The sequence below is a fragment of the Pristis pectinata genome, chromosome 3 (assembly GCF_009764475.1).
Source record: "Pristis pectinata isolate sPriPec2 chromosome 3, sPriPec2.1.pri, whole genome shotgun sequence".
NCBI lineage: Eukaryota > Metazoa > Chordata > Chondrichthyes > Rhinopristiformes > Pristidae > Pristis > Pristis pectinata.
The window spans coordinates 61,931,228-62,075,406 of NC_067407.1; the positions used below are offsets into that span (position 1 = coordinate 61,931,228).

General features: G+C 44.4%; 1 protein-coding gene across 3 annotated transcripts; it reads right to left on the minus strand.

Annotated features, from left to right (window-relative positions):
- Positions 1–4,950: 4,950 nt before the first annotated feature.
- si:ch211-267e7.3 (ADAMTS-like protein 2) lies at positions 4,951–112,039 on the minus strand. Of its 3 annotated transcripts, XM_052012251.1 has the most exons (19): positions 111,934–112,039; positions 111,557–111,705; positions 92,872–93,014; positions 62,443–62,518; positions 61,348–61,450; positions 60,027–60,172; positions 57,639–57,762; positions 52,873–52,953; positions 52,589–52,764; positions 44,102–44,279; positions 40,549–40,978; positions 26,098–26,201; positions 22,276–22,402; positions 20,246–20,459; positions 17,810–17,965; positions 14,305–14,475; positions 10,925–11,101; positions 7,854–7,998; positions 4,951–6,255 (listed from the first exon to the last, which is right to left on the minus strand). In XM_052012251.1, the coding sequence occupies exons 2-19, from the start codon at positions 111,653–111,655 to the stop codon at positions 6,140–6,142; spliced, it is 2,766 nt and encodes a 921-aa protein (XP_051868211.1). In that variant the 5' UTR covers positions 111,656–111,705; positions 111,934–112,039; the 3' UTR covers positions 4,951–6,139. The 3 variants fall into 3 exon arrangements, with proteins under 3 accessions (XP_051868211.1, XP_051868212.1, XP_051868213.1); XM_052012252.1 differs by lacking the exons at positions 111,557–111,705; positions 111,934–112,039 and adding an exon at positions 109,623–109,637 and having other exon boundaries at positions 92,872–93,009; XM_052012253.1 differs by lacking the exons at positions 111,557–111,705; positions 111,934–112,039 and adding an exon at positions 107,397–107,469 and having other exon boundaries at positions 92,872–93,009.
- Between the last annotated feature and the right edge of the window lie 32,140 nt (positions 112,040–144,179).

A 144,179-nucleotide genomic window follows, 5' to 3' on the forward strand; every position in this document is an offset into this window, starting at 1 on the left:
GGGCGTGATAGAAAATAATAACAACAGAACATAAGAAAGAAATTAAAGGAACGAGTTTCAAACAAAAAATGGACATAGAGCCAGAATTCTGGAGAAAGAGCACATTGAACGGCAAGGAGCCCAGTGAGAAGAGAGATAAAAAGAGAACAGTGGTGGCTAGGGAGGTAGCTGGAGTCAGCCGAGGTAGTTGCAGAGATATGTGGCAAAGAGCCAGAAAGATGAAGAACCATCCTCTGCAAATTGGCCACTTCCTTTGACTCAGAGCCCTGGCACGACTCTCACCAACTTTTACCGATGCACCATAGAAAGCATCCTATCTGGATGTATCACGGCTTGGTACGGCAACTGCTCTGCCTAAGACCGCAAGAAACTGCAGAGAGTTGTGGACACAGCCCAGCGCATTATGGACACCAGCCTCCCCTCCTTGGACTCTGTCTTTACCTCTCGCTGTCTTGGTGAAGCAGCCAGCATAATCAAAGACCCCACCCACCCAGGTCATTCTCTCTTCTCTCCTCTTCCATCGGATAGAAGATACAGGAGCCTGAGGGCATGCACCACCAGGCTCAAGGACAGCTTTTATCCCACGGTGCTAAGACTATTGAACGGTTCCCTTATGCAATGAGATGGACTCTTGACCTCACAATCTACCTTGTTTGACCTCGCACCTTATTGCACTGCACTTTCTCTGTAGCTGTGACACTTTACTCTGTACTACATCAATGGACTCTGTACTAACTCAATGTAACTGCACTATGTAATGAATTGACCTGTACAATCCGTATGCAAGACAAGCTTTTCACTGTACCTCGGTACAAGTGACAACAATAAACCAATACCAGACTCCTCCCCTACCACAAGGACAGAGAGAACATGCAGCAACCCTGAGATAGACCAGTGGTGAAAGCCAAATGCTTTCATTCAAATTGCTCAAGTCAAAGGAAATCGCCACTTGATCTCAGTTCTTTTTCATTTCCAATACATCATTAATAAGGGACACATGCAACAAATAACAATTGGACTTGTTCATATGATAGGTTTTCGTTTTAATAAAAGTAGGAAGCAAAAACTGAAGGAGTGCACTGATCAGAAGCTGTTCTCAGTTCCATTGCATCACAGGACTCTCTTGTCTTCAGTGGCTGACTCCACTGGACCGCTACACAATCACCTCATCAGCAGGGCAGTAGAACTGAGGCAAAGGTAGTACTAACCCCCATTTTCACCATTTAAGAACATAAAAATTGAATGTAATTTGGTGAGGATTGCATGTTCATCTTACACATAGAAGATAATCCATTGTGCTCTTCAAGAGGAAGTTGATTACCCAAATACACAAATGAAACCACACTCACTGGGTTTGGTCTGTCAATAATGTGTGTCAAAATGAGAGAGGAACCACAAATAGAGAGGGGAAGGATTCAGCAGAGTTAATGTCTGCCCATGAATCCAGGTTGTCAATGGACCTCTGATACTCCAGCTGCCTCTTGTCAAACTCCTTATCCAGCCCCTCACTGGCATGCCTTTTCCATCGCCCCACACCCCCCCCCCCACTGCAGCAAGACCCAATTAAGCTCAACCAATGTACCAAGCTGCACCCTCTGAGGGTGACAAGTTTGTAGACACAGAGAGAAGGGAGGCCACAGGTGACATCAGGTGAGAATTTCAAATTTTAAATGCACCAGATTGTAAGTCATTGTAAGACAGGGTGCACATTGTGGTCCATACAACGGAATACTTTGAAACACTGAAAGATTATGATGGAGCCACACTTGACAAACCACACTGATTAGTCAAGAGCCCAAAGCACCGCCAGGGGAAGTGGTTCCATCCTTCGCAGTCTGGGGCGGAATTCAACTGCAATTCCCAGAACAATAATTCCGTAACGAACAAATAAGGCATTTCTTCCTCATCTGTGGCATAATTTCCATGGCTTGGCAGCCACTCTACATAAAGCATGTTTTAAGAGCACAACTTTTAACTGAGAGATTATACTAAATGTTTCTTGGAGACAAAGAGGCTGGCTGCCTCTCCACGAAGCAAGCCTGGATGAAGTCATTACTGAGGTTGTTCTCGACAACAGATTGGCACAGATTAATCACTGGCTACACAAAAGAGAGTGATGTTTCTCTGGGAGAAAGTCTGTCTCTCCGCATCCTCCAAGGGCATTTATAAAGTCTGTTTTTCCATGCAGTCAGATACACAAGCCTAAGAAAGTATGATTTCAAATGAATCCAAAAAGGTTGTAATAATTGTTATAATTTCCAAAAAGCTCCCATTGCTTGTTACTTGAAGAGCAGCGCCATTTGCATATGTCCTCGTGAACACTTCTCAATCAGTGGCAAAAAAAATTAACCAGGTATATCAAGTTCATTTTCGTAACTGTCTTTCAGAGTTCCAAGATGTGGTGTGCATCCCATCTTAAGTTGGTTTCCAAACTGGCCAATCGCCAATTTGGAATTCTCACCCTGCTATGGCCTCTCCCTCCCTATCTGCACACACCAATCAGCACTTTCAATCCTCTGGCCTAGCCCTCCATACATCCCCTCTTACACCCTCTTCATATGGCCGTGTCTTCAGCTATCTAGACTTCCTTAAGGTACCTCTCTCCTCTTTGAAGATCCTCCTTAAAACCTCTCTCTCTTTGTCCAAACTTTTGGTTGCATTTCTTAGGCCATGTCAAATTTTATTCAATAATGCCCTGGGACATTCAGTTATCTTCAAACCACAATACAGCTGTCATTATATAACATTTCCTTGGATTGTGTTAAAAATTCCTACTCCACTGGCAAAAATAGAGACACCACATCTGCCAATGTTGAGGGAAGCTGACTCCATACCAAATTGCAGAGACGGTGTTATTAGCACAGTTGGGGTAGAGGGTTCCCTACTTGTTCAGGTAAATCTGTCGCATTCAGCTGTATTCTAGAAGATCATGGACACTCCTCAGTACCCAAGAGGCAGTTGATATCTTCAGCTCCCATGCATTTATAAGGCTACCCAAGCAAGATAATCAAACTTTTCAGGGTCATTTTAACCTTCATCTTGAATATTTATGGGTAGCTATGGAGTTTCTCGGCAGACTTTTGTCCACTAAAGCTTTCTGATAAATTCCTCCACGATGCCTTCTTAAGGACAAGCCAGAGGGGCCAATCATGATGTTCCAACCACGTCACATCTGTAAATGTCTTGTCCTCTCTCCTTGGACTCTGGTTTGCATTTGTGTGGTGTGTCAGGGGGACATCCTCTGAGTGTGCAGCCCCAGAGTTCACACGTCAAAAGGGGGTGTCACAGGGCAACATGAGTCAAAGAGATCATACAAAGACCACAGACTCAGTACTTCAGACTGGGTACACAGGGCCACAACATCCTAAACTCAGCTCATAACACACTTGAGTTATTCGAAGCCTCGTATGCAGGGAAGCCATTCAATCCGTGGAGTCTGTGCAGTCTCCAACCCCACCCCCCCCCACCCGATCCCCCAAAATCCCTGCCTTCACATCTTTAGCGCATTCCTAAATAAATGAAATTCTCTGATGGATCTCAAATGTTGAACCATCCAATGGTCTGACAATCTGAAATTCATTCATCTTCACCTTTCTGGGAGAGTCACAAACAAGGGGACATCTTGTTACAAGGGGCCGGTTCATTTAAAACTTATTTCTTCTCTCAGTGGGAGGTGAATCTCTTGAATTCTCTGCCCTCGAGGGTGATGGAGACCAGATCATTAGATATATTTAAGGTGAAGAAGGATAAATATTTGAAAGATTGAGAAATTGAGGGTTATAGGGAACTGGCATGGAAGAGGAGCTGAGGCCAATGTAGATCAGCCATGATTACATTGAATGGTGGGGTAGGCTTGAGGGGCTTGGTGATCTAGACCTGCTTCTATTTTCTTGTCTTTTTTTCTTTCACTGAGAACTCTTCAACCCCACTACATTCTTGTCCTCTGGCAATCAGTGGAAATAATCTCCCACTGCTTCTCTCTCCACCAGACCCCAATTTCCACCCCACTGCCCCCTTCTCCCCTCAATTCCTAAAAGTCCCCCTTGACACCCCCAACCCCATTCTCCCCCTCTGGCCCTGATCCTCCCTTTCTTCCCCTCCAGCCCCCAGTCTCCTCTCTACTCCTTCAATCAAGAGTCCCCATCATTCCGAGTCACGATCTCTCCCACTGCAACACCTCCACTCCGCAAGTTCCATCCCACTCCCTTCCCATCCACTCCACTCCTCCTCTTTACCACACTATTCTCCAGTCTCCCTCTTCCGCCTCCAGCCCTCAATTCCCCACCGTCCCCCTCCAGTCCCCACTTCCCAAACCTCAGCCTTCAGTCTCCTTCTTCACAGACTTCAGCATCCAGACCCTCACTTTCCCTCCAGTGGGCCAAAGGGCCTGTTTCTACACTGTCCGACTCTCTGTTGGCATTAATTCTTGGAACCAACCGTCTTAAAGAGCAATTGGAACCTCTTACTCTAGATTTGTCATCTAAGCAAGGTGCTCACCTCTGGAAAGGCAACAGTGGGAAAAGCATGCCCAGAAACGCTACTGCCAATGTTATCATCGGTTTAAACTTGAGACCAATCCACGAGTCAGGCTGAACTCATCACACACCAACAGTTACAGTAGGGACCATTCCACAGCTGTTGCTCTTCACCGCTCCCTGAGCAGAAGACAAAGCAGGTTTCAGTGCTCGCAGCTGACCAGCAAACATTCCTGGGATCATCCTGGTCTGTCTGACTCAAGATGGAGATTCCCACAGGAGAGCTCCAGGCTATCACATTCCATCCAAGCAAACACAAAACATCAACTGCTCCAGAAGTCAGGTGTTATTTATTGCTGTACAAAATATTTCTAATAATATAGCTACAGTACATCAATGATCTGTTATTGTAAAATAATTCTAAAGGGTTGCTGTACAATTAGCACTTGGCAGCATTTGTTTACTGTCATCAGATATTAAAGCTACATTGAACTAACCAAAATACGACCCAAACGTAGATTCAAAAGGAATGTTAACTTCACCTTCCAAAGCAGAAACAGGAGTAGCTATAACTTAAACTGTAGAAAATTGTCACGTGGTTTGCATTCTGACTGCGGGGACATGACTTACAACCAAAATGCGTGCAAAAGGGAATCACAATGTCACTCGTCAGATGTGCCACTGTGTGCAGCCTCATCCCCGAGCTCCCAAACGCAGGGGCACTGCTGAAGGAAACTACAAGGCGGAAAGGATGGGGTGGAGGGTGAAGGAGGCGGGAGTTGCGGGACAAATGTGAGAGACAGGACCTCCCTCGCACTCCTGAGCTTCAGAGCAGTGAAGGGGAAGTGCAGACTGGTAGCTTTCTCAAGTTCTTCCCAGGGCTGAAGGGGGAAGGAGGTACGTGGAAGTGTCAAGAGAGTGAAGACACCTTGGTGCAGTACTAATTCTCTGGCTCCAGGTAAGCTTGTAAACAATATCCAATACAGTACTTGCAATTGTTGGGAGATGTCAAGGTATTCAAATTAGTACCAGGCCAATTTTTAAACATTTAACTTTTCTTATTTACAAATCTGTCATCACAAAGGCCAAACACTCCTTCTGATATTTTACTGCCTGCGACCAATGTGGAACTACTGCTTCCAAGACCACTGGAAATGGTCAAATGGCAGCTTGCCCCTGTACCCAGTCTCCGCATCCCTCACTGAGACGTGGACTAATGACCACACTGACCGCTCCACAGCGTTACAGAGTGAGCCAACCGCAGGACAGGGAGCGCAGGAACACTGGCTGTTTTGGAAGGTGGGTCACAGGGAGAGCTCCGGATTAAAGCCCTTGGCCCCAACGAGTGACGGAGACACCTGAATGTGTCCGTGTCTCAGGCTCACAGTCTGAGGAGGGCGGACCCCAGATCTGGGGCAGAGTTAAGAAGTGGCGGAATCTGGGATTGCGAAATGAGACAGGATAAACCGCCAACCTTGGGAACCAAGAGGGAAAGAGAGGGCGAGCCATAGAAGTTAATTACGCCAATAAGTTATGCTTGGGTGTGCTGCGATTTTGTTTTGAGCATGGTTCGGGGTTTTATTTCTCGGTTCACCCTCTCTCCACCCCCTTACCTCCCAACCTATTTCCTATTGCTTCCCGGCAGGATTGGGCTGTCAGTGGACCTACGCCCTGCTCTTACAAGATCTGCAGCAGGCTTTCCTGTAGTACCAGTGTGTGCACAGCTTCACCTTCAGCACCAGAGCACAGTTGGCCGTCACTTTATCCTGACAGTTGTCATCTGTGGGGTGAACAAATAAGGCAGAGATTTCACATTGGAAACTGGAGGCTGATTTGCTATCCACTGATCATGTCATAAAGTCATAGTGACGTAACTGCACGGAAACAAGCCCTTCGGCCCATCGAGTCTACACCAACCATCAATTTACACCAATCCTACATTAATTCCATATTTTGTTCTCCCCACATTCTCATCAACTCCCCCCCCCCCCCCCCCGGATTCTACCACTCGCCCACACATTACAGCGGCCAATTAACTTTCCAACCCCCATGTCTTTGGGGTGTGGGAAGAAACCGGAGCACCCAGGGGAAACTCACCTAGTCACAGGGAGGGCGCGCAGACTCCACACAGACAGCACAGGAGGTCAGGATCGAACCCAGGTCTCTGGCGTTATGAGGCAGTGGTTGTGGTAGTTGTGCCACCATGCACCTTGTTTACCCCTCCCCTGCAAAACCACTTTTATCCCCCTCCCCCCTGCCATTTCCCCTCCTCCCCCTCTGCTGTTCCCCAGACCACCCAACCACCTTCCTTTACCAAGTTCCCAGAAGGCAGGCTAAATACACATTTAAGCACTAGATTGAGTAGCAGAAAGTGGGTCTCATTTTTAAATTATCCCACGGAGCATCCTGGTGCATATTCAAATGATATAGTGCCAGCTTTATACATACCACACAGGGAGTGCATCCCCAGAGAGTACAATATGCTCTGTGTATTTGTGGGAACAGTAATCCCACAGAAATAATCTCCGGAGGAAGAACAGAGCCCAGCACTGTTATTAAATAGCTTGTTCAGCATCAACAGGGAATGATTTTCTCAGCAGTAATATTATTGTTTTATGTACCTTTTGATGTGGAAATATGCTCCACATATTGAATTTTAGCTATCCTGTGTCAGCAGCAACCACTTCCTGAACAACAGATTAGCCAAGACACACTGCAAGGCTTGACAAGGAGGCACTCAAAGGACAGTCGCAGAATAGGTAAGCGTTTCCTGTAATGTTAGTTATACAGCTGGCATTACATCATCGTGATAAATGCCAGGGTGCCCCTTGGGATCACAAATAATAAAATAAGTCAAGGGACAAACATTTTCCAGAGCACACACGAGCACTGAAGTGATCACGGGTGCAAGACACTGGGCCTGGACAATATGAGCATGATTCAATAAAGAAATGATGATTTAATGCCTGACTCTGAATTGGATTGGTGTTTCAGGCCCGGGTGTGATTTAGATTGGTGACTAATGTACTCACAGTGAATTGGATTGGTGTTTCAGGCCTAGGTGTGAATTGGATTGGTGGTTCATGCCCAGGTGTGAATTGGATTCGTGGTTCAGGTCATGGTGTGAATTGGATTGGTGTTTGGTGCCCGGTTGTGAATTGGATTGGTGTTTGATGCCCAGGTGTGAATTGGATTGGTGTTTGGTGCCCGGTTGTGAATTGGATTGGTTTTGATGCCCAGGTGTGAATTGGATTGGTGTTTGATGCCCAGGTGTGAATTGGATTGGTGTTTAGCGCCCGGTTGTGAATTGGATTGGTGTTTGATGCCCAGGTGTGAATTGGATTGACATTGCAAGCCTTTAGCTGCCATGATTCTTACCTGGTGCATCTGTAGGACAGGGCTGAACCTCACAAGTCTCTTTTGTCTCTGGTTTTGTGGATGGATCACATCCTTGTCCAATCTCATCTCCTTGGTAACATTTCACCTCCCGAACTTTGACACCACTGCCGCAGGTCTTACTGCACTGTGCCAAAATGAGATCAGTGTTAGTCATCGGTCACTGCCATCTGCAGGCTACCTTCTGTAAATGCAACCTGTAGCCACTTCATCCCCCAAGACCCCAGCAGAACCTCCTCAAATCAACATCCTTTTGCCAATGATGCTGTACTTATTATGCCATCGAAACAAAGGGTGCCAATGCCGGGAGTCGACCTTTTGCCTGATATCTGCATTGAGCAGACACTGCTGAAGCGCAACTCTGGGAAAACTCTTCCAATACTGGCCCATTTCCACCTCACATCCTGCCGATGTTAGATCCTTACCATCGACTGAAGCACTCTCACAACTAGCCAGAGATGTAGAATTGAGGTCCCACAGACCCAATGAGTGTTCACTTAGAACAACATTTATTTATAGAAGCTTCAACATAACAAGAATGTCCTAATTCCTACTTTTCATATTTCACATTTCTTTTTGACATAGGAGGAGGACATTTTGGCCCATTGAGTCAATGTCACCTCACAGAACAATCCCATTTCTCACTGATTTTCCCTATAACCTATTCTCCCCACAAGGCTTTTCAAAGCAGCATTATTAAATATAAAGTTGCAGCAAGAGAAAAGGAGGGACTAAACCAGCAGAGCAGGCTGAGGGGGCAACTCTTGTAGAGGTGTACAAATTCATGAGGGGTATAGATGGGGTATACAGTCGTAAACCTTTCCCCAGAGCAAAGGTATCTATGACCAGAAAACATCAGTTTAAGGTAAGGAGTTTAGAGAGGAATAAGGAAGATTTTTTTTATGTTTTATACAAGGAAGAATTTTTATATACGGAAGAATTTTTTTTTAACCCAGAGTGTGGTTAGAATCTGGAACACTTGAGAGGTTGTTGGAGACATGGACTCCCTCAACATTTAAGTAGTACCTAGATGAGCACTTGAATTGCTAAGGTATAGAAGGCTATGGACCAAGAGCTGGTAAATGGGATTAGTATAGATGGTCACCACAGACAGGGTGGACCGGAGGGCCTGTTTCTGTGCAGTATGACTGTGACCATGAGTCTGAATGGATCATGAGAACTTTGAAACTGAGCATTAGCCAACAGCCAATGTAGGTCAGCAACGATAGGGCTGATAGGTGAAAAACATTTGGTTGAGTTAGGGTATTGACAGCAGAGTTCTGAAGATAGGAAGGGGAAGATTGCCCAAGAGTGCAGTGAATTCAATAGAGGGGGGGGGGGGGGGGAGAACGGGGGGTTATGGTGGTGCAGCAGGTGGTGCTGTTACCTCAGCTCTGGGGACCTTGGGTGCTGTCTGTCTGGAGTTTGCAACTTCGCCCTGTGACCACGTGGGTTTCCTCTGGATGCTCCGGTTTCCTCCCAAAACTGGTTGCTGCAAACTACTTCTCTGTACAGGCGAATGGCCAAAGAGTCAGACGGGAATTGCTGGGCATGTGAGACAGAACAAGTTGCAGTGGTAAGAGGGAGAGAAGGAGGTGGGAAATGGAACTGATGGGATTGCTCTGTTGGGAGCCCACATGGATCCGACAGACCAAATCATCTCCTGTGTTATAGTAAGCAAGGATTCGCCAACTCCAGAGGTAACAAGCTGAGACACAGGCAGAGTGAAGGACATTACCAAGGTCAAAATAGATGGTCATGGTTATGACATGGGATCTGAATCCCAACTGCAAGTCAACTGTGAGGATGTGGAGTACAGAGGATGTGGAGTATGCCCTCTCTACACTGTGCCAGAATAGAATGGATTGGGTGTGGAGCTCACCTCTTGTTGTGTTGAATGAGCAAGATCGCATTGTTCACTGCTTCATTATACTTGACTTTATACTTGACTAATTTGTATTAAGGGAACTGATGCGAGTTCTGAACAATAGTGCAAGTTCAACATCACAGATGTCCGTGGATGGTGTCTCCCAACTTCTAATCTTATACTTGATTTGAATCAGTCAGATAGTGAGCATCATAATTCTATTCGCACTTGGCTGGAAGAGTGCAGATGTTGGGAGCAAACGCTGGCAAGGTGAATCATTGCGAACTGACAGTGCAGGCTGATCCTTCCTGTCAGCACCAGTTCCATGGCAGGTGAAGGCAGCCAGTGGCATTGGTGGTGGAGCATTAATCTCTGCCAGAGGACAGCAGCAGCAGCGCTATACCCTGGGTTTTCACAAAGCAAAGTACTAGCTGCCAACTGAGAACCCCATGCCTGCAGCTGTCCTGGATGTAGTCATGGAGTTATACAGCACGGAAACCCTTCGGCCCAACTTATCTATTGCCAACTAGTAGCGGTGAGGTAGAAACTAGTCTCAGGTGGCAGCAGGCCTTGGCAAATCAGTGACCCATTTCACACCCTGCCCGGGTACACCCCACCCACCTTCCCCTTGTGTCCATCCTCCCAACCCACTCCCTGTTCTTTCTCCATTACCAGCCTCAGTTTAGAAACCTGGCCAAGAATGAGCAGTAATGGTGTAGCACAGAAGTGAGTGTCAATGCACCATGGGCTGGACTGGCCAGTGATCTGAGACACACCCAGTTCCCACTGGGGTTGGACATCAGGTGTGGAGGATGGTGGAGGTGGGGAACAGGAAAGGGCAATAAGCCTCTTGAGCCTGTCCCACCATCCAACTGGATCATTGCTAATCTGCATTGAAACAAGTCATCCACCTGTACTCTGTAACCGTGAAACAATGACCCAACAAAAATCTACAGACTGCATTCTTCAACCATCAGCGTCACCCGTCACCCAGTCAGGCAGACTTCACAGCAGCCGAGAAGTTAAAAAAAAAGTCTTACCAACTCCTAAAAGTTCTAGCTTTAACCTGAACTCCTCACGGTCTTTGACCGCCCCCGCCAGTGGGAACAGTTTCTCCACCTCTGAATCCCTTCACTGTTTCTCGGTAGTTGTTTGGATCACACCTTTAACCATCCAGTTTGCTCACCTGTGACCAGGAAGTCTTGAACCACTTTGAGCAGGGTCTCTCAAAACAGGCGGCCTCCTCGTCGGGCTTCTTGGTGTGTCCGCACTGGTTCTCCTCGTACTCCTTGTAAATTCCATTTTCCAAGCCAGCACACAGAATCCTTCGGGTCTTCCTACCTCGACCACACGTGGCATTGCACTGAAACAGGAGGTCACCTATTAATTAAAGTCAGTTGGTTCCGACAACACCAGAGGGAGCCTGAGAGCCATCAACTGAGTTATAATAACAGCCCTGTCATCATCTCTTTCAAAGTCAAAACAGCACTCACCCAACACCCCCATCAGAAAACTGTAGCCCACAAATAAGAGTTCAACTTGATGAAGAGTCTCTCATCAGCACCTTCTGTAGCCCAATCCCCTAAAACAGGCTCTCCAGAGTTATGGAATGGCACAGTGGCGCAACTAGTCGATCCGCTGCTTCAGAGTGCCAGAGACCTGGGTTCAATCCTGACCCTGGGTGACTTCTGTGTGGAGCTTGCACCTGGGTTTGCAAGTGATTAGGTTTCCTCCCACATCCCAAAGACGTGTGGGTTGGTGCTGTAATTTGCCCCTAGTGTGGGTGAGTGGTAGAATCTGGCAGGAATGTGGGGAGAATAAGAAATGGAATCAATGTATAGTTATTGTAAATGGGTGGTTGGTGGTCTGTGCAGACTCAATGGGCCGAAGGGCCTTTTTTCATGCTGCATGACTCACTAGCATGAGTACTTGGCTGGTTTTTCCAGTGAGATCCTAAAGCAAAACAAAAACTGCCTTGTGGTGGGCCCAAATATCCATCCATCATCAAAGATCCCCACCATCCGGGCCATGCCATCTTCTCACGGCTACCATCGAGCAGGAGGTGCAGAAGCCTGAAGTCCCACACCACGAGATTCAAGAACAGCTACTTCCCTTCAACCATTCAGTTCTTGAACCAACCGGCACAACCCTAATCACTACAGTTTAGCAACACCATGACTGCTTTGATCACTTTGCACTAAAATGGACCCTGTTTTTTTTTTCTGTTCTAATTGTGTTCTTTCTTGTAAGAAAAAATTGGGTATAATTTATGTTTAATTTATGTTTTTCTTGTGAATGTTGTGTTTCTCATTCTACATGCCTTTGCTGCTGCTGCTGCAAGAAAGATTTTCATTACACCTGTGCGTACATGCACTTGTGTGTATGACAATAAACTCAACTTTGACTTTGAAATATTTATTCCTGGACACTTGGTCAAAGTACAACCCAAGACTGGGAAAGTGTTTTCAGTTCTTGGGCTACTGGGGTAAAGCTGTTTCCATCAACCAGTCCATCACTCCCATCTCAGGTCCCCCATCTGCCTTTCCCAGGGCCCCCAGACCACCTCTTCTCTCGCAGACTCTCAGGGACCGATTTACCGCTGGAAGACCTCCCCTGCGGTTGAGATGCACCTGCTTGACCCACTGCAGGACTCACACAAAATTCACGCTGCAACCCCTTTACTGTTAATTTCAGCAACTGTGCTGTTCCCTGGCCCAGTGACACGGGTGGTAAACACCAGGTCAAGCAACTGCTGCTGACTGAATTCATGCCCTAACTCATAGAAATATGGCCCACAGGTAGGGCAGGGACACGGGTGAGGCCGGGTCCCAGCACCCAGAGGGTGAGGCCGGTTCCGGGTCCCAGCACCCAGAGGGTGAGGCTGGGTCCCAGCGCCCAGAGGGCGAGGTCCCACGTTCTTGTCCAGAGGACTCATGTTAGAACCTCTATCCAGAGGAGGCATGGAGGGTTAAATGCTTGTTGTGTTGGCAAACCTGTCCCAAAGCATGCATGACTTGGAGAGAGTAATAGTCATGCTCTAACCTAGTGCAGGTCTTTACACAAAGTTTGCATCCTGTGTCTTCCAGCACTGATGCAGTGGGCCATGCCATAGCACACTGCTGAACACAACCACGAGGCAGCACCTACTGACCATTGTTTGAGACTTCAGTCACATCTCTACTTGCTACCATTCAGACTAAGACAGCCCCCCATTCAGACTCAGCTAATGGCAGATTACAATGGGGAGGCCCTTATTGGAGGTACATCAATCTATCTGCCCAGGGTCTGGTCTGGGAATTGCTCCCTATACACCATGGAGCCCTGTGATATGCCATTCTTGAAAGACACAACCACTTCTCCCAGTTGTTGCACCCACAATGCCTTTCCCTTAACAAGATGCAGGCTGACTTTGAGTGATCTGCGCCACACATGGCACTTGTCTCCCGCTGAGGCGTGTAGGCTAATGCTGGCTATACGCATCAATCATGAAAGTTAGCAGGCAGGATGACTTTGGCAAACTACCTGCTTCAGAAATGGTGTGTGAAGGTTCATTACGCACTAAAATCCCCCTTTAGTTATCCAATGTATCCCTGTCTCACTTCTCCTTTCAGTTTCCCAGCGTCTCGCTTTTTTTTTGATATAAACATTTACTAACTAAAAGCTCTACAAAAAAGGACAACCAGTGTCAATACACTACATCTAATACAGAAGAGAAGAAACAACTAAGCAACTACATAACTACAGTAAAATAATGCGGACTAATACCCGCAAAACACACACGCAACGCTACACCCGCTAATGCAACACTTCAAATAAGAATCGCATTTGTACCGGCCACGACACACAAGGGGCCCACCGAGTATGGAACTCAACCAGGGTGCCCGCAGAGACCGCGTGCTCCCTCTCCAATGACACCTGCGCACGCACATAAGCACGGAAGACAGGCAGGCAGGCGGACCGGCCAGAACCCTCGGCACCCATCACCGCATCCTGTGGATGGCCAGCTTGGCCAGGCCCAGCAGAAGACCCAACAGGAGATCTTCCGCGCAACCCGCCCCGTGCCGCACCACACCAGGTGACCATAGATCAAAAGCGTCAGGCTGAAGTGCAGCCAGAACTTGAGCTGCAGCCCCTTCAGATGCACAAGGAGGGGCTGCCACCTCTCGCACTCCACGTACACGTGGTACACCATCTCCTCCCGGCCGCAAAAGTGACAGGCAACCGGAGTGTCAGTGAACCGGCTCAGAAATCAGTTGCACGGCACCACCCGGTGCAAAACCCTCCACCCCAGGTCCCCGACATACAGGGGGAGGACTCCCGTGTAGAGAGACTTCCACCGGGGAAGCCTCTCGCTCTTCCCTCACTCTTGCTGTACACCACTCCCAGCTCAGGCTTTGAGTCTGGTCACTGAGAGTGAGGAGGGAGGTTGGCTGGTGGTGGTCCCAGAATGGGAGCAAGAGGCTGGGAGTCTGAGAAGGGGTTATCACAGGCTGGAAGCTATACTGATGTTTGTCCAACTGGTGCACCGGTCCATGCCATTCACATAGCACATGTCTGCCCACCTACCTGCTCCCACTCCTGTGATACCCAGTGGGGGGGGCAGTCTTTATCTCCGCAGGGGTGCACCGCCAAGGGTTTCGCCGTCACATCACACTGGGAGTCTGGCAAGACCTTCCCCTCGTTGTTTCTGCAAACCACATATCGCATCATCCGACCCTCGCCACAAGCTCCTGAGCACTGCAGTGGGAAGGGTGGGGGGGGGGGACAGGAAGGCTCAGACGTCAACACAGGCAGATGGTGGCCACATCAATAGCAAAGCACCCCCCCATCACCCCCCTGCCGAGGCTTGGAGTCATAAAGGTCAAACAGCACAGAAACAGGCCCTTTAGCCCAACTGGTCCATGCTGACCAGGATAAGATCTTTATTAGTCACATGTACATCGAAACACACAGTGAAATGCAGCTTTTTGCGTAGTGTTCTGGGGGCAGCCCACAAGTGTCGCCACGCTTCCGGTGCCAACATAGCATGCCCACAACTTACTAACCCGTACGTCTTTGGAATGTGGGAGGAAACCAGAGCACCCGGAGGAAACCCACGCAGACACGGGGAGAACGTACAAACTCCTTACAGACAGTGGCCAGAATTGAACCCAGGTCGCTGGCGCTGTAATAGCATTACGCTAACTGCTACACCACCATGCCTATGTGCCTGCGTTTGGCCTATATCCCTCTAAACCTTTCCTATCCATGTACTTGTCCAAGTACCTTTTAAATGTTGTTAATGTACCTGCCTCAACCACTTCCTATGGCAGCTCATTCCATGTACTGACCACCCTTTGGGTGAAAAAAATTGCCCTCAGGTTCCTATTAACTGTCTTCCCTCTCACCTAAAACTTAAGTCCTTTAGTTCTTGATTCCCCAACCCTGGGAAAAAGACTGTGCTCATTGACTCTATCTATGCCCCTCATGATTTTATACACCCCCTACGCTCCAATGAAAAAAAAGTCAAGGGTCATAGATAAGGGCTTGATTGACAACACCTCCCAATTCCGTGATCTCTACCATTCTGAAGGGCAATAGGTGCAAAGAACACCATGGAACTGAAAATCTCACACCAGCCTGATCTGGAAACCCCTCTCCCTTTCATGTCATGGGGTCAAAAGCACAAACCCTCCACCACCGCACTGTGGGAGGACCCACAACCGAGCGACTGCAGAGCTTCACACGGGTGGCCCATCACTACCTTCTCAAGCGCAAGCAGGGATTGGACAATAAACACTGACATTGCCGGGGATACCCGCATCCCCAGGGTGGATACGAACTAAACAATTCTCTCAACCCACTTCACTGGAAAAAGTGGACTCTATGGTGAAGGCGGTGATATGAGGAAGGTTTGATGGAGCAGGGGAACAGAAAGCCAAAAGGTGGATTGAGGCAAGGTCACCAACGACAGGATGAAGGAGGAGTGGAGATGAAACCACGAGAGGCTGACGTCAGAGGAACAGGAAGATAAAGGGCAAGGGTGAGACAGCTTGAATGGATGAAAACTTGAAACTTGAGATGTTGTGAGACAGAAGTTATGGAGGACAGATCTGCTCAAGTTAAAGTTTATTGTCATGGGCATACATACCTAGGGTACAAATGCCATGAAAATTAGCTTTTTGCAACAACAGAACAGTACATTACAAACATTATAAATATAAATTACATGAAAAATTAACATAAATTAGACATAACTTACACCACAAAATAAACAAAAATAAACATATCAACAATAGTGCAAATTGAGGGAAATACAGCCCGAGATAGAATTAGGGTCTTTCAGGTCAGTTCAACAACCTGCTGGCAGTGGGGAAGAAGCTGTTGTAGAACCTAGAGGTGTGGGTCTTCAGGCTCCTGTACCTCCTGCCTGATGGCAGCAATGAGAAGAGGGTATGGCCCAGATGGTGGGGACCCCTGATGATGGACGTCACCTTCTGACGGTAAAGGGCAGAGCTTTTGATGACCTGAAGATGTACCATTGAGGATGGGAGGTGGACGAGGCCTAGAACAATTGAATACAAGTGTGACAAAGTCCAGAGGTTCAAAGACATGGAGGAGGTTTGCAGCAGCAGATCAACTGAAGGAGAAACACAGGCAGGTAGCAGTGCTGAGGTCAAGCTAAACCTTCCCTGTAACTGAGATGATGTTGAGTTTGGAGTTTAAAGAGGATGGAACTGTGATCAGCCTGAGAAAGTGTTTGGTAAAGGAACTAAACTGATGGCAAAAGCCAAAGGCAGCGGATTTGGAATTATATGCTTAGCCAGAAGATATTTTATCTCAATGGAGATTAGTTGTAGGTTGCATCTTTATCAGGCTCCCTTTACCTTTTGAAAGCATCATCTATCTGAGGGAAAGGAAACAGGACACCAGTCAGAGCCATTCTAAACCAGACTAACTGGAGGTGCAACACAGCTGTCTATGCAGTACACCTATCCCTGTCTGGGACAGGGGAGGGAGGAAACACATATTTTTGCGTGACATCTTTGCATGATACCAAATGTAGAATGGCAACGAGGGCAATCAGTGACTCGTCACTCCACACAACAAGCGATTTTCATCCTCAAATCTGTCGAGAACATTAATCAGTAACATCCGGTTTTGCAGTATTTTTCAAACAGTTCCTAACATTTAGCAAAAGGTGCAGATGGCAACAAGATACAACAAAATATAATGGGAACAATTCAATCAGTTGCCCGTATGCAGCCTACCCTGAGGTCAATAAATGTCTTCTGTGTTAACAGTTGTGAGTGCAGGGGCCTTGGAATTAAATAACGTGGTGTGAAGGTGCTTGTCCCTTGTGACTGGGGGAGAGGGTCCCAGTGATAACTGTTGTGCAAGAGTGTTTGGGTGTTGAAAACGTGCTGAAAGGGTGTTTGTGTCTCCATCGTACTAGGCAGGAGCTTCTGTGTGTCTGCAATGGTCTATGTTCCTATAGTGTGAGGTATGAGTGTCTGCAAATAAGTGTGAGGGTCTGAGTGTTAAGAGTCATAGAGCTCTACAGCACAGAAACAGGCCAGTCGACCCACATCCTCCATGCCAACAATGATAACCATCTAAGCTGATCCCATTGGCCCACATTAGCCCATAATCCTCTACACCTTTTCTATCCAAGCACCTATCCAAACACCTTTAAACCATTGTAATTGATTCTGCCTCCAGCACCACCTCCGGCAGCTCACTCCAGCTATTGTCAATGCTTGGGCGTGTGTCAGTGCCAGTGCAGGGTGTGTGTGCGCCAGTGCAGGGTGAGCGTGTGCCAGTCCCAGTGCAGGATGAGCATGTGCCAGTGCAGGGTGAGAATGTGCCAGTCCCAGTGCAGGGTGAGCTTCTGCCAGTCCCAGTGCAGGGTGAGCGTGTGCTAGTGCAGGGTGAGAGTGTGCCAGTCCCAGTGCAGGGTGAGTGTGTGCCAGTGCAGAATGAGTGTGTGCCAGTCCCAGTGCAATGTCGCACATTACTAATGTGGAGATTGTTTTGGAGCAATGACAAGGCTAACCTTCCCTGGAGTATGTACATCAGAAATTGCCCTTACCGGCCCCCAGTCTGATGCAGTCCAGCGCCGATCACATGGTGGGCCCATGCACTCCTTCTTGTTGCTTGGCTTGGTGTACTCATTGCACAGGCGAGGCTCCACCGAGCAGCGCACTTCCCGTCTCATGATCCCTCTACTCCCACACCGGGCTGAACACTGAGGGCAGAAGTACAGTTACCAACTCCACACTGATTGTTTCCAACCAGCAATAGCTGGGAATTTATTAAATGGGAAACTGAATGCACAAGACAGAGATCCCTCAACCAGAAAAGGAGCAGGGAACAACAGGCCAGATGGGGAGAGCATCTGGGTTTGGGCTTCCCCACCACTAAAGGCCGTAAGTGGGGTGGGGGGTGGGGGTGTCAGTGGATCGGACCACTCTCTCCACCACTGGTCTGGTGGGTGAACACTGACCTGCTGACCCAGGGGCTCACCACCTGACCCTTCGCTTTACACCAGCCAGGGCTAGTGTACTACTTTTACCTGAATGGGGCTGCTAACAGAAAGATAAGCAGTCTGTTTATTTTTTCTCTATCTTAATGGTTTTAATTAACATCTCCGACTTTAAGCATTTATAATTAAATTAATTTTATTATAGTTTTTATTTTATACATTACGTTAACCCATATGAATTGCTCTTCATGTCCCTGATGATAAGAAACATTTAAAACCTGTTTGGAGACCTCTGGCAGTGCTGAGCTGTCAGAAGGTCATCAATGGATCTGCCACCTGTGCCTTCGTCGCTACTCTGCCTCATGGGCTGCTGATCAGGTACAAAGGATCAGCTCCCCTGGTCCTCACATCCCAATCAGCTTAGTGCAAGTGGCCAGACAGTGGGGCGATGATTTGGGACCGTGAGTCAGATCCAGTAACTGAAAAACACCAACAGGAAGTCAGGTCACTTCAACTTCATCTCCTAGCTTTTGTTCCGTACCTCTCCACACCCATATGATAAGATTCTATGTTTCCCTGATGACATATAATGTTAATAGTATAACAGATAAGGGAACATCACACAAAGTGGGGAAAGGCCAAACAACAGTAATCTCTAGGCTGAGATTCCCAAGCTCTCTGACATACAAAACAGCCACACGCATCTGCACTGTTGACAGTACAAGCATCAGGGTGAATTTGTTCCAATATTAATCTAGAAACTGCACTCACAACTGACTGCGGCAGTCAGAGATTTGAAATGGAATTCAACATAAAAATTTAGCATCAATGAGTGATTATTATGTCCTTTAAGGGAAGGAAGCCTGTTGTCTATCCGAGATGTGACCCCAGACCCATGCCAACTCTGAAACAGGCGGTTTGAGATTCACCAAGAGGGAGGTCACCCCCACGTTCTTTGAGCCAATAGGGATGGCAATAAATACTTAAACACCAGCAGAAAATGCTAGGAAAACTCAGCAGGTCAAGCAGCATCTGTGGGAAGCAAAGCAATCTACGTCTCAGGTCTGCAACCCTTCATCAGAACTGGGGAAGAGAGAGATGCATGTTAGTTATCAGTAGGAGGGAGGGTGGGGGGAGGGATGTGCAGAACTAAGAGAATGCCTGTGATAGGATGAGTCAAAGGGGCTTCACAGTGACAGTTACCAGCACATTAAGCTTCTAGTCTTTGCAAGTGTGTTGGGAATGTGTTACTGTGTAAGGTTATGGAACCTGTTCAGCAGGTCAGACTTATACAAGCAGGATAAGAAAAACTGACCCCACAGGATAATAAAAAAAACATAATCAGAAAATGGAAAATGCAGTTAAAACTAAATATTTGTGATGCAAAAAATAAGTATTTTAAAAATATGACATCTCATGTAGGGCTACATTCTCCCTTGTTCGGTAACTCCAAGAATGTTAAAAAAAACTGTGATCAATGGTGTAGATCTCTTTGATGTACAAAATGTTTCACAAATTGTTTCAATACATTGGATGAATAAAATATGCAGAAGTAATACAAATATTACTTCATCCTCGGTGTAACGGGAGACAACTTCTTTCGCATTTTCCAGAGGGACTAATCCCCACAGGAGCAACATAGAGGCAGAAAAAGGATGATAATAGAACAGGAATAACAGGTGGAAGCTCTTATCTACAGAAAAAAAACAAATGAACTAATATAAGTCTTAAAAATTACAAAAGGAAATAATTCATCTGTGGGTGTAACCAGAACTAGGGGCTGTAAATATAGTACTCCCGCCAACAAACCCTGCAGCAAGTTCAGAAGTATCATCTCTGTACAAAGAATGGCAAGAATGTGAAACTCACCGCCAGTTAAAGATATGGTGGAGATATAGTTAATGGGAAGAAAGAAAAACATGAGGGAGCACAAAGGCTATCCTGATGGCATTATAGAAACAAGGATGGGAAGAGACTAATGTAGGGCATAAACACTACTACCCTATGAGAAGCTTTTCATATAACATTCCAAAGCTGCATTACCTCCGACCATTCCGACACCTCCCACTGTGGTCCGCACCCCTTGTTTTTGCAGAGTTTGCGCTCCACGGGTCTGGTCAGCTCGGCGCCTTCGCACAACTCGTCATAAACGGAGCTGTCGAAACCAGGGGCGATCATTTTCCAGCAGCGCACCGTCCTGAATTGATAGCCTTCTCCGCAGGTCCGAGAACACTCACTCCATCTGCTGGTCTCCCACCTGCATAACGTCCAGAACGAAGACATCCAGAGTGAAAGCAAAGGTTGGAGAAAGATCAGTAAGGTGCAGCTGTGCCACGGACCCATCTTGATTTCAGTGAAGGGCAGAACAGGTTTGAGGGGCAGAATGGCCTTGCCTGTTTCAAAAACTCAAAAGGGGAAAACAATTGCTCGTAAGCCGATCAAAACTTGGGCAGCCAATCCTTCTGTTGTCGTTATACCAACACTTAACAAAAAAACAAACTGCTGGAGGAACTCAGTGGGTTGACCAGTGCAGAGAGAAGGTAGCTGGTATGAAGAGGAGAATGGGAGGGGTGAAACAGGGGCTAGTTTCTCCTCGCCCCCCCCCTCGTCTTTATACCAGCTAAACTCCCTCCTCACTCTCAGTCCTGATCCAGCATCTCGACCTGAAAGGTCAACAATACCTCCCCCCCCCCCGCATCCCCCCCACCCCCACAGATGCTGTTCAACCTGCTGAGTTCCTCCAGCAGTTTGTTTTTTGCTCCAGATTCCAGCATCTGCAGTCTCCATGTGACAATATTTAGCTAGATTGGTGGTTATCCCAATCCATTTCTCTCCATTTTTCTCTAAGGCATACTATCCAACATTGTGAACCCCTCAGTCAATCCCCTCCCACATAACTATTTGGCTTCATATTCTACAACGTTGTCCTAATTAGGTCAGGATCACCCCATCTATTCAAATAATTTGAATTCTTGCACACTATCATGTCTCAACTATCCCAAACCCACCTCACACTCTCTCTCCAATTTCCAACTCACCAGTATGATTGATTGCATATTCAATCTCCACCTTGTATTCCTCTGTTTCCTTTCGCAAAGCAGGAAGGGATCAGGCAGGGGGAGGTGGAGGAGAGCTGGGGGATACCTTAACCCAAATTGCCCAGGCAGGAAGATGATTAAGATCCAATGAGAAAAGAACTTTGGCCCAGAACAGGCCCATATGAAGCTCTTCATGTTAACAAAAAATGTTTTGTTACTTGGGTCAGGGAGAACATCAGGAAACCTGTTTGCTGCCCTTCACCTCTTTGCCGGTGAGCTTTCATTTGGTGTAAGCCCCTTACATGCCGAATTAGTGTCCCCATCAGCCTCTAGTTCCTCATCGCCGGTCCCAATGACCCATATTCAACTTCTGTTAAAATTCCACACAACTATCTTCAAGATCACATGCCTCCAGGAAAGTAGGCAAGTTTGGGATGAGAAAGTGTCCTCAACCAAACAATTTGGTTGTTTCAATGACCTCATACAAACCTGTACAAGAGCTACCATCCTCCCTCTGGGAAGAAACATTTCTTCTGTGCTCCAAACTCACTTGAAGCTCACAGCATAAATACCCATTGAATCAAGGCTGCACTACAGGTGCAAGCTGTGAGGAAAATGGGGCAGTGGTTAGGTAACTGGATTAATAATCCAAAGGCTGTGAGCCTGAATCCTACTATTATTTGCGATTTAAATGTTTGTATTTTTTTCCCAAAAAGATGGAAACAAGCTTTTTTGGAGAGGATAAAATGGATTAGGATAGGATGCATAAAAATGGGTGCCTGAATGGCCTGTTTCTGGGCTGTACTTCTCTGGGACCGTGAAGCTGTCAGATCTTCCCAAAGCTACCTCATATACCTGATCTGGCCTTGGTGTGATCCAATTCTTCAACAAAATGAATGACTCTCTTTGGAAGTGGCCCAGAGTCAGCTTCATCTCCACAATTAGTGTGACATTATACCTTGCTTTAAGCAAACCAAAAGCAGCAGAGGAAAATAACATTTCCCCTGTATTTGAGGAGTTACCCAGATCACTTACCTGGGAGGGCATTCCCTTCCTAAACAAAACTCATGCGTTGGCTCAGGCCTGGTAACAGCATCGCAGTGAGCCTCATCCACCTCTACTCCATCGTACCTGACACACATAGCATAAGAAGTGGTAATGCCTGCAAGGGGAGGAGAGGATTACAGTTCACTAGACATTGTTCCATCAGCTTTGAATCAACTACATTTAGATTCTTGCTTCTGATATTGGCCGGAGGTCACTTTTATGGGTTCGAGTCCTGCTCTCTGGAGATCTGATCACCAAAGCTCAGCTGACACTGCAGTGCAATACTGATGGAGTGCTGGACTATCCAAGGTGCTTTTATTCCCCCCAGATATGGTGTTAAATTCAGGCTTTGTCTGCCTTCTGAGCTGGGCGGAGATCCCATGACACTATTTCTTAAAAGGTCAGGACAACTTTTCCTGGCATCCAACACAGCAAGTCCCATGTCCTCACCCCCAATGTATGTACACACAGGGCATTGGTAGAATTTTGTTCCCACGTTCATACCATTCCCACCTTTTCCACACCATATTTAAGTATCACAGTTAGCCTTTGACTGACATTCGTAGCATACTGAGGAAGTAATGCATCAGGAATGCTGCTTTCAATACAAACACACTGCCTTCTCCCTCAAGTAGATGCAAAAAGTGCAGAATTATAGAATCACAGAAGATTACAACAAAGGCAGTGGCCACTGAGTCAACAGAGAGCTCCCCAGCCCAATCCCATGATCCAGCACTGGATCCAGATTTTGCAGATCACAGTTCTTCATGCACACATCCAAGTAGTGTTTAAATATAACGAGGGTTTCTGCCTCCACCACCCTTTTAGGCAATGTGTGACTACCCCCAGGTGAAAAACTCATCTGCCCTCTAATCCTTCTAGCAAATACTTTCAATCTATGCTCCCTGGTTCCCAACCTCTCTGTTGAGGGAAACAGGTCCTTTGCATACCTCCTCTGTTCCAAAGAAAATAATCCTAGTTTATCTAATCTTTCCTCATGGCTATAATCCTTCAATCCTGGAAACACCTTCATAATGTTCCTCTGCACACTCTCCAGTGCTATCACACTTGTCCTAATGTGGTGACCAGAACTGTATGCAGTTGACTAACTAGTTGTATTGTTCAAGCATACAACCTCCCACTCTTATATTTGTCTCACTGATAAAGGGTAACATTACAAATGCCTATTTTATCCGACTTATTGATCTAGCCTGCTACCATTAATAATCTGTGCATATACATTCTAAGGTGCCTCTGCTCCTCGACAGCACTCAATAGTTATTGTGTATTCTTGTTTGCCGTGTCTCTTCAAATGCCTTTTGCTAAATTTCTCTGAATTAAACTGCATCTGCTATGCTTCTGTCCAACTGATTACACCAACTACTACTTCCTGCAGTCTTCCCGATCAATAATTGTATCATCTGCAAACTTCTTTATCATGCCCTCCACAGTTAAGTCCAAATTATTAACACTTATTACAAGCAAAGGGCTGTGCTATAATCCCTGTGAACCAAGCTGGCTATAGTCTTCCGGTCACAAAAACACCATTACCTTGGCTTCTTGCCACTGCATCAGTTTTGGTTCCAGTCACCCTCCCTTATATCTCATGGGTTTTTAATTTTTTGACCAGCCTGCCATGTGGGTCTTTGTCAAATGCTTGATTAAAATCCACATAGACTACCTCAAACCCACTATCCTCAGCAACTTCCGTTCCCTCCTCAAAGAGTCAGACACTGCCTTCCCTTAACTAATCCTGATTAATTGTTCCTGAATTAATCTCAGCCTTTCCAATTGACGATTTATACAGTCCCTTAGAACGCATTCCAATAACTTGCCCACCCTGTAATCATTTGATTTATGCCTACCTCCCTTTTTAAGTATCAGCCTTCCAATCCTCCGGGAGCTCTCCTGGAGCTAGAGAGGTGTCAAGGCACTGTTTGAATATCCCTCAGACTCACATCACTGAAACATTACATCATCATCCAGTTCCCAATTGAGGGAGCTTGCTCCTCATAAATTAGTTGCTACATTTTCTATATTACAACACTGTTTGAACTTCAGAAGAACTTCATTTCCTTGAAGCATTGTGGTCATCTAAAGATCCCAAATGGCTCAACATAAATTACAAGTATTTCTTTCACTGCAGTCCTGCAGAAATGACAATCTAAGATTCAAACAGCAATAAAACAGTATATGTGGTGCTTCCAAACAACGAACTCAGTGCTGTCTTTCTGCATCCACCCTATTGCACCCTTTTGTGTCTTTTAGATCCACATAAATATTTGTGGAAGGGGCGTACAGCATCCATGAAGATGGCGTTCGGTTAGAACCTTAATAGTGAGCCAACGAAGAGGGCTCATCCACAAAGGAAAATTCTCTTTACTTTCCCAGGCTCTGTCAATTACCCAGAGAGTTAGTGCCACTTGATAGCGCTGTTGATGACACCTTCCATTACTTGCTAATGACTACAAGTAGATTGATTGCATAGATTGATTGATTGATTTGTCTCACTTTTTGGGAACAAGACATACCTGGGCAATTTTCCACATCGATACCAGTGTTACAAATATACAAGCACGGCTAGATCTGGAGCACAAGGATGTTGTCTGCTCCCATAGCCTTTGCTGGAACCAGTGCTCTCAACCATTTCCAGAGAACATATGAAGTGAATCCAATTGGTTGAAGACTGGCTTCTGCGACGGTGGGAATCTCAGGAAGAAGCTGAGGTAGACACATCTGGCTAAACATCGTTCAAAGCCTTTAGCACTCACATGATGCGCCCCACTATCGGTGAGGATGCAGATGTTGTTGGAGCTATTTAACTGTCCACTGCTATTGATTTTAAGCTGCAGAGGAAGCGCTGTGAGGGATGGACAGGACAAACATAACATCTCTGATAGGGTGAGGCCAAGTCAGATGAGTCAATGAGGCAGTCAGAGGGTGATTATGCTTCATTGTCTATGTATTGCTGATAGCAGGGCTGTGGAACATATCCAGGTCAGGCAATACTTATGGAAGGGAAAACAAACATAGACAAGTTACAGCAGAAACAGGCAGATCTGATACATAATGTGGCTTACCTAAAAAGTTGGAGAATTTGATATTGAGTCAAGAAGGGTGCAATGTGTCCAGATAGCAGATGAGTTACTGTTTCTCGAGCTTCTATTGGGCTTCTTGAAACAGTGCAGGAGACCACAGACAAAGACAGAGCGGGAGTGGGATGGAGAATTAAAGCAGCATCTCTCCATTGGTGCAGCCTGACTTGCTGGGCGTGTCCCACAGCACTGCTGTTAGCAACACATAACAAAGTATAATCATCCTCTAACTGCCCTACTAACCCATTTGACCTATTCTCACCCTATCACAGATATTCCCTTTGTCCTATCCACCTCGCACCTGCCCCCCGCCCACCAAGCCATCTTCTCTGCAACTTAAAATAACTTCTGTCTCTCTTTCACAGTTCTGTCAAAGGGTCTTGGAATGAAACATGAACCCTGTTTCTCTTTACACATATGCTGCCTGACGTTCTGGGTGTTTCTGTCATTTTCTGACTTTATTTCAGATTTCCAGCATCTGCATTTTGTTTTTATTTTCATCACTGCTGATGACTGGATGTGGCAGGACTGCTGACCTTTGACCTGATCGGTTGGCTGTGGGATAACAGCCCTCTTCATTGCATGATAACAACAGAATAACCCCCCCCTCCTATGATACCCATCCTCATCACCCTCAATCCCACCCTCCAAATGGGTGAACGATTAAAGGCCCTGTACTTGTATAAGTGAAGGGCTGTAGGGTTTCCAAAGGCACCTGTGGTACATGTGGAACTGCAGGGTGCGTACGCCGATACCTTCCATCTGTACATGTCAGCCAGACTGATGTCGTGGTCAATCTCCCCGTCTTCAAACTCATTGCTGCAACGAGGGAAGAACAAGGGGTGGAGTTTAATTACAGCACAGAGAATAAAATCCAGGGAAAACTGTGGCAAGTTTGTGAACGATTGGATGAGAGATCAGGTTTTATGGAACAATGGAAATATTTAGCAATAGCACAAAGCCATTCAATTCGCCTCTTGAGCTTGTTGCAATATTCAGTGACTGATCTTCCTGACCTATTTACTCCAGTCAGTGCTAGACCTACCTAGACCAGTGCTAGATCAGGTACCATCCCTGGTGGCAGTCACTGCCGAGGTCTGGTAGTCACTGCCCCACCCTAGGTCAGGTGGGCAGTACCTGAAGTCAAGTAGTCACTGCGCTAAGTTAGATAATCACCGCCCTAGGTCAGGTTTCATTCCAGCTCGATCATTCCCTCTTCACAATGCCAAGCATCAAAGTCCAGCAGAGCAGGCTTGAGGAGTAGGCTCTAGGCCTACTCCAGCTCCTAATTCATCTGCAACCCTTTTATGTGGTTGCAGTAACACTTCAAAGGTCAAACTGACTGAGAAAGAAAGGGTTTTCTGGTGAATGGGCTGGGTATTTTGACCTTTTTGTTTGTTAACCTTTCTAACTGCCAAAGGTCCGTGAAACATTGAAAATCACAGGATTGTAACTTGTCTTGGATGGGAACAAGGACAGGAGTGATTCTGCAGCCTGTACATTCTTCCGCCACCAAGGGGAATTTCAACTAACATTGTTTTTTTTCCCCTGTGAATCCCGCACGTCCTTTCCAGGAGATCAACTGGCTGTTTGCTACTTCCCACACAGCCACTGCTACCCCAAATTTCTTCTCTCTCAGAAGTACTGCTTTCTCTAGAGTTAGAATCCTTGGCAATCCTCCAGCGCCTCTCCTATGTCATACGTGATGCTGTTCTGGTCTGGCAGGTTGTCAGACATGCACAGGAGAGGACTCAGACCAAGCCTAACCCTGTCATCATAAACCAATAAGGGTCACTGTGGAGTGGCTATCGAGAGAATGAGACAGTGAGGGAGACTGAGAGTGAGACAGCATGATCACTGGGGGAGTGTGACAGGGAGGAAGAGTGATCTAGGGGGAGTGAGACAGGAGGAAGGGTGATCTATGGGGGAGTGAGGCTGGAAGGAAGAAGTGATCTATGGGGGGGACTGACAATAGCAAGAGTGATTCATGGGGGGGAATGAGATGGGGGGAGAGTGATATACAGGGGAGTGAGACAGAGGAAGACTGATCTATGGGGTGGGGAGAAGAGTCAGATAGGAGGAAGAGTGATCTGTGGGGAATGAGACAGGGGAAGAGAGGTCTATGGGGAGTGAGGCAGGAGCAACAGTGATCTATGGTGAGTGAGACGGGAGGAAGAGTGATCAGTGGAGGGTGAGACTGGAGTGAAGAGTCAAGTGATTCCTGGGAAAGTGAGTGGGTAGAAGAATGACCACCAGATGAGTGAGACAGCAAGGAGTGTCACCAAAGAGACAAAGTTATGCTTTTCTTCAAAGAGACTAGTAATAAACCATGAGCTGCTAGCAATGAGGTCAAACTACACAGAGGGATGAGGGTCAAATCTAATTTCCTCTGTACATATCAGCCTGCGAAATGTGCTCGGATCAAAAGAAACCACATGAAAGAACGGGTTCTTTTAAAGACTGCAGTAACAAGCTGACCTTGCTGGTTGTGTTTTGTTAACTTATTTTACTTCAGATATAGGCTGATAAATGACCTGAAAGATATTTAATGTTCTACTTAAAAGAAGAATAAGGGAGCATTTATCTGAGATTGCTCAAACTGTGAACAATTTCAATGTTAGTTTTGAAAAGCAAGAACTTAATGCAGTTATTTAGATTGCAGAGTTTGGCAAGACTTGCTTTATTCTCCTGAATCGGAGACTGACAACAAAGTAGTTAAAGCTATTATTGAGTACGATCATAAATGAACAGTGGGAGGTGTTCAAAAAGGAATTTAGCTCAACAAAATATACCAGCATATATCAAAAACCAGGAGCTCATTTCACCAACTAAACAGCTGCTGTCAAAGGAGATAAGGGATAACATGAAGGTGAAGGACAGAGTGTGTTAATGTGCGAAGAATAGTGCAGATCAAGGGCACAGAGAGTTATAAAGAACGGAAAAAAAACAAAAATCTGCGTAAGGAATACAAAAATAAATTTACAGGAGACATCACAATCAACACAGTAAACTAGAAATTTGGTTTTTTTGCCAAATTATTGGTAAATCGGGCCATTCTCACATTAAGAAATTGCTATTGTGGTTTTCCCCCAATTTAAAAGCCTTACAGGCATTCATGACTCCCGTCTTCACAGATGGCGGCTCCTATCTGTTCACAGATCACAGTGGTCCATGAATGGCCCTTGACTTTCTAGTCCAACAGTGTTTGAACTTTGAAACATGTAGGCCATAACCTTCTGATCCAATTTCTATTGGTTATTCAGGAACACGAGCCGCACACGTAGATGCCATCACCAGATGCAGGAGAAATGTCAGGGGGAATGACACCCACACAGAGGTGCATCACAACAGAAAGGGGTGTGTGTGTGTGTGTGTGTGTGTGTGTGTGTGTGTGTGTGTGTGTGTGTGTGTGTGTGTGTGTGTGTGTGTGTGTGTGTGTGTGTGTGTGTGTGTGTGTGTGTGTGTGTGTGTGTGTGTGTGTGTGTGTGTGTGTGTGTGTGTGTTTTACACATAAAAACAGGTCCAAATTGATTTGTTATCTAATACAAAAGTAAAAAATAATCAAGGCTATATTGGGCTTTTATAACCCCACACAGTTAGTATCAGGTAATAGAATACTCTGTGTTGAACTTCAGTGGAAGAAGAAAATAAGGCTCCAGGGATTTCAATAGAGGGCTGAAACATTCTGTTGTGCAGTTCAAAAGAGGTCCCTTGGCGACATCCCAAGGAATCAGCACTTTCCTGACTTTTGCCCTACGCATTGCAACGCACAAGTCAGAGGTACTGGATGCCAGGTGTGTCTGAGCTCCCACTCCAGCACCAGACTCGGCACCAAATCTAGCTGGGCTCAGGTGTATGGAACTGAGGAGCTGGATGCACTTCACACCTGGCCGCTCCACTTTCCACAGCCTGGCATATCTAGCATGATCCCAGTCATTTGAATCAGGTTGCCGATGTGGATGAAAAAAGATGAGGTTTTTTATATATTTTGATTTTTAATTATATGTGTTTTTATAAAATGTATTATTTTTGATTTTTAAAATATTTCATTTTTTAATTACATAAATCAATTTCAAGTGCAATTAAATATCACTGTCACCACAAGTTGTCCATAGGCCAACAGCGTGGTCTGTGGGTAGGACATCAGGATCCACCTTCTGAGGCCTAACTGCCCCTCACAAACTGCTCCATTGTATGCTCGAGGCATAGAGACATACAGCACAGAAACACACCCTTCAGCCCATCGAGTCCTCACCGACCATCAACCACCCATTTACACCAATCCTACATTAATCGCACATTTTATTCTCCCCACATTCTCATCAACTCCCCCTTAGATTCTACCACTCACCCACACACGAGGGTCAATTTACAGCGGTCAAAATCTACCAATCCCCCACTTCTTTGGGATGTGGGAGGAAATTGGAGCACCCAGAGAAAACCCAACTGGTCACAGGGAGAGCGTGCAAACTCCATACAGACAGCACCAGAGGTCAGGATCGAACCTGGGTCTCTGGCATTGTGAAGCAGTGGCTCTGCCAGCTGTGCCAGTGTGCCACTTGTTTACCCCTCCCCCTGCAAAACCACTTTTATCGTCTCATGAGGAGGATGAGTCATACAGCAGGAAACAGGCCCTTCGGCCCAACTTGTCCATACCGACTGTATTGCCCAGTGAGCTAATCCCATCTGCCCACATTTTGCACATAGTGCTCTAAACCCCTCCTATCCATGTACTTATCTAGATGGCTTTTAAATGTTGCTAACGTGCCCGCCCCAACCACTATTTCTGGCAGCTCATTCCAAATATGCACCACCCTTTGTGTGAAGAAGCTGCCCCGATGTCCCATTTAAATCTCTCGTCTGATCTTAAACCTATGCCCTCTTGTTCTTAGCAACCCCTCCCTGGAAAAAGACTATGTGCATTCACCGTCTATGGCCCTCATGATCTTATATACCTTTATCAGGTCACTCAATCTCCTACATTCCAGGGAATAAAGTCCCAGTCTATGTAATCTCTCCTTGTAACTCAGGCCCCAAGAGCAGGCAACATCCTGGCAAATCTTTTCTGCACTTTTTCTAGTTTAATAACATCTTTCCTATAATAGGGTGACCAAAACTGTAAACAACACTCAAGTGCAGCCTCACCAACATCTTATATAATTGCAACATAACTTCCCTACTCCTATTCTCAATGCCTGACTGATGAAGGCCAGTGTGCCAAACGCCTTCTTCACCACCCTGTCTACCTGTGACACCACTTTCAGCTGTTCCCACTGTTCCATAACACTCCCCAAGGCCCGACCATTCACTGCACAAGTCCTACCCTCGTTTACTCTCCCAAAATGTAATACCTCACGTATATCTGGATTGAAAGCCATTTGCCAATCCTCAGCCCACATACCAAGCTGATCAAGATCCCCCTGTAATTTTTCATAACCTTCTACACTATTGATAACACCACCTATTTTAGTATCATCCACAAACTTACTATCCATGCCTTGTACATTCAGATTCAAATCGTTTATATAAATTACAAACAACAGAGATCCCAGAATCAACCACCAAACACAGGCCTCCAGTCTGAGAAACAACTCTCGACCATCACCCTCTGCTTCCTACCACTGAGCCAATTACGAATCCAATGCACTACCTCCCCCAGATCCCATGCGATCTAACCTTCCAGACTAGCCTGCCATGAGGGACCTTGTCAAAGACCTTGCTCAAGTCCATATAGACAACATCCACTGCCCTACCCTCATCTACCCTCCTGGTTACCTCCTTGAAGAACTCCGAGAGTTGTCAGACACAACTTCCCGCGTATAAAGCTGTGCTGACTTCCTGAATCAGACCCTGTCTCTCCAAATGTTGGTAGATCTTGTCCCTCAGAATCCCCTCCAGCAACTTACCCACCACTGATGTCAGACTCATGGGCCTATAGTTTCCTGGCTTGTTTTTGCTCCCCTTTTTAAGCAATGGTACCACATTAATGACTCTGCAGTCCTCCGGAACCTCACCTGTGGCCAGAGATGAAGCAATAATCTCTGCAAGGGCCTCTGCAATTTCTTCTCTAGCTTCCCACAAGGTCCGAGAATGCACCAGGTCAGGCCCTGGGGATTTATCCACCTTAATGCACTTTATGGCCTCCAATACCTCCTCCTTGCTAATTCACATGTGGTCCAAGAAAACAACATTCATTTCCCCCATTTCCTTAACTTCCATCATTTTCTCCACAGTAAACACTGAAGAGAAATATTTATTAAAAATCTCACCCATTTCCTTTGGTTCCACACACAGACGGCCATGCCGATCTTTAAGGGGCCCTATTCTCTCCCTAGCTACCTTTTTACTCTTAATATACCTATAGAATCTCTTGGGACTTGGCTTCACCTTGCCTGCCAGATCCTTCTCATGTCCTCATTTTGCCCTCCTAACTTCTCTCTTAAGCTCATTCCTACACTACTTGGAGTCATCAAGAGATTCACTAGTTCCCATTTGCTTATGTGCAATGTATGCCTCCCTCTTTTTCTTAACCAGAGCCTCAATATCTTTCGTCAACCAGGGTTCCCTGAACCTGACAGCCCCGCCCTTCACCCTAACAGGAACATGCTGGCCATGAACTCTTCACATCACACTTTTAAAGACCTCCCACTTGGCAGACACTCCTTTCCCTGCAAACAATCTCGCTCAATCAACCACTGCAAGATCCTGCCTAATGGCTCCAAAATTTGCTCTACTCCAGTTCAGTACCTTAACCTGTGAATCAACCGTATCCTTCTCCATAACTTTTTTATAACTAATAGAATTATAGTCACTGGACCCAAAGTGCTCGCCGACAGACATTTCTGCCACTTGCCCTACCTCATTCCCCAGGAGGAGGTCCAATGTTGCACCCTCTCTAGCAAGTCCTTCTACGTATTGATCAAGGAAGCTTTCTTGGACACATTTCACGAAATTCCACTCCATCCAAGCCTTTCACACTACGGTTGGCCCAGTCAATATTAGGGAAGTTAAAATCTCCCGATAATACTACCCTATTATGTTTACAACTAGCTGCAATCTCTCTACACATCTGCTCCCCCAATTCCCACTGACTACTGAGGGGCCCTTAATACAATCCCATCAGAGTGAGCATCCCCTTTCTATTTCTAAGTTCTACCCATATAGCCTCACTAGATGACCCCCCAAGAATATCCTCTGTAAGGACTGTTGTAATATCCTCTTTCATCAAGAAGGCAACTCCCCCCCCTTTCTTAACTGTGTCATGCCTGTAGCATCAATATCCTGGAACATTGAGCTGCCAGTCCTGCCCTCCCCTCAACCACTTCCAATCCTCTCCCCTCTGCTACTCCCCAAACCATCCAACCGCTGTTCTTTATCAAGTCCCCAGAATTCAGGTTGTTGACCACAGAAATGAGGCTTCCAGTGAATTGGACCAAAGGGGCCACGAAGGTTAGTGCAGCTCTGATGATCGTGGGATAATGGGAGGCTGGAGGGGAAGCAAAGGCCCAGAGTCCGGCTCAACGAGTCAAGAACTGAAAACCCACAAAAATTGACATAAGGAAAAAATTGAATAACAAATTCCTAAATGGTTTCTACCTCAAGATTTCTACCCTGCATTAGTGCTCATCTGCCAAAGTACACTCAATTTACAAATTGGCTCGTTAAGAGTGGAAAATTACTTATAAATAAAGTGAGAGAGAAATCAATGAGTTATCGAGCTTGTTATTTAATACCTGCTGTAACCTACAATTTAAATATGTGTTATGAGGGAAATAATTAGAACCTATAATGAACAACAATGTTCTTGAGAAATTATGAGAAGTTTGAGTTGATTAAGGTGAGCTAGAATGGATTTGTATCTGCTAGATCACATAAAAGAAATCTAAATTAATGTGTTGTGGAAGAAATTAAAGTTGTAGAAAGAAACTTTAATTTGAGGTTCATGCTATCCCACAAAGATCTGTGCTGGGGCCTCAACTATATGCTTTACTCAAGATAACACAATAGGGCTATATATCCAACTTCTCTTCAACCATTCAGCTCTTGAACCAACCTATTTATGTTTTTCTTGCGAATGTTGTGTACTTGCTGCTGTGTGCCTGTGATGCTGCTGCAAATATGTTTTTCATTGCACCTGTGCATACGTGTACTTGTGCATATGACAATAAACTCCACTTTGAATTCTGCAGCAATGCACGATGGCGCAAGAGTCAGTGCTGCTGCCTTGCAGCTCAAGGGACCTGGGTTCGATCCTGCCCTGGGGTGCTGTCTGCATGCACTTCTCCCGATGCATGGGATCCTGCCCCGTGCTCCAGCCAAAGATGTGCTGATGTTAATTGGCCACTGTAAATTATCCCTTTATTCAGGTAAGTGACAAAAAAAATCAAAGTGGAATTGATGGGCATGTAAGAGGGAAAGTTGCAGGGAACGGGGAGTGGAACTGATGGGTTTGCTCAGCCAGGAGCTGGCATGGACCCAATGGGCTAAATGGCCTCCTTATGTGGTGTAATAAGTAAGTACATAATGAAAAATTGGTAGCACAGTTTTAAATGGAAGCATAAAATTATGCAAGTATATTAATAAACTGACTGGACAAGGTGCCACATGATTCACAGCACTGTTAAGTGTGCAGTTATCCATTATCAAACTAAAGGCAAATATGAACATCTTTTGATATGATAATACATTAGGAATACTGGAACTCCAAAGAGATATTGTGGTTCATGTTTGCCAATCACTTAAATGTAGTAGTTAGATCCAAAATCTAATTAAACAGCTAATGAAATATTAGTTTTTATAATTATACGATGAGATGGACTCCTGACCTCACAATCTACCTTGTTTGACCTTGCACCTTATTGTCTACCTGCAATGCACTTCCCTGTAGCTGTGACACTTTACTCTGTATTCTGTTATTGTTTTTACCCTGTACTACCTCAATGCACTCTGTATACCTCAATGCACTGTGTAATGAATTGATCTGTACGAATGGTGTGCAAGACAAGTTTTTCACTGTACCTCGGTACAAGTGACAATAATAAACCAATAGCAATATCAATTTGGAGGCTAGAATAGAAAGGGGAGGACATTTGTTATAGCCATGCAAAACTCTGACTCCACCTGGAGTCTGCACAGTTCTGGGCAGAGCTCAGAAGGCGTATACTGGTTTAGAATGAGTGTGGTGCAGGTTTATCAGATAGGACCTGATTCAAAGGATTAGATTAAAAAAAAGATTAAATTGTCTTGCATTCCCTGAAATAAGGAAGATCAAGGGGTGACATTGTTGATTTTTTTTTAATTTTGAAAAGGAATTGCTGAGAATGTCTCAAGAAAAACTGATGTTTATTGGCCTGAAACATTAACTCTCATTTTTCTCTAACGATGCTGCCTGGCCTGCTGTTTTTCTATTTTATTTTAAATAGAGGCTTCCAGAATTTTCTATTTCTCTTATTAATGAAGAAAGGGACTTAAAAGGTAAGAGTTGACCTCTTAAAACAATTCATCTTCCCCCAAAAGGCCTCCATTGTACAAAGAGCTTTTCCTCAAACCACTCAAGATGAATAGACAAAGTCTTATACATGGGTTTAATTTGAAACTGTGCTCACTTGGTTACCAATGCAATATTTGATTGAAGCTCAAGTGCATCCTTTGCAAGGTCGTTTCAGACCAGCAGGAGCATGAGCATACACTGTTTCTTGATCCTGCACAGCCAGTTACCCAAAATTAAAAATATTTAAGAGTTGACGCACAACCTGGGCCATCAACTGAATACTTTACTGAGGGAGCACTGTTGAGATGCTCTCTGTCAGGTGAAGTATTAATCAACATCCTCCCAGTGGAAGGAAATCCACAACACTAATATCAAGAGAGTTTTCCCCAGCCAACAATCAACCAACAGAACTTAAACAGTTTACTTCATGGTTATCACATTGCTATGTATGGGAAGTTACTGTGCCAAGATCAGTTACTGTGTTTGACTTATTTCAGTGGTGGCCACACTCACTTCACTGGCTGTAAAGCACAAGGAACGATTCTGGGATTGTGAAAAGCATGATATATAAATGCAAGTTTCCCCAGCCCCATGAAGCTGCTCAGCTCTGCCCTGGGAAATCAACTTGTTCATCAATCTTCACCAGTTGTATTTCACAAACTTTGCTCTTGCTGACCCAGTGGGATGGAAATTGAAATGTTACATCTGTGTCCAATCTTCTTCTCGCAGTTTTCAATCCTGCCACTTATCAAATATTCATCACATTGAGATGTTTTGCAGTGGAAAAATTCCAATCTCCAGTTACACTAACTTCACTTGTCTTTCCAAATTTGAGCTCATGTCATCTTTGCTTAGTGATTAAGTACCTTGCTCCTATCACAATATCATGCCCTGTAGCATCTTACATACAACATCCATCTTAATGTAAAGCTTAACAGAGGAAGAATAAAGAATCTCTGTGGGACAATAAAGGACAGCACAAAGATAGTCTGAACTCCTTAACCCCGAATCACCATCTGAGGCCCCAGTCTCCCACCACACCTGCCTTCACCACCTCTGAAAGCCCAACCATCAGAGCTCACTCTCCACCAATGCCTTGACGTGGCACTGGTACCAGGTGTTGTGTTTTCCTTTATGGTCTCCCTAGGAAAATTTGTACCAGCCTTTCAGTAGTGCCAATAGGTCATTCATCCTGTTACATCCATGCTGGCTCTCAGAGCAATCACATTCCTCCACTAATCTTCCCTGTAACCGATTCTCCCGATACTCCCATTAACTCATTCCCACCCGACTCCATTATCCACCTAAACTAGGAGCAATTTGCAGTGGCCAATTAACCTATCACTCCAGCATGTCTTTGAAAGGTGGGAGGAAAGCGGAGCACCCAGGGGAAACAACGCAATCACAGGGATAACGTGCAAAGTCCACACAGACAGCACCCAAGGTCAGGATTGAACCCGGTCTCTGGTGCTGTGAGGCAGCGGCTCTACTACCTGCACCACTGTGCCGCGCTGCTACGCATCTCCTTTGAAGACCATGAGCTTGGTGTTGGGTTTGGGTCTTGATATTCAAACACTCTGAGGCGGTTGCCTCAACGCAACCACGGGGAAAATGTATAAACTCCACACACACAACACTGGAGGTCGAGACTGAACCTGTGTTGCTGGAGTTGTGAGACAGCAGCTCTACCAGTTCAACGACTTGCTGCCCAAGGATCAAAGATTAATGTTTGCATTGGCAGATCCACGAACAAAACAATCAATGGTGCTCCACAAAATGACCACATTAAACCTATTAGAGCACAAAACAATTTCTCAGCTATGGAATTTTATTCTCATTTGCATACATTACTTTTATTGAAGCATTGGAAATGAAGAATTTGAAGATGTTTGATTGGGAAGGGTGAGGCGATTGGAGGTGACAGCTCACAGGATGAAACCCTGGAAGAGTTTTACCAGATGCTGCCTGGATTAGAGGGCATGTGCTACAAGGAGAGGTTAGACAAACTTGGGTTGTTTTGTCTGGAGCAGTGGAGGCTGAAGGAAGACCTGATACAAATGTATAAAATTATGAGAGGCATAGATAAAGCAGGCAGCCTGTATCTTTTACCCAGGATTGAAGTGTCTAATACTAGAGGGCATGCATTTAAGGGTGAGAGGGGGAAGTTCAAAGGAGATGTGCGATGCAATTTTTTTTATATGCAGGCAGTGGTGGGTGCCAGGAATGGGCTGCCAGAGGTGGTGGTGGAGGCAGATATGAAGGCGGCATTTAAGAGGCTCTTAGACAGGCACGTGCATATGCAGAGAATAGAGGGATATGGACCATGAGCAGGCAGAAGGGATTAGTGTAATTAGGCATCATTAGCTTCATGTCATGGGCCAAAGGGCTTGTTCCTGTGCTATACTACTCTATGCACTGGACCACAGGTAGAAACCCTTCAACCACATGGCACTGAGATATGGTAAGTGATCCATCCACACTATGTAGCTTAATGAATCAGGTCAGGCAATCCACATGCCTCAGAAATTTCAATGACATTACAAGTAGTCCAAAAGCAAAGTACTGCAGATGCTGGAAATTTGCAATAAAACCAAAAATGCTTGAAATACTCAGAAGGTCAGGCAGCATCTCTGAGAAGAGAAACACATTTGCCACTTCAAGCTGATGATTCTTCATGAAAAGTTGAAAAAGTTAATGATAAAACAAGTTTTAAGATATAGAGAAGGGTAGGAGATAACACAAGAGACAAGGCCAAAGAGATTTAAGGGGTTATAGTGCAGGGTAAAAGTGGGTGATAAAGGCATCAGTGAATGTTAGGGTCAGTCTCGAAGAGATATGAATGGCAGAAGAATCATTGTTGGAAGTAATAGAAAAATGATTTCTGAATGCTGTAAATATTAAAGGCAAAAGCCGATGCTGTGAAATTGTCAAACTCAAATGTGCAAGGTTGGAAGATGTGATGGTGTCCTTCAAGTTTATATTGAGCCTCATTAAAACAATATGGGAGGCCACAGGTGGGCGGGGTGGGGGGTGGCAGAGTGGAAGTGCAGGGTGAAGAATGAATGTGAGAAGTAATTGGAAGCTCAGGGACACCCTTGCAGACTGAATGGAGGTTACACATTCAGCATTAGATTTCTCCAATGTAGAGGAGACCACACAGAGAGCACTGAATGCAGTATGCCAAATTGGAAGTAGTGCAAAAACCACTGCTTCATTTGGAAAATGTGTTTGGTACCCTGGTAAAAGGGCAGGTGCTGTATCTCCTGCCATTGAACAGCAAGGTGCCATGAGAAGGGGAGTGGACTTAGAGTCATACAGCAAGAAAACGGGCCCTTCAGTCCATCTGGTCCATGCCAACCAAGATGCCCATCTAAGCTAGTCCCATTTGCCTGCATTTGGCCAGTATCCCTTGAAACCTTTCCAAGTACCTTTTAGATGTCGTTAATGTACCTGCCCCAACCACTTCCTCTGGCAGCTCGTTCCATATACAGACCATCGTCTGTGTGAAAACATTGTCCCTCAGGTTCCTATTAAATCTCGCCCCTCTCACCTTAAACTTCTGCCCTCTAGTTCTTGATTCCCCAACCCTGCGAGAAAGACTGTGTGCATTCACCCTCTCTTTGCCCCTCACGATTTGTATACACCTCTGTAAGATCATCCCTCATTCTCCTACGATCCAATAAATAAAGTCCTAGCCTGATCAGACTCTCTCTATAACTCAGTCCCTCAAGTCCTGGCAACATCCTTGTAAATCTTTTATTCATTCTTTCCAGCTTAATGGCATCTTTCCTATAGAAGGGTGAACACAATACTGAACACAATATTCCAAATGTGGCCTCAACAATGTCTCATACAACTTAGTTGAAATGGAAAAGTGAACCAGATAATTTTGGAGGGAACTGTCACTTTGAAATTGAGAAAAGGGAGGAGAAGAAATAACCATTACGACAGAGGCAATGGAACCCTTCAAATTGCTCCAGGTTCCAGCATCTGCAGTTTCTTGTATCTCCAGAAGAAATATCAATGCAGGCATCATGTTGGAGGTGTCAGAAATGACTGAGTGTTGAATGAGAAGGCTGGTGGGGTGGAAGGTGAGAACAGGGACCCTTTTCTGCTTCTGGATGGGAGGAGGAGGGGCAAGGACGGAAAGTGCAGGAAAAGAAACAAACATGGTTGAGTGTCCTGTCAACGATGGTGGCTAAGGAAAGCGTAGACACATTGGGAGCACCATGTGGCAGAAGGAGTCACCAGCGTGGATGTGAGAGAGATGGAGAAATGAGGAGAATGGAAATGAACCCTTTCAGGAAGCCGAGTGGGAAGAAGCTTAGTCACGATAGGTGAGAGGGAAGAAGGGGTGCTGTGGACAACATTACCATCCACATCAGTGTATTCCCTTTATCCACACCCACAGAAGGCTTATTTATTAAAATTTGTTTTATCTCTGAAGTTTAGATTTCTTTCCAGGATGCTGAATGACCTGACATTACACATATGGTTGACTAGGAGTAGTCATGTGATTTGGGCAAAACTGATTCAGATTACTATATTACAAGATGACGGGGGAAAGTATGACTGAATCAGTTACACAATAATGTCAAAGTTACGTCCATTGTTCCTTCAAGGAGAGTGTTTGATATATGCGATCATCTCTCACTCAGCTAGTAATTTCTCCCTTGCTGGGTTGTACTGAATATTGCTGATGTTTTTGTGACACTTAAGCTGAGTGCTTACAAGTAGAACGTCTTCCCCATTTCAGACACTCAGTGTCACCACGTCAGCAACAGGCTCATGTTCCAAAAAACATCCCAACAATCCACAGTCATACCTTATTTGCCCCCAACTCCAACATGCGGCCTACATCCAACCAAAACTGGGCTGTGAGTACTCCCAACTCTCTTCAAGTAGGACTCCTTCAGCCACGAGAATGGGTGAGAACCACAGGGCAGAGAGTGGGGGTAGTGACAACATGACAATCAAACAGTTATCAAGGTTGAAACAACGCAATGCTGTCCCATTGCCTCCATCATAACTGATATTGCTCCATGTGCATTCTGATGCAGGTCAGAAGCAGAAATTACTATACTTATATTGTGTGAGGAATTCCTGTTAATCAGCACAAATGCTGCCCAGACAGAACTCACACACCAAAAACTGGTTCACATTAATTGTATAGGTATAAAATGCTACACATTCACTGTAGGAAGATTTGCAGTTTCACAGTTACAAGTGACGGGCAAATCTCACAGAACACACAAGAAACCTTTCCAAAACAAAGGTGCCACATTTTATCTCTAGTTATGTTCATGCCACCCTAGCAAGAATTATGCCCTCCTCATTTATTCTACTGATGAGGAAGGCAAAAATATTTCTCAGTTATTACTATTTGGTCCACTGAAGAGAAGGTCAAAGTTATGTCTCCATTATTATTATTATTGTTAAGGCAGGACAAAAAAATGCCAGTCCATACCCATACTTCCATCATCTGCAGCCTGTGTCCCTATTTTTCTGCTGTTTATCAATTGACCAACCATTCTCCACAAACATGTCCTTGGAGTGAGGCAGAATGAGGATTGCAATTCATTTCAGTATCTAATGGTTACTTCTACAGCTGTTCAGCTGTTACATAAGAGTTAGTGGATTGCCTGACTGAAGAAAGAAATCAAAGGTGAATCTTACCTTTCAGTGTCTGGTGACTGCACAGGTTCTGCCCTGTGGTTATTCACTAAGTTCAAGAGGTGAAATGAGGTGGAATTGGAGAGTGGGTAAAGTGAATCAGTTAATAAGCTGTAGCTAAATCTCTCCTCGGCTCCAGTGTTGATGCTGGGCTCAAGTGTGCGCTCCTGCTTTGGTTCCTCAAGTTGCTGGCTGCCAGGTCCCGTTCTGGAGTGGCTAGTGAAGTTCTCAGTCCTGAGTCTCACTGACAGGTTGGCCTGAATCTCCGTACACAGGATGGGCAGAGCAGCATTCAGAGAGCTGTTCCTACACATCGCTCGCAGACTGCTCTGCTGGGAAGTGCTCCTAAAGTTACTGTGGAAATGGGGGTGGTGCAACGTACTCGTCGTATTCCAGGGCGTCGGGCTTAGACTGATCATGTTGGACTGCAGGGCTGAGGAAGAAACATGGGGTTAGATTTTTTGTTCCTGATATGATTGGTTGTGTGAATTCCTGTACTCTTATACGATTCAAACCGATATAACAAAAAGGTAGGAGTCTGCATAAACCATTCAGCCTCCAAACCTGGTCCCACCATTCTTTTACAGTGTAGCCAATCTTAACTGATATGCTTGCTTTTGTAAATCTTAATGATGAAAAACAATGTGTCCAATTGCAGTACCTGAAACAGGCCACACGTGCATGAGGTTCTGCCACTCTGAAACAAGTGTTTTAAGGGGGTGGAAGATAAAGGGTTCTTACTCTAATTTTTCCATCTCTGTTAAAAGACACTCATCCCGCGCTTCCACAAGGAGGTAGAGGATACAATGGACATACAACCCATCACTTCATGTCACCGTGCATGGGTGCATCCAGACACTGTGCACTTGGAGGGAGAAACCAATATAGGAATGGAACTTTGCGCATGTTCAGCAGAGCGTAAGAACACTGTAACTGCTTACAATGATTCTGTTATAATACAACAGGAGTTTGGTCAAATCAAAACATTTCAATCCTTCATTTGAGTAAACATTCGTACTGTGCAACCTGGCTGCAACATTAAATGCACCGGTACGATCCAATCCACTGAGTCGCATGTATCAGCAGTGCTTGGTGAAACCAAACAGCACACCAACTCAAACCATGTCACCCACCTGCACTTCTTCAAACTGTACAATCTACCCACTTCAAAAGGAAAGTCACACCTCTCAATTTCACCATCAGCTAACTCACACTAACCACCCTCCTTTAACACACCATCAGTTTTTCACCTGCCCAAGCCCAACCCTGCTCCTGTTCTCACTCTGTCCTGCTATGCGCCCGGCACCCCTCTGATTTGTGCCAGCAATTGAACCATTTTCTATCAAAATGTGCCACTATGATTATAATTTTTTTTATTTAAATGCAATCAAAGTATCATTTAAATGATGGAAGACCGAGAAATGTTGATGCATGAGGGGCAGCTAGCAGAACCTCACAGTACCTGACCTCGGGCACCATCGGTGTGGAGTTTGCACGTTCCCCCTGTGACCCCCGTGGTTTTTTCTCCCGGGTGCTTTGGTTTCCTCTCGCATTGGGAGGTTAATTGGCCATTATAAATTGCCTCTGGAGTGTAGGTGAGTGGTGGAATCTGGAAGGAGTTGGATTAACATAGGACTGGTGTAAGTGGGTGCTTGATGGGTGCGTGGGCTCAGTCGACGAAGGGCTTGTTTCTGCCCCATATGACTCAATGAGATTTAGTGTCACTGTAAACAAACATGCAGGTAGGGCAAACACTTTCAAAGCCAAATGGTATGTTGGCCTTCACTGCAAAAATGTCTCTCTACAATTACACAGGGCCGCACCTGCAGTACAGTTTTAATCTCCTTACCAAAAAAAGGATTTACTTGCTGCACAACAAAGGTTTTCCGTACTGATTCCTTAATGGTGGGACTGTCGTATGAAGAGAGACTGGGCCTGTTTTCATTAGAGAGGAGATCTCATTGAAATATATAAAATTCTGATAGGATTGGATGTGGAGAGGATATTTCCCCTAACCGGTGGAGGAGGGGGGGGAACATCAGCAACCAGGGCTCATGGTTTTAGGATACAGGGAATTTACGACTGAGATGAGGAGAAATTCCTTCACTCAGAAGTTGGTAATCCTATGGAAGTCTCTACCACAGAAGGCCAAGTCACCCAATATATTTAGTCAGCGTTATATCGCACTGAAACAGGCCCTTTGGCCCATCATGTCCATGCTGGTCATCAAGTACCAATCTATACAGCACTTAGCCCATTGCCTTCTATGTCTTGCTGTTTCAAGTTCTCATCTAGATGTTTCTTTGACAGAAAAGGAGTCCGAGTCTGAGAAACCCACAGGGCTACTGACGAAAAGCGCAGGTGTGGGATCAGGCAGGAGTCCCCTTTCTGGAAGCCAGCACAGGCATAATGGACCATCTGTGATTCTGTGAACTTTGGCACTTTCCGTAACCTGGCCATGCATCGCACTACTGTCTGAGGGAGCTAGCAGAGTGCCATGTTTTCCTACAATATACTGATGACAACATTTCAGAAATGCTCCAATAGCTCTGACTGTGCTCTGCAATTTGCCAGGGTTGTGAATGGCACCTCATAATTGTAGATATTTCCATTTTTTTTTGTTCCTGGTGAAGAGGGGAAGACTGTGGAGATGAGTTAAAGGAGTTGGGATGTACATATGATAACGGGTCTAAAGCTATTGTAAGGACAGGAAGGAGGGCAGGATGTGGTGTGTTAGGTCAATGGACCCAAGTATAGGTGGCACGTGATTCAATGGACAAATACCAAGGGTTAAGGTGCAATGGGAATATAGAGGAGCAAAAGAGAGTGGACGGGACAGTCAAAACAGTAATACATGTGGGAAGATTGGAACAGAGAAGAGGCCACAGTAATGGCAGGAGGTGATAGTAACTCTTAGAAGATAATCAGTAAGTGACTGGATGTGAAGGTGGGGAATGGTGGGCAGATGTAAATGTAAGATAATAGAATTCTCATCCCTGACACCAATCTTTTCTGGGTAAGTGTATCAAGTTACTGGAGCAGAAACAGGTGATGGACCTGAGGCAAGATTAGCCACAAGCTGACTGAAATGTGGGTCAGATTCAAAATCTTAACCCTCCACTCCTCTTCCTAATGTTCAGAGCTGTACAATTGAACATTGGGTTCAGAATCCTGAAGCCAATAGATTAATTCTGGGAATCCCTGGTCTCCAGAAAAAGCTGGGAAGAACACATCCTTAGATCACAAAGACAACAAATATTATGAAGATCCAAATACCCTTTTATGCACGCTTCTATGATTTGAATTGAGAAACTGAAGTTTGAATCTTCCCAGTGAACTGCTCCAATGTTCAGTTCACATGGAATTCACTTTACACAAAATTCACTTTCTAGTTTTTAAACTGAGTGCTGAGATGTCAGGTACTCTGAGTCATCATTTGATTCAGAGTGATGTTACTGTGCTCCAATACCAGGTTGGAGCTGAAGATATTGTGACGTTCTCAGTGTGATCTCACTGAAGCTGCTGTAAGCCGCATCATTAGGAAGCAATGTCTCACCGTTAGGGCCTGAGTGGAGCTTCACTCGATGCCAGTTGTTGTCACCGTCTTCATACTTGGACTCAGGGACACTGAAGTAGAAGGGACTCTGAACAGGTGGCGCAGACTTCAACACAGGTGGCCGCGGGATCGTGTACTCGTACGTTACGTGTGGCATCTTCCCATTCAGGTTGTAATACTGGTTTAGAAGAAAGAGAGAAAAAGAATTGTAACCAGACAGCCATAGAGCCACCTTGGAATAACTTTACACTTGCTAAGAGAATACTAAGCAGATGAACGGAAATCCAGTGACGTTTGGCATCAGGAAGACTAAATAGGGTTGGAGAGTGGAGAAGGAAAATTGAGAGACTATTATAGTTGATTGTTGGCATGAACTTTATAAGTCCGTGGGCAGTAGGAGGAAGAGCAGTTTTGCGATATTCAGGCCACTCATCTACAATGAGTGAGATGAGGAGGTTGTGAAAACACATCTTCAGGCACAGGGAAGAAACAAAAGAGGAAAACTCAGTATGGCAGGACCTTCATGCTATTGGGAAAGCAGCAAAAAAGATTATCATAGGGATTTACTAGGAGATACAGGTGAAAGACAGATGAACTATCAGGAAAATTATCTCTTGAGAAGCAGGCAAAGGTACAAAGCTTGAGAACACGTAGCAACAGGCTCAAGGATGGCTTCTATCTCGCTGTTAAAAGACTTTTGAATGGACCTCTTATACTATAAAGGTAAATTCTTGATCTCTCAACCTACCTCGTCATGGCCCTTGCACTTTATTTGCCTACCTGCACTTTCTCTGTAACTGTAGCATTATATTCTGCATTCTTGCTATCCTTTTGTACTACCCCAATGTACTTACATATGGAATGATCTGTCTAGATGGTACGCAAACAAAAGCTTTTCACTGTATCTCAGTACATGTGACAACAATAAACCAATTACCAAAGGTATTAAAGGACCCATCCCTTAACAATAGAAACATTAACCCATCTCCGTCCTTGCTGCCTGACAAATTTTTCATTATTTTATTTGCTTATAACACCCTTAGGGCTGTTTGGAGAAATGTATCTTGCGTACAAAATTTATTTCTATATGTAAGCTGTGACCTAATGTTAGCACTCTCCCCTCCATGGCTGAGATCGCGGATTCACATCCCATCCGATGGAGCTGAGCACAGTATCCAATCTAAACTGCAATCGGGAGGGACTTCCAAATGTGATGTTAACACAGATCATCCTTAAAGATCCTTTGTTATCTTTTCCATCTGTAAATCTATCTGCAAAATATCAACCTTACAGGTTGTGCCAGCTACAACTCATTGAGAAAAGTGTCAGACTTTAAGAATATACTGGGGTGGTTACGGAACATTGAAAATTCTTTTCAATGTCCTCCTAACCTACCTCACTAAAACGTATCTGATCATTGCCACATTGCTGTTTACAGAATCTGGCTGTACAGAATCTGGCTGCTAACATTTCCTACATTATAACAGTGACTATGCTTCAAAAATGACTATTTCAGAGACTGCAAGGACACTTTGGGACGTCCTGCACGTTAGTCCCTTCTTGAATTCAACAGTCAGGAGTCAGTCCTGTTGGGAAGATGCCTGCAAATTTGTGAGAGGTCATAGGACTGGGAGTTTAGGGAAATGGAACTACCATATGACTGTCTTCAGGATGCCCAACTAAGGTTATGGTGAAGCCATAGTTTGGGAAATGCAGAGCAAGCAGCTCTCTGCTCTGAGCCGGGTGGCAGGTAACTCAACAGTGCTTGCAGCAGATGATAACAAAAAAATAAAAACGGAGGTGAGCTAAAGCAACCCGCATCATCTATAATGATTGGAAACAGATCAGAAAGAGTTAATGAAATTGGTTGAGGGGCCCCATCTGTAAACTGCTCTCTAGACGTTAGTGGGTGGCACTCTGTCCTTCCATCCCTTGGAGTACTACTTTGGTGTGGATGAGATGAAAGCACTTCTGTGAGCGATGCAAGAAGTGAGTTGGGGCAGCCTGAACTATCAATAGTTTGGAATAAAGTGGGAAAAGAATGGAAATGAGAAGTGGGATGAAGAAATGACAGTCTAGCACAGCAGGGGAGTGCAGCTCTGGGAGTAGGACCAAGACATATGTTTTGAGCAGACCAAAACAAGTCTAGCAGCAATACATACCTTACCTGACCTTTTTCCATTTTTAAAGCAGTAGCATTATTTGCTTTAATAAGTACTAAATGAATCATTTTAACATAAACTGAAATGACAAAATGTGCAGCTCTTCAATTCCACAGTTATTTCCATAGGTTCTGACAGAAATACTCATGAATAAAGTGGCAGCAAAGGAGTCTGTTTGGCCCAATGTGACTGTGCTGGCTCACTAAAGGAACTATCTGTATTTTTGCAGTCACAATCTCTCTCTCTCTCTCTCTCCCCCATGCCTGCAAATTTTTCCTTATCATATAGGTATCATGTTCCCTTTTAAGTGTTATTATTAAATCTGTTTCTTCCATCATTTTAGGCAATTCATTCTAGGTCACATCACGCTGTGTAAAACAATTCCTCCTAATCTCTTCAATGGTTAAATTCCTGATTATCTCAACTCTCTGTTCTCTGGTTTACCACCATGCCAAAAAAAAGCCTTTGTAATATTACTTCTCTTTAACTTCCCTGAATCTCTTCTGCTCTAAGGAGAAAAATTCCAGCAACTCCACTTTCTCAGATCAGTGAACTCCCTCATCTATATGTCAATAAATCTTCCCTGCTGCTTCTCCAGTCGCAGTGTCCTCCGAAACTGCAGCATTCAGAATTAGATCCAATACTCGAGCCAAGGACTAAACTATGTCTTATAACTGACTTTGTTTTTCCACAACGTGCCATCTATTTATAAAGCCAATCATGCTTCTTGGCATTTTGGACCATGACAGTTAGGTAGGAAGTCGTCAACACAAAGTGTAAATAAGCACAACAAGCCCTTTCAACATCTCAGCAAATCTATGTTAAAAAGTATCATATTTTGCTAATGCATTACCTATTGAACACTGACTAATTTTACCTGATGCGAAAGGAGTTCGCTCAACAGGTTATCAAGAAAATTGATTTTTAAAAAAATTCACAAAAACCAAGGACAGGGACCAATAAATCAAGTCCAGGAATGAAAGACATGTCATAATCAGAAATTTACAGACGCAAAATCCTCAATATATACCTTAAATTTTATTGCCAAAACAGATGTTGCTCCCCTCCTGTCAAATGAACTGCTCCTCAGGGCTGCTGACCTATAACATCATAAGATGAAGAGATTGTTGTCAGAAGCACAATCCAAGAGTTAATGCTGGATTCACATTGCATGTTAGCTCTTCAGTAGCAAAGGCAACATTCAAAACTTTCCAAAAGCTGCATTTGAAATATGGAAGTCGGTTTTAGGGGGCAAGGACCTACATTAGGAACTACTTCCTGACCAGATTTTATCTGTCCATGTTTTTAAACAGATCTCCAAAGATTTCTCTGGCTCAATCTCCAAGTGCCACCTGCCTCAAGCCTACATCAGAGGTAGCTGTTCCAACCTTAGTGGAGGTGAAGTCCTGCACCAAGGAACTCATCCCATTTCATTCCAGCTTCATAGATTGGCCTACTGTTGTTTCTGACCAGGGCTGTTTATGGGGCTGAGGCTTCACTTAGTTAGCAAGTGAATGGCAGCTTCACACACTTCCTTTATATTCAACGACTGAGATTCAGGCCTCGCTGGTAAGGTCTGTACCTTGTCATTTTTCAAGAAAATGCTGTTGGTGTGCTACCTTCTTGAACCAATGGAGTCCATGCAATGAAGGAGCACCCACAGAACTGCTAAAATTATGTGCTCCAAGATTCTGGCAGACAGATAAGAAGGGTGTATGGATGACCAATTGTGTTTTTTTTTAAAAAAACAGCAGGCTGACATCAGCTGCCCGCATCTCAGGAGAGGTCAGGACAATGAATCCAAATCAGGATTTCTTAATACAGTGAGAGAGAGCAGCCATGTCATGGAAAGCCTGCACTGAAAGCATTTCACCATCCTGTACTTGGTCCTCTTTGACCTGTTTAATAACTCAGTGGCCCTCTCAGCTACCACCTCGGTTTCAGCCGTGCTCCTCTCAAATGGTCTCTTCAGTCTTTGACGCCATGGATCAGCAACCCAGTGCAGCAGTTCATTTGACAGGATGGGGGAGGGGGAGAAAGCAACATGAATTTGGCAGCAACATTTATAATGTGAAAATTCAGCAGTCTGAGCTTATTGAATGTTTGGAACTCATTGATTGGAAAATAGTTCTGAAGAACGGTGATAGCTTGGGGAATCATTTGGCACCAGGTGAAACCTAGTGCCGACATTCCTTCACAGAGTTTGCAAAGGTAATGCAAAGTTTTGAATGTTCCATTTTGCCCAGAATCCACTGTTAATAATGGACAGGTCTGTGCCTTGTCACCTTTGCACTTCATCATGCAGTCAAGTGCACAGAATCCTAATTCACTTATCACGTACCTGAATGGAGAAAACATAGCTGTTATGGAAAGAAAGCGTGAAAGAACCAGGATTTCAATATTCCATTAAGATCCCAGAGCATCCAACAGCATTTTGGAATCTAACAATTACTTCAAGTGCATTCACTGTTTTAACACAGACAAGCAGAGCAGCAATTTAAGCACAGCGAGGTCTCATAAATGACAATGAAGCTAACCTCAGGTTAACTTGGTTACCTAATAAACGTTGGTCAGGAGACTAGAGGACATCTTGCTCTTCTCTGATACTCTCACATCGTTTCTCATAATCCAAACAGATAAATAGGTTTTTGGTTTAATGCTCATCTACAAGATGGTCCTCTCCAAAGACTCACGACTCCCTCAGTGTCTGTAAAGTGTGTCTGATCAAAGCAGGGAGCAGGAGTTGAACGTGCAACTTCCTGGTTTAGAGATGGGAATGTTACCAAGCTGTCATTCTGCACAGTGAAACAGCCAATGGCTCAAGACGGAATTGCAGGATGACCCCAGAGTCTTTGAGAATTGCAGCCTAATCTCGAGGGAGCTGACTGTAAAGCCAGTAAGAAAACTACTTCTTTAACTTTTACTTAAACAATCTACCTCATTATGGCCTTGCACCTTATTGTCTACCTGCACTGCACTTTCTCTGTAATTGTAACACGTTATTCTTCTTTCTGTTATTATTTTCCCTTGTACTACCTCAATGCACTGTAATGAAATGATCTATATAGATGGCATGCAAAACAAAGCTTTTCACTGTACCTCAGTACATCTGACAATAATAAACTAATATACCAATTGTAAAAATATTATAAGTGGGGAAAATAGCCAACTTGTTTGATGGTCAAAAACATACAATCTTGGAAAGGAGAATCTATTCATTTTCTGCTTAAGAAAATGCATCTTGTGCTGGGCAACCAATGGCAGGAGTGTGGAGGTGGGGTTTGGAGTCAGGAGGTCCTGTGATAGACAGCACTCCCCAAAGTCCCCACTGGGATAATACCAGGCATCATCATCTGTTCGCAACAAGGGTTAGCAGAATGAAACTCAAGGATCAGTGGAAACTTGCTCTGTGTGTCCCAAAGAGTCTCCCCTTTGATTAGTTTCCTGAATGAGTTTCCCGACTGAACAATGAGATATTGATTGCCATTGCAAAAAGCAGTTTCCTGCAGATGAATTGGAATTGATACATTTCTAAGAAAGCTGGGAAGGAGGGGTTTTAGATCCCTCCATTTCATTCAGCCAGTGTTATCCCATCAACAATAGTCTTAAGATAATGTAACTTCCCAAACACTTCGACTTTGGAGTTCTGAAATCTGCTATTTTTGGCAAATGTTTTAAAGACTAACATAGGAGACAATTGTAGCTCCGAGTTAAAAAACCCTTACAATCCCTATATCATAGAGATATACAGCTTACTATATGGGCCTGTTGTGGTCAGTAATTTATGTTGCATTTAGTTTGAAAGACAATTTTCCTTTAAATTTATAAACTCTGAGTTACATCACATTCATGACAATTGGCAGCTAATGACATTGACAGGTCAGTGAGTAGCTGATTAGCTGATCTGTACAAAGAAGGTAAATTGGATTTTACTAATTTTGATTGTTTGCTTATGTGGGCAAATGGGACTATCTCAGATACACACCTTGGATGGCATGGACAAGTTGGGCCGAAAGGCCCATTTCCATGCTGTATTACTCCATGACTCTAAGTAATGGCGAGGGCTTATATGACTTCATAGTACTTATTTGTACAATGGATTTTCCATGACAATTTACCACATGAATAGATTTGTTAAGAAAGTTGATGTTCATGGGATTAAAGGGGCAGTACCGACATGGATATGAAACTGGCAGAGACAAAAATCAGAGACCAGAGCTGAACGGATGTTTATCAGACTGGAGGGGAGCATGCTGTGTTCTCTTCTTGGGGTTTCAATTGCAATTACTGACTTCAATGGAACGAAGTGTGTGGGAAGCCCACAGAACTAATACCAGAAAGGGCCAGTTATCTTATGAGGAAAGGTTGGACAGGCTAGGCTTATATCTACTGGAGTTTACAACAGTAAGAAGGGATTGATTAAAGCATTTAAGATCCTGAGGCATCTTGGCATCATGGACATGGAGAGGCTGTTTCCTCTTCTGAGAATGTACAAATAGGAGTCACCATTTAAAGATAAAAGCCTGCTCATTTAATACAGAGATGAAGCAATTTCGTTTCCTCTCATAGTCATGGTCTTTGGAACTCTATTCCCCAAACATGATGGAAACAAAAGTCTTTAAATATCTTGAAGGCAAAGGCAGATAGATTCCTGATAAGCAAGGGGGTGAAAGGTTGCTCGGATGTAAATTTAAGGTCACAATTTTATCAGCCACAATCTTACTTAATAGCAGGTGAGGCGAGAGAGCCTTGTCATCATTTATTTTTATTTTGTTGTGCATGTATAATTTATGTTAAGTTTATGCAATTTATGTATCTCATGTTTGTGATGTACTGTGCTGCTGCTGCTAAAAACTAATTTTCATGGCATTTATACCCTGGGTATGAGTGCCCATGACAATAAACTTGAAACTTGAATCTGAAATTTGAATGACTCCTGCTCCCAATTTGTACGTATAATTGGTGAAAAATACATTCACTGGATTTAACACCAACCATTCAATAATTTCATTCCCAAAAGCTTGGAATTTATGAGAATTATTTCTAAATCATTAGACAATTCTGTCTAATTTTCGGCAGGCTTAAGGAGAGTGCAGGCTAGTTTAGGCAGGATTCTGATTGAAGGGTTCAACCACAATCCAATAGATGGTAGCTTCACACCAACTGACTCCTCAACCAAGCACAAATGTTTGATTGTGCACTTCATCTCGTACCAGAGGTCAAAAGTGTGGAGAGACTGAGGAAGCTGGATTTGTTCTTTTTTGAGAAGACAAGTTAATGCAGGAAGACTATGGATTCAGAGTACTTAGAATTAAAAACCAGGGGCAAGTTAGGATGATGTGAAAGGGTGGTGAAAGTTTTCAATAGCTGTATAACTACTTGAAGGGGAAAAAATGCACACTATTGCTTTTGATATAGAACAAGTAAATGGATAAGTCTTTAAAGGATCCAGTGCCACCATGATGGGCTAAAAGGTACTCATATGTGCTCCACCATTCTCTGGTTGCATCCATCAATGCCTGGTCTGTCTGAGGCAGATGCAAGGACAATTTGAGGGTTGTACAAACAGTTATGTGTCCTAAGCTACAGAGAGGATGATGGGGAGAAGGTCAGAGAGGCTGATGCACGTTAATGCCTTGTAGCAATGCACACACGGAAAGATTTTTAGTACTGTAGTTAAATATTCAATTAAGTCCAGAACATAATGGCCAGTTGGAATAGCAAGGGCCCTTCTTTACAGGAGGAAAGAAAATAAATTTCAAATCAAAAGCTGACAAGCAACAATCTTTCAAGGCAGTGATCCTACTCCTCCTGAGAATATAGATTACCCTCGCTTTATGCTTAGTCCACTGTCCTTTCCTTTTGTAATTCTCACCTACTTCTGGCTCTTGTACTAGGTACTTGTTGATAGGATGCAGAATTAAACTATGGGTTCAAGTGACTGGCATTGAGCACTCAAAGTGTACAAAATGGTGTGGCAGAGGTATGGTGCCTGCTTGGGATGTTATCTGTGTTAAGCACTTTTCCTCTCTTTTCTTACTTTTATCCATCCCCTGGTGGATCTGCTCTCCCCTCCCCCGCACCTGCCTATCACTAGTTCTTACCTGCATCTACCTATAACCTCCCTGTGCCCACCCTGCCTCCCCTCTTTTGTCCACCTATCACTGCTCTGCTTTTCCCTCCTATATATTCAGCTTCCTCTTTTCCTATCTTCAGTCCTGAAGAAGGGTCCTGACCCGAAACGTTGACTGCCTGCTTTTCTCCATGGATGCTGCCTGACCTGCTGACTTCCTCCAGCATCATAGTGTTTTTCATCTTTACGTACCATTACATTCAGTCCCTGGTTGGTCGGTCCTTGGGCAATGATGTATTCAAAGCCATCAGACAGTGGATTTGCAGGTCGCCTGTACTTGAACACTGTACCCGCCACTCGGAAATTCCGAGGATTGTCAATCGCTGTGTTCCCATTAAAGAAAAAGTAGCCACCTTCGTCTGCGAGAGCTTTGGAAGGGAAAGAAAGGAAACCAATAATAGATAATACATTGTAAATAAGGGAGAAGTAGGTGGGGAGAAGGGATGAAAAAGTATGAAATGATTTTTCAGAGTTACCTAAAATATTTTCTGTTTTTCTCCTTTCAATTATTTGGATGTCAGAAGCACCAACAGGAATATTTGTAATAAAGAGATAACCTGCAAATTAAAGAAGATGACATCAAACCCCAGTCACTTCAGCTACTTCTTAATGCAGCCAATAAGGAACTGTCTAGTGCAATTGAACCCCAGCCTAACAATTGTGTTCTTTGGAATTCTGACCTTCAATTGAATGTTTTCTAAATACTGATAAAAATCCTTGTGTGAGAAGCTTCTCCAATTGTTGCAGACAAGTTTTGTCATTTTCTGTGACTGATTGGTAAATACCAAGTACCGCATTCATAAGACCATAGGACATAGGAGCAGAATTAGGTCATCTGCCCCTTCGACTCTGTTCTGCCAGTCGATCATGGCTGATTTATTTTTCCCTCTCAACCCCATTCTCCTGCCTTCTCCCTGTAACCTTTGATGCCCTTACTAATCAAGAACCTATCAATCTCCGCTTGAAATATACCCAATGACTTGGCCTCCACAGCTGTCTGTGGCAATGAATTCCACAGATTCACCACCCTCTAGCTAAAGAAATTCCTCCTCATCTCTGTTCTAAAGGGAGGTCTTGTACTCTGAGGCTGTGCCCTCTGGTCCTTGACTCTCCCACTACTGGAAATACCCTCTCCACACCCATTCTATCCAGGCCTTTCAATATTCAGTAGATTTCAATGAGATCTCCCCCTCATCCCTCCAAACTCCAGCGAGTACAGGCCCAGAGCCATCATATGTTAACTCCTTCATTCCTGGGATCATCCTTGTAAACCTCCTCTGGACCCTCTCCAATGCCAGAACATCCTTCCTTGGATATGGGGCCCAAAACTGCTCATAATATTCCAAATGTGGTCTGACCAATGCCTTATAAAGCTTCAGCATTACATCCTTGCCTTTATATTATAGTCCTCTTGAAATGAATGCCAACATTGCATATGCCTTCCTTACTACCGACTCAATCTGCAGTTAACCTTTGGGAGTCCTAGTGCAGGTTTTCCTAAGTCCCTTTGTACGTCTGATTTCTGAATTCGCTGCCAGTTTAGAAAATAGTCTATACCTTTATTCCTTCTACCACAGTGCATGACCGTACACTTCCATGCACTGTATTCCATCTGTCACTTCCTTGCCCATTCTCCCAACTTGTCCAAGTCCTTCTGCAGACTCCCTGCCTCCTCAACACTACCTGCCCCTCTACTTATCTTTGTATCATCCAGAAACTTGGCCACCAAGCCATCAGTTCCATCATCCAGATCATTAATATATAAAGTGAAAAGTAGCGGACCCAACACCAACCCCTGCATAACACCACTAGTCACTGGCAGCCAACCAGAAAAGGCCCCTTCATTCCCACTCTTTGCCTTCTGCCAGTTAGCCAATCTTCTATCCATGATGGTACCTTTCTTGTAATACCATGGGCTCCTATCTTGTTTAGCAGCCTCACGTGCGGCACCTTGTCAAAGGCCTTCTGAAAATCCAAGTAAACAACATCCACTGACTCTCCTTTGTCTATCCTGCCTGTTACTTCCTCAAAGAATTCCAACAGATTTATGAGGTAAGATCTCTCCTTCAGGAAACCATGCTGACTTCGGCCTATTTTAGCATGTGTTTCCAAGTACACCGAAACCTTATCCTTAATAATGGACCCTAACATCTTATCAACCACTGAAGTCGGGCTAACTGGCCTATAATTTCCTGTCTTTTGCCTCCCTCCCTTCTTAAAGAGTGGAGTGACATTTGCGATTTTCCAGGCCTCCAGAACCATTCTTGAATCTACTGATTCTTCAATGATCACTATTAATGCCTCCACAATCTCTTCAGCTACCTCTTTCAGAACCCTGGGGTGTAGTTCATCCAGTCCAAGTGACTTATCCACCTTCAGACCTTTCAGTTTCCCAAGCACCTTCTGCTTAGTAATAGCGACTGCACTCACTTCTGCCCCCTGACTCTCTCGAATTTCTGGCATGTGGCTAGTGTATTCCACAGTGAAGACTGACGCAAAATACTTACTCAGTTCGTCCGCCATTTCTTTGTTCCCCATTACTACCTCTCCAGCATCATTTTCCAGTGGTCCGATGTCCACTCCGGTCTCTCTTTTACTCTTACTATATCTGAAAAAACTTTTGGTATCCACTTTTGTATTATTGGCTAGCTTCCCTTCATATTTCATCTTTTTTCCCCTCATTGCTTTTTTAGTTGCCTTCAATTGGTTTTTAAAAGCTTCCCAATCCTCCAGCTTCCCACTAATTTTTGCAATATTGTATGCCCTCTCATTTGCTTTTATGCTGTCTTTGACTTCCCTTGTCAGCCACGGTTGTCTCATCCTCCCTTTAGAAAGCTTCTGCTTCTTTGGGATGAACTGATCCTGCGTCTTCTGAATTACTCCCAGAAACTCCTGCCATTGCTGCTCTACCATCATCCCTGCCAGGGTCCCCTTCCAATCAACTTTGGCCAGCTCCTCTCTCCTGCCTCTGTAGTTACCTTTACTCAACTGTAACACCAATACATCCGATTTTAGCTTCTCGCTCTCAAACTGCTGGATGAATTCTATCATATTATGATCACTGCCTCCTCAGGGTTCCTTTACCTTAAGCTCCCTAATCAAATCCGGTTCATTGCACAACACTAAATCCAGAATTGCCTTTTCCCTAGTGGGCTCGACCACAAGCTGCTTTAAAAAGCCATCTCCTAGGCATTCTACAAATTCCTTCTCTTGGAATCCAGTACCCAACTGATTTTCCCGATCTACCTGCATACTGAAATCCCCCATGACCACCATAACATTGCCCTTTTTACATGCCTTTTCTATCTCCTGTTCTAATTTGTACCCCAGATCCTGGCTACTGTTTGGAGGCCTATATCAGGGTCTTTTTACCCTTGCAGTTTCTTAACTCCACCCACAAAGATTCTACATTTTCTGATCTTATGTCTCTTCTTGCTAAGGATTTAATTTCATTTTTTTACCAACAGAGTCACCACACCCCCTCTGCCCACCTGCCTGTCTTTTCGATAGGATATGTATCCTTGAATATTTAGCTCCCAGCCGTGATCTTCTTTCAATCATGACTCTGTGATGCCCACAATGTCGTACCTGCCAATTTCTAACTGCACTATGAGCTCATCCACCTTATTTCGTATAGTGCTGCATTCAATATAACACCTTCAGTCCTGTATTCACCACACTTCTCAAATTTGTCTCCATGTTGCTTAAAAGTTCTTATCCCTTTCTAAACCTTGTCTTATTCTTTATTCTGGAGACTTCAGTAACCTCTCCTACACTCTCCTTCCCTTTTACTTTATCCATACTTTTCCAATCTGTTGAATTACCCCCTACTGTTTAGTTTAAAGCTCTATCTATAGCCCTAGTTATGCGATTTGCCAGGATCCTGCTCCCAGCGTGGTTCAGGTGGAGACCATCCCATTGGAACAGCTCCCTCCTTCCCCAATACTGGTGCCAATGCCCCACGAACTCAAACCAACTTCTCCCACACCAATCTTTGAGCCACACATTTAACTCTCTGATCTTATTGACCCTGTGCCAATTTGCACGTGGCTCAGGTAGCAATCCAGAGATTATTACCTTTTTGGTTCTGCCTTTTAACTTAGTCCCTAGCTGCTCAGATTCCCTCAGCAGAACCTCTTTCCTTGTTCTACCTACGTCGTTGGTACCCACATGGACCACGACAACTGGATCTTTCCCCTCCCATTCCCAATTCCTCTCCAGGTCAGATGAGATGTCCCAAACCCAGGCACCAGGCAGGCAACACAGCCTTCGGGTCTCTTGATCCTTGCGACTGAGAATTGTGTCTATTCCCCTGACTATACTATCCCCAATCAGAGCTACATTTCTATTCTCTGCCCCCTCTTGAATGGCTCCCTGAACCACTGGCTCCTCAAGCAGCCCTCACTCCCTTCACCTCAAAGTTGACAGCTGTGCCTCCAATCATTCAGGAAGAAAGCTCAGGAATTCCCTCCCTGAACCTTCCTTTATCTTCTCCTTAAATCTCTCCTTATAACCTCATTCTTTGACAAAGCTTCTGTTCACCTGTCCTAATGTCTCCTTTTTGTGGAGACACATCTACTTTTTGTTGTACTGTTCAATTTTTATCTGAAAACAATCCTGTGAAATGTTACGCCGGATTTTGTGATGTTTCAGGCGCAATACAAATTCAAGCTATTGTTCGTTTGACCTGATGGCTCAGTCAATCCATGGCTTTCATTTGACATTGATTTAAGATGATAAAGTAGAGCAAGAGGCTCCACTGGGCTGGTGTTGGGTTGATATCAAGGTAGTCATGGAAAACACCTTGGGAAAGCAGCTAACATAATCAAGGACCCCTCCCAACGGGCAGAAGATATAAAAGCTTGAAAGCACGTACCACCAGACTCAATGACAGCTTCTACCCCATCGTTATCAGACTCTTGAACGGACCTCTCACACGCTAAAAGATCTCCTAATCTACCTCGCCATGGCCCTTGCACCTTATTGTGTCCCTGCACTTTCTCTGTAACTGCGACATTATATTCTGCATTCTGTTTTTCATTTTACTTTCTCGATGTCATTATGTATGGGATGGTCTGTCTGGATGGCATGCAGAACAAAAGTTTTTCACTATATCTCAGTACATGTGACAATGATAAACCAATTAGAATTACATCTTGCAATGAGTTCAGGATGACCCTTCACCTCCATTAATACCCACTGTTAATCTGTGGTGAAACGCAAGACCAAGCTGCACTCGTACCTAAATGTGTGATGCCTCGTCGATAGGTGCCTGAGATCCGGAAGCAGGTGCTGCCATCACCGCCACAGAGTCCGCATTTGTCAAGTCTTTTGGAGGAATATAGGAGACCATCACATCCAATGGGCTGCAGAGAAAATCGTGTTAAGCATATTGAGATTCTGGATGACTGGACAAGCCAACAGTCTATTCAGTACCAATCATCCTCCCCCACTCTGAAGTCTTGCGATTTATTTTCATTCAAGTGCCTGTTCAATTCCCTTCTTTGCATCCACTTTCACCAGCCCGATAGGCAGCGACTTCCAATGATGGAGTCATACAACGCAGAAACAGGCCCTTCAGCCCACCAAGTCCCTGCTGATCATCAAGCATACATTTACACCAATCCTGTTTTACTCTCCCCACATTCCCATCAACTCCCCCCCCCTCCAGTTTTCTCCCACTCACCTACACACTGGGGGCAATTTACAGTGACCAATAAACCCATCAGCCCGCACATCTTAGCACATGGAAGGAAACCGGAGGACCTGGGAAAAACCCACACGGTCACAGGGAAAACACGCAAACTCCACACAGACAGAACTAGAGATCAAGACTGAACCTGGGTCTCCGGTGCTGGGAGGCAGCAACTCTATTAGCATTATGTAAATGACTATTATAGCTGGACCTTAACTCACCTTGGCTATGTCCTTAGTGAGCACAAGTCTATGGACCTCATTAGAATTATTTAACTGAGCTAGAACTCCTCACTCAACCTCACTAAGAACTTCCTAAATTCTCTCATGTGGCCTGGCTCTGATTTTATGCCCATTATCTTGCCCTCCTATCCAGAAGAGAAAGTTTCTCTCTATATTTCAAAATCCCAAATCTAATTCTCACTTAACCTCATTCCAGAGAATACAAAACCAGGCTCTGTGATTTCTCCAAATATTTAGAACCCCGGTAAATCTGCCCTGCCCTCCTTTCATTATATATCCTCTCCTGAGGTGCAGGACCCTGAATGATACAAAGTACTCCAGATACTGGGTCTTCACGGGAAAATCTTCTTCAAGTGGCAAAAAACATTCCATTGGTATTTGAATTTTTTTTTACAGGGATCTGTGAACATGGACCTCTGGATCTCTTTGGACCTCAATTATTCCTACCTGTTCACTATTTAAAGTACAAATCCTTTGTGATTACATTTTGTACCTGACTAAAACAATTCAGTCAAAAAGCATAACTCTGAAATGAAATCAGAAAATCCTTTTCCTGTTCTGCCTCAAGCATCAATTCTGTTTCGCTCTCCACAGATGCTGCCTGACTTGCTGAGTATTTCCAGCGCCCTTGGTTTTTCTAATACGTTTTGGTGACATGTGTACTTGGATCCCAAATCCTCTGGGTCTCCACTGGTGTAGAACTTTTGTAAACTAATGCAAATCATATCTGTAAGTTTCCTCTGTCTATTATTTTAGTAATTTCTCAAAAAATTCAATTCAGCTTGTTAGACAAATCCATGCTGGCTCTCTCTAATCAGCTCAGATTTCTCCGAGCAATCAATCACTCTCCTTCATTTTACATATTTCACTAGCTTCCCCACAATAGACTAACATGTCTATAATTGCAAAGTTCCTCCTTCATTTTTCTTATGTAATTACATTTGCAGTTTTCCAGTCCATAAGGGTAGTTCCTGAATTAAGAGAACCATGGCAGATTATAACTAAAACATCTGCAATCGTCTCACCTATTCGCTTTAAAATTGTGAAATATTAGTCATCAGTGTGAGGAGTTGCCAGCCTTCAGTGCCATCATTCTTGTCTATTACTCTCTTATTGCTCAAGTTAACTTCAGCAAGTTTCAATTCATCATTCAGTCTTAGTTTCCTTGCAATTTTCAATAATTTTATCCTATTTCTTATAAAATAATTTTTGTTTGGCAGAACAAACTTGAGTGGTGAATTGGTCCATCTTCTTACAATGAACCAATTCTACATTAGCTGTAACCACAAGTTATTCATCCAGAATCAAGATACCTAATATAGGAATGGCACAACAGCATGTCATAAAGTGATTGAGTTTAACTGTCAGTGAACTGAACTGTCTACCATTGACCATAGCATCGTATATCATAGCAACAGGCCCTTCAGCCCACAACATTCATGCCTTCTGTTGTACCGATTTACTTTAATCCCATTTAACCACATTAGGTCTGTAGTCTTCTCTGCCGTTCTCTTTAAATGCTTGTCTCGATGCTTCTCAAGTGTTGTGGGAGTATCTGCCTCCACCACCTCTTCAAGCAGAATATTCCAGACCCCAACCGCCTTCTGTGTGGAAAAAGATCCCCCTTGGATCCCCACGCACCTCACCTCCATTGTCAGGGCTGCTTTGAGTTGAATCAAATGTACAGCCTCACCTCACATCGGCCAGTGATGCAGACACCCTGATATGTTCTGTCCCGGCAAGATGTCCCATCCTGAGCAGGGACCATTAACTGCCGTTCTCCGTCAGTAGTGGTGCATTGCAGATCGCAGGGCTTGTTTGAAATATTAATGTAGTCATCTGTTTGACAACAAATGGAGTACTGTAATCATAGTCCAGGCATTCCTCATCATGAAAAACTATTTTCAATCTGCCCTAGTTGGGCAAGCTTTTGATGGCTAGACTTCTTGCTAGATTTCTGACCTTGACAAAGAGCCAGGGAATTATAAACAGCCACCAAACAGCAATATCTCATTCCATCACTCAAAATCATTCTGATACAGGACCAACAATACACATGCACACACGTGCACCTTTCCATAATTGTTATAAGTGGACACGTTGTGAGGTCTATTGCAGGCAAGTAATAATACGGCTCATTGTGCAAAGTAACATTTAACTGACCACCTATTACAAATTGCCTGCAATAGACCTCACAATGTATTAATTTATAGCAATTAGATGTTCTGGCAACATGTGAAGTGAGAATGTGTGTGCATATATGTTCTTGGTTTTGCAGCAGAATTATTGTGAGGGATATAAAATCATGAGGGGCATAGATAAGGTGGATGATCACAGTCTTTTTTCCCCAGAACAGGGGAGTCTAAAACTAGAGGGCAGAGATTTAAGGTGAGAGGGGAAAGATTTAAAAGGGACCTAAGGGGCAATTTTTTCCCCACACAAAGGGTAGTTGATATGAAGAAAAAGCTGCCAGAAGCTGCAGAGGCAGGTAAAATTACAATGTTTAAAAGGCATTTGGATAGGTACCTAGATAGATAAGATCTTGAGGGATATGGGCCAAATGCAGATAGGTCTAGCTCAGAGAGAGATCTTGGTCAGCATAGTTAAGTTAGGCTGAAGGGCCTGTTTCTGTGCTGCATAACTCTATGATGGAATGAGATATTTGCTACCATAACTGTCAATCACGTAGCACCTTCAACATAATTGGTGACATTACAATTGGTGACCAAAGGCTTGGTCAGAGAAGTGGGTTTTGAGAAGCATCTTAAGTGAGAGAGACGTAGAGTGGCAAGAGACTTAGGAAGGGAATTCAAGAGTTTAGGATCGAAAGATCTAAAGCCTTGGCCATTAATGGAAGACAAATTAAAATCAGAAGAATGCAAAGATCACGAAGCAACGCAGGTCTGGAAGAGTTTACAGAAATGTAATTTTATACAATATTTTTAAGTTCCATTGCACAATGCAACCAGAATCCTATTTGTTACTATATTTATAGTAAGCTTATAGCACCTTACCTGGATACAATGGAACCCAGTGATAATATCGGCCACTGAATGCTTTAGCATTGAAAGCTGAACACTGCTGTTGTTTGAAACTAGCACCATTATTTGGACAAGGCTGTGCATAGATAGAAAAATATAATTAACACAAAGAAAGTCCTACGTTTATTTAGCACCTTTCACATCCTCATAGCACCCAGGACACTCTACACCAACTAAATACACTTTGAAGTGTCGGGATTTTTGCATTGTAGAAAACACGATGGCTAGGTTGCACACAGCAAGCTCCCATAATAAGCAATGTGATAATCCATCTTAGTAAAGTTGGTTGATGGTTAAACATAGACCAAGATCAGAGAGAACCCCATATTTTTATCTGAAATAATGCACTAGAACATACAATGCTCACCCAGAGAGGACGTACAAAGCATCAGTTTAACTTAAGAGTCATACACACTTACAGCATGGAAACGGGCCCTTTGTCCCACCATGTCCATCAAGTAACCATCTACACTCATCTCATTTACCAGCACTTGATCCATAGCTTTCTTAACCTTGGCAATTCATAAGCACTGACAGAGTCTCTGCCTCCACCACCGTCTCAGACAGTGTATTCCAGATTCCAGCTCCTCTCTGCGTGAAAGAATTCTTCATTATATTCCCTCTAAGCCTCTTAACCGAAACTTCTGCCCTCCAGTTTTAAACACCGCCCTCTAGTCTTACACACCACTTCCTGATGGCTCAGTGCTCCATACGACCGCGTCTCTGGAATGGGACATGTACTGAGAACCTTATGGCTTGAAGGCGAGAGTGCCATGTTCTGAGGTGATGAGCAGCACATAATGCATCCCATTCAGACAGTGAACAATGACAAGGGTTGTCTATTCATTCTGAATCCCCGTATTGTTTTATGGAGACAACGGGCAAGTAAAGGCACACCTGATCTTCTGAGGGACTCAAGGTCAGTATCTCTGGGCCTGGGCCAAATTCTACAACCTCAGTGCAGACACTGCTGTGTGTCAGTGGATCTGACCCCAAGAAGCAAGAACAGGGTGGGAAAGAGAAAAGCAACAGAAGGAAAGCCAAAAAGTCAGCACTGGTGACTCTTACCTGGATTTGACATAAGTGATAGCGTCGTGGTGATCCAGTGCAAAAGGTGCCGTTTTTACTTTGTGAAATTATACGTCTGCAAAAAAGACATTTTGACAAACATACTGTAAAGTAGCTTTGCAATTCTAATCCAATTTAAGGACTCAGATGATATTGAGTAGTGAATGGACTAAGTGCTTCAGCATCTCATGGACCAGTTTATGCATCAAGCTGCGGTAAAACTAAAGAGATTTCCTTTCTTCCATGTGATGGAGCAATTCACCCTAGCTGATTAAATAACAATAAAACTGCAAATGATTCTTAATTACTGCCCATCCCTACTTCCCCTTGAAGTGGTGGTGGTGAGACACCACCTGAAGCACTACATCATATTGAAGATATTCTTCAAGCGTCATTGAATAGCAAGTTCTGAGATTTTGTCCCAACGACTGGTTGTACGTATCCAATCAGGAAGTTATGCAACTTTAAGAGGAAGATGCAAAGGAGGTTTGGCTTCCCTGTGCCTGCTCCCCTCGTCCCAGTCAGTTGATGTCACAGATCCGGAAGTTGCTACTCAAGGAACCTTGGCGAGCTACTACTATCGATCTTGCAGTTGATATACACTGCAGCCATGCTGCCCAAGAGATAGAGGGAGGGAGTATTTAATGCGGTAGATTGAATGGTAATCAGGCAGGCTGCTTTATCACAGATGAAGTCCTGAGTGTTGTTGAAACTGCATGTCCAAGGAAATGGAGATTATTCCGTCACATTATTGCATCGTGCCTCACCAATCATAACAAGGTCTCTCGAGTCAAGTGGTAAACCAATCATGGTAAGCTTCTTACCAGCCTTCTCTGTAATTGCAACACTATGTTCTGCATTTGCTTTTTACGACCTTGATGTACTCAAGTATGGCATGATCTGTCTGGGTGGCACATAAAAAGCTTTTCACTTCATCTCAGTACTTGTGGCGATAATAAATCAACAGAGGTACCAATATGGTTGGGCCAGTTCTGAGCATTGACCACCCCCGGATGTGCTGGTGAGCTGTCAGGCAATGGTAATGCTCTTAAATTGCCAAGATGTGGTTAAGTTACCTCATTGCAGATAATCCTAACCTGGCATTTGTGGCATTAAGGCAACTCACCGTCATGTCTAGATCTTTCTGCACATGATCACAGATTGCTTCTTTATCTGAAGAGCTGTGAATGGAACTGAACGTTGTGCAACCATCAATAAATGTCCACTTTATGATGGAGAGATGGTCATTAATACAGCAGCAGAAAATGCTTGGGCCCAGGACACTGCCCTGAGAAACTCTTGCACAGATGTCCTGGGACTGAGATGATTGGTCTCCAACTACCAGAGCATTTTCCCCTCGGGCTTAGCACAACTCCAGCCAGTGAAGAACCTTCCTCCTGATTCCTGGTAACTGTTTTGAGTAGGCCTACTTAACGCCAAGCCCATCCAAATGCTGTCTTGATATCAAGTGAAATCACTCTCATCAATGCTGAAATTCAACTCACTTCCAGGACTAATAATGTGGTTTGGAGCCAAGTGGTCCTGCCAATATCTAACAAAGCATTCCCCCATAAGTTATTGGGAAATACATTGCACAGACTATGTAGGTCATGAGTCCTGTTTCCATACTAGAACTCTGAGCTTTCTTATGACAATATCTCCTACATTATTTCAGGTTAATTAACCCCTAAGTTTTCTGACCAGCACCATAATATTATGAGACCACCTTAGGGTGATGAGAGGCCATATGGTGAAAACTAACAATTTTCAAAAGTAACAATTGTCCAAAATAAGCATGTCCGTTTGTAATCACCTCTTGTCTGTTAAACATCAAACATCCAAATGATTAAATGCGTTTGAAAGAATAACAACACAGGGAGCAATTAAGCTGCAGAAAGCATCAATGCACACACCTCTTGAAGGCTATGAACCTCAGAATGGCAGAAAGCAGAAAAGAAAAATCAGACTCCAAAATAATTTTGTTAAATTGGTTTGACTGGCAAGCTCAAATTTTTGAAAACAACCCAATAATATAACAATAGAAGCAAAATTTATAATACAGGAAATCCACTGTGTACATCATGCAATTCAGAACAAAATGTTATTCTTCCAGGAACAGTTGTATTCATTGTGTTGTTAATTCCTGAAGTATATTTTCTTAGAAAAGCCTAATCCTGTGTCAGGAACCCAGAGCTCAGTTTATAGCACCTGACTGGAACATGAACAACTTTGTTGAACTTTGTTCCGTTTACAGTTTGTGCCATGGTTTCGTTCAATTGGCCACAATTGAACATTGCTTCATTTTGGAGACCCAACCCAATTAGCTCCACTTGCTGCCTTTAACCCCACTCCCATACCTAACTACTCCCCCACACTGTCTTTAATCTCATACCACAAGCCAAGTACCTTCCTGCGTTAGCTTTAACAACACAACCATGCATTCCCCACTTCCCCCCCCCCCACCCCCGTTAGCAACAGCCCAACCAGCACCTACGTTGTTCTCAGCATCTCCCCAATTTACACCAGGAGGGTGTAAACCATTTTTACACCCCCCTCAACATCCAAAGTTACCCAGTTGTCTTTAAGACCAATCCCACAACCATACCACCTGTGCGACCTTCAAACCCCTCTACCACTACCATTCTGGGCGACCTTCAAATCCCTCCCCCAACGCCTCTCTGTGCGACCTTCAAACCCCTCTCCAAACACCTCTCCATGCGACCTTCAAACCCCTCCACCACTACCATTCTGTGCGACCTTCAAATCTCTCCCCCAACACCTTTCCGTGCGACCTTCAAACCCCTCCCCAACACCTCTCCGTGCAACCTTCAAAACCCTCCCCAACACCTCTCCATGCTACCTTCAAAACCCTCCCCCCCACCTCTCAGTGCCGTCTTTAAACCACCCTCCCACCCAATCAATTCCTCTTGCTGCTTTTACAACAACCCCATCCAACCAGCTCTCCTCATTACCAATAACATTCCCTTTTCCCTGTGGCCTTAATCACAAGACTACAAGGAATTACAAAGAGTTGTGAACACAGCCCAGTCCATCACACAAACCAGCCTCCCTTACATTGACTCTGTCGACACTTCCCGCTGCTTTGGGAAACATAATCAAAGACCCCTCCCACCACGATCATTCTCTCTTGTCCCCTCTCCAGTCAGGCAGAAGATACAAAAACTTGAGAACACATTTGGGCAGGCTCAAGGACAACTTCTACCCTGCTGTTATCAGACTCTTGAACCGACCTCCAAATCTACCTCGATGTGGCCTTGCACCTTATTGTCTATCTGTAGTGCACTCTCTCTGTAACTGTAACACTACATTCTGCTTCCTTTTTACTACCTCGATGTAATTATGTATGGCATGATCTATCTGGATGGCATGCAAACAAAAGTTTTTCCATTGTATCTCCATATGTGTGACAATAATAAACCAACACTTTAGCATCCACACCACCCAATCAGCACCTTATGTTGCTTTTAACAGTCGTGCAGCAAACCCAACTAGTTCCCCTGTTCCTGGTAACCGTCTGCCAGCAACTCCCACCTCATCTGCTCATACTTCACTTAATTCTTCACATTCACTTCAGAAACCCAAACAGGATCTCTGTGCACTCCCAATTGGACCATCACGTCTACATCTACATGGTCTTTTATATGAACTCAGCCTCACACTCTTTCAGCAACCTGACCTGGATAGATCCTTCACTGCACCAAGCACATCAGCATCTTGGTTTGAACAGCTGTACTGACAGCAGAACTATTGCTGCATGCAATGCTGTAATTGCAAGAGAGAACAGGCATAGTACAACATCTTTTGGGATGTACTGAGGACATAAAAGATAATTTATTATGCATCTTAGACATAATGAAGTACTTCTGAAGCAAAGATAAGAATTCAGCTTGCACACAGCAAGGATACACAAATGAAATAAATCACCTGTTGATCTATTTTGCCATTGAAGAAATGACACTAACCTATGAACTACCAACCAAACAATCCTGGAGGCAATTTGCAGACATTGCTTGAGCTTTCATTGGATCTTGAATAAAAATGTAGACACAATTCATTTGCCCCCTGGTAAATCCTGCCATAATTTTCCCAGAAATAATATTTTGAAAGATGGCATCCACAAGAAGATGGTTCATATTTCAAGAACATAAGATAAAAACTTGCCAGAGTAACTAATGTCCTGCTTACCAGTTACTGATCAGTGACAACACCACCTGGTGCTTGGTCTGCCTTCTCAATGCAAGGCTCACGTAGTCACTGCCAATCAATAGTTGGATGGAAGGGAAAAGATAAAGGATAGGAACAATGTTGATGCCTGAAACCTCCCAGGTTGCACTACAGTGAATTGACACAGTGTGGTTCCAGCCAAGGCCACTGGGTTTCCTGATGCAAGTTCTATGTATAATTAATCCAGTTCCAGCCAGCTCATGGCAAAAATTAGTAGGCATAGAGATATGGAGTGGATGGGCTGGCATTTAATGCAATGGTAATTCCAATCCCAATGACAAATCACTTGAGTGATAATCGTAGCAGTAGTGGCCTGCACATTGGAAGATCTCAAGTTTGAGTCCGTAACCCAAAGACTTCAGCATTATGTCCAGGTGGACACTTTATTGAGGGAGTGCTGTACTGTTGAAGATGCTGTCCTCAAGTTTTCAAGTCTCTGAAGGAGGACTTGAATCTACAACCTCCTGGCCAAAGGAGAGAATACCACCAACTGAGCCACAAATGGCAAGTCCTACAAACACTAAAGTCAAAGTCGAGTTTATTGTCATATGCACAAACACATGTATGCACAGGTGTAATGAAAAGCTTACTTGCATCAGCATCACAGGCACATAGCATATAAGCAACATTCACAAGAAAAATATCAATTAAACATAAATTATACACAGTTTTTACAAGAAAGAACACAATTAGAACACAAATAAAACTAAGTCCATTTTAGTGCAAAGTGATCAAAATGGTCACAGTGTTGCTACACTAAGGTAGTGATTAGGGTTGTGCTGGTTGGTTCAAGAACCGAATGGCTGAAGGGAAGCAGCTGTTCTCAAACCTGCTGTGGGACTTCAGGCTTCTGTACACATATTCTTGAAGCAAAATGAAGTCACTCAGCCCCCAACCCATGTGGCACACCTGACTGGGAATGCCAAAGCTGACACAAGATGCCTGAAACGGATCAGGATGAGGAAGAGTTGTCAGAAATTCTAACTACACTTAACAATGCTACACAGTCCAAGAATTTGAATTATATTGTGTGCAGTCTACTTTGATTACTGATTCAGACCACAAAGGCAGCATGGGACCTGTACTCCTTCACTTCCAGTGGAAGTTTACATGGTTCCCGATCCTTCTTGTACCTTTTAAACCAGCATGTTGTGTTAATTTTCTTTTACAGTGTGAGCAAACTGTGCCAAAATCAAGGCCATATGAGATGAACTGCGAGGAGGTGTTAAGTGGGCCACATACATTTCACACGCAAGGAGCTGCTGCATTTCAACATCAAAGTTTATCAGACCAGATCTGATTGCTAAATCATCGCCAGCACTGCCTCGGAATTAAGAGGTGAAGATAAACTCTTGATTAGCAGGGTGTGGCAATGTTAGGGCTGGGCATGGGGGAAGGGAGAGTGAACACAGCGCATCAAGATCAACACGAAATTATACAGTGCTGTGATGTTGGCGTCCTTCTGTTTGTTAGAAGTATTCTTTCAGAAGTATTCCTCAAGGTACCACTAAAAAAGATAAATTCTCACTCCTTTCAGTATTGTAAACAGATCTTGGCTTCATTCTCATTATCCAGTGAATAGATGGTAAAAACCTGTTTCTCCCCCATGAAAGAAAAGAAGGCATAGGTTTAAGGCGAGAGGAGTTGGAGGAGATCTGAGAGGGAATTTTTTGCACACAGAGGGTGCCTTGAGTCTAGAACGTGCTGCCTGAAGAGGTGGTGGAGGCAGAGATTCTCACAGCTTTCAGAACACAGGACAGCACAGGGGCAGGCCCTTGGCCCACCATGCCTGTGCCAACCGTGACGCCAATCTAAACTAATCCCATTGGCCTGCACAAGGTCCATATCCCTCTATTCCCTGCCTGTTCACGTGTCCGTCCTAATGCTTTTTAAATATTGTACCTACTTCTACCACCTCCCCTGGCAGTGTGTTCCAGGCACCTACCATTACCTGTGTAAAAACTTGTCTGATAAAACTCCTTTAAACTTTCCCCCTCTCACCTTAAACCTCTGCCCTCCTGTACTTAACATTTCCATCCTGGGAATTGAGGACTGCAAAACACCGACTGTCCATTTCCCTCCACAGATGCTGCCTGACCTGCTGAGCTCCTCCAGCAGTTTATTTTGGCTCCAGATTCCAGCATCTGCAGTCCCGTGTCGCCACTCTGTCTCTATGCCTCTCATAATTTTATATACTTCAGCCTCTCAGCCTCCTACACTCCAGCAAAAACAGTCCAAGTTTGTCCATCCTCTCCTTATAGCTAATACTCTAATCCAGACAACATCCTGGTGAACCTCTCCTGCACCCTCTCCAAAGCCTTCCTGTAATGAGTGATCAGATCTGCACACAATACTCCAAATGTGGCCTAACCAAAGTTTTATACAGCTGCAACATGACTTGCCAACCTTTATACTCAGTGCCCCAACCAATGATGGCAAGCATGCCACACACCTTCTTTACCACTTGCATGGCCACTTTCAGGGAACTATGGACTTGTACCCCCAGATCCTTCTGTACATCAATGCTCCTAAGGGTCCTGCCATTTACTATACACTTTCCTCTTGCATTTGGCCTCCCAAAATGCACCATCTCAAACTTGTCCAGATTAAATTCCACCTGCTATTTCTCTGCCCAAATTTCAAACTGATCCATACCCTGCTGTATCGTTTGACAACCTTCCTCACCATCCGCAATTCCATCAATTTTGGTGTCATCTGCAAACTTACTAATCAGCCCACTATTTAAACAGCATCGAGACAAGTACTTGAACCACCAAGGCGTAGAAGGCTACTGACCTAACACAGGTAAATGGGATTAGTACCACGGGCAGCATGGACGTGTAAGCCGAAGGGCATGTTTCTGTGCTGTCTGACTCTATGACTCTTATCTTCAGCCTCCCGAGAGCCACTCCAATCAAACATCCACCACACACCTGCCCCAAAGCAACACCCCTGCCCCCGCATTCCACCCTCCCTCCCTGAGCAAGCCCACTTCAATCTTTATTCACAGGTGCCTGCTGGATCAAGACAGTGCTCCGCAAAACCCTCCCGAGAACTGAAGCTCATTCTGCACCCTGCAACCCTGCACACAGAGTTACTGCCGCTGACTGTTGTCTTTGCAGGTGGCCATGGGTGAGGGAGAGCTGATAAGCTGATGGCTCTTGCCATCCAGTCTGGATCCAGATCAAGGCTGCAGCAGAGGGCTGCGTAATCCTTTCATGCTGCTTGTGGTTCAGGACAACTTGCAATTTTTGATGCTACACATGAAATAAAAAAAAAATCAACATCGACCAAGAGAGCAAACTAAGATTAAGGAGGCACAGCAAGGGTTGGGAGAGGAATAGATTAAAGGGGCTTTGGACAGGAGTTAGAGGGCGTTTCTGAGTATACTGACATAGCAGTCCATATAATGCCTCATAGCTGTAGTTAAGCCAAGGCCAGAGGACAAGGGTAACCCTGGTAGAGAGGCGATAACAATTCATGATTGGCAGAGGACACTGACGATCACCTTAAACTGTCAGACACAGCTCAGCGACCGTCTGATACAGGGAATCTGCAGAGAAATCAGGATCAGCAGCATCTCAAAGGCATTACATTAACTTGGTCGGCTTAAGCTTTGATTGGTGTGCATTGGCTCTGGGGTCTAGCACCTCTTTAATTTTAATCATCCTACAATTCGTGGCCACGTTTCCAGTTGTTTTGACCCTAAATTCTGGAATTAAACCTCTTCACCACCTTATAAGATGCTCCTTAGAGCCTACCTCTCTGACCTAGCATTTGTTCCCCCTGTCCTGCCATCCCCTTTTATAGCCCGTCATCAGACTTTGTTTGATAACACTTCTGTGAGGCACTTGGGACATTTGCTATGTGAAGGGTCCAATTTAGTAATTACGCTGTTTTGTAAGGTGACAGTTAGCCAAGCCCGAATGCCTTTCCACTGGCAAAGAAAGATGTACAAGGTTTGGTGACTGGGAGGGAGCCTTTCCCATTCACTAACAGATGGAATCAGAACAGCCTGGGAGGTCGAGAGTCACACCACAATGGCAAGGGAGGAAATGAACTTTCACCCTTTCTTTTACATATGAAAATCATCAATGGGGGGGTGGGGGGGGGAAAGAATCTTTATTATCAAAAGTTCAAAGTGGGCCACACGCTGTGAGCAAGTCTCACTGCGTCAGGGGCTTTTCACTTTGAGGCTGCACTAATGATCTCAAAAGCTACAATTCACACAAAGCTTCCTTCCTGTGAACTTCAGAATAATTCCTGCTTTTTATGGTATGCCGAAAATTGTTTGTGTGTCCAAATCTGTTTGATTCGATTTTTGCATTTCTATAAACCCTTTGTACACAATGAGGTGTGTGCTGTCTACCAGGAAGCAGACTGAGGCATGAGATTAACCTTTGACCTGCTCGACTGAGGGATGTTTTCCTAAAATTTCTAACAACGTTCTGCAAGTTCTACTGTTGATTTCCATTTTGTGCCTTCTTTCCAACATCAAAAGCAATCTCGTCAGCTTCATTACCGCACCATCCTGGGGAAAAAAGTTCTGTAGAAATCATTTACAACTTGAGACGAAGCATTTGCAGCTCTAAAATACTTTTTTTTCCTTAACAAAAAAGGACAGACAAGTTTGAATGCTTTTCTTCATCATTACCCTTGACCCCTTTTCTGGATACTTGTTTTTACGTCAGCAGCCCTCTGGTCCCTCTCCTCAGTTTTATTCCCGGAGTTTGCTTTTTTTTAACCCACAAGTGAGTTTAAATATTCAACACTGAGGGAACATTACCATCAATCCCAAAGCCCACCCTGCATCCAGCTGTTCTCTGCTGTCTGCATGCACTAAATACTGAAAAGATGAAGGAACTCTGGCTGCAATCAACACCTCTCTGACAACTGGGCAACCCTCGCCTTGCTCCAGATTCCTCACTGCCTGAACCAAAACAGAGACCGAGGGAAGTAGAAGTGCCCTCCTGGTCTCAACAGCTGTCTGACAGGAGAAGATCCCCCTCCTCCCCACCCCATCATGCTACCTATTTTCTCCTTGATCTCTTTCTTTGCTCACCCATCAAGCATCATTTCCTGATAAAGCAGAATTGCGAACATAGTCCACACCTTGACGGTAACCATCAACTGATGCCAGAGATTCTACTGCACTCTACCTCACTGTGGTGTGTGTGTCTGTCTATGTGTGCGCGCGTGTACCACAGAAAGCATCCTATCCGGATTCATCGCAGCCTCCCCCGGGAGGACTGCGCCAGCGACGAGACAGTCGCCCACCTCTTTGCGGGCTGTGGGTTTGCGAGGAGGGTGTGGCGAAAGATGCAGGGGTCCTTGTCACGTTTCATCCCCAGCTGCAGCGTAACAGAGGATTCTCTGATCTACGGGCTGTTCCCGGGGACACACACAGAGACGGGCATCAACTGCTGCTGGAAGGTCATCAACTCTGCCCGAAAATTGTTGGTCGCCCGGCACTGCGAGATGTCCGTAGGGGAATGCTGCCGACTGGCACATTCCAGGCTGCAGGAGTACGTGCTGAGGGACGCACTGAAGCTGGGTGCAGCCAGCGCGAGGGCTCGGTGGGGAAGGACGACAGTTTAGGGTTCTTCTGCCACAGGAGGAGGGGTGGGGTCAGACAAGGAAGCCGCTCAAATGTTGTAAATATGGGAGTGGGGTATCACCCCAGGGAGCCACACGTGGCATCGGTGCTGTGTTTTTTATATATAAAAAGGTAACACTAAGAATTGAATTGTACACGAATGTAAAGGTTTGAACAGTTTTATTATTGTATATAGTTTCTTTTATTATGAATAAAGTTTATTTTGTATATAAAAAAACTGCTCTGCCCAAGAACGCATGAAGTTGCAGGGAGTTGCGGACACAGCTCAGCACACCACGAAAACCAAACGCCCCTCATGGACTCTGCCTATACTTCCTGCTGCCTCAGGAAAGCAGCCAGCATAATCAAAGACCCCTCTCATCCCGGTCATTCTCTCTTCTCCCCCTTTCCATAAAGGCAGAAGATAGAAATGCTTGAAAACACGCACCACCAGGTTCAAGGACAGCTTCTATCCCGGTGTTATAAGACCCTTGAACCGATCTCTTGTACAATAAAGACAAACTCTTGACCTCACAACCTACCTCATCATGGCCCTGACATTTTACTGTCTACCTGCCCTGCGCTTTCTCTGTAACTGTAATGCTATATTCTGCATTCTGTTACTGCTTTTCCCTTTGTACTACCTCGATGTATTTGCATTTTGAAACAATCTGTATGAATAGCACACAAAACAATGTTTTTCACTGTATCTCAATACATGTGACAATAATAAACCAATATTCTACTCGCACTAAAGCATAGGAAAACAGAAACCCTCTCCAATGAAGACACTCAAGAACTGCACATAGATGTAAAGGAAGTCCTTCCCTTCCTGCAACCACATACCTCAAAGTGTAATTACATATAATTCAGTTGTTGGTGAGAAGATTCCAAACTCTGGCTCCTGATGATGTATACCACTAAACCTATATCCTCATCCAGATGGCAGCTTTTCTGCACAATGGGGTAATTAAACATTAACTTTCTGCTTGAGAGGCTCTGCATGTTGGGCAATTGAAATGTTCAAAATAGACTTCTGTCTAGAACCAAGGAAAGTGGATGAAGTTAAGACCTGAATTAGCAATAAGATGGAATGGCAGAGCAGACTTTGGGGACTAAGTAAACCACTACTTCGTTTTAGGGGAATCCCAGGCTTGTAGTTTCCACTGGTCTCACGCTGTGCTACTGTCACGAGAAAGATATAATACTCCTACAATTCTCACCACAGAAGCATCAAGCATAGAACTGGCTTCTACCATCTCCAAAGCTTTACCAAAGCCTTCAAACAGTTCAGGTGGTTTGTTACTAGTAAGACATGAGAGAGGACTTTCTTGGGACTGGGGCATGACTCATTAGGCATACTAATATACAAGGAATTCACTGCACACAGTCTCAAAAGATTGCAGAACATTATCAGCTCTTCCTAAAATGGAGCTTGTTACCCTGCTTAAAATAGATTTGACCAAAGTCCTCTGGTATTTCAGCGGTACATGTGGGCTTACGGGCAAGAGCAACTAAGCAGCATAGATATATCATAGACTACAAACTCGAAAATGGATCTTTTAGCACCAGCTTTTTCCAAGTACAAACCATGCATGGAAGTGATTTAACCCAGATCAGACCACATTAGCATTCATTTCCAGTTGAAATGCCGACATCTGGGAAACTGGCCCAAGAACTTCCATGCTCAATTCACCTGAATACAGCTAACATTTGCCTTGCATCAGTTGTGCACCCAACAACTTTGCAAGTCGTATACCACAGTTTCCTCCCCTACCTGCAGAAATCTGAGCTTTAGGATGTCACTTACAACTTTGATTGAACACTCACAAAAACCTGGGAACATATTGAACTGAGATTGCTGATGTCAGAAGAAGGGTTCTACTCTGGTATCCTTGCCCTGCACACAGCATCTGCCAGTTTTCGATGCCCAGGATAAAGGAAATCTCATCCCCTGCTGTTCCATCACTGATTGCAAACTTTTTGCATCGAGCAGATCAGAGTGCCACACTGCACATCCTGTGCCCCTCAGCCATCCCTCAACACTTAATGAGGTTGGAACCATCCATGACACATGACTCAATCAGTCCAGTCCATCCTCCCACATTTTCCTCACCTCCACGACAGTGTTTTGTGCTGTGGCAGACAGGGAGAGAATTCCTTTAAGATCTGATGCCCTTCCCCAGTGATCAGTGCTGCAATAGATACAGCAGATGCAAGTTTTTCATGCTGCTCTGTCGGGAACTGTGCATGAACTGGAGATGGCTCATAATTCTGGATGCAGCCACCGTGGCACTATTTTAACCTCTTTTCTGCCAGTTTCATCATTTTCTTTGTGGGGTTTTGACTGGGCATTAGTGCTGTACAGAGCACATATTTAAACACCAAAAAAAAATGAAACGTAAAGTCCAGACATACATTTCTTCTTCAATTTGCTTCCATCCCTCATGAAGACACTAACCTCTGATACAGGAAGGCACCTCAAGATTAAGCAGCCTCTGTACTTTATATTTTTTTACAGGTCAACTTGCATTGCAGATATCAAAAAAATGTTCAACTGCAACATAGATGGCTCACTGTTCCCCAAACACTTCCAAAAACAGTCAGCACCTCCTTGAGAATTTTGCCCTAGCAAATTACTGCTCCTTCCCCAACTTCCCTTCCTTTTCTAGAATATCTCAGTGTTGTCACTCCAATATCTGCACCTACCTTTCCTGCAAAACTATGGCTCAGCATCTCCCATCCTGTTTTGGCTCCGGCCACAGCTCTGGAGACACAAGTTGTCACGTGTGTGCTTACGACAATCGTGAATTCTTGCTCTGCAACCTCTCCTCAGTTTTAGACTCAGTCAACCAGACAATCATCCACTGCCTTTCTTTACTACCCAGCTCAGTTGCACCACCCTTGCTTGGTTCTAATCGATGCTTTATAAAGCCTCATCCTGTCTTTGTTCCCTGCCGACTCAGCAATTCCAATCGCCTAGTCCCCATCTCCAAAGCACTTTGTTCCTATAATTCCGACAGCATCCACACCTCTCTTCCTTCTGTCCCACCAATCACAGCCATGAATACCATTATATTCTAGAATTGCATTCTTAAAATCCTCCCAATCCTTATCATCGAAAAATTACCTTAGAGCATCTTCCTTTCACTGAGCTTTTTTGATCATTCCAACCTAACAGCTCCTGCTTTGACTATGACATCCACTTTGTCTAATTAGATTTCTATAATTACCTTACAATGCCTTTTATATTTTAAAAGTTCTTTATAATGCAATGAATCTGTTTCTTCAAGATTTAGATCATTAGTACTCTTATTGAGACCTTTAATATGTCACTTACAACCTTGACTGAACACTCACAAAAACCTAGGAACATATTGAACTGAGATTGCTAATGTCACAAGAAGGGTTCTACTCTGGTATCCGTGCCTTGGACACGGCATCTGCCAGTTTTCGATGCCCAGGATAAAGGAAATCTCATCCCCTGCTATTCCATCACTGATTGCAACCTTTTTGTATCGAGCATATCAGAGTGCCACACTGGCTGCGTGACTGGTGCAGGGGGCAGGCCTTCAGATTTCTGGATCATTGGGACCTTTTTTGGGGGAGGCATGACCTATTCACTAAGGATGGGTTACACCTAAACTCCAAAGGGTCCAATATCCTGGGCGGAATGTTTAATTTAGCTGTTGGGGAGGGTTTAAACTAATCTGGCAGGGGGATGGAAACCAGGATGTTAGGATACAGGATGTTAGGGTAAGGGAGGAGGGTTATAGAAACAACTCCAAGACAGTGTGCAGTGAGGATAGCAAGAAGGACAGGCAGGTGAAAAGTCAGGATAATTTGCTGAACAATAGAAGTACAACAAACCAGGATGTTAGGATACAGGATGTTAGGATAGATAGAAACAAATCTGTGATAGTGTGTAGTGAGGATGGTAAGAAAGACAGGCAGGTGAATAGTCAGGATAATTTGCTGAACATTAGAAGTACAACAAAATCAATAGCAGATACTGGACTAAATGTACTATATTTGAATGCACATAGCATTAGGAATAAAGTAGATGACCTAGCGGCACAACTACAGATTAAAAAATATGACATTGTGGCAATCACCGAATCATGGCTTTATGACAGATGTGATTGGGAACTCAATGTCCCCGGGTACACAGTGTATAGGAAGGATAGGCGGGTAGGCAGAGGGAGTGGTGTGGCCGTGATGGTTAGTAATGATATAAAATCAATAGAAAGGAAGGACATTGGGTCAGAAGAGGCAGAATCCTTATGGGTGGAGCTAAGAAATAGGCCCCCTAATAGCACTCAGGAAATGGACTATAAGTTGCAGTTAGAAATAGAAAAAGCATGCCAGAGTGACAACGTTAAGATAATTATAGGGGATTTTAACATGAAGGTGGACTGGGAAATCCAGCAAGGCAGTAGATCTCAGGAGAGTGAGTTTGTGGAATGTCTACGGGACAGCTTTTTGGAGCAACTTGTTGATGAGCCCACCAGGGGATCGGCTGTTTTGGATTAGGTGCTGTGTAACGAACTGGAGGTGATTAGGGAACTAAAGGTAAAGGAACCGTTAGGAACTAGTGATCACAATATGATTGAGTTCAGTTTCAAATTTGAGAAGGAGAAGTTGACAACTGGTGTATCGATATTTCAGTGGAACAAAGGAAATTACAGTGGCATGAGAGAGGAGCTGGCCCAAATTGATTGGAAGAGTAAGCTAGCTGGAGGGACAGCAGAGCAGAAATGGATTGAATTTCTACAAGAAATAGGGAAAATGCAGGATAGATATATTCCAAGAAAAAAGAAGGTTGGATAACGAGAGAATTGAAGGCTAAAATAAAAGCAAAAGGAAGGGCATATAAGGAAGCAAAAATTAGTGGGAAAACAGAAGACTGGGAAACTTTTAAAAACCTGCAGAAAGAAACTAAGAAGGTCATTAGGAAAGACAAGATGAATTATGAAAGGAAGTTGGCAGATAACATTCGAAAGGATACTAAGAGTTTTTTAACTATATAAGGAGTAAAAGAGAGACACGGGTTGATATAGGACCAATCGATAACAGTGCGGGAGAGATTATAATGGATGATAAAGAGATGGCAGAGGAACTAAATGAGTATTTTGCATCAGTCTTCACTGTGGAGGACACCAGCAATATACCGGATAGTCAAGGGTTTCAAGGAATGGAACTGAGTTCAGTTAAGATTACTAGAGAGAAGGTGCTAGGAAAACTAAATGGACCAAAGACTGATAAGTTTCCCAGACCGGATGAGGTACATCCCCGGGTTCTGAAGGAAGTGGCTTTAGAGATAGCAGAGGCATTGGTGATAATTTTCCAGGAATCGATAGACTCCAGCATGGTTCCGGAGGACTGGAGGGTCGCAAATGTAGTTCCGCCGTATGAGAAAGGTGGGAGGCAGCACAAAGGAAATTACAGACCTATTAGTCTGACATCGGTGGTTGGAAAGTTATTAGAATCGATCCTCAAGGATGAGGTTATAGAATACCTAGAGGTGCGAGGCAAGATAGGTCCTAGCCAACATGGTTTTGTGAAGGGAAGATCCTGCCTGACCAACCTATTGGAGTTTTTTTGAAGAAACCTCAGGTAGGGTGGATAAGGGAGAGGCGGTAGATGTTGTGTATTTAGACTTTCAAAAGGCCTTCGACAAGGTGCCGCACAAGAGACTGATAAATAAGATGAGAGGTCATGGAATTACAGGTAGGATAACAGAATGGGTGGAGCATTAGCTGGTTGGCAGAAAGCAAAGGGTGGGAATAAAAGGATCCTGTTCTGGTTAGCTACCGGTTACTAGTGGTGTTCCGCAGGGGTCGGTGTTGGGGCCGCTTCTTTTTACCTTGTACATTAACGATTTGGATGATGGAGTAAATGGTTTTGTGGCTAAGTTTGCGGATGACACCAAGATAGGTGGAGGAGTAGAGAGTATTGAGGAGACAGGAAGGTTGCAGAGAGACCTAGATAGTTTAGGAGACTGGGCAAGGAAATGGCAAATGAGATTCAATGTTGAGAAATGTGCAGTTGTACACTTTGGAAACAAAAATAAACGGGCAGATTATTATCTAGAAGGGGAGAAAATTCAAAGTACAAAGGGACTTGGGGGTACTCATGCAGGATACCCTAAAGGTTAACCACCAGGTCAGATGGGTGGCAAAGAAAGCGAGTGCTATGCTGGCATTCAGTTCGAGAGGTAAAGTGTATAAAAGTAAGGAAGTGTTGATGAGGCTCTACGGGGCACTAGTGAAGCCTCATTTGGAATACTGTGCACAGTTTTGGGCCCCATATCTTAGGAAAGATGTGCTAATGTTGGAGAGGGTTCAGAGGAGATTTACGAGGATGATTCCCGGAATGAAAGGGTTTACACATGATGAGCATCTGTCGGCTCTTGGACTGTACTCACTGGAGTACAGAAGAATGAGAGGGGACCTTATAGAAACATTTAAAATGTTGAAAGGACTGGACAGAGTAGTTGTGGCCAAGCTCTTTCCCTTGGTGAGTGAGTCCAGGAGCAGAAGGCACAATCTTAGAATTAGAGGGTACAGGTTTAAAACAGAGATGAGGACAAATTTCTTGAGCCAGAGGGTAGTGAATTTATGGAATTCCTTGCCACATACAGCAGTGGAGGCTAGATCATTGGAGGCGTTTAAGGAAGAGATAGATATCTAATTAGTCAAGGTATCAAGGGATATGGGGATAAGGCCGGAAATTGGGGTTAGAATAGTTTTTTTTTCATTGCCCCCCCCCCCTCCATTTCTCATTCTTTTTCTTTTTTTTCCTTTTTCTTTGGAGCAGACTCGACGGGCCGAACGGCCTACTTCTACTCCCTTGTCTTGTGATCTATTGTGAATATGAACAAGTGTTTTAGAAAGCAGATGTTGAGAAGATCATCCACTTTTGGAGAAATCTAAGACTACAGGCCATAGATATAATTGCTAATTCATCCATTTAGACATTCAGGACAATTTTCTTTGCCAGAGTGTTAACAATTATGACTGCATTACAAACTACAATAGGTTTGACAAATAAGCCTATCTGCATTTCAGGAGAAGCTGGTAGGGACATGATATAGAAAAGGAAAAGAAGAATATGCTGGAAGATTTGGTGAAGATGAGTGGGAGAAGGATGGTTTGTAGCATAAACACCAACACAGACAAGATGTCCAAATAATCTGGCATAATATTTTCTTAGCATCATTTCGTCTGGTATTGTTCATATAAAGGGTCTTGGTTCGATGTACTATAGCTACTATTCAGTTGGGGGTTGTTAACAAACGATTGCCCCAGTTCCAATCTGGAAGTACAGATTCTTGTATCTGCATTATTGTACTCTTGTTACCATCCATGCTGCATAGCTTGACTGGGACAAACTCTGCACTCCCAAGTAATTATTGATTCTCGAGACATCACATCACCAGCAAGATGCCCATATGCATTTACCCCAGAGTCACTTGGGGCCAACTGCTTGGTATGGGTTTACAGTCATGTGTCAAAGTGGTTAATTCATGTCCTGAAAGACCAGACATTGGACCAGTTAGAATTCCAAGTGTTTCTGGACAGACTTTCCTGAACATTTCACCTGGTTCCTGTCCACTAATTAACAGTCTAAAAATTAACCAGATTTACTGAATTCCATTTCATGACACAAACCGATGGGATTTGAATTTCTACTCTCTGGGCTATTTGTTCAAAGACTCAAATATCAAGCTGCCTTTTAGAAGCCTCAATGAATAGAGAGAGCTTACTGCGAATTCGTGGTCTACAGTGACCAGCACTGATTCAGAATCTATTGCTAGTGGCGAGCGAGTAAGAAAATAATTTCTCAGAAAAAAGATTTGCAGTCCCCCTATTTTTCAGTGAAAATGTAGCACAACAGTAATACCAAGAATTCCACGCCATGTACAAGTCGGGTTGGTAAATTAAAACCAGAGCTGGCTCAGGCTGTAATCTCTTTCTACTGCTCTTCAAAGCACAAAATCTATTCAAGCAGCAACTTTCAAGCATCAGGTTACAGACCAGGGTTGCTGGCAGGTTTGGGGCATGTTCTGTTGGGTGATAAGAGAGTCAGCGGGTCAGTGGAGAGTGAAACATGTCGAGGCACTAATCACAATGATGATCAATCACACCATGAAAAGCCTTTCAAGTCTCACACAACAGGCACAGGGGCAGACAGGGAATCGTTGTGAAGGCGGAGCAGTTCAGTAAAGTTTGCAATCTGAATGGAAAATATATCCCACTTGGACCTGGAAGTCATTTCAATTTTGCTTTTTCAACTCTGAAACAGCAGCAAATGATTCTGTGGTCATTTTACCACAGAGCCACAACACAAGCCTCAAATTCTTCAGAATCACAATCAGGTTTATTAATTATTTCAGTACCAGTGGTTCAGATTTGGATGGGAGGGCACAGTTCAAGTCATCCTCCACATACAGGTCCTCCCCAGCTTACGAACATCAGCCTTACCTGCAGCCTGTACATGGGAACGAGCATTTGGAAGACTGGCGGGATGGATTTGCCGGGGCTGCCGGCATCTTCTGGCAGGTGGGAACTTGGGTTCGCTGCCGCAGTTCTGACTTGCAAACTGTTTGGGTTATGAACAGTTCACAGGAGCAGAACCCTGCTGTAACCTGGAGAGGAACTGTCCTTCAGAATGGAACCAAGGTCTTCCAAGTATGACCCCAAGCCCTTCGGTTGGAGTTCTCAGAAGAATCCAATATTTATCTCCCAACAATACCAATAAAATATTAGCTGTTAAATGCGGACAGCTACCTGTGGACCTTACACAAATTGACCGCTGGGATTCCTCCTTTAAACCAATAACTAAACTTTAAATTATGCTGGACAGAAAGTCTGAACTGCCACAACTTACAGCTTGACTTAAAGGACCCCTCGCCACCCCTCCACCCATGACATCCTCAGAGCAGCATAAGAGTTAGCCTGCATCAACCTGTGTCCACAAGGAGGTAGCGGCCCCTCTCCACCACCCTGATAAAGAGTTGGGACGAGGAGGTATTCCTCCAGTTTAAGAGCCACATCCTCCACCTGGATATGAAGGTCAATATCTGTGAAATGGATGGAACACTCCCTCCTCTACACAGGCTGAGCCCAGGTAACAAAGGGGATTTTTGTTTTTACAATAAGCCGATTTGGTCCATAATTCGGAAAATGCACAAAAATTACTCGATATGGTAACCATACCTCCACAATATTGCATATATGTATTGTGGAGGGTTATGGCTGTCATATAACAGCACTGCCCCTACCTGGTCGGAAGACACCACTGCCAATCAAGGTTTGGCCCCGCCCTACCAATCAGTGCACACCTGACCATTGGCCTTTGTGATCGATTAGTCCTTGCTGGCTCTGGGCCATTGACCTTTTTAAATTACCTGGGCTGGACCCCCCAGCCCTCCAGCACTATAAAGAGCGCCACATGTGCTTGGTTCTCTCTCTTTTTGACTGCTCTAAGGGATTCAGCCTGCTTCATCCCAGACCGAGGAACCGTGGAATGGTAATGGAGAGATCGTTGGTAAGGTGTGCACTGCTAACAGGGTTAGGAGCGTTCTAGTTAGTATCCCTGGTAGCATTGAGCCTTGTCTGCACTGAGTCAAGGGGTGGCAGGTATTGTATTGTTTTTCCTTGGTTGTCTGTACCCAGTTCGTTGTGTGCGCACGTGTATTTTACCCTTGTTGCGATTTTCCCATGCTCGCTATAACCAGTGCGCGTGTTATTCCCGTTACCCTTTCCCCGCGTTCGTCTTTTGTAAATAAATCATTTATCTCCAAGACTGTGTTCAGAGTCCTTGCCTCTGAGACCTCAAACCTGTTTCACAATATAAGACCGATAAGAAAGAATAAAAGTGGAGAGAGAAAGGTAACTAGTTCTGCCATTCTTAACAACGAATGTATGTATGCACGTCTGACATTTGAATTGAATATTATGGGAGCTCCTTCATATGTGTGGGTGCCCATAGGTAGGGTGTTTGTAACCCAGTGACAATCTGTACTCTGTCCCTTAAACAGTGCTGTGGCTGGGTGAAGAGGGCTGGAAGCCTGACGTCAACTCGGATAGGAAAGGGTTGGCTGATTTATTCTGTTAAGCCACTACTATCCAGGACTGCGCATCGGAGGGGAACCACACACTGAACACTCAAAAGTCCAGGGACTTTTTTTTCAGGAAAGTTCTGAAACTTGCGCAAATTAAAATCTTCAAATCGTTCCTGCCTGACCACTTCAATGAAAGGTGCAGAGAGAGGAATAAGGGAGTCTTCAGAAAAATGAAGCACTGCATGATGCAAAGGTCTTTGACTTGCAACCTTTATCTTTCATCCATTGTATGTGTGTAAAAGTAGACACAACGTGACGATTATCACTTTGAGCCTAAGCAATCACCTTCAGGAGAAACGAAATTTCTGGCAGATGTGTGATCAGGGTCAGGAATTTTTACCATTGACAGTTACTTATTGTTGTGTCACCTTACTAAATGGATCTTCTTCCTCTCATTATTATTCTGGGAGCAAAATCTTTGGTGCCCATCAGCAGAAAGATGTGCTGCAAGACCTTTCCCTGGACTGAGATCAGACAGCATGGAAACAGGCCATTTGGCCCACCACATCCACACTGACCAGTGGACACCTGTCCAGATTAACCCCATCTTCCAGCACTTGGCCCACAGCCTTCTATGCCAAGGCAATTCAAGTACTTGTCTGGACAATTCTAATATGCAGTCAGTGACTCTGCTTCTCCCACTCTCTCAGGCAGTGTGTTCCAGGTACTTGCCAATCTCTAGGTGAAAAAGATCCCCCTCAGATCCCCTCTAAATCTCTTACCCTTTACTCTAAATCTAGGTCCTCCATTTTTATCTATCTCTGATAAGGAGAAAAATGTTCCTGCCATCTACCATCTCTATATCCCTCAAAATTTTATATACCTGAACCAGTGAAGATTTCATGTAAAATTAAATGTACACGATAGTAAAATTGAGTTCCACAGCTGAAGTCTTTCTGATAGCATGGTAATCATGTTTACTGTGACTTCCACTAAAAGGTTGTGTTCATGTTGGTCGCAAAGGGTATAAATTACTATAAATGATCCCTCAGCTGGGAGTCAGTGTCATACAGCACAGAAACAGGCCCTTCAGCCCAACTAGTCCATGCCAACCAAGACACCCATCTAAGCTAATCCCATTTGCCCACATTTGGCCCATATCCTCCAAAACCTTTCCTATCCATGTACCTGTCCAACTGTCTTTTAGATGTAGTTGACATGTTTTAGTGAAAAGACTAGCCGCCTTTATTGGTCCTGTCTTCAGACCTTTAACATTCAATGATGTGGACACAGTCAACTTCCAGAGACTATTTGGAAACCAGATACCAATGGAATATTCAATGGTGTGCAGTCGCCAACTCTCAGCTCCATTCCTTGCACTGGTGAAGGTCAATGTTTTGGCCACCACCTGTAAGTCTTTGTGCTGGTGTTCAATGCAGTAACACTGACTTGCCATGGTCTCCAACCTTCTGGTATGAGCAATGAATTCTTCACAGCTCCGAAACCGCTTGATAGCTGCCTGAGGAATAATCTGCCCCTTCGTGGGAATCCAGACACCTATCATGGCCCGTCTAATACACATTTTACTTTAAACACAGGCCACGCAGTAACCTCATGCCATGGGACCTCAGTCATTGAATAACAAAGGCAGGTGTTATAGAGGTGGCCTGTGGTTGCCCAATCTATTACTGTCCCTGTGGGGTAGGGACCTTGAGAATCTCCAGGCAATAAGATTGGCCCTGACAGCAAGTCCAGAAAGGGCCACTGCTGCCTTCCTCGCCCTTTACCATTTGCTCTGCCTCCTCCCCAACTTGCTCCCTCCTCTTCCTCTTAACTGAAGAGCCACATGCAAAAGCTACACCCTCCCGGTGATGAAGTTGGGAAGGATGCCACAGAGAACAATTTTTAAAATTCCACAGGCACCAGAGCCTCATCCAGGGAGCTCCCAGTATATTTGCTCACAGGCTCCTGATGGTCAACCATTATAAAGGTGGTCCAGGGGGAAAAACAGAGTCAAAAGCAGACAGCCCTTATCCCAACATCCAACCACCCAGTGGATTGGTAGCTCGAGGTTTGACTGGCAACACAAACTGCCCAAGAATAAAAGGATCAGGTAAACATGTGGATCAGTAGGATTGACCACGAAAACTAAATGACTGTCGAGTCAGTAGTAAAGATGAATGTTAGCATTCATTTCGAGGGGACTAGATCACAAAAAGCAAGAATGTACTTCTAAGGCTTTATAAGACATTGGTCAGGCCGCATTTGGAAAATTGTGAGCAATTTTGTGCCCCATATCTAAGGAAAGATGCACTGGCCTTGGAGAGGTTCCAGAAGATGTTCACAAGAATGATCCCAGTGATGAATGGCTTAATATATGAGGAGTGTTTGATGTTTCTGGGCTCGTACATGATGGGGTTCAGAAGGATGAGGGGGGATCTCACTGAAGGCTACTGGATACTGAAAGGCCTGGATACACTGGATGGGGAGAGGGTGTTTCCATTAGTAGGAGAGTCCAGGATCCAAGAGCGTAGCTTCAGAATAAAGGGATATCCCTTTAAAACTGAGATGAGGAGGGATTTCTTCAGCCAGACAGTGGTGAATCTGTGGAATTCGTTGCCACAAAAGGGCTGTGGAGGCCAAGTCATTGGGTGTATTGAAGGCAGAGATTGATAGGTTCCTGATCGGTAAGGTGGGGGGGGGGGGGGGGGGGGGGGGGTTGGTTAAGGGTTATGGGGAGAAGGCAGGGTTAGAAGGCAGAGAATAAGGTTTGAAAAAAAAAAATCAGCCATGATTGAATGGTGGAGCAGATTCAATGGGCCAAATGGCCTAATTCAGCTCCTATATCTTATGGTCTCATGGACTGCACACAAGTTGAATCATAAGGGCTATTACATCCTGAAAATTCGAGTAGAACTCTGGTTTCTCAGGAGGAGTCTGATTCACTTCATGCATGCAGTCTGTCACTCCTCAAATCTTTACACAGCCACAAAACAGACAAATCCACAAGCTGGTCCAGCCTGACGGCACCAAGGGCACGAGCAGCTGGGAGCCTAAAGACATAGAGAGGAGAAATTACACAAACTGGCAGGTGGGAGAGGCAGGCCAACTCCACCAGGAGATTTGCACTTTTCTTTAATGTGGTGGTGCCTAACTCTTTTGCAACAAGATTAGGATTTATAATCCAAATCACCTCCGAGGGCCATCCACAAGAAACATGTTTTATTTCATCAAAGCCATTCAGAAAAATATAAAAGCAAGGTGTTTTTCCAAAAAAAAAGACAGCTGTCCACACCTGCTTTTCAGAGACCAAACTGTTCCCTCTCCCCCAAGTCAGGAAGCTGGACACATCTCCTTCCTGTTCAGCCTCACTAATCATTGTACTTCAGGTTCACGTGCACACGATGGCCTCAAACAAAAGTAAAATCTGTGAAGCAGGCTGTGGCAGGGATGGTAATTCAAGGCCTCTTACAACCCATCCTACATCTACCTGCTTCTTAAAAGCTCCAGAAAATTAGTATCAGAGCAAGAGACCAGTAAATATCAGTACTGTTCCCCAGTGTTAAACGGTGACAGACCTGTCCCCACCAGTACTGTTCCCCAGTGTTAAACGGTGACTGACTGGTCCATACCAGTACTGTCAAACACCATAAAGGACCTCTCCCACCCTGGTCATTCTCTCTTCTCCCCCCTTGCATCAGGTAGAAGGTACAACAGGCTCAAAACCGCTTCTATCCTGCTGTTATAAGACTCTTGAATGGGCATCTTGTACGATAAAGATGAACTCTTGATCTCTCAGTCTACCTCTCCATGGCCCTTGCACTTCATTTGTTCTACCTGCACTGCACTCTCTATAACTGTAACAATATATTCGGTTTATTTGTTTCCTCTACTACTACCTCGATGTACTTGTGTGGAATGATCTGTCTGGATGGCATGCAAAAAGGCTTTTCACTGTATCTTGGTACATGTAACAATAATAAACCAACCAATATACCCCAATGTTATACAGTGACGGACCTGTTCCCACAATACTGAACCCCAGTGTTCTACAGTGGTAGAACTGTCCGTGCCAGTAGTGTACCCAATGTTACACAGTGACAGACCTGTCGCCACCACTACTGTACCCCAGTGTAATAGTGACAGACCCTTCTGCACCAGTACTGTACATTGTTATAGTGGCAGACTTGTAATCACAAATACTGTACTTGTGTGGCATAAAAGGACGGAAAATTCAGAAAATGCAGATGTTGGAAAACTGATGCAAAAAGAAAATGCTGGAAACACTCAGCAGGCCAGGCAGCATCTGTGGGAAGAGACAGTATTCTGTTTTGTACAGTGACAGACCCACACAAACCAGCACAGCCTGACTTTGTCCAGAGCCATTCACCAGGATTAAATCCAGGCACAACCTAGTCTCTGGGTACCTGGTCCTTGGGCCTGGAGTTGGATCTTGGCCTTGGTCCCCACGCCCAGCATTAAGTCCCTCTGCGGTGAGGCCAGGAATGGCATCACAGCCACAGCCAACACAATGCCCCTCCCACTCCCCACGCACTTCCACCAGATGACGCCACAGGCTGCTCCCTGTGAGGAATTGAGGTTGTCCTGAGGATTCCCGCGGACTGCCAGTTTCCCCTCGGGCCATGCCAGTGTGCGTGGTGAGCAGCCAGAAGCAGACCTCGGGGGTAGGGGTGGTGGAATGGACCCATTCTGTGGACCGGGTGTAGCCAGAGGATCAGATTTGTGAATCATGTCAATGCTGGCAGTCCATACAGCTGATAAAAGTGTCGCAATTTGATTAATGGAAAGTCGGAATTCTGCCTGAAGCTAAAAACTTCTCATCCCTGTCCTTGAGCTACCATGGTCAGTGACGTCTCCAATGGTGTTAATGCACCACAGACTAAGATGCAGCATGTAGACCACTTGGCAAGACTCGAAGAAGGTTGGATCTATAAAGGCAGAACAGTCCACGCCCAGCTGTGTGTTTGAAAGACAGGAGTGGTATGCTGGGGCACAGAAGAAACATGGAGTTCGGAGACTGCCCTGTTCCCACAGGTGAGGGGAAGTGGATGAATAAATGAAAGGTTTGCTGATCACTGGGTGAGTGGGTGGGAGCGTGGATGTTGTCAAGTTGTTGGGAGACACGTTGGGACTAGCAGCAGAGGGGACAGCTTACAGGGTGGAGGGGGCTGTCATAGATCAGGGAGTTGAGGGAGGGGGGACATACAAGGTCAAGGCTAAGAACATTGGTGTGTAATTTATCTAGCTTGAAGGTCTATCAGTTTAGCACTTAAGGTAACATTGCCTGGGAGCACCAAACAACAAGCGCTCCCAGCTCAATTGCATAACACTGGGAAAAAAAAACTGAGTAACATAATTCAATTTCCAGGCATCAGCATTACAGAATCTAATTTCTAGACACAGGCACCCTACTGTAGTGTTTGCCTTGTCTTGTCTGCACTGTGTAAACAGTCCAATTTACACAGTGAATTAGCCGCATAAATAAAGGAAGATCCAATTTAAACAATCCTAATTCTCACCAATCCATCTCCCGCATATGAGATATGCCGTAAACAGTCCATCTCCCCACAGGAATCATAGCCCAGCAGTGTTTAATGCAAGCATGCCACAACCAATAAGGAAATGGTTGTTAGACAGAGAAAAATTACTGTGGCTGCTGATGTTAGCCACAGAAATCCACACTCCCATGGGAAGTTTGTTGGAGAGGGGGTGCAACACAGTGGTGAGAAAGGCTGAGACAAGTGCTGGAGCAATGACGTAGCCTCGTTTTATACAGGACTTCCCAGATAAGGCACCGTATCGCGATTTTCCATGACGCGAAGCTGTGTCATCTACACATGTGCCAAGAAGTGCAAAGTTGTGTTTATTTATTTACTTTTCCCTCACATAAATTCTATGAGAGCAAACTTTATTCTGTATCTCATATGTTTGGGACTTGTGAATTCTGTAAAAGCAAGTTTACATGACCTGAATGGCCATAACACAGGGGTCATCTACACGGCTTTTGCAGCGCTGAAGAATCCAGGCACGTGACAGCTGTCAGCAAGCTATTGAGCCTCCTGTGCCCTCTCCACCCACCAGCTCTTCTTTAGTTCATGGGGCTACCGCTGGACCTCTGTGTCAGGAGCTGATCTTCAGGCCTTCTCGGAAACTGATCAACCTATCACAACTGCACACCAGCAGCAAGGTCACCAGAACCTCAGCAGTCAAGCTGCAATATGCGGGGCCCACTTACACCGACACACACTTGGAGACGTAGCTCCAAGCCATTGTTGACTTGTTCACTGAAAAGAAAGAGTCAAGAGAGTAATACAGCATGGAAACAGGCCCTTCGGCCCAACTCATCCATGCCAACCATGATGCTCATCTACGCTAGTCCCATTTGGCCCATATCCCATAACAAGGCTGGGCCTTGCACTCAGCATCTGTTAAATAAAGGTCCTCTGTCAACCTGCCCTCCGTGCACAACGCTACCCTCCGGCTTCATGGCAAGACCTGGAAAATGTGAACCACCTTTCATCCTACGATCCATCGCGCAGTGAAGGTCAATGATGTAATTCACCATCACATTCCATGTGCCAGCACAGCCATTGGTAAATTGCGGAAAAGGGTGCTTGAAAATCAATACCTCAGACCTGCCACAAAAGTGGGCAGTAGTGATCCCTTCCCTGCTACACGCTACTTGAGTCATGGATGACCTACAACAGGCACTGGAGAAAACATCACTAATGCTGTCTCTGCAAAATCCTCCAAATTCATTTGGAAGGATAAGCAAGCCAAATTCTCTCCCAGTGTAACATCCCCAAAAATGAATCGCGAGTTAATCTCAGTAGGTTACGTTGACAGGTCACATTCTTCACCTGCCCAGCACCACACTCCCAAAACAGATTCTCTTCAAAGCTTGGTTATGGGAGAAGATTCCCAGGCTAACAGAGAAAAAGATTCAAGGATGTGCTCAAAAAAAAGAGCTGTAACCCCATTGACTCCTGGAGACTTCTGGCCCATGACTGCTCGAAGTGGGGGAGGATCGTTGAGGATGATATTGAGAGCCTTGAGTACATGCATCACGAGCACACAGACGTCCTGCCTGATCTGCAGGAGGAGTGCACTGCCTCACAAACTGCCCACCATCAGCTACCTCCTCCTCCATCTGTGGATGAGTCCCCACATTGGCCTCATTCACCACCTCAGAACCAGAGTGGAAGTAAGTCATCCCCAGTCCCAGAAGGATGGCCCAAGAAAAAACTAAACAAATCCACCTTCTCCGAATGTTGCAAACAGTGCTGGTTAAATCGTACAATACCAGAAACTTTATTTTGTCAACTGGACAGAAAAATAGAATTGAATCAAGTGTGAAGGAATCCACCTGGAAACAGTAAACAGAGAGAAAGAATACTCAATAACCTGTAGAGGATGCTGAGAAATGAAGAACTTAGGAGTCCATGACCACAGATCTCCCTGAAGGTAGCAGGGCAAATGGATAAGGTGTTTAAGTCATAAGAACTTGTAGTATGACCTCCCTGCTGTCCAATAACTGCAGAAGAAATTACTTAGAACACAGCCAGACTATAGCATATAGTCCTGGTCACACTACAGAAAGATTGTGATAGCACGAGAAATACTATTTAAGAGGATGTTTAGAGAAACAAGAATGGTTGAACATTCTTTTGTGATGGTTGCTGTGAGGTACTTGAAGTGTGCAATGTTTTCTAGTTTCTTGATCACCAATTTTGATTATGCATATCTTTGCAATGAGCTATTGTTACTACTTTATTCTTATCCACACTAATTTTCATTCCTCTGAGGCTGTGTGTAGTCTTTCTTCCTTAAGCTTGCCAGGTCAGGTTTTACCCAGCCACCAGAACACTTCCAGCCCAAGTCACGCTGTCTCGGGAACAACTAACCGTCTCAGAATAAAACAGTGCTGCAAGCTTCTCGGTTGCACAGTGCTGAGTGTAGTCACATGTGATCTGATGTTCAAAGAGCAATGCTTTTTCACCTAATAAAGAGCTTCACTCTTTACCACCAACTGTACTGTCTAACCACCTTCAGAAGTCCACGACGGGACAGATATGCTGACCACACTCAACACAAAGAGGTGGATTGCTCTCTCCTCAAAGAAACAGCATGCATGACATCAGGAGCCAGTGTACTGCCAACTGTAACATGCAACAGATATCACCAGCTGAGTGACCACCCTCGGTTGCAGAGCAGTCTATGCATGAGGACATGGCTGGAACTCTGCCTACAGAAAACGGCAGATCTGTGTCACCATTGCCTCTGAATAGGAGGTAGGAGTAATGATCCAAAAAGAATTTCAAGGGATAGGCCATCCAAGTCAAAGCCCTTCTCCCTTTCTTTCGTCAGCCTCCTCTACGTAAAGGAGGCCATGCCTTCTGTCCCACTTCTCCAGCTCAGGGGCATGCAGCAACACTATCAGCCTTCACCCAAGTGATAAGCAGAAACCTCTACAATCAATGCAGCTTTCAAAGTTCAGCATGACTGAGCCCAGCCAAATCTTCAACAAACCTGCAAGTAGTTGATGTTCCTTTTGTACAGGTAAAGGACTTCCCAATTCTGTTCAGAACTTGTGCTTGGGTGCCACTGTACATTGACTGCACAAATGTAAACCAAACTGAAAGGACAGGTGACAAATATGCATCGCGCAACTGACATCAACCCAGAATGAGGCAAATCTGCAATCAAACCTTTCAGTGTGTGCATGGTGCTGTGCAATCAACTAATTGCTATTGATTATACACAGCAATTCAGACTTCTGAGTGTTAAAAATTCATTACTATGGAATTGAATTTTGAAGCCAAAGTGTGAACTGATCAGTGACCAACATGTACCTAGGTCATTCCGGGTACAAAGTGCACGGAGCCACGAAGATACTGGGTCACCAGTGAGCCAAGCACATGACTAGGGAAACAAAACGAGACACATCTCTGGCTTGTTATGGCTGCTCTGATTGCTTGCACATGCTTCAGAGGCTACATAGTGAAAAATAACTAAAATAATCATTGATGTTCCAGCACAGTGTAAGGCTGTATGTCAGGGGTTTTGGCAAGACAATGAGTTAAATTGTCTCATTTCTGCAATTTACTTACTGAAGATTTACAAACCATCTGTGTCAGGGGCACAAGAATCTGCAATTTAAAAAAACATTATCACCATTGTTTCGTGGTCTACTGTTTTAGCTGTTTGCACTTGTACTGCCGGTACAGTTAATTCATTTCGATTGTACAGCCACTGAAAATGGTTACAAATCCTACAGGGCCTCAAGTGGGATACACCCGAGTTAGCCAAAGGGCCTGCAGTTAAATCATGTGTGATTTTATAAATCTCTCATTTTGTTTCTTTTCTTTTGCTCCTGTTAAACACCAAGTGCGAAAGAGGCTTCTCGTAAATTCAAGAACAGGTGGCATTGTGCTGGGCTGCACTGATACACCAGTGGTGGTGGTGATGGGTGGGGGGGGTGGCAGGGCAGAATTAGTAACTTCATCCCCAAATCATCCTGCAATAAACACAATAATCAAGTTGAGGAAAAAAAAGGGCAAATGGAAGAGAATACCGACAAGCCAAGCAAAACATTGACCCAAGCCATACTCTTCACAACACAACAGAGCTGCATCAGCCATCTTTGCACCAATTGTAAATACTGGTGAGCATTCTTTGATACTATCTGCCATAAATCATGAAGATCGATTTACAGCTATAATGCTATGCCAAGTTCTGCACAAATACTAGTCAATAGGTCCCTCTTTTTTTTTATATACACACACACACATACATATATAGCTTTGAGTAGAGATGGTCCACAGAAACACAATTACACTACTGCAGAATCAAATTAGCATGACAGTGAAATGCTTCCCTGAGCATCTTGTACAATATGATGGACTCTTGACCTCACAGGGTCTGCCTGCACTGCACTCTCTGTAACTGTAACACTATATTCTGCATTGTTATTGCTTTTCCCTTGTACTACCTCAATGTACCAATGTGATGAAATCATCCGTATGAATGGCATGCAAAGCAAAATTTTTCACTAACTCGGTTCACGTGACAATAATAAACAAATTTACAATTTTCCAATCAATTAAATTCTCTCTAAATTTAATTCTCTCAGGGTTCTCTCAGAAGGAAATGGTGTTTGCTAGTCGATCAATCCAAACACTTGTTATTGTTTTTTTGTTATACCAAGGTAACCTTGTGCCAATTAAGAGGGGCAAAACTATCAATACCACCTGAAATAATCCCCCACACCAAGTCCAGGTTACACCTTTTGACTGGATGATGATGGAAAAAGAGTCCAAGATTTTCCATCTTCAGCTATGGAGGGGTAACATCACCAAACTTTTCTGGAAATGTCCCCTTTAAGGATCTGCTAAGATGGGTAACATGAGCAGGTGATCCTTTCTTTCAGAAGTAGGAAGTTATTCGCTAGGAAACTGCACACCCCCTCTGAAAACTAACAGGGAAGAATGTCACTTACCTTTGTTGTAAACAGTGCCTCTCCTGTGACATGACTCCTCCCCCACAGCTCCGACTGCAGGTGGACCAGGAGCTCCACTCTCCCCACCACTGAGCCACATCCTCCTCTCTGCTTTGGTCCCTTTCTGTGACTTCACTGCTGTCCTGACAAAAATAAAAAATAAAAATCCATTTGCATTCATCAGCCACTAAGTGGATCGGCTGCTTGGGAACCCAGTACCTAAGGGGAAAATGCAGCAAAATTGGTAAACACTGAAGTACAGAGGTAAAGAATGAGTTTAGGAACAAAGCAACATTTAGTCCTTAAGCGAATTCCTCCATTCAGAGAAAACATGAATGGTCTGTGACTCAAGTCCATAAATGGACCTGATATCCTTAGTTATCTACCTCTCTCACATGTATAATTATAAACTTCCTAGCATTGACTGCTCTTCCTAGAAGAGAGTTCCAAACTTCCACCGCCCTAATTCTTAGGCAGAGTCTTTCCCCAGCCAGTAGCGGCAGAGTGGTGCAGCTGGTGGGGTTGCTGCCCCTCAGTGCTGGAGACCCAGGTTCAATCCTGATCCCAGGATGCTGTCTGTGTGGAGTTTGCACGTTCTCCCTGTGACTGCGTGGGTTTCCTCTAGGGACACCAGTTTCCTCCAAAAGACATGCCGGCAGATTAATTGGCCACTGTGAACTGCCCCTTGTGTGTCATTAGTGGTAGAATCTGGAGGAAGTCGATGAGAATGTGGGGAGAATGAAAAACTGTATTAGTGTAAGATTAGTGTAGGAAAATGGCTGGTTGCTGCAGACTCAATGGGTACAAGAGCCTGTTTTCGTACTAAATCTCACTATGACTCTATGCCTCTCAGTTCCAACTACTTTCTACTGGAATCATAGGGTCAGATCAAGTACCCATTCACTCCAATTCTGCACTAATCCCATTTTTTATGCTCCTACACTCCCATCAACTCCCCACAGATCCTACCACCCACCTGCACACTTGGGGCAATTTATAGAGGCCAATTAACCTACTAACCTGTACAGCTTAGAGATACTGATGGAAACCTCAAGCACTCAGAGGAAACCCACACAGAGAACATGCACAGACAGCATCGGAAATCAGGATCAAACCAGCTTGTTTGCACTGTGAGGCAGTGGTTCTACTAGCTGTAATACTGCACTGCCCCCACCCCACCTGTAATAATTTGAAAACTTTGATCAAATCCCTACTTTTCATCTAAATTTCAGGTCCAACCCTGTGTAATCATTTGTCAGAATTTAATTCCTGGAGACCCAGGTATCATTCTAGTAAATATCCACTGCACCCACTCCAAAGACAACCTTCATTGCTATGCTGAGATGCTTAGAACTGCTCAAGTATCCCAGGTGTGATTTATGGAAAGCTGTGTTTAACTGCACCATGAGTCTTTGAATTCTAGCGTGATGGGTATAATTCCATGACCCTTTGTCATTTCTGATCAAGGGCCTGTGGTAATTTAATAATGAATATAAATGGACCCCTAAGTCACACTTATCCAGCTTTTCACCATTTCACTCAAGCCCCAAAAACAAATCCTTGGGAAGCACCTACAGAAACATGTTGCTCATTATCCCAAACTCTGTCACCTGCCATGCAGCTTGTCTCCAAACCAGATGAAAAACTTGAACTCAGTGCCATGAGTTTCAACCTTGGTCATTCATCGTTCTCTCAGGGAATATAATGAATGCCTCCTTGAAGACCACATAAACAACATCCACTACCATTCCCTAGTTTGCCATCGTGGTCAATGCATTTCAGCATAGCAAGGATGTACTGATTTTGGACCAAGTACAATGCAAATTTACTAGAATATTAACTCTTTCTCCATGAATTAAATTCTGAGGATTGATAAACTAACTAGGTTTGACTTCCCAAAATTTAGAAGATTCTTATGGGATAAAAACAGAAAACTCTGGAAATACTCAGATCAAGCAGCATGTGTGGAAAGAGGAAGAAGGTTTCAAGTGTATTATATTTCACTGACCTGATGACTATTTCCAGCATTTTCTGTTTTTGTTTCAGATTTTGTATAATTGATGTTTAATTTGTGTTTTTCTTGTCAATGTTGTGTTTCTGATTCTATGTGCCTGTGATGCTGCTGCAAGTTTTTCATTGCACCCGTGCACACATGTGCTCATGCACACATGTACTCATGCATATGATGATAAACTCAACTTTGATTTCCAACATCTACAGTTTTTTTTTGGCTTTTTGAAAATTCATCGTAGGTTTGACAGGGTCTTATGTTCTTCCTGAGAGCTCTTTCAACCAATGCCATAAACTCAGAAAACACTGCAGCCAATTTATGCACAGAAATATTACTGAGTGTAACCACTACCACACAATTCAATTTATTAATAGAGTTATAGTCATAGCAAGATACGGCACTGGAACAAGCCCTGCAGCCCACCAAGTCCACTAGCATATTTTATGCTAATTCTACCCTAACCCATTTTAGTCTCCCCTCCATTTCCCATCTACATCCCAGATACTACACTGATCTACAAACAAGGGGCAATTTGTAGTGGCCGATTAACCTACCAACCCCCACGTGTTTGGGATGTGGGAGGAAACCAGAGCATCCAAAGTCCAAGCCTTCACCAGGAGAACATACCAACTCCACACAGACAGCACCAGAGATCGGGCTATGAGGCAACAGCTCGACTAACCATACCACCATGCCACCCCCAATAGCGTCCCGTCTTTTTTTTTGTCATGATGCTGATTTTACTTTTGCATACTCTGAAGTTGCCTAAAATAAAAACATTTGTTTCAAAGAATCAAATCAGAGTTCCATATATCCATTTAAAACTACTGACTTTGGGATCAAGAACATACACCTAAAGACAAAACATTGATTTAACATGTGAGCATATGTAAGTAGTGGTTAAGTTCCTGATGGCAGTAATAGAAACTTATGAACTCCATACTATTGCCTGCACTTCATATGAAAAGCAGCTACAACATGGTCAGTTTGTTTTGCAATGATTTACAAGATGGAATATCTAAATATGCTCCTAGTGAAGTCTCACGACTCAAGATCTTCAATTCAGGGGTGGATATGACTACCCACAGTATGTAATACCTACCAGAAAATCACCCCTCTTGTCCCAAGAGGAAGCATCCATAAACATATCTTTAAGCCCCTTCAAAGCAGCAAGGAGCTTGAAGAGATGATCAAAGTCTTCTTACACTTCCTCATTTGTGATACATAATGCACAGATCCTGTCGCATCATTTTCACTAGGGCCTTAAAAGTGGAATACCAGCAAAAAAAAGTGAATGTAGCATTTGAAGCAAGTGAAGTGAGACCAGTTTTGTTACAATTTTTTAAAAACAGATCCAGATAAAGCTGCATTTATAATTGGCCAATATAGGAAATGCAAATTCCCTGCAATAGTCATCCAATTTTGAAGCAACCAATGAGCCATTTGATCTTTATACATAAGAACATGAGAAATAGGAGCAGGAGTAGGCCATCTGGCCTGTCGAACCTGCTCCACCATTCAATAAGATCATGGCTGATCTGGCCGTGGACTCTGCTCCACCTACCTGCCCTTTCCCCATAACCCTTAATTCCCCTACTATGCAAAAATCTATCGAACTGTGCGTTAAATATGAAGTAGCCTCCACTACTTCCCTGGGCAGAGAATTTCACAGATTCACTACTCTCTGGGAAAAGCAGTTCCTCCTCATCTCCATCCTAAATCTACTCCCCCGAATCTTGAGGCTATGTTCCCTAGTTCTTATCTCACCTACAGTGGAAACAACTTTCCTGCTTCTATCTTATCTATCGCTTTCATAATTTTATATGTTTCTATAAGATCCCCTTACATATTTTGCAAACTCTAAGAATCTAGCTAGAGAATCAATTAACAGTGAGAAATGGCGAAGAGTCACAACTTCAACAAGCTCTGCAAGTGCTGGTGAAAGTGGTTTGGAAAGATACCAGTGCACTTAAAAGTAAGAGGATTACTCTAAACACGCAAGGAAGGAACAAAGAGCAGCCATCTGTCATTCACAAAATGAACAAGGTGCACAATTTAAATAGAACAAAACTAAAGCTTGCAAAGTATAAGCATAGCACATACAAGCAAACAAGTAGTTGTAAAAGATGTGTGGGGAAAGCACTGCGATAACACAGAAAATAAAGGTTATTATAGATGTAGCAAATATTAGCATTTAAAATAGCATTATTGTCAAACATCAATGACATAAAGCTTCATGATGCAATGTACAGGCTTTGTCTGGGTAACGAACAGGTTCTGTTTTTACAGATGTTCATACGTCGATTTTGTCCACAGGTCGGAAAATACAGAAAAGTCACTCAGTGTGGTAACCATACCTCCACAGTATTGTAATGAATGGCATCAAAAGCACATCAGACTGATAAGAAAGAACAATTACTGAAAGTGGAGAGAGAGAGAGAGAGAGAGGAAACTAATTCTGCTGTTCATAGGAACGAACATACGTATGTACGTCGGACTTTTGAATTTGATAATATTATGGGAGCTCATTCATACGTAGGGGCGTCCATATGGGACGACCCTAGGTTACGAGCACCAGACATATGGACGCCCCTATGTATGAATGATGCAATTTCCATGCATATCATATAGCTTTAATTCACAGTGCTTGTGGTTAAAGACAGGTATGGCAAATAATTAGCAGGCACAGCATGGCACATGTGATGGAATTGTTCAGCCAAGACAGTTTGCACAGATTGAAAGAGTGTAAAAAAATATGGTACGTTACATGTCAATCAGATAGTTAAATGTCTACATGACAATTTGCAATCGAGAGATGTCAGTTTATCTTAAGTAAAATTTTAGTTATAAAAAAAAGTTTACAAAATAATAAGATTTAGGATGAAAAGTCTCTTTTCCCAAAAGACTTTGGATTATCCATGTTTTGAGCACACACACGTCAGTGGGAAACTGAAACGTTCTCCACAAATGACAATGGGTGCCACCTTGGAAAGCATTACCGTGCTGAGGTTGTTGAGACAGATTCAAATTCAACCCAAGTAAACTGGAGGTTATGAATATCTATTGGAGGTTATGAATCACCTGCAGCTCAGAGTTCAACTAAACAGCCACTCGCAGCTCAGACCTCAGCTGAACAGTCTTCCAACAGTGATCACTGTAAGAGGCAGAGCACATCTGTGACCAGATAGAGTGCATCACAATACACTACAATGTGGAAAGATTGTGACTATTGTCTTGCGATGCTACTCTTTCGAAAGTCAACAAAAGATACAATAGATAGGTGGAACTAATGGCAGCTTCGTAACTATCTTAGTCACGTCCAAAAGGAAATTATTCACACCCAGATTATGGAATTCACTCAAAGAATTGAGCAATGTGACCTTCACACAGCGAGCAGGACAGCAGAGGCGAGGCATTCCTCTGTCAACTATCATAAGCACATAGGTCCTCCCCAGGTCACGAAAACCCGACCTATGGACAACCTGTACATATGGCTGAGCATTTGGGAGACCAGTGGGATGGAAGGGGGTGGATTTGCCGGCTGCAGGCATCTTCTGTCAGGTGGGAACGGGGAATTCCTGCGCAAATTCTCTCCCCACCCTCCTCCCCCCCACACACACACCCTGAGCTGCAACAGTCAGGGGCTGGGTGGAGCCAAGCAGAGGTGGGAGTGCTGAGCAGACCCCCTTCACTCACTGAGTCAGTGAGGCCAGCTGGCAGCTGCTCTTCCCCTGTCACTGCTGTTTCTGTGACCCTCTTCCTCACACTGTGTCTGTTCATTTCCCACTTACAAATAGTTCTGGTTACAAACAGTTCTCAGGAACAGAACCCTGTTGTGACCTGGGGTCTGCCTGTATTGGATCAAAGATATGCTCGTGAATCTAACATGCCTGTCCAAAACCAATTAAATTTAAACTCCTGTCCTTGTTTCTGCCTGCATGCACTTCTTGTTGCCTTGCTGGTGTTGAATGTACACAGTAGCTTTATGAATAGCACAGTGTCCCAGTTATCATCCAAATGAAACAACAGCAATAAAAGGCCTGGGATGATCCCTAGCATACAGGGTGAATTATATTCACTAAGACTGGTCATGTTTCTTTGGAGGTCCTTCGAGGCTGGGGATAATTGGTAGTTAAGTTTATTCCACAGGACTTGGGGTGGCTGTTGAATCCGCTGTGAGATATACAGACTCCGGCTTGACAAGGCAGGTGACTAGGTGGCTTGCGCTGCTGAATATACCTTTCACTTTTCGCACTTGGTATCTACTTGCCTTTGGACAGGCTCAAAGTGCTCAACTTCTCTTTTAGTTTGATCTTCCCTGGAAGTTCAAGGACACTTTGAGAATGTCCCTGAAGCATTCTCTCCATGCTCCTGCTTTCTCTCGTCACCAGCCATAGCAGCTTTCTGAATAGAGACCTTGTTTCGGGAGGCTGGTGTGAGGCAGGCAGACAGTGGCCAAAGAGAGGACAGTGCCTTTGGTTCGCCTACCTTCCCAGAGGATTTTTTGGATCTTTCAGGGACAGCACTGCAGAAGTTCCACCAACACTTCAAGGTGCTTACTGTAAGTTGTGCACATTCCCAAAACATATTGGGGGTCGGGATCATGAAGTCGTAGAGAGAAACAGCACAGAGACACAAGAAACTTCTGATGCTGGAATCTGGAGCAACAAACAATCTACTGAAGGAACTCAGTGGTTGAGCGGCATTTGTGGGGTGGGGTGGGGAAAAGGAATTGCCGACATTTTGGGTTGAAACCCTGTATCAGGACAGTAGATTTTATGAATAGGAGAAAAACGTCTCATCCCAGAAACAGACTTGGCTTTAGCCAGGGAACACCACAGTACTTTGAACAAACAATCTCATCCAAGAAACCCGGACAAAACAAAGGTCTTCAAATTACCAATCCAGTCCAAAAAAACACGTCAAGGCAGTTTATACCTATGAGGTATTATACTAGGTGAACCAATCCATGTAGTTAAAACATGAAATTTACTATCACAGAGACTAATAAGGCACATGGCAAAGATGTATTGAAGGAGAAGCTATTTCTGTACCTCAAGTTCATGTGGGGATTAGGAAAAGGGGGTGTTAGGAGAGCCAGGTGGAGAATAAACCTGCATTGAACTGTTGAGCTGAATGGCCTGTTTCTGTGCTGGAATTCAATGGAAAATCCCCCAGGATTGGTTCTAGGAATTGAGGACTGATCGATGCAACACTGTAAGCAAATCCTGGGAAAAAATATTATGGATATCAACGATATTCACAGAGCCCCAATTCACTTTAACCTTGAACACATGATTTTACTGAGTTATAAAAATATTGGCGATGGTTTTAAAGAGGCAGTTGGAGGTAAGAGATCACAGGACAAAACCACGAGCATAACCATAAGCTTTAGCGTGAATTCTCACTCGTTCACCACACCACAATGGAGCAAGCTTTCGGGATTTGCAATGCATATTGATAGATGATTCGGGTTGGTACAATTCTGCTGATCCTTGGACTCAGTATTATTAACTCAAAATCCTAAACGTTATCCAGATTAAAGTGCTGTGAATAAATCAAATTCCCGTGCTTGGTACTGCAGCTGCTGAATCTGTCATTCAAAGAGACTCCACTCCAGTGTTTTTCAACAGACCATCTTTCTAACAGTCCCCACTAATTACCTCAGTCAGGAGGAGAAATCGTCATAAAATCTTTCTTCAGATTAAAGCAGATTGGACATTTGGTGTATTGTGAATGGAAGGGAAAATGACTAATGGTTAGAACGACCACAGCACTATGCACTCTGCCCTAAAACTGTGTGTGGGGCAAGGTTTCTGCAGAGCAGTGGACTCTGGCACAGTTTGTGCTCCTGCTAATTGTTCAAACACACATGGCAGAATCCAGTTCGGTTGCAACGTCCCCCTGACTGAATAACAAGCTGGCAGGTAATGCCGATGTTCGCACAATAATGACCATCTGAGCAAACTTCTGGAGGGCCACAGCAACTAGTCCAAGGGTCAGTAATCTGAGAAGACAAAGCCAGAATGGGAGGGCGAGGAAGCAGCAAAATGCGAGAAAAAATAACTATACATAAGTGATTAAAATCCACACATCAAGCACCACCAGCCAGCAAACTTCAGGAGTGTGGCTTCCCCTCTGCCAGAGTTGGAGCCCTCACACTTATTTCCTCCATTTCTCACATTTCTGTTCCAACACCCCTCTCCCCCCAAGCAGAGCAGAAAGAGAGTTCTCTTGGTCCTCACTTTCACCCCACCAGCTTCCGCATCCAACAAATCAACCTCCACCGTCTCTGCCAGCTCTAAAATGATTCCACCACCAGTCCACATCTTCCCCTCTCACTTCCCCAACCTGGTTTCTATCTGCCCATCACCTCCTTCCCATCTGGTTCCATCCATCACCCACTGATGTCTATCCCAGCCTCAATGTACTGCGATATACCGGCAACCTTTCCTGTTCCCTCTCAGTCCTGATGCTGAGTCTCGGCTCAAAACATCGACTTACACCTCGTGCCGCCACAGATGCTGCCTGATCCACTGAACTCTTCCAGCGATCTGTTTTTCAATCCAAATTCCAGCATCCATAGCCTCTTCATAGAACTGCTCCACTACGAATTCCTTTCAAGACGTGCCCACTTTAAAGACGCTTTCCTCCTCTCCATGATGGTTTCTCCATGAATTTCTCTCTCACTGCTCTCCCTCCGTGGTCTCTGCTGCCTTTCTGCTCCTGGATAACATCCTTACCAAGACTCCTTTCCACAGCCACGTGTCTGTCCTCAGCACGTGCCCACCGCCACGTTGTCCCATGCGGTTTCCAGCTCCGGGTTCAAGCCTCCTAGTTTGGTCCCAGCCAGGACCTCAGGTATGCCCAATCTATTCACCACTTCTCCCAATGGTTTTCCCTCTGTATCCTGTGGTCTACCCACAATGCTGTGCCTCAGAACCTTCAGTCCCTTTACCTCTCACACAGTCCCAAATTTGCTGCAGTCCGCATTTCTCCTTTGCCCCCTGCCGTAGTCACTGTTACACCTGTACTCCTGGGTCTCTCTGTTCCATTACACTCCCTGGTCCCCTACCATTCATAGTACAAGTCCTACAATGGTTTGACTTTCCAAAATGCATTCACTCACACTTAATTGTATTGAAATCTATTTGCCACTGCTCGGCCCACTTCCCTAACTGATCAAGATCCCCCTGTAATCTATGATAACCTTCTCCACTGTCAACAACACCTGCTGATTTTGTGCCATTCACAAAATTACTGATCAAGCCTTGTGCATCTGCATCCAAATCATTTATAACGTATAATAAGGGTTCCAACACCAACCCCTGTGGCACACCACTAGTCACTAGCTTCCATTCTGAAAAACAACCTTCAATCACCACCCGCTGCTTCCTACCTCCGAGCCAATTTTGAATCCGCCAAACGAGCTCTCCCTGGATTCCATGGGACCTGACCTTCCAGACCAGCCTACCATGTTGGACGTTGTCAAAGGCCTTGCTGAAGTCCAAATAGACAACATCCACTGCCCTACCCTCATTAACCTTTATAGTTACTTCTTCAAAAAACTCTAAAAGGTTCATCAAGCACGACCTTCCACGCACAAAGCTGTGCTGACTCCCCTTGATCAGACTCTGTCTATCCAAATGCTAGTGGATCCTGTCCCTCAGAATTCCCTCCAGTAACTTCCCTACTACTGATGTCAGGCTGACTGGCCTGTAGTTCCCTAGCTTGTCTTTGCTACCCTTCTTAAACACCAGAACAACATTAACTACCTTCCAGTCTTCGGGAACTTCACCAGTGGCTAATGATGAAGAAAATATCTCCACAAGGGCCTCCACAATATCTCCTCTAGCCTTCCACAAAGTCCTTGGAAGCACTCAGTCAGGTCCTGGGGACTTATCTACCTTAATGTACTATAAGACTGCAAATACCTCCTCCCTGGTAATATGAATTTTCTCCAAAACATCTCCACTAGCTTCCCTTACCTCTTGAGCAACCATCATTTTCTCCTCAGTAAACACCATCTCCTGTGGCTCAAGACATAGGCAGCTATGCAGATCTCCAAGGGGACCTACTCTCTCCCTGGCCACCATTTACTCTTAATATAGCAAATAGAACCTCTTGGGATTTTCCTTAACCTTACCTGCCAGATCTATCTCACACCCTCTGCCCTCCTGATTTCCCAATTAAGAATATTAACTTTTTTTTATATAGTCAAAGGGATTCACTCATCTCCAACCTCCTTAACACAATGTACACTTGCTCCTTTTTCTTGACCAGAGCCTTACTATCCTTTGTCAGCCAAGGTTTCCTAAACTTGCCAGGTTTACTCCTGGACTCTGAAAATCAGACTCTTAAAAGCCTCCCACTTACCATTCATTCCTTTCCCTTCAAACAGGCTCACCCAATTGGACCTCCTGTTAGATTCTGCCTAACTCCCCCAAAATTAGCCCTGATCCAGTTCAGGACCCTGACCTGTGGAACTGTCCTCTCCTTTTCCATCACTATCTTAAAACTAATAGAATTATGGTCACTTGAACCAAAGCACTCCCTGGCTGCCACTTCCGTTACCTGCCCTGCCTCGTTCCCTAAGAGAAGGTCTTGTGTTGCACCCTCCCAAGTAGGACCCTCTATCTATTGACTGAGCAAACTTCCCTGGATACATTTCACAAATTCCACCCCATCCAGGCCCTTAACACTCTGGGTAGTCCAGTCAATACCAAGGAAATTTAAATCTCCCACTAATACAACCTTATTATTCTTACAACTATCAGCAATTTCTCTCCACACCTGGTCCTTGTTCCCCCTGACTACTGGGGGTGGGGGGGGGGGGGGGCGCGGTGGAGTGGTGGTGGTCTATAATACATATCCAGAGTGAACCTCCCCTTGTTTCTAAGTTCAACCCATATGGCCTCACTGGACGATCCACCAAGAATGTCATTTCATACTGCTGGTACATAAAGGCAAGACCCCCTCCTCAAATACCTGCACCTCTATCACACCTGTAGCATCTGTATCCTGGAATACTGAGCTGCCAATCCTGCTTTTCTCTCAGCCATGTTTCTGTTATGGCTACAACATCCCAGCCCTCAGAGCCAATCCATGTTCTGAGTTCATCCACCTTACCTATTAAACCTTGTGCATTGAAATAAATGCAGTTTAACTGGCTATTCTTTTCCCTGCTTTTACTGTGCCCCTAGCTATCCTGATTACTGAACTTGCTTTCACTGGCTACTGCTTTATCCCATGACTTGCTCCAGCTCAGAGCCCCGCCACCTGCCAATCAAGCTTAAACCCTCCTGTGTAGCATTAGCAAATTTCCCTGCAGGGATATTGGTCCCTCGGAGGTTCAAGTGCAACCCGTCCCTCTTGTACAGGTCACCTCTACCCCAGAAGAGATCCCAATGGTCCAAGAACCTGAATCTCTGCACCAGCTCCTCAGCCACAAATTCATCTGGTTTATCCTTCTATTTCTGACCTCGCTAGCACGTGGCACCGGGAGTAATCTGGACATCACTACCCTCGAGGTCCTGCTTCTTAACTTCTTGCCTAACTCCCTATACTCATTCTGCAGAACCTCATCCATTGTTCTACCAATGTCGTTTGTATCAACACGTACAATGACCTCTGGCTGTCGCCCTCCACCTTGAGTATTTTCTGCAGCTGCTCAGAGACATCCTTGACCCTGGCACCCGGGAGGTGACACACCATCCTGGTGTCTATTCTGCTGCCACAGAATCTTCTGTCTGCCACCCTCACTATCGCCCTGTCTGACTGCACCCTTTCCCTCTGAGCCTCAGAGGCTGTCACAGTGCCAGGGATCCAACTACTGCTGCTATCCCCTGAAAGAACATCCCCCTCAACAGTCTCCAATACCTGTTAGTAAGGGGAATGGCTACAGGGGAACCCTGCACTGACTGCCTACTCCCTTTACTTTTCCTGTGGTCACCAATCTATCTGAAGCCTGCACCTTGGGTGTGGCAATCTCAGAAAAAGTCTCATCTATGATGTTCTCAGATTCCTGGATGATCCTGAGTAAATCCAACTTCAGCTCCAGTTCCTTGACCCAGTCTGTCAAGAGCTGCATCTGGGTGCACTTCCCACAGGACGTGTAGGATTCATCAATTTCATCATCTTTGCCACCAATTTCCAGCCTGCCCTCAAATTCACCTGAACCATCTCTATTGCTTCTCTTCCCTTTCTGAATCTCTCAGTCTCCATCTCAGGAGACAGACTTGCCACTGACATCTTCTATAAACCCACCAACTCCCACAGCTACCTTGACCACAGCTCCCCTCGTCCTGACTCTAGTAAGGATACCATCCCTTCTTCTCAATTTCTCCATCTCCACTGCATCTGTTCTCAAGATGAAGACCTCTGCTCTCAGGCTTCTGAAATGTCGTCCTTCTTCTGCAAGCGTGGCTATCCCTCTGCGGAGTTGATGGAGCCTTCACATGTATTTCCTCCATTTCCCACATGCCAGCTCTAACCACCCCCACCTTCTCCCCAGACAGAGCAGCGATCTTTGGTCCTCACCTTTCACTCCACCAGCCCCCGCATCCAACACATCATCCTCCATCATTCCCACTAGCTCCAAGGTGATCCCACCACCAGTCACATTTTCCCCTCCCCCCCCACCCCCCCCCCACTTTCTGCCATCCACAAGGACCGCTCTCTTCAGGACTCCCGTCTGCTCATCACTCCCAACCACCCCTTCCCATCCACTCCACTTTCACCATTAACAGAAGGAGACGCAACACCTGCCCCTTCACCTTCTCCCTCACCACCATCCAAGGAGCAGGTAAAGGAACAGGTGTTGCACCTCCTTCACCAAAATAGCCCTCCCCAACCCGGTCTGCGGCATTGAGTGTTCACAATGTGGCCTTCTCTAAACTGGTGAAGCCAAGCATAAACTAGGTGACGATTTTGCACTCTGTCTCCAAAAGCCATCTCAAGCTTCCAGTTACACGTCACTTTAACTCTCCCTTCCACTCCCACACTGATCTGTTTGCCCTCGGCCTTCTCCGTTGCTAAGGCAGGGCCAAATATAATTTGGAAGAACCATGTCTCATGTTCTGCTTAGGTTGCTTACAACCCAATGGTATGAACATTGAATTTTCCAATTTCAGACAACCCACACCCCAGTGCTCTCCTCCCACACACTCACCCGTCCATCTCATTTTCTTCCCCCTTTGATCATCCCTCTCACCCCCTCCCCCACCTAGTTCCGCCTGCCCATTATCCCCTCCCCATCTGATTCCCCCCATCACCTACTGACTTCTGTCCTGCCCCCAAAGCCCATGCACACTGCTATATACTAGCAATATTTCCTCTTCCCTTTCAATCCCGATGCTAGGTCTCGACCCGATACCTCGACCTACATCTTTTGCCTCCACAAATGCTGTTTGACCCGCTGAGTTATTCCAGCATTGTTTTTTTTTGTTTTAGAAAATTTAGATATATTAGTACATGCAAAATAATTCACAATTGTTAGGGGTGGAAATCAAGACTCAGGAATTCTTTCCCACACAAATGTACTTTATAAATGGAGACTAGAGAGAAAGGGAACATCAACTGGATTCCCCTATACTTTGATCTATAGAACCCAAGCGATATTGTATGAAGGGTCTTTACCATATTGTTGATGTGCTTCCTCATAGTCAGTAATGTGGGAACCTAAGAGAGGGTCATCCTCTAAACAAACAATTGAAGGCAATGCCCTAGCAGTTCACTGACTACTTCCACTGCCAGTTGTGCTGTGAGAACCCATGTGTCGTTGTTGTCATTATCCAAGGGCTGGTAAAAGGGAAAATAATCCCATTTGCAATGGTGCGACTTTTGTAGGAACGTGGACAGACCAGAGCTCTGTGGCATGCACACAATAACCCACCTCTGACTAGCTACATTTGCTTACTTGACAAATCAAATGAATCATCCTATCCCCAGACTTTAATTCCAGCCATTCTTTCGTGACCATCTTCAAGTTTCTCAGCCTGCAACCCCATCTCCATTCTAAATATTTATACCCTCACTAAATTTTACTGATACACCATAGAAAGCATCCTATCCGTATGTATCACAGCTTGGTACAGCAACTGCTCTGCCCAAGACTGCAAGAAATTGGAGAGATTGTGAACGCAGCCTAGTTCATCATGTAAACCAGCCTTCCCTCCATGACTCTGTCTACACTTCCCACTGCTTCGGGAAAGCAGCCGACATAATCAAGGACACTTCCCACACCGGTCATTCTCTCTTCTCCCACCACCCATTGGGCAGAAGATACAAGAGCTTGAAAACATGTACCACCAGGCTCAAGGACAACTTCTATTCCGCTGTTATAAGACTTTTGAACAGGCACTCTTGAACGCTGAAGGTGAACTCTTGATCTCTCAATCTACCTCGTCATGGTCCTTGCACTTTATTTGTCTACTTGCACTGAACTTACTCTGCAACTGTAACACTACATTCTGCATTCTTTTGTTTTCCTTTTGTACTACCTTGATGTACTTACGTATGGAATGATCTGTCTGGATGGCATGCAAACAAAGATTTTTCACTGCATCTCAGCACATGTGACAAGAATAAACTAATAGCAATTATACAGTGCTTCAGTACAACTCAGAAATATTCCAAACCACTTCGTATGCAGCAGCCTATGTCAGCAGTGTGCCAACCACGAACAATCTTGTCAAGATCCCACAAGAAGCAAACTAAATAGTTTGTTTGTTGTTGCTGGCAGTGAATCAGGAGGACATTGGGAATGTGTGCTTACCCTTCAAATGTGCCATGGAGTCAGCAACATTCACTGAAACAACCATCACCAGAACAGATAGGCAAGGCCAAGTACAGTGGTCTCTATGATGAATTCTCTCACAGTATAGTACCCCCCAGGACAAGAATAACAACCCAGATTACATGCCTGAAATGGACCGAACCAAGATTCCACTTAACATTCGCTCCCACTCCCTGTGCTTCATGACCTGAGCCAATTCATTCAGTGAAACAACCAAGTCCTCTACCAACTCAGTATTTTCAAAAAGTTCCAGTAAGCTCATTGGCCTGACCAGATCTTGGTTCACTGCGTCCAATACCATTCTGCATTCGACAGCTGCCTAATAGAGCACCCTTTAATAGAGAAACAAAAGACTGCAGATGCTGGAAATCTAGAGCAACACAAAAGCTGGAGGAACTCAGTGGGTCAGGCAGCATCTATGGAGGGACTGTCAACGTTTCGATATCCTTCATCTGGACCAGATGAAGGGTCTCAACCCGAAACGTCGACTGTCCATTTTCCTCCATAGATGCTGCCTAGCTCACTGAGGCCTTCTGGTAAAGGGTTTGATTTGTGTGTGAAGCTGGATCTGACTAATAGCAATCCTCTAAGTACCAACGTACTTCACACCAGCATTATCAACTTCAATCTGACACCATTCCACATAGGTAATAACAGCAAAGCTGAAGAAAAGGTTTCAGGCAACAGCTAACAGGAAGAGAGGCAGAAAGCATTGGAAAGAGAATTCTACAGCCCAGGAAGTTGAAGCAATAGCCTCCAACAGAGGAAAGAAAAACTTAAGGCATATTGCAAGTCAAAAAACGGCAGATGCTGTAAGTCTGAAATGATAACAGAAAATGATGGAAACACTCAGCGGGTCAGGCAGACCCTTCGTCCAACCTGAAATGTTAATTCTGTTCCTCTCCCCACGGATGCTGCCTGGGACGCTGAGTGTTCCCAGCATTTTCTGTTTTAGTTACCGAGGCATATTGCTTGGCCTAACGAACAATCTGCTGGAGAAACTCAGTGGGTCTCAGTCCCCCGGACCTGATGCAGGGTTTTGACCTGAAACATTGACAATTCCTTTCCTCCCACAGACGCTGCTCGACCCACTGAGTTCTGCCAGCAGCTTTTTTTTATTTTGAAAATAAACTTTATTCATAATAAAGAATATATAGAAAAGAATTAACAGTGTAAAACTTTCACATTCTTAGTGTCATATGGTCAACACATTCCATAGTGTTTGCACTTTTTTTAAAAAAAACTATAACACCATTGCCGCTTATGTGTCCCCCTGGGATGATACACCTTTTCATTGTTCGAGGGGCTTCTCCACCCAATTCAGCCCCTCCACGTGCGGTAGCAGAAGGAGCCTAGACTGCGGTCCTTCCCCACTAAGTCTTCACATTGGTTGCACCAAGCTTCAGTGCATCCCTCAGCATGTACTCCTGCAGCCTGAAATGTGCCAGTCAGCAGCATTCCCTTACAGGCATCTCACTGTGCTGGAAGACTCCAGCAGATCGTTTGTTGCTCCAGATTCCAGCATCTGCAGTCTCTTGTGTCTATATTGGTGAGCCAGTCATGCACTTGCTGTACTGCACCTTTTGGTGCAGGTCATTTTAACTTGTGATGTTTTATTTTTGATGAAGATGGAAGCAATGACTATTGAGTAAATAAAAATGGGTTTATTTCTTTTCTTCCCTCAATTTCTGCCTTGCAAAAAATAAAATTATTTCAATACATTACTGCTGAGGCCAATGTGAATCATGGTCTGTGGTCTTAGCAGGAAGACTGACTGGCTGCATTAAGACACCTCACAAGATGCTTGCGCCTCTGGACCCATACCCAGCGAGTCAGACACCACGTGGGAGGGCAGGAGAAGAGGAAATCACTTGCAGTTATGACTTGTAGAAAAGGTCTGCCCTGTTAATTGCTCGGATTTCAGTTGTGGCTCAGCACTCTCACCTTTGAGGCAGTGGGTTTTGGATTCAGGCCCAACTCCAGGCACAGATTCCCGGCTGGCACTCAATGCAGGTTCGAGCTGGGAGGCGGGGTTGCACGGTGGAAGGCGCCTTCTGTCGGAGGAAACGTTACACTGAGGCCCCGTCTGCCCCCTCAGGTGATGAGAAGGAGCAGGGCCGCCCTCTACCCCTGTCCTCCTGAATACATCTGCCCTCTCCAGCAGCAACAGATGAACCGGTCAGCTTCACATTTGCTCTGTGCAAGCTCGGCTGCCACGTTTCCAACATTGCAACAACACACTTCATTTTTTAAAAAAACTATATAAAGAATCATTGAGGGGAGAGGCGGAGAAAGGCGCTGTCTAAATTCAGGTGCCGTCTTTAAGCCGGGACAGAGATCTGGAGCTTGCGCCCGTCCACTGAAGCCCCGCCACCCGCGGGGATGAGTGACAGACGGGGGCAGCGGGGTCCCGCTGGCTCCGGGCAGCTCGCTGCTGTTCCCATCGTCTCTTTATGTATATCGGGACCCTTTCTGTGCTGGGGTGGGTGAAACACTGTGTTCCGGACACCGTGCAGCTGCGTGGGGGGAAAAGCCCACAGAATACCAACAAAAAAAAGCCACAGCAAATAATCTCTTGTTTTCTTTTCCATGGGGAAATATTTAGCTAATCGGTGGAGTTAATGATATCCAATTTTGTTTCTGCAAACAGCCTGAAACCAACGATTTAGTCTCTTGCAGTTTCAGCGCAGTCGCGAAGTTCGTTTTTTTTTAAAAAAGAGTCCTTTCGCTGCAATCGGTTCCATCAAGCACACACACACACTTCTCAGCCGCCCGCCCCCCAGTCTAATAGCTTCTCCCTTCTACCCTCGGGGTTGGAGCTCAAGAGCGGAGAGAGAAAGAGGGAGAGACAAAACAAATCCCACGTGATGTGCCAGAGTTTTAACACACAGCCGAACCGGGGCCAGATGAAAGGCCTCACGTTTGAGGCAACATTAACGCGCCTCTGCTCGTCTAGACAAGCAAGAAGGGTAGCTGCAAGTGCCCTCCCCGCCCTCTCAACACACTGCCCTGCTCCCAGCACCACGCTTGCGTTCCTTTTTTCTTTCATCTGACCTTTAACTAAAAAAAACTTTCGCCTCAACAGCTCCTCATAACGTTAAAATTTCCATGTTGTCCTTTCTTCAGATGAAAAAAATCTCTTTACCCCAATGATTTAAGGTTCTCTCCCATCTCTTAAAATTCAGGTTCCCAAATTGCGCAAAATACCATTTAAAAGTGCGAGCCCCAGTATCACTGAGTGATGCAAGGGTTGAGGGAAAATGAAACGCGACTGAAGGGAGTGGGGGGTGGGGGGAGGTGGATGGGAGCATATTTTAAGGCTGCTGCTGTGTGGGATGAGAGTCTGCAATTGGAAACAGCGGGGTTAAATAAGAAACCTACATTTACAAACTTCGGTGCAAGGAAGCATAAGGATAGGGAGGTTCAGTTTAACTGGGCAATAAGTTAGTATAGACAGACTCTGCTGTCCAAAGCACACACATACAATATATATCCAACAATTTATAGTGGATAGTTTGATTTATAAGTTCACTAAAATGTTTTAAATCATTTTTGCCAAAAAGTGCTCTCTCTGTAAATCTGGAAAACATAAAACAATCAATGCCATTTAAACTCATGCTTTAAAAATAAAACCAGGCGCTGAACAAACTGATTTGGAGAATTTCCTTTAAAAATATTTTTGAAACTTGAAAAAAACAGCGAGACGCACACCAAGATACAAATATTTTCTCACCACCTCATACACACGTGAGAACAGCTTCTGTCTGTGTGCTGTCCTCCTGTGAAATAAGACTGTTAGTAATGTTGCAGCGGGAGAAGGATAAAAAAAAATGCACCAAAGCCCACGAGTGTGTAGGATAAGGAGAGCTCAAACTTACCAGATAGCCGTGAGTTTCAGCACGCCACAGAAGGAAAAACACAGAATAGGTGAAAAGCGCTGCAGACCTGTAGCTGAGAGTCCAAACCCTGGCAGCCATTCTCCAACACAACTGCAGGAGGAACACATCAAGGGAGAGCTTGATGAAACCTGGATGGAGAGCAATTAATGACTTTACAACCTGTGGGTGCAAGCGAGGGGAGCAAATCGCTCCATTTACCCTGATTGACAAGCTAGACGAGCAGTGTAAGTGCAAGACCCCAGCTGAAAGGGAAAGACACCCATTCTCCTCCTCCCAAGGCTCCGAGCTAGCTTTGTATCACTGCACACTCTTTTGAACGTTTATTTCCCCTCTCTCTCTCTCTCTCTCTCTCTTACCCCCAAAGCGACACAAGAGAGGAGGGCAGACTGGCAGTCAGGAAGACAGCGGTCGACCTGAACGAGCAATCATCCTCCCCGTTCCACGCCAGTGGCTGCAAGTCACTCACTCTCTCAGCAAGTCACAAGGGGTTGGGACCAGCAGCCACCTCCAGGCTGCCTGCCTTTGAAGTTTGCGCAACAGGTTAAAAGAGGAACCGTTTCCTCTTTAATACCATACGTTAAAGAGAATGGACAAATCCCTGTTTTTTTTCATGTGTGGAGACAACCTGGTAAATCAAAGCGAGCAGAAATGAAAGCCACATGGCACCTCTCTTTAAATCGCCCGCCCCTCCCCTCCCCTCCCCTCCCCCAGCCCTGCACCCCACCTCCCCACCACACACAGAGGGATCCTTGCTGCACCTTCTTCAAACTAAACTCGAAAAAAAATACAGCTTGCGAAGCAGTCAAAAAGTAAAAGCAGGCCAGTCTTTCTCACAGAAGCATCCTCTAACATGGCAAGTGCTTTTTTTTAAACCCATTCATTTTTCTCCAATAAGACCATTGCTGGGCACAATTCTCCCACTGGGAATGACACCCATCAGCCCGAGATCTGAGCACAAAATCTCGGCTGATGCCCCAATCCTGGTACTGAAGGAGCTGTGCCCTGTCAGAGGTGGTGTCTTTCTATCATAGATTCAATGGGCCAAGCTGCCTCTTTCTGTGGCAACAATTCTACAGTTGTATGAGAAATGTTTTTTCCCCCTGTCATATGCATGTGAAAAGTCCCTCACACTATGCTGAAGAAGAGTATGGGAGAAATCTGTTATCCTGGCCAATAGTTACCAATCAACCTACATCACAGAAAAAATCATTATCTCATTGCTATATGTGGGATCTTGGTGTGTTGCCTTATTGCAAGTGTCTATGCTTTAAAAAGTATTTTATTGGTTGTAAAAATGCCTCGAGGCATCTTGTGATTGCAAATTGCATCTCTTTCAAGTATGTATTCCCATGGAGCAGCACAACATTAATTGGACAATTTACCTAAATGAGGCATCAAGGAGGATCAACTTCCCAAACTAAAGAATCTCCCTGTTTTTCCTGTGCCGAGTTGCTATCGTCCTTTGTTGGATCACAGAGTGCGGCAAAAGATTTTATTCAGGATTGTTGGAGAAAATTGAAAGTTCCATCACCTGCACTTCAAGATCCTGCTAGTATTAGCAATGACCTCGGGAGTTGCTTGCAGCTTAGAGCCAATCCCTGCTCTCCTTTCTGGTGAGGGAGTTGTAAAAAGCAAAAAGGAAATTGGGGAGAAACTGACAAGACGCTGGAGGACCTCAGCAGGGCAGGCAGCATCTATGGAGGAAAATGGTCTCGACCCGAAACATCGACTGTCCATTTCCCTCCACAGATGCGGCCTGACTTGCCGAGTTCCTTCAGCGTTTTGTGTGTTGTTCCAGATTCCAGCATCTGCAGTCTCTTGTGTTTCCAAGGAAATGAGGGAGATGATCTTGATGCCATATATCCTATGGTTTGAATATAGAAATGCAGTGTGATAGAGACAACAGAGTACAAAGGCATCGAGTTCAGCTCCTGGGTTCTTCGGAGGAAGTGAACCTCAGTCAGGTTGGGGAATCATAACTTGTCATAATGTGAGGAAAGATGTGGTAAGCCCGACTGAAATATGGCATGGAAATTTTAGCAGTCAAACTCTCCTTCATTCTCAATGCACTCCACGCTCAGAATCTAAAATCGGATGACATCAGGTGTCTGCCCATTTCATGCTGGAAGTTGTTGGAGGTGTTGTGCTGTTAGGCCAGCCTTCCAGTATTAGAGCAGGAAAATGGAAGCTCTGTGGAATCGTAGAGCTTTACTGCTCATGCGCATACTTGGAAAATGGCCAACTGGGTAAGCTTCCAGTATAAATGTGTGACTAAACCAATGACCACTGAACAAGACCACATGGGACCACAAAGGAGGTTCTTAACACAGAGTGACTAATGTATGGAATTTCAGGTACAGAGGGGGAACAACACCAGAATAGTTTAAGAAATAGCAGAGTATAATAAGGGATAAACTGTTGATGGGTTGGGGGAGTAGGGGTGGATTCCTGTGGGGGACTGTGAAATCTACTGATTGACTTTCCTCGTACAGATCTATCCCGTGAAACTATGTCAGTCTTTACCCACTGGATACTATACTCACCTAAGTAACCAGGTCTGGAATTTGAACCCCACTCCAAAGGTGAAGGAAAACAGTCAGTGCAGTACTGGGAGATTGCTGCACTGCTGCAAGTGTGGTTCTTCAGGTAAAACATGAAGCTGGGATCCTGCTTGCACCCCTGAAGGTTGTGTCAGATCACAAGGCAACATTTTCACAGAAAAAAAATTCTCCTGGTACTCCATGCAATATTCATTCCTCAGCCAACATCATTTAAACAGGACCATCTGGCTGAAATAAACAAACTGCTGGAAGAACTCAGTGGGTCAAGCAGCGTCTGCATCTGTGGACGCAAAGGGATGGTTGACATTTTGGGTCAAGACCCTACATCAGGACTATCTGGCTAATTATCTGGCTTCTTACGGAACCTTGGTGTGAATGAATTGGCAGCTGCATTTCCACCAATACAATAGTGACCAGCTTTCGGACACCCTTAGGTCACAAATGGTGCTACATAAAGGAAGGAAGTATTTTGTTTCTCCTTATTATCTCCTACCTATTATCAAATAACTCCTTGGCCTCTGTGACTTGTCACCACCGCACACAATCCATTCACTGAATGTAACAACTGTTCCATGTAACGACTACACGACTGTAACAACAACAAAAAACTAAAGGTTTCAATCCCTCTCACAAAACATTAATCATCCATATCTTAATAATGTGCTAGCTGTCCTGCATTGAGGATATTCTAACCACATAAGCCAGTCCACAGCTCTGTAAGCTATAAAAGAAATTAAAGTAGAAATTCAATAACTTCAGGCACACAAACATCTCTTCTAATTCCTTGTCAGAGATTCAGTGCTCCTAAGATATTAATGCAGTCTAAGTCGCAAGTAAATTCTGAGCAGAATATTAATAAAATCAACATGGGCCATGGGCACCCTTGGGGCAGGTTCCAGGAATTCCCCTTTGAGTTTTGGGATAAGTGAATGGCCTCCCATCAAATGTGGGCCAAGTCCAAACTACTTAAAGAAATGCACCACTCCAGGCTGGCTGATCTCCAACATTGCACTGCACAAAAAAAATAAGAAATCACATTTTATCCCAGCCCAAGCTCTCCTCTTGACTGAAGGTTTTTATGTTGAAGTGAAATGACCAAATAAGCCTTTGTTTCCAGGCTGGGTCTGCTGCACACCTTAAATGGATCAGAGTTATTCTAGTACATTAAAATTGTTTGTTTTGTTGAATACATTGATCTATGAATCTGTCAGGAGAATATGTTGAAGGAGACCCCTGTGGAACATAAAAACCAGCCTATTTGGATAAATCACCCGTTTCCCTCCTCCTAATTCCACATCATTCTCCATAAGCATCACATGCCTGTCAGAGGTTTCTCACCCTCTTTCCCACTGTTAACTTGTGAGGCTGGGTCACACGCATTCAAGCTAAACAGTGTGCCAGGGTTGTAATTCCAAAGCCACCAGATGCAGTGAGAAATTCCAACACACTCAAGCTGCCCACAAACAAGTCTACAACCCAACAGCATGAACATTGAATTCTCTACTTTCAGGTAACCTGCTCTCTCACTACCTTCTGATCTATCAGGTCCTATCACACACAGCCTTCTTTTCAAACCCCACCCTCCTCTGATCCCTTATCACCCTGTTTCTTTCCCCCTCCCCCATCTCGTTCATCTGCCCATCACCCACACACCCCTCCCACTGTGATCCCTCCCCCCACTGTTCCCAGCTGCCCACTCTCCCTCCCCAGTTGGTTCCACTCTTCAGCTTCATTTCTTATCAGATTCCATTTGCAGCCCTTCGTTGTCTCCACTTATCACCTCCCAGCCTCTGTCACCATCTCCACCCTTCTCTCCCCCACCAGGGTCCATCTGCCTATTAACCCCTCCTCGCCTGGATCCACCTTGCCAGCCCTCACCCCACCCCTTCACCCCTTTATATTGGCTTTCTTTCTCCTTTCTACTCTTTCAATCCAGATGAAGGTTCTTAACTTGAAACATCGACTGTCCACTTCCTTCCACAGGTGCTGCCTGACCTGAATTCCTCCAGCAGCTCGTCTTTTGCTCCAGATTTCAGCTTCTCCAATCTCTTGTGTCTCCACAAACCATTGCTATTGGTATGTGTAACCAACCAGGGCAGTGGAAAGGAAGAGAAGGTGGTCCTCACTACAGCTGGACATAATGCACTAGCTGCAGGATGACAGCAGGGAAGACCTGGTGTTCTTCCTGGCTGTTGCTTTGCAAAGAATCAGTGGGATGTTCTTGAGATGTGCTTGCCCCACATGTTGAAAGCTAACAGAAGAAGAAAAATGTCAGACTGGCCAGAGAGTTGCTGAGCCAGGTTCAATATGCAGTTTCTGCTGAAATAGATAACGTCAGTAGGGCTGGGAGGGAGGAGGGGCAGTGAGAGAGCTGTTAAGGGTGGTCTAGCTGCCCCAAAAAGGGTGAGAAAATAGGGCAAGATATCTCATCCCTCACCAATACTAAATGACCCCTATCCAAAGTGCTTAGAATACACACTGGACAGCTAGACCTCCAATCACCCTTTGGTTGTGCACCTGCTGACCCACAGTGTCAAGACCTCTCACACATGAATAAATACATGAATGAATAATCACCTCAATCCTCTGGAACACATGAATGTTCCAGAGGACTGAGGTGATTATTCTATTATGTTGGACATAATAGATCTACATTTCTGATTCCTGTCCTCCAATGTTATATTGAAGCATCTCAAGATAATTCAACATAATGAATATCTTAAAAAATTTTTTTTTAACTTTTTTCACCCATGTCCCTTCACACTCACCTTTTCACAAGAACAGCTGGAGATTTCCCAGGACATCCGTAAAGAAGGAATTCACACCAAAATATATTTATAGTTTATATTTTAAGCTGTATTCTTTGGTCCCCCATTTCTCAAGTTGGATCAGATGCCCACTGCGTTCTGCTAACCCACCCACCACCCCCCCCCCCGTTATAGTGACGTGTACCACCTCCTGTCTCATGCACTCATGCCATCTGCAACAGGTGGATGAGAAGGACCAGCAGTCCTGAAAGAAACTGCTTGAATCACAGGGTTTTGCTTTCAATTATGCTCCTCTTAATTGGTTTAGTGAAGTTTGAAAAACATCTTTTATGCAATGTTAATTGAGTTTTGCAGATGGTACCAGTCTTTGGAACAAGCACATTTGCACACTGTGGTTTCAGAAGACTGGGACAGTCTCCAGGCTTTACTTAGTCCTGGAAAAGGAAATGGCCCTACAGTCTTCACAACAGGGCACATAGATTTCCAACTGGTAAGTCTGTACATTGCCAAGAAAGAGAGGAACCTCCATTCTTGCCAAAGCATCGAAGTCTCCTTTGCAGATGACAACAGCTTGAATATGTGTATTTGTATGCACCCATACAAAAAAGGTCAGGTTTGCCTGAGTACTGGAACAGTCACCTGACACGTAGTTCACGCTCATACATTGGAAATATTCTCTCAGCTATAATTCAGTGGGCACCACTTTTGTCTCTTGGGTCAGGCGTTCTAGGTTTAAAGTCTACTCCAGAGACTTAAACAGGAAAATCTAGACTGTGTTCTAAAATGAAAATGAACTTGTATTTATATAGCAACTTGCACATCTCTTTCCAAATATCTTTATATTTTACAGGCATCACTGTGGTAACGTGATAAACACAGCAACCAATTTACACACTGTAAACTCCCACATGATAATGACCAAATGACAAGATGATAGAAATGTTTATTGAGTGATTGAGGACACCATCAATAAATACTCTGCTCTTCTTCAAAACTTTTTAGTGCCCTACTCAGAAGAAGCAGGGCCTCTGTTCTGGTTAAAAGCCAGAAACAAAGAACGCAGCACTTGCTCAGCACCACACCAGAAGATCAACATTGATTTTTGTACTTAAATCTCTGGTGTGAGGCTGGAACCCAGAACTTTTTGACCAAGAGGCAAAAGCACTACTAAATGAATCACAGCAAACAGTTCATTCTACAAGGGATGTAAATGGAACATGAACACTTGATGCACCCAACTGGTAACAGAATATCAATCTGAAAGAGCCATTTATTCTTACTCTGCTTTCTATCCTTTAACCAACCCTATATCTGTGTTGATATCTTAATGTCAAGCTTGTGAAGCCTGACTTCTCTTGTGGTATCTTTTCAAATGCCTTCGGATATACAGATATACCATAAAAATTGCTTCCCCCTTATCTACCTCATTAGTTACATCCTCAAAACACTCATAGATTTAGCAAATACTATTTCCTTTTCATAAAACCATTTTCACTTTGTCTAATCACACTCTGATTTTCTCAGCATACTTTTTCCTTGGCCACAGCACCTTGCCATCAACTGATGTCTGGTCAGGATAACCTGACTTAAGGTTCTTTATTTTATCTCCACCTCCATTTGTGGTTAGATTTAATGTTATATTTGCTACCTTCCAGTCTGCTGGAACTATTCCAGAATCGAGAAATTTGGAAGATCATCACAATCAATGACTCTGCCAGCTCTGTTGCCACTTCTCATGGAATCCTGGAACACAGGCTATCAAGTCCGTGGGGATTATCTGGTTTTACTCCCCTCAATTTCACTTTCTTTTTTAATGATAGGAATTTCTCTGAAATTCCTCCCTGTCATTGGATCACTGGTTCTGCTATATTTCTGCTATTTATTGTGTCTTCTGCAGAGAAGACCAGATAGAAAATGTTTGTAGGATATCTTGGTTGGTACATCAGCCACCGCTGACTGATGTACCTCCCTGAGCTTTAATCATAGCTATGGCAAACAACAAGAACTGTGGAAATGGAATTCATATTTGATGTACATTATCATTCAACCTAATATTCAATGTTAATACACTTGGCATCTACCCACTTCATTTCTCAATACATAAATGCTAGTGTGAAATTTTACATTCTACAAATATCTTGCTTGAAAGCTAAGTGGACTCCCCAGCTTGTTAAGTTGCAGTTTAATATATAATTATGATCATGGACAATAAAGTAGCATGTGAAGAATAACACTCAAACTTCCCACAAAAGCATAGCAGTCTGCAAATCTCTTCTTACCACGTTTTCTGGGAATACTTCCTGGAATTCCTTGTAAATACACAGGATTCCCATCTGTGCTTCTAATGGGCTGGAACAGAGGCAAACCATGAAGTACTAATCTCTACACACAAGTCTCAATCCAGTCGCTGCTTTCAGATTCTTTGTAAATCCTAGGCGTGGACTTCTGACTTCACTGTCAGGTATTAAACCCACCAACCATCAGTGAATGCAAAGGGTACATCTGATTAACTTGGTATTCTTGCTTGTTTTCTGAATCCTTTAGTTGGATGGTAATGCCAGATAAAACAAACTGAGTGGATGGTTAGATTTATTAAAATATACGCGACTAATTAATGCAACAGTAAAAAGAAAAGCAGAAGTTGCATACCTGTCACACCTTTTACAACCACAGGACATACTAGAGAGCTGGACAGCCTTGTATTTCAAAATGTCATAAGAAATTCAATGAGGAATTTTCACACAGCCGAATACTAAAAACAGCAAATAAATACATGTACAGACTATTCGTTGGTTGAAGGATAAATATTGACTAGCCCACGAAGGAAACACCTCCTGGTTTTCATGGAATAATGCCATAGGATCATTTACTTCCATATAAAAGGGCAGGCTTGGTTTAATACCTTGTCCAAAAGAATGATAACACAATAACACTGACAGTACAGCATTCCTTCAGTTTTGCCTCAGAGTGTCAGCTTAAGTCATGCACCCAAGCCATCAGACTTGAACCCACAATTTACCAAATCATCTATAGGATGCATCTGAACTAAAAGCAACTGTTTAGAAACATGCATTGCTTTTCTTTCTTTAAACTCCACTGGCTGGTTGGCAGAAGCATCCAGAAGACCATTTTTTGGAAATTTCCATTGTCACCTAAATCAAGTAGGGTGCTGCTGGGGAAAAACTGTCAATCACGTTAAGAATGCAGCAGTTGGCACTTTGGGCTTGGTCTTGTCAATATTTTCTCTTTTAAGTGGATTGCTAAGCACTTGGGTGTGCAGATTATTGGAGCCTTCAACTGCAATTGAAGATCAAAAAATTGTAGATGCCAGCAATCTAAAATAAAAAACAGAAAATGCTGAAAATACTCAGTGGGTCAGGCAGCATCTGCGGAAAGAGAAACAGACAACATTTCTACATGGTGACCTTTAATCAGAACTGGGAGAGTGAAAAAAAAAGTTAGTTTTAAGTTTCAGAGAGGCTGGAGAGGAATGGTTAGAACATTTCTGCAATGATCTTTATCATCCTATCCAATAGCAAAGTTGGAAATCTTGCAGAGTTGATTGGAAAAGTGTTAGTATTTCATTAAATTAATATTATTTCCTTCACAATGCATCTTCTTCACGTGCTCCTGGTATAAAGTCCCCAAGAACCTTTATAAAAACAAACAAAGGAACTAGGCATCAAAATTAGACTGTGTAATGCCAGTAATTCTGGTGCTATGGATGCCAATCGACTAGTTTTCAATTTGGACTGTTAATTGTGAGGATGCATTTTTAGCAGACCTGCCGACATTCATAAAATTGGGGAATAGTATCAGAGCACCCGAGCACATTGGATGCCCTGGCAACGTAAGGCAGGAAGATCCAACCTTCCATGTGTTAATTGTTCTATATCTTGTGTTCTTAAGGACTTATACACAAGGAATTTGCAGATTAGCAGCAGAAAAATACCCAACTTTGCTATTTAAAGAGTCATAGCCATATGGGATGGAAGGAGGCCCTTTGGCCCACCAAGTCTGTGCCAGCCATTAAATATCGACTTACATTAATCCTACTTTTTATTCTTCCCACATTTCTATCTATTCCTCCCAGATTCTACCACTCCCTTCACATCAGGAGCAATTTACAGCGGCCAATTAACCTACCAACCTGCACGTCAATAGGATGTGAGAGGAAACCAAAGCACCCAGATGAAACCCACATGGTCACAGGGAGAACATGCAAACTCCACACAGACAGCACCTGAGGTCAGGATTGAACCTGGGTCACTGGTGCTGCAAGACAGCAGCTCCACTGTGGCACTGAAAGGAGCTGGATTTCACTTGGTTCATTGGAGGGAGAAGGTAAAACACCATTATCTCCACAGTGGTTGAGCTTGGAATGTCTACTTATCCCTTAGCACCTCTTTTGGCTGGATCAATGAATGCACTGGTGCACATTATGCTAGGCCTCCAGCATGATAGAGAGGAGAGAGGGTCTGCAGATCTTCCAGATATCCTACGTGCATCCAACTGAGCAGCAAAGCCATCAGAAATTCTACCTCTCCATGGACACGGTGACTGAGACTTACCACAGCCGTGCCTGGCCTGCCCTTAGCTGGAAATGTCTTTTCACCCCAGAGTCATTCCACAGTGGTGCTGAGAATCTTGGCAATATTTCTCAGTATGCTGTCCTCCAATATATCAGGGAAATCATCCTTCATGGGTAGAGAGTATCAAGTAGCTGTGGGCACTCACAAATGCTGCCGGGTCCCGAATGGTTCAAGAGGTGATTGACTGCATCCAAATCTCCTTAAGAGCCTGCCCCACTGCATGTAATTGAACTGCAAGGGGTTTCATTCCCTAAATGTTCAAGTAGTCTTCACGGACACTGTCAAAGACTCAGTGCACAATATATTAATCCTACACCTGTTAGTTATGTCCTTTATCTTGCAGCCACCATGTTCATCCTCTATACGGCTTACTGGTGCAAAAAAACAAGATGCTGGAGGAACTCAGCAGGTCAGGCAGCATCCGTGGAGGCAAAGGGATAGTCGATGTTTCAGGTCAAGATGCGGAGTCAGTCCTGATGCAGTCTTGACGCAAAACATTGTCTACCCCATTGCCTCCACAGATGCTGCCTGACCCGCTGACCCTCCAGCAGCTTGTGTTTTGCTCCAGATCCCAGCATCTGCAGTCACTTGTGCCTCCCCTTTAAAGCAAGTTGCTGATTTGGGTAGGGGCCCCAACACAAAAAAAGCAGAATCATTTTATAAAGGGTCGCCACACACAATTCTGCTCTCCAGATCACTCTGGAGGCACACTCCAGTAAAGGACAGATTTATGACTGCATCCTCCAAAATCTTTGACCACATTGACCTTGCCCTTCCCTGCAGCTGCACAATAAGCGGTGGGTGGGAGAGAGGACAGAAAAAGCTGACAATAGGGGACCCTTTCCAATGATACCAGGAGGGGAAGTTCCGTGGTGGGTGGGTGGGGGGGAGTGGGGGTGATCCTATTCACCAACGCTCAATGAATGAAGCAGTCTATTACTACAGGTAGCAGGTAGCTACAATTGGTCAAGTCAGGAGAAATATCCTTTCTGCATGCAACCCTTTCAGAATTTTGTACCTTTCAACGAGATCTCCTCCCATCCTCCCATTTTTTGACACTCCAGTCTTCACTTCCCTGGATAAGTTTAGAGTTAACAAAGCTCAAGCAGCTCAACACCATGCAGGACAAACTAGCTCACTTGAAAGACACCCCAGTCCGCCACCATAAACACTCCCTCCACCAACAGCACACCAAGCTGCTGTGTGCAGCGTAGACCAATGCATGGCTATTATTTGTTAGGGCATCTCCAACAGATGTTACTGAAGAACCATGCCCCATAGGGCAAAGTACCTACCACTGGAAGGTGGGATTAGACTGATGAGCTCTTCCTCAAGAAGCACAAACCTGATGGGTGGTATTGTCCTCTTTAGAACATAGAACAGTACAGCACCAGAACAGACCATCTCACCCACAATCCCCGTAAGAAGAATGATGCCAAATTAAACTAATCCTTTCTGCCTGCACATGATTCATATCCCTCCATTCTCTGCATGTTTGCGTGCCCATCTAAAAGCCTCTTCAATGCCACAATTGTATCTGTCTCCACCACCAATCCTGGCAGCCCGTTCCAGGCACCCATCACTCTCTGTGTAAAAGAACTTGACCCGCACCTCTCCTTTAAACTTACCCCCTCTCACCTTAAATCAAGTATTTGATATTTCTGCCCTGGGAAAAAAAGATTCTGACTGTCTACCTTAACTACGCCTCCCATAATTTTATAAACTTCTATCAGGTCTCCCCTCTGCCTCCGATGCTTGAGAGAAAATAATCCATCCTTCTGTGTCACAAACCTTCTACCACTCCATGACAGCATGATTCACACCTACAAAGGATAAAGGAAGCAATTGCATGGTACACCGATGTCTGCAAATTCAGCTCCAAGGGAAATGCCACCCTGACTTGGAAACGGATTGTGCTCCTCTCTTTTCCCTGGGTCAAATTTCAAAACCTTTTGATTTAACAGAATAGTGGGAGCACCTTCACCACATCAGAACATCAGCAAGACTTGAAGGTGGCTCACTGTCACCTCCTCATTGCCAATTAGGGATTATCATTGAATGCTGACCTGCAATGGTCCACATCTGATTAGCAAATAAAAATAAAGTTCTCCTCATTTCACCACATTTCTTATCATACCGCTGATCATCTCAGTTTTCCGTTTGGCCAAGGCAATGGATACATGACCAATCAAATTATCTTTCCAAATCATATACATCAGGACAAAAAAATATGACTGTCAGCTCCACATACCATTAGTTCCTTCCTTCTACTTAGGCTTCCCCCTCCAGCTCCTACAAAGTGCTGCAATAGCTGCAGTATAGCTTACGGAAGGTAATGCAAAACATCACTAACATCTGCGCTCAGGTGGCCTAGCCTCAAAACACATGGTTGTGCCATGATTTAGAGTCATAGAGCAATACAGCACAATACAGACCCTTTGGCCCAACAGGTCCATGCCAACCATGGTGCCCACCCAGCTAGTCACAATTTCCTGCATTAGGTCCATGTCCCTCTAAGCCCCGCCCCCCCATGTACCTGTTCAAGTGCTTAAGTGATACTATTATACCTGCCTCAACCACTTCCATTGGCAGCTCGTTCCATCTACTCACCACCCTCTGTGTGAAAAAGTTGCCCCTCAGGTCCCTTTTAAACCTTTCCCCTCTCACCCTAAACCTATGCCCCCTAGTTCTGGACCCCCCAATCCTGGCGTAAAAACTGTTACCACCCACCTTATCTATGCCTCTTATAATTTTAAACATTTCTATAAGGTCGCCCCTCATTCTCCTATGTTCCAAGGAATAAAGACCCAGCCTGGCCAACCTCTCCCTAGAACTCAGGCCCTCTAGTCCTGGCAACATCCTCATAAATCTTTTCTGCACTTTTTCCAGTTTAACCACATCTTTCCTATAACAGGGTGACAAAAACTGTACACAGTACTCCAAGAGCGGCCTCACCAATGACTTATACAACTGCAACATAACGTCCCAGCTCCTGTACTCATTGATCACTGATGAAGGCCAGTGTGCTAAACGCCTTTTTCACCACCCTGTCAGCCTGTGACACCACTTTCAACGAACCATGCACTTGTACTCCTTGGTCCCTCTGGCCCATTACACTCCCTCGTGCCCTACCATTCATAGTACAAGTCCTACACCAGTCTGACTTTCCAAAATGCATCATCTGTATTGAAATCTATTTGCCACTCCTCTGCCCACTTCCCTAACTGAACAAGATCCCCCTGTAATCTACGATAACCTTCTTCGCTATCAACAACACCTCCTAATTTCATGTCATCCACAAACTTACTGATCAAGCCTGTGCATTCACATCCAAATCACTTATGTAAATAACAAATAACAAGGGTCCCAACACCGACCCCTGCGGCACACCACTAGTCACTGGCCTCCGTTCCGTAAAACAACCTTCATCGACCACACACTGCTTCCTACCTCCGAGCCAATTTTGAATCCCCCGCCGCTAACTAGCTCTCCCTGGATTCCGTGAGACCTAACCTTCCAGACCAGCCTACCATGCAGAACCTTGTCAAAGGCCTTGCTAAAGTCCAGATAGACAACATTCACTGCCCTAACCTTATTTACCTTTTTGGTTACCTAAAAGGTTCATCAAACGTGACTTTCCACGCATTTGCAACAATTTGGGCAAGATGACTGACAGGCAATATGAGGGCACTGGAAGAGTGGCAGCAATGTGATCATAAGTGCTGTCATTCTGAGCAAGGGCAGACAAATCACATTCTGAGAAGCCATTTCCATCCCCCCAGGGCATTAATCTGAGTAATTTGCTGGAATATCTTCCAAAAACCCAAATACAGCATCATGAATGTGGTGACCAGAACCTGCATGCCAGAAGTCTGCACTTCCACTATGTTTCCACGTTAACAGTGGATAGCTTTTAACTTAGTTGTGATAGAAACTGAGAAAGTGTCCATCAGACTTGGTCCACAAATGCAGTTGCCCATCACTCACATGCTAAACTCTCTGCCGATTTGTGTAAGATTGGAGAGCTTGAGTTATCAGGAGAGATCAAATAGGCTTGCCCCTTTTTCCCTCTGGAGTGAAGGAGGCAGAGAGATGACATGATGGAGGTATATAAAATAATGAGAGGCATAAATAGGGTAGATAGTCAGAGTCTGTTTCCCATTATAGGGGTGTCTAACTCAAAGACATAAGTTTAAAGAGGTTTAGAGGGAGGGAAATTTTTCACACAAAGAGCAGTTGGCATCTGGAATGAGCTGCCAGTGGAGGTGATGGAGGCAGGAACGGGAACAACATAAGAGATATCTTGATAGGAACATGAAATTAATGCAAGCAAGAGGATTGGTATAGATAGGCATGATAGTCGACATAGAAGCAGTGGGCTGAAGGGCCTGTCCAACTCTGTGAGCTTCCTTGTCTCCTAAATTCTTCGCTCATACCATGAGGCAGGACTTTCAATGCCCTCCACGGTTTGTTGTGCATGCCAACCCACCTTTGTCCACAGGATATCCTGTCATAGTGCTCGTCTGGGTTGTCCAGAGCAGAAATTGTGTGCGGCCTTCCCAACCAGGAAACGATGGTGGGCCTACCTTACCTGTACCCTGTTGCGATGCCAGGTGACTCATTCATGCAAGTGCCACAGCTAAACTATCCACTACCACGTGTGCAGTGGCACTAACTGAGCAGGCAGCTGTGACTGTCAGTTTGCGCGATGGGATGCTTTCTTCTTCACTGTCTCCTTGATTTGCCACCATTGCTGCTGGTTAAGTGGGTTTCTCATCTAATTGGAAAGCACAGGGGGAGAGTGATGGTGAAACCTGAAGAGACTGTGAAAGTGGGATATGAGAAGAAGAATTAACTATCGATGTACCGTTATTTTCAATAATCTCTGCACTGCCACTGGCCATAGACTCAGTGGTAGCTGAGCCATTAACAGCCAGTGCTCTACCCTCCAGTCTGGTGACCCAGCACACTTAAGTACTTTTTCTGTAAAATTACCAATCACAAAATCTCAAGTAGCGCAAACCAATCATTCAAGTAGTTCCTTCACAAGTCTTGACAAAAAATCATTCTGCCAAAGCACGCAGGTAACAGAGGGGTTGTAAATGAATAAAAGATGAAGGAGGAGAGTACCTGTAATTATACCTTCAAGAGAAGTATCATGGAGGATAGACCCAAAATTAAACAATGTCAATATTGAAAAGCAGATTATTTTACCAGGAAGGTAGAAACACAAGTATACTATAAGCAATTTTTTCTGATACAATGCAAGGTAAAACAAATTACAAACATTATGGAAGGCACGGTAGCGCAGCAGCTAGCGTGACGCTATTACAGCGCCAGTGACTGGGATTCAATTCCTGTCGCTGTCTGTAAGGAGTTTGTACGTTCTCCCCATGTCTGTGTGGGTTTCCTCTCACATTCCAAAGATGTACAGGTAGGTTAACATGGGTTTAAATGGGCAGCACAGACTCATTGGGCCGGAAGGGCTTGTTACCGTGCTGTATAAATCAAGTTTTTTTTTAATATGTTTTATATCTGAGCACTTTTCAATTGTAATCTTATTTTGACTCATCCTCATGATGTATTGATGGAGAATCCACTACAGTGTCAATGCTGTGTTCTAAGTCCAGAGAGCATCAGTAACCATTCTACAAGTGGAAGTCTACCTGTGTGTGATGCCTCTGAAGTTCTAACAGTGTGAATCTTGAAGAACCATTCAGTTTTTGAACTCACTGGCACAACCCTAATCACTACCTCAGTATAGCAACACTATGACCACTTTGATCAATTTGCACTACAATGGACTTTTTTTTGTTCTAATTGTTCTTTCTTGTAAAATTTGCATATAATTTATGTTTTCTTGTGAATGCTGCTTATCTGATGCTATGTGCCTGTGATGCTGCTGCAAGTAAGTTTTTCCTTGCACCTGTGCATACATGTACTTGTGCAGATGACAATAAATTTGATTTTGACTTTTGACAATTGCCCTGGGAGCCCAAGAGTCAACACGATTGGATAATAGTTAATCTAATCTAAAAATACCACAAGTAAACTGCCAATGCTAAGTACAATAAGATTCTAATAATCCATTATCCAACTATTCAGAAATCCTGATGGTACAGTACAAGTTAGGACATGCACAACAGAGTTGTGAATAACTTTATCTTCCTGGAGGGTGGAAGATGGGACCATTGCCTTCAGTGTAATGAAACGGGCAAGTCTAGAAGTAAGAACAACATGAATGAGGGTTTCAGCAACAGATGAGCTAAGGCATTGTGGAATTGGGTAATGTTATACAGGTGGAAAGAGACTGTTTTATTGACATTCTGGATTTATATTTAGAAGCTCATCCGAGAGTCAAGTATGACGTGAGGTTGCAAACAGTCTCAGACAGTTGCCAAGGAGACAGACAGAGCAGGTGACTAGGGAACAGAATTTGTGGCTTTGGCTTTCCCATTTTTTTTCTTCTTGTTGGCACAAATTTCTGTTCATCCTGTCTTGGATGTCTGAAAAGCAGTGTGACAATATCGAGGGAGGATTTATAGGTGTCATGAATGTGCACTGTGTTTCCACTATGCTGCACAGGATATTGCCGAAGGACAACATCTGAATATCACGAGGTAAAGATTTGGGAGTGGAAAGGGAAATCTTTGCAGGTGATCTCCTGGCTATGACATCATATGAATCCAAGGATGAACAAGCAAGTCCAATTGATGGGACAGTTGGTCATGTAATCCAGTGTCCAGCACTAAATTTCTTCAGCTTTTTAAAGAACAGTGCACATTAAAAAAACATGTTGGTGCAGAAGGCCACACTGCTCATCGGGTCTGCTCCATCATTCAACAAGTTCAGTGCTGCCTCCGTTCCATCTTACTCTTCAATCCCCACATGCTTCCGTTCCAAAACTCTATTGCTCTTCGTCTGAAGTATAATCAACAACGAAGCATCACAGCCTTCCGGGGTAGAAATCTCCAAAGAGTGAAGAATTTCCTCCAGACCTCAACTTAAGAGTGTAACTCCTAATCATTAGGCAACATGGCCAGAGTTCTAGATTTTCCAGCCAAGTGAAACTATCCATTAGCATCAGCCAGCCAAGTTATTGCATACACTTCAATGATCAGCAATACTGGCCCATTTTACCCATTCTTATGGGATCCCTCTCCTCATCCTGTCACAGTATTTGTGTTAATTATTTTGTGGCCACTGGCCTTCCCATTTCCTTGTTATAGCTGTAAATCAGCATTCTGTAATTCAAGGACAAGGAGTCTGAAATCTGTTTAAACATCAATGTTTAATTTTTATTCCTGATTTTAAAAATGTTGTTTTGTATTCTAATCAAAATACTGCAGATGCTGGAAATCTGAAATAAAAACAGAAACTGCTGGAAACACTCAGCAGGGCAGGCTGTATCTGTGGGAAGAGAGTTAATATTTCAGGTTAAGGACACTTCATCAGAACTGGGATAGAGAGAGAAGAAAAGAACAAGTCAGTTTTAAATTGCAGAGGTGGGGAGAGGGGTAGACAGGACAAAGGAATATCTATGGTAGGGCGAGGTCAGGGTTGCCAGAGAGATGAGAAGTGATCAGTGGTTTAATGGTGGCAGTTAGAGAGATTAGACAAAGAAGTGTAAAACATTGTGAAATGCCAAGCTGTGTGACATACTAAAAAGGTCAGGCTGTGCTAGAGAGAGAAAAACTGATCCAGTATCTCAGATTGATGACTTACAGTAGAAAGTTACCATGTATTTGCTGATCTACTTTGACTCCCAGTTAGTCAATACTAGTCTTTCCCTCAATGCTCACCATTGCTTTCAACTCTCTCCATCTCTGTGGCCTATTTTAGCCATACGAACTTCAAAGATTCTTTCCTCTTCGAGCTGTAGCATCCTGTGTCCCCCCACTTTACACTGTATTTATAATCCCCCCCTCTAACTGCTACCATTAACTTATTGACAATGACTGATCCCCTTGGCAATCCTGGGCTCCCACTGTCACAGACACTCCCTTTGTGCTACCTACTACTCCCCCCTCCCCCACCACATTCTTTTCAACCTAAAACTATCTAGTTTTTCTCTCTTTTCCAGTTCTGATTAAGGATCTTTGACCTGAAATATTAACGCGGTTTTGCTTTGCACAGATGCAGCCTGACCGCCTGAGTGTTTCCACCGCTTTCTGCTTTTGTTTTGTATTCTTCCTACTGAAAGGACTACCTTCAGATATGCCCACATTCTATTGTTCTGCCACCATGACAATGTATGAACATAAGCTTGAAGAATGAGCAGGCTAGTCAGCTTCTCATGGCTGCTCCACCATTCAGTATTTGATCTTCCCTTAGCATCACTTTCTTGTACAAACCTCTTGAATCCTTTAATACCCAAAAATCCATCAGTCTCTGTTTGAACACACTCAGCAACTGAGCCTCAAAGCCCTCCTGGGTGATGAGTTCAGAAGATTCACTCCCTCTATGAAGAGATTGGTTGGGTGCCATGCCCACTCATGTAATGTCTATATCCTTCTGTAATCTCTTTGCATTCTCGTCACAGCTCAGTTTCCTCCCTCGCTTCGAAATATCAGCATGTTCGGACAGAACGTAGAACAGTACAGGTCAGGAACAGGCCCTTCGGCCCACGATGTCTATGCCAAACACGATGCCAAATTAATATGCATTAAGATCAGGCCCTTCACCTAAGTTATAGATGTAGATTTGAAATAGATAAGGCCCATGCACTGATCCTTGAAACACTCCACAAATTGCAAGCCCCTAACTTAAAATTGATGCGTTATTCCATTCTCTCTGTGAACCACTCTTTTCACACTCATTTATTACCCTAAATGCTCTGTCTTTACCTTATATAACAACATTTTATGTGACACCTTGTCAAATGCCCACTGAAAATCTAAATACATCACGTTCATAGGTGCTCATTTATTCAAGTTCAAGATACATCTTCACAATACAACTTTTCTTACATTGAACAATGGTGCTCTGCTTAATCACGCCAGTTTTCCGAGTGTCCAAATGCCATATACTTAATAAAGTCATAGAGTCCTAGAATAATACAGTATGGTAACAGGCCCTTTGGCCCAACTTGTCCATGCCAAGTAAAGTTCCCAACAAAGCTACTACCATTTGCCCATGGTTCGCCAATATCGCTCTGAACCTTTCCTTTCGATGTACTTATCCAAACAACGGACTCCAGCATTCTTCTGGCAATTGACCTAGGGCTAACAGGCCTGTACTTTCCAGGTATCCCTTCTTTGAATAGTAGTGTTTCATTTGCTGCTTTCGAATCCATGGGGAATTTTATGAGCTCGCACCAATGCCTCCGTTATCTCTGAAGCAAGCTCTTTCAGAACCCTATTATGTAGCCAAGAGGGGATTTGCCAGCTTTTAGTCCAATGAGCTTCCCTAGTATTTTTTTTAACTGAAATTAAGTACTTTAAATTCCTTGCTCTGATGTGTTCTTTGGTTCCCTGCACAATCTGGAATGCTTTTTGTCCCATCTACTGTGAAGACAGATACAGACGGCTTATTTAATGTCTCAGCCAATCTGCACCCAGTGAGCACAATGGCCATGATCATCAAAGCAAAGCTTGCACTTTTTTCAGCATCTTTCACAGGTGGGTCATTCTAAAACTTCTCAGTCAGTGATGTACTTTTGATGTAAATGCACTGTTGTAATGTCACAAAAGCAGCATGTAATTTGCTTATAGCAAGCTCCCAAGAGCAGCACGAGGAGAATACCAAGTTATCTGTTTTAGTCACAGAGTCATACAGCATGGAAACAGGCCATTCAGCCCACCACATCCACAGTAACCAGAGGACACCGATCCATATTAATTCCATCTTCCAGCACTTGGCTTGTAGCCTTCTATGCATAGGTGATTTAAATGCCCGTCTAGACACTTCTTAAATGCTATCAGCAACTCTGTTTCCACCACTCTCTCCAGCAGTGCATTCCAGGTACTCACAACACTCTGGGTGATAAAAGTCCCCCTCTGTTCCCCTTTAAATCTCTTACCCTTTGTGTTGTTGATGGGTGGATAAGTATTGACCAGAACATCATGGAAGGCTCCCTAGCTCTAGTCATCTTTTGTGTCTCCTGCGAGGTCAGACAGGGCCTCAGCTGAAAATCCTATCGACACATCAACATCTCCAACAATACAGCACTCCCTGAATCCTGAATTGGAGACTCAGCCTACCTTTTATATTCAAGTCTCTGGAGAAAGGCAGGAATCCACAACCTTCAGACTCAGAGATAAAAGTAACACCTATTGAACCACAGCTGACCACTTCTGGTTCAATATCATCTCCCACAGACACCATAAAAAAAAGTGTATAATACATATGTCTGCAGTCATAACCTTGACAATCCAATTTAAAATAATACAACAGGATTGTAGCAGTAAGAGACTTGATGTGTTAAACTCCTGAAGTGAAAAAAGTACTGTGATGAAAGGGTTACTGATTGGACAGGATTGGCTGCATTCCCAGCAGTAACAGCCACTCAGACATGTTTCCTGCTGGAGTAGGTTTTGTACAACACGTCTGGAGAGCAGACTGTGTGATAACAGCTATTTAATATAAACCATACCAGGCCCTCAATGGTCTTGATTTAAAACCACACAATCATTCCCTTATTACACTTTCCTGTCAATCCTCTAAGCATGTGGCAAGTGAACCCCAGTGCAGACTCTCCTGGTCGGTTGTAATTCCAATGATGTTACCCATTTTCATTTTCTTCTTTAAAATGGACTTGCCTCCACAAGCAGAAATGTTCTAAAGGAGGTTACCCCTACTCCACCTCTCTCTTGCCAAGGTTGCAGTGCCACAGCCAATAGGTGTTTCCTGCTGTCTCAGCAAGTAACCACTGTTCAACCCGAGCCTTGGCACAAACCAGTGCCAGCAGGCCTTCCAACTGCAGGGGCATCACAGCCCAATCCTAGTATACGTACTGCGCTGTCTTCAATATATATCCATCCCTACAAACTTCCAGCAGAGGTTCCTGGATCTCAAGGGGGAATGATTTTGCCCTTGCCAGACTTGTGTGCAAAAAGAGGTTATAATTCACCAGCCACTGTCCAGTTGTGAATCAGGAGATCATGGGCTTGAAAACCATTTCAGAGACTCGAAAACCTTATTGGGGCTGACATTCCAATTCAGTGTGTAGGGAACATTGCATTGAGGGTGCTGTGTGTCAGATGAAATGTTAAACCAAGCCTACGTCTTCCCTTTTAGTTATGGTCATGGAACCATAAAACACAAAAACAGAAAAAGTGCTGGAAATACTCAGCAGGTCAGTCTGCATCTGTGGGAGGAGAAACAGAGTTAACGTTTCAGGTTGGAGACCCTTTGTTGAATGGGAATGAGAAAAATGAAGCAGGGAGGGTGGAAGTTGGCATCGGGTAAAACCGGGTGACCATGGGAATAAGGTGTAAACATGGTTATCTGGTCAATGTGTGAATGGGAGCAGTTAGAGATTGAGAACATAGACAAAAGGATGTGGGGATTGCAACAGAGGCATCCCCACTCACCCAAACTTCTTTTGTCTCCTTTGCAGTTCTGACGAACGGTCTTTTAGCTGAAACTTTAATTCTGTTTCTCTTCCCACAAACGTAGCCTGACCTGCTGAGTGTTTCCAGCATTTTCTGATTTTGTTTTAGATTTTCAGCATCTACAGTTCTTTTCGATTTTTACAACACAGAAACAGGACCTTCAGCCCACCTCATCCATGCTGACCATCATAGATTTGTCTGCACTAATTCCACTTTACCCCTTACATCCCCAGCTACTTGCACTTCTGCAAAGGGGTGATCTGCAGCAGCCAGTCAGCATGCCTTTGGCACACAGACGTAAACCAGACCACGTAGGGGAAACCCATGTGATCACAGGGAGAATGTGCAAACTCCTCATAGCAACCAAGGTCAGGATCTTTGGAGCTGTGAGGCAGCAGCGTTAACCATCGTGCTGCCCCGTAAAGGGGTGTAAATGATCCTGTTCACTATTTTGAAGAATAGGCAGCTCTCCTGGGACCACAAACAATAATTATCCCTTAATCAACTCTACAAGATGATTTGGTCATTAGCACATCTTCATTACAACTGAGGCTACATTTCAAAAATAACTCATTGCCCTCGAGCACTTCGTGGGGTTCTAGGACTGTGAAAGATAAAATATATAAATGCAATTCTGACTTTCATTCTTTGCTCTAACTGAAATAGTTGTCTCAGGTAGTAAAACCGTAATTACGTTGTATCTTGCGACTCTTTCGTTTTGCATCTTTTTCTTATTAATGGAAACTGCTTCATTGATCCTGGGTTTCCAGCAGGTCTGCAATTCATTTTCAGCTTAAACTAGGAGTGAGCGGAAACAAAATGGAGATACTGTAAGAGTGAAATTATTCGTTAGGTTACTGCTGCAATGGTAGAAATGCAGCACAAATTGCTGGAATGATACCTACTTGCTCAAAGTAGTCTGTGAAATCTGAACCCACTACCCAGTTGGGGATAGGTCCATGGGATGAAACTGTCTCCTAGTTCATCCCCAGTTCACCTGGTGAGATCACAAGCTGGCTGCTGTGACACTGGTGCTAGAGTGCATGCTTTGAAGTTGGGGCTGAGGTCCATTGTTTGGGCTGAATAACTATCTCCCTCTGTACCAATCTGTGCTGTTCCTGGTCTGAGAGTTCTTGATGCCAATTACGAAACAGGAAATTCAACAGCATTTCTTATCTCTAGATCACAACATACCTTTCTTTGTTAAATTGACTAAATTCATGATTATATAACCAACTTATAACAGCTTGTTTCATTTTCACCTCCAACAGCTTTTCACCACCTATTTCCCAGAATTTTTGTCATCTCAGATTTTCTACACTTTTTCTTGCACTTAGAGTAATAAAACACAGAAACAGGCCTTCAGGAATTCTGTAAGGACGCCTGGGATTCCTTTGGGGTTTGTCTCAATTATTCTGGAGTTACTCCTGTGATTCATTTTACCTCGAGAGGTCTTATTTCCTTACACTTTTGAGTTAGACCTTACCATAACAAAGTAGTTCCACTGCGATGAGTTCAGATGTATGAGTCATCTTGGATTTTGAAGATAGAGTGGACGGTGCAGAAATGGGAGAGTTTTATAAACTGGGGCTTATGGGGTGATGTTACAAGAGGAGTTACATAGCAAGAAAGCATTCACTCCCCCCTCCTTCCCCCTCCCCCCCCCAAACATTTTCCACTGCTCCATTAGCTGATCTAAATATATGGCGCAGTTGGTTCATATTCATTTTATACATTTGCATAACAATAATCTGTCAGCAACAAAAATTTCAACTGACTCAGCATCTCCTAGTTTTAAAGAACAAGCTCCAGATTTCTGCAAAAAACTTTGTTTTGCCAAGTGCTTCGTAACTTCATCCTGCAGAGCCTCTCCCTAATTTTAAGATCGTAACCCCTTGTCATCACATGCTTTCCAATGTCTGGAATCAACTTTCCCAATAGCTTCCTCGATGGCCTTCAACCTTGCACCATCTGTCAACTCTGTAACCAGAGTCCAGCTGTTATATCCTGGCTCTCTTAAGATTCTCATTAGAATCTATCTTTTTCGTCCCCAGTTTCTTTCAGTCCCTGTCTTAATATCCTATGACTATTTGTCAAATATTGTTTGATAATGTTCCTGTGAAATGGATTAGGATGCCTTCCAACTTTAAAGGCATTGGATAAATGCAAATTCTTGTTGAGACACAAGAGACTGCAGATGCTGGAATCTGGAGCAACAAACAATCTGCTGGAAGAGCTCAGGGGGTTGTGCAGCATCTGTGGAAGGAAAGGAATTGTCAATGTATTTGGTCGAAACCCTTCATCAGGAGGTCCTGATGCAGGATTTCAAGCCAAAACGTCAACAATTCCTTTCCTCCCACAGATGCTACACGACCTGCTGAATTCCTCCAGCAGATTGCTTGTTGCTCCAAATTCTTGTTGAGGTGGATCCCCAAATCAAAAGGAAAATACTCTCTGCATTTACTCTTAATAAAATTCCTTTATCATTTTAAACATCTCAGTTTAAATATATCAATCAGCAGACAGGGGGCTATAAGATAATGAAATCTGGGACATGCCTACAAATAATGTGTCATTTTAAGGGAAAATTGAGAACTCACCATTTTACTTCAAATAAAATTAGGATACAAATACTCCCTGGATTTGACAAGGGTAAAAAAAACAATCACTCCATGTCACATGAACTTCATTTTTCAGAACTTTACCCTTGAAATGTTCAGTTTTCAATTTAAATCAAACATGTTAATAGATTTGAGAAAATAACGCAAGATCACCCATGGACAATGTATTTGCAAGAAAATTAGCCACACAAGCAAAGTAGGCAAGACAGTAGTCTGCCTGCGATAATTCACCTGCCTCCCCTAAAGATGGAAACGTGTATTGTCATAAGCAGGAATAGCAACATGTCATGGCACACAAGACTGTGTCCAAAACTGTGACAGTGAGTGCCACATAAGGCAGCTGGTGGGATACAGTCACAATGGAAGTGAGCAACCTCCCAAGAAGAACTGGCCATCATTTTTTGTCATGCTCTGTTACAAGCAGAAACCTTTGATTATTCTATTAAAATGTGTCAAAGTCATTAGGTAACAAGAAATTTGAGCAGGTAAGGGGCATCCAACATATTCCCTGATCCAAAAAATATCTAAAATGGTCAGAGTATTTCCCCTCTCTTTACCCAGTTTCCTCACCGCACAGCTTCATTCCTTTAACATTCATATAACTTCTTTTCTGGGACAGCAAAAGCACACATTTCACAATTTCTTAAAAACATATTGCTCAGGATCAAAATGCTTTTTAAAAAATCTAAAATGACTGTCCAGATCAATTTACACTCTAAATGAGAACTTTATCACTTAAGAACTCAATGCTTAAACTAAATTTTGTGAATATTATCCCTACATTTTGACAGAATTATTTTATTCTCTAACTACCAGTCTTTTGGGACAGTTACCAAGGCTATTGAGCAAGGTACTTTGTGATGCAAGCTATGTGGATCTGGTAACTTTTCCAATGTTCACCTTTTAAATGTTATCATCGAGGCAGCTGCAATAACAACATTTAAAAGACATTTGGATAAGTACATGGATAGGAAGGGCTGAGAGGGCTATTGGCCAAATGTGGGCAAATGGGACGAGCTTGGTGGTCCCCATGGTCGGCATGGACAAGTTGGACAGAAAGGCCCATTTCTGTGCTGTATTACTCTATGACTCTATTTCCAACAGTAGGTCTTCCATATCCTAAGTTACTTCGGCGGTTCCTCAATCCTACCTTTGTATGCAAAACCAAATGCAAAATGATAGGTTATTCTCATTCCTCATTCTCCTCATTGGCTTTTAGTCAATTAATGAATACATGAGGAGTCACCAGTGTGTTGCAAATATGTACCAGTTTAAATGTATGCAAAATACTCGAGGGCAATCCAGTGATGCCATAGGTTGTGACAGGGCACTGCATCAAGAGTGACATTGTATCACTAGCTGATGTGAACAAAGACTGGAAGTGCCTCAAAAGTGAGTCAGGTACAATTACTTTCGTGTCATCTGTGGCTTAGTGGGTAGCACTCCCACCCCTGAGTCAGAAAGGTGTGGATTTAAGCCCCTCTCCAGAGACTCGAACACAAAATCTTGGTGATATTTTTGTGCAGTGCTGAGGGAGCACCGCAATGTCTTAAAGTGCCTTCTTTCAAAATGAGGTGTTAAACCAAGATTAACCTGCTCTCTTGGGTGGATTTCATAGATCTTATGACAACTTTGCAGAAATAATTATCCCCAGCATCCAGGCTAATACTTAAACCTCAACCAACATCACCAAAGCAGGGTTTTTGGCTATTTATATCCTTGCTGTTTGTGAATATTGCTCTACTCAAATTGCCTGCTATTTCTCTCACATTACAATTGGGATTTCATTTCAAAGCACTTTATTAGCTGTAAAGCTTTTGGGATAACCCACGAACACAGAAGCGTTACAGAAGTCTTTCTATTTTAGTTCGAATAATGGTAAAAAAAATAACATTTACAAATTAAAATCTTTTCAATTTTACACAGCTTTAAAGAATCAACCATTTATGAGTGAATAAAAAACAACAAAAACTATGATCACTCACACTTGATTCATTTAACAAGCAGAGAACCAGGATAATCCAAGCACTCGTCAAATGGGTTTCATACCCCGCTGAAGTCTGACCCATGTTTTTCATGTGTGCATCATGCCCCCATTTAGCCCAGCCAAAGATTATAATTGAAACAAGGTTTATTAAGTGCTCTGCTGTTTTATAGTGTAAAGGCATCTGGAATGTGTTCTCTTTTCCTGCAAGGCTCCTGCCTAACTATATGGCTATATCCAAGTAGTCAGGAGGAAGCTGAAATTTGGCCATGAGGTCGAAGAATGGCCTGTTTAAACAGCCTGCAAAGCACTCGTATGGAGCCCTCCTGGAGATCTCATGCCAGGTAACCCAGAGCAACAGTGACAAAGGCTGGGGAACCAATTCTGAACACCTGTTACGGAAGGACCAGAACCCAGGAGGAAGTGAAATGTCAGATCATGAAGCCCATTGCCATTGCTGTTTGAAATTGAAAAGGGAGATAGCATGATCTTGTGGTTTGTCAACAAGCAAAACCCATTGCCTTGCTGTGGACTGCACTATACAAATCACATATGATCCCAGGTTAAAGCCCCGGTCTGCATGCAGAACACAGAGGGGAGGAAAGGAGAGATATCATAATGGTGCAAGAGACCCCTTCACAGGTGAATGGGTGAATAAAGCATAGCTGTTGCTCCTGATCACCATTCAGAGATACCTGGGTGAACACAAACATTCAGCAAGGGTAGGATATGTAATCCAGGATATAAATTTGCTTTTATAGATTGTTTGGAATGTGGACATCATGAGAATGGCCAGCTTTTACTGCCCGCCCCTAACTGCCCTTGAATACACGGTGGTAAGCCACCATCTTGAAACAGTCCTTGGCTATGTTCTGTTTGCAAAGAAGTAGGAGAAATCCAATCCAGTAGTTACCACCCAATCACCCAACTCTCGATCATCAGCAATGTAATGGAAGTGTCGTCAACTGTGCTATCTTGTGGCACCATATCGTCCTTCTGGTGAAGACCTATGTGCTGTAGTCCTTCTGGTGAAAGCACTCCCATAGTGTTGTTGGGTAGTGAGTTCCAGAATTTAGACCCAATGACAATGAAGGCCCAGCAATACATTTCTGAATCGGGATGGAGTGCGACTTGGAAAGGAACTCGCAGGTGGTGGTGTTCTACTGCCCTTGTTCTTGGTATTAGAGCTTATGAGTTTGGGAGGATCTGTCCGTGTAGCCGAGGTGAAGAAATGCAGTGCACGTTGTAGATGGTGCTCACTGCTGCCACTGTGAGCTGGTGGCGGACAGAACAAATGTTTAGTGTGGTTGATGGGGTGTCAATCAAGAAAGCTATTTTATCCTGGATGACACCGAGCTTCCTGAACGTTGTCAGAGCTGCACCCAGCCAGGCGAGCAGAGGGCATTCCATCGCACTCCCTGTAGATGGTGGTAAAGCCTTGGGTGTCAGGAGCAGAGTCACTTACTCTGACCTGCTCTTGTATTTGCATGGTTGTTCCAGTTGAAACCACCAATCCCCCACTTCCCCAGGGGACCTGATGATATAATGCTATTGCAGGTCAAGGATGAATGATTAGATTCTTGCTTGTTGGAGATGGTCATTGTCTGGCATTGTTGTGGTGTGAATACCTTTTGCAACTTCTTAGTCCATGCCTGAATGTTGTTCAGACCTAGCTGGTGCAGGCAGGGACTACTTCATTTGCTGAGGAGCTGCAAATGGAAATAAACATTCTGAAACCATCAGCAAACATTCCCACTTCTGATGGATATTGAAGAAGCAACTGAAGACAGTTGGGTTTAGGACACCGCCCTAAAGAACTCCTGCATTGACACCTTAAGGCTGCGATGACTAATCTCTGACAACCAATATCATGGTGCTTTGTGTAAGGTATGACTCTAACCATTAGTTTTACAAGGATTCCTTGATGCCACTTTCTGTCATGGGCAATCACTCTCACTTCACCTCTGCCAGTCAGCTCTTTGGTTCATATTTAGGCCAGGTCAGTGATGAGGTCAGGTGCTGAGAGGTCCTGGTGGAACCCAAGCTGACATTGGTGAGCAGATTATTGGTGCCATGAGATAGCACAGTTGAAGACACTTCCATCACATTGCTGATGACCATGAGTCGGGTGATTGGGTGGTAATTAAAGGATCGGATTTTTCCTGCTTATTTGCAAACAGAACATAGCCAAGCAATTGCCCAAGTTGTCAGGTGACAACAGAGTTTTAACTCAACAGAATAGACTTGACTGGATGGTGCAGCTAGTTCTGGAGTGTAGGTGTTCAGTACTACAGCTGGATGTTGCCTGGTCCTGTCATTTTTTTCTGTATCTAATTCTCTCAGCCATTTCTTGATATCATGCAGAGTGAACTGAATTAACTGAAGACTGGGTTCTGTAATAGGGATCTCAGAAGGAATCCAGAGTCCAACATTACAGTAGGTCTGGTCCATTATGCCCCATGTCATGCACCAGTGGCTTTGATGGATCATCTGAAGGAAACTCTGGATGATAAGAAACAACTTCACTCCATTACTAGGCTGACTTCAAGGATCAGCTAGATGTTAGTCGTGCCAAAAAAGAACACATCTGCTTCAATCCTAAAGACTTAAATAGTGCTATCAAATGAAAGCATTGACCATGATTGAACAGTGCTTAAGTCTTCATGAACCTCCATATCTGAAAGGGGTCTCAAACACTTGTTAAACCTGACAATACTGCACACACCTTTGAGATGGATCTTTTTGGAAGCATCCCATTTGGGATCAGCTCAGTGTTATAAGTCTTCCAACTAAAGCTGGTGGGAGCAAGGAAGAGAGAAGATTTTTTTATTGGTTAGTCTTGAAGACGTATTTAAAGTAATAATCCAAGACCAGAATTAATACCTACAAGCCTTCTTATGCCCATACAGCTTAGACAAAATTAAACTTCAAAAACAAATAAATAAAATTTGGTGGAGTCTTTGTAATGGAAAAATGGATTTGATTTAGCTCCAAACAGAGGTAAAGCACTTTGGAGATGGAGACCTTAACCGATGTTGTAGGAATCCAGTGGTTGTTTGGACTTCCTTATTACCCAAGTAAGTTTCTCCTGCATCTGTCAAACAGAGCAAAGTTTCTCAGGGATTTAATGCAGAAGTATGTATGCCAATAGCCTGTCGTGGTCCAACCATGTAGACACCATGGCCAACAAAGCACACCAGCACCTCTACTTCCTCAGGGGGCTAAAGAAATGTGGCATGTCCCCTTTGACCCTCACCAATTTTTATAGATGGACCACAGAAAACATGGTCTGGATGCATCACGGTTTGGTATGGCAACTGCTCTGCCTGGGACTGCAAGAAACTGCAGAGAGTTGTGGACACAGCTCAGATCACAGAAATCAGCCTCTCCTCCATGGACTCTGTCCACACTTCACTGCCTCGGTAAAGCAGCCAACATAATCAAAGACACCACCCACGCTGACGTTGGTTCTTCTATCTTCCCAGCTGATATTTAAGATGTTTCGAAGACAGCATTGATGGAACTTTTCAAGTGCCTTCAGATGTCGTCGGTATGTTGTCCAGGTTTCTGATGCATACAGGAGCATTGGGATCACTACTGTTTTGTACACTAACATTTTAGTGTCTGTTCGGATGTCACGATCATGAAAGACTCTTGTTCAGAGACGTCCAAAAGCTGTTCTAGTGCATTTAAGACTATGTTGGATCTTGTCATTAAGGTTGACATTGGAGGAGAGGTGACTTCCAAAACATGGAAAGTGGTCCACGTTTTCCAGGGTTGTTTCGTCAAGTTGAATTGATGGTTCTATCCGATTTGTCTCAGTTGGTGATGGTTGGTAGATGATCTGAGTCTTCTTGGAATTGATGGTAAGTCCAAGTTTTGTGTACGCGCGGTTGAAAGCAGTCAGCAGTAGGTGGTTTTCTGAGAGAGCTGCAAAATAGTTGTCGTCTGTGTATTGGAATTCGATGAGAGAACTCGTGGATGTCTTGTTTTTGGACTTGAGACGGGCAAGATTGAAAAGTCTGCCATCTGTTCTGTAGACAATTTCGATTCCTGGGGGTAGATCGTCCTTGATGATGTGGATGATTGTCGCAATGAAGATGGTGTAGCGACGCACCATCCAAGCAAGCGAACCAGCTCGGCAGTTGGGTCACGCATTGTCGGAGCGGCGAGGCCCAAGATGGCATTGGGCCTTCGTCTTCCCCGAGCGACAGGGAGAACCTGCGCGCGGGAAAGGTTTGATGATGTAGTGTATACGTCATTGCCGTTTTCGGTGGGTGGGAACAGTCTCTCTTAAAAGGCCCGCGCAAGGCAGGAAAATAAACCAGTTCTTGTTCTGAAACCTATCGACTAGTGTCTTGTTTTCACATCGCAGTAGCAGCCACTACATTGGTGACCCCGACGGTCCAAACGGATTTTGGACCCGCATAATGGACAACAACACAGCAGCCAATGCAGCGGCACTCAAGCTGCCCACCTTTTGGACGCTTCGTCCCAGCGTCTGGTTCGACCAGGACGAAGCACAATTCCACCTTCGGCAGATCACCTCCGACTCCACAAAGCACTACCACGTGGTCAGCTCTCTGGACCAGGAGACAGCTGCCCAGGTCGGAGACTTCATCCAGTCTCCTCCGGAGGAGGATAAGTACCCAGCTTTCAAAGACCTTCTGATTCAGACCTTCGGCCTCTCCCGTTGCAAGCGCGCCGCCCGCCTGCTTCATCTCGACAGCCTGGGGGACAGATCCCTATCCACCCTAATGAATGAGATGCTGGCATTGGCTGAGGGACACAAGCCCTGCCTAATGTTCGAACAGGCCTTCATCGAACAACTACCCGATGACATTCACCTGCTGTTGGCCGACACCGATTTCAGCAACCCACGTGAGGTAGCTGCCCGGGCAGATGTCCTGTGGAAGGCCAAACGCGAAAGCGGTTCGTCCATCGGCTAAATGGCCAGGCCGCGAGCCCAATGCCTGCCTAAACCAGTCCCAGCAACCGAGGGACCAGCTGTGTTTCTACCATCAGAGGCGGGGCGCGGAGGCCCATCGATGTCACCCACCCTGCAAGTTTCAGGGAAATGCCAGGGCCAGCCACCGCTGATGGCTACGATAGCTGGCCGCCGACAAAGCCTCCTATTCGTTCGGGACAAGCAGTCCGGGCAGCGTTTCCTTGTCGATACTGGAGCAGAGGTCAGTATTTTGCCCCCGACCGGCCGCAACACTCGTAACAGGCAACAAGGTCCTGTACTCAATGCCACAAACAGCACAATGATACGGACTTTCGGTACCCGTACAGTTCAATTACAATTCGGCAGCAGCCGTTTTACCTGGACCTTTACCCTTGCCACCATCGCCCGACCACTCCTAGGAGCTGATTTCCTTCGGGCCCACAACCTGTTAGTCGACCTGTGAGGGAAGCGGCTAGTCCACTCCAGAACTTTCCAGACCTACCCCCTGGGAGAAGCCAGACTACCAGCCCTCCGCCTGGACTCCGTTTCCCTGTCTGACAATGAGTTCACCAAGCTCCTAGCCAAATTCCCATCAGTTTTGGCACCTCAGTTTACAAATTCGATGCCCAAACACAGGGTGCAGCACCACATCATTACCACAGGGCCACCCCTTCATGCCCGAGCACGACGACTACCTCCAGACAAGCTCCGCCTGGCAAAGGAAGAGTTCCGTCGCATGGAGGAGCTGGGGATCGTTTGCAGGTCAGACAGCCCCCGGGCCTCCCCCCTGCACATGGTCCCCAAAGCCACCGGCGGGTGGAGGCCCTGCGGCGACTACTGCAGGCTGAATGACGCCACCACCCCAGACCGCTACCCCATCCCTCACATCCAGGACTTCGCAGCAAACCTACATGGGGCCCGCATCTTCTCCAGGTGGACCTCGTTCGGGGATAGCACCAAATCCCAGTCCAGCCAGATGACGTCCCCAAAACTGCGATCATCACCCCATTCGGCCTCTTCGAGTTCCTTGGAATGCCGTTCAGCCTTAAGAACGCCGCGCAGACTTTCCAGCGGCTGATGGACGCGGTAGGCAGAGACCTGGACTTAGTGTTCATTTACTTAGATGACATACTAATCACCAGCCGTGACCGCCAAGAACACCTTTCCCACCTCCGCCAACTGTATTCCCGTCTCCGTGATTTCAGCCTCATGATCAACCTGGCCAAGTGCCAATTCAGACTTGACTCTATCGATTTCCTCGGCCACAAAATCACCAGCGACGGAGCAACACCCCTACCCGCCAAAGTAGACGCTATCCGCCATTTTGCCCGTCCCAACACGGTCAAAGGCCTGCAAGAATCCCTGGGGATGGTCAACTTTAACCATCGGTTCATCCCTGCAGCAGCCCGTATCATGCGCCCTTTGTTCTCGCTGATGTCTGGCAAGGGCAAGGACATCGCCTGGAATGACGAGGCTGCGGCTGCCTTCGTTAAGGCCAAGGACACCCTGGCAGACGCCACGATGCTTGTACACCCTAGGACAGACGTCCCAACTGCCCTCACGCTGGACGCAT

Excerpts from the sequence above, each read along its gene's own strand:
- si:ch211-267e7.3 (XM_052012251.1), bottom strand. The coding sequence starts at position 111,655 with ATGGCTGCCAGGGTTTGGACTCTCAGCTACAGGTCTGCAGCGCTTTTC. Across the intron at positions 57,763-60,026 it reads GCATCACTGGCCGATGTGAG|CCCATTGGATGTGATGGTCT; the intron begins GTGAGGCTGTAC and ends TTTTCTCTGCAG. Across the intron at positions 17,966-20,245 it reads AGGTGTCGGAATGGTCGGAG|TGTTCAGCCCGGTGTGGGAG; the intron begins GTAATGCAGCTT and ends TTCTGCCCTCAG.